The sequence below is a fragment of the Podarcis muralis genome, chromosome 6, assembly GCF_964188315.1.
Source record: "Podarcis muralis chromosome 6, rPodMur119.hap1.1, whole genome shotgun sequence".
Taxonomy (NCBI): domain Eukaryota; kingdom Metazoa; phylum Chordata; class Lepidosauria; order Squamata; family Lacertidae; genus Podarcis; species Podarcis muralis.
The window spans coordinates 49,584,070-49,728,248 of NC_135660.1; the positions used below are offsets into that span (position 1 = coordinate 49,584,070).

The 144,179-nt window shown below is 40.8% G+C and overlaps 4 protein-coding genes across 9 annotated transcripts in view; 3 read left to right on the plus strand and 1 right to left on the minus strand.

The window, feature by feature from the left end:
• The first annotated feature begins 2,963 nt into the window (after nucleotides 1-2,963).
• HABP2 (hyaluronan binding protein 2) lies at nucleotides 2,964-35,658 on the plus strand. Of its 3 annotated transcripts, none has more exons than XM_077930239.1 (14): nucleotides 2,964-3,114; nucleotides 9,482-9,515; nucleotides 17,437-17,571; nucleotides 18,299-18,409; nucleotides 19,238-19,354; nucleotides 19,780-19,899; nucleotides 21,541-21,712; nucleotides 23,907-24,001; nucleotides 25,862-26,111; nucleotides 27,063-27,205; nucleotides 28,105-28,239; nucleotides 31,383-31,528; nucleotides 33,128-33,330; nucleotides 34,821-35,658. In XM_077930239.1, the coding sequence occupies exons 1-13, from the start codon at nucleotides 3,046-3,048 to the stop codon at nucleotides 33,302-33,304; spliced, it is 1,704 nt and encodes a 567-aa protein (XP_077786365.1). In that variant the 5' UTR covers nucleotides 2,964-3,045; the 3' UTR covers nucleotides 33,305-33,330; nucleotides 34,821-35,658. The 3 variants fall into 3 exon arrangements, with proteins under 3 accessions (XP_077786365.1, XP_077786366.1, XP_077786367.1); XM_077930240.1 differs by lacking the exon at nucleotides 34,821-35,658 and adding an exon at nucleotides 33,458-33,825; XM_077930241.1 differs by having other exon boundaries at nucleotides 2,965-3,114; nucleotides 17,449-17,571.
• NRAP (nebulin related anchoring protein) lies at nucleotides 34,757-93,233 on the minus strand. 3 transcript variants are annotated; one of them, XM_028730229.2, is made up of 42 exons: nucleotides 93,004-93,233; nucleotides 92,528-92,622; nucleotides 90,247-90,334; nucleotides 86,721-86,825; nucleotides 85,341-85,439; nucleotides 85,038-85,145; nucleotides 83,736-83,840; nucleotides 83,543-83,650; nucleotides 82,801-82,893; nucleotides 82,033-82,137; nucleotides 79,602-79,718; nucleotides 78,885-78,989; nucleotides 77,439-77,543; nucleotides 75,823-75,927; nucleotides 72,784-72,882; nucleotides 72,322-72,426; nucleotides 72,037-72,144; nucleotides 70,705-70,806; nucleotides 69,445-69,642; nucleotides 68,602-68,706; nucleotides 66,943-67,041; nucleotides 65,360-65,464; nucleotides 64,511-64,618; nucleotides 61,962-62,273; nucleotides 60,260-60,364; nucleotides 58,894-58,992; nucleotides 57,641-57,745; nucleotides 56,086-56,193; nucleotides 54,238-54,348; nucleotides 53,092-53,289; nucleotides 52,564-52,668; nucleotides 50,926-51,024; nucleotides 49,377-49,481; nucleotides 47,457-47,564; nucleotides 45,314-45,625; nucleotides 44,028-44,132; nucleotides 43,119-43,217; nucleotides 41,977-42,081; nucleotides 39,434-39,541; nucleotides 38,211-38,522; nucleotides 36,365-36,517; nucleotides 34,757-34,919 (listed from the first exon to the last, which is right to left on the minus strand). In XM_028730229.2, exons 1-42 carry the CDS (start codon nucleotides 93,073-93,075, stop codon nucleotides 34,797-34,799), a joined length of 5,211 nt encoding a protein of 1,736 aa, XP_028586062.2. In that variant the 5' UTR covers nucleotides 93,076-93,233; the 3' UTR covers nucleotides 34,757-34,796. The 3 variants fall into 3 exon arrangements, with proteins under 3 accessions (XP_028586062.2, XP_028586063.2, XP_077786364.1); XM_028730230.2 differs by lacking the exon at nucleotides 72,784-72,882; XM_077930238.1 differs by lacking the exon at nucleotides 92,528-92,622 and having other exon boundaries at nucleotides 93,004-93,230.
• Nucleotides 93,234-99,363: 6,130 nt separating this feature from the next.
• CASP7 (caspase 7) lies at nucleotides 99,364-120,012 on the plus strand. Of its 2 annotated transcripts, none has more exons than XM_077930243.1 (6): nucleotides 99,364-99,491; nucleotides 113,501-113,646; nucleotides 114,378-114,506; nucleotides 115,289-115,464; nucleotides 116,178-116,316; nucleotides 117,984-120,012. In XM_077930243.1, the coding sequence occupies exons 1-6, from the start codon at nucleotides 99,409-99,411 to the stop codon at nucleotides 118,205-118,207; spliced, it is 897 nt and encodes a 298-aa protein (XP_077786369.1). In that variant the 5' UTR covers nucleotides 99,364-99,408; the 3' UTR covers nucleotides 118,208-120,012. The 2 variants fall into 2 exon arrangements, with proteins under 2 accessions (XP_077786369.1, XP_077786368.1); XM_077930242.1 differs by lacking the exon at nucleotides 99,364-99,491 and adding an exon at nucleotides 102,686-102,801.
• A 7,282-nt stretch (nucleotides 120,013-127,294) lies between these two features.
• The window catches only part of PLEKHS1 (pleckstrin homology domain containing S1), a 20,691-nt gene continuing 3,806 nt past the window's right edge, over nucleotides 127,295-144,179 (plus strand). The window contains exons 1-10 of the mRNA XM_028730228.2: nucleotides 127,295-127,465; nucleotides 127,673-127,779; nucleotides 129,963-130,097; nucleotides 133,154-133,208; nucleotides 134,913-135,014; nucleotides 135,992-136,096; nucleotides 137,196-137,279; nucleotides 138,078-138,178; nucleotides 140,271-140,471; nucleotides 141,171-141,272. Of these exons, the coding sequence (XP_028586061.2) occupies nucleotides 127,295-127,465; nucleotides 127,673-127,779; nucleotides 129,963-130,097; nucleotides 133,154-133,208; nucleotides 134,913-135,014; nucleotides 135,992-136,096; nucleotides 137,196-137,279; nucleotides 138,078-138,178; nucleotides 140,271-140,471; nucleotides 141,171-141,272 (1,163 nt within the window). The remainder of the gene's footprint in view (nucleotides 127,466-127,672; nucleotides 127,780-129,962; nucleotides 130,098-133,153; nucleotides 133,209-134,912; nucleotides 135,015-135,991; nucleotides 136,097-137,195; nucleotides 137,280-138,077; nucleotides 138,179-140,270; nucleotides 140,472-141,170; nucleotides 141,273-144,179) is intronic.

Consider the following 144,179-nt stretch of genomic DNA (forward strand, 5'->3'; position numbering starts at 1 on the left):
CTCATGAGAAGAGAAGACTCCCTGGAAAAGACCCTGATGTTGGGAAAGATTGAGGGCACAAGGAGAAGGGGACGACAGAGGACGAGATGGTTGGACAGTGTTCTCTCTCGAAGCTACCAGCATGAGTTTGACCAAACTGTGGGAGGCCGTGGAAGACAGGAGTGCTCTGGTCCATGGAGTTACGAAGAGTCGGACACGACTAAATGACTAAACAACAACAACAAATTTCCCACATATCACTTTGTACTCTGCATATTTAGTTACCAAAGTCACAACAACTGTATGTTAGGATTGTAAATAGATCCTAGTCGTGACTCAGGGAAATTTCACTCAATAATTTTTGAGGATCAAACATTTCTCCTGATCAACTGCCCAACGACCACCTTAACATGAGGCTGATTAATGACACATTTGCCCAACCTAATGCTTGCATAGTACAGACAAATCTGTGCAGTGTGACCAGTTTGGCCCACACATACAAGAAGCAGGATTTTTAACTATATTAGTATCAGCACGACATTATGTTTAGTGTGTACTATATTATTTTTGAAAAGAAGTCACTGAAGTGATGCACAAGGGCACATCTTAATAGAAAGCAAAGGAAGTGGCATCACCCAAATATGATCTATATTTCACTTGATCAAAGACTTTGTAGGGGGAAATAATTAAAAAGTAAAAGCCTTACGCAATGAGATTTAAAAGAAAACTTAGGAGGCTGACAAGATGCATCTGGCACAACTTCAAAGTCCTTCAAAGTACATATAATCAATGTTTGTCAATAGCAGTTTTGCATCCTTTAATTTATCTTTCATGGGTTTAAAGCATGTTGTTATTAGGATCCAGTCCACACTTTAATTCTGTTTGAGATTTGATGAATCAGGGCTTTATTAAAATTCAGTGCACCTCATCTTTGTCAAGGACAGATTACATAAAGCTGTGCTTTATTACATTCCTTTCATCTTCCTGTCTTTCTAGCTGGAGAAAGTTGCCTTATTTATGGAAACTTTTGTAAGACAGCAAACACTGTTTGGCAGTGAGCACCTCCACATGAGTGTGTGTGCTAAGACCTGCATGGATTAATACAGGAACATAAATATAGCCATACTGGATTGACATAATGGTCCAGTGTCCTGTCTTTGGCGGTGCCTGAATCAGGATGTTTCAAGAATCGTAACATTACAGAAGAATTACTTCATTCTCTGACAGTGCTTCACATAATATATTCTGGGGAATATGAGTTCTTCCGTAGCTGATTTGGGGGGTTAGTTCTTTACAGTGAGACAATGTGGACAAACATCCCTGGAAGAGAGCTTTCCTACCACTCTGTCCCAGTGGCCTCAACACTATCAGCCATTTTGACTGCTCCTGGAATCTTTGGTATTTCTCTGGAATGATAGACCATAGTGGCAGGGGAGATTGGTAGGGCAACAGTTGGAAAGCAGTTTAGAAGAGACTTGTTAAGCTTTAGATGGCCTATAAGCAATGCCTCTGCTAACTGTACTTGTTCAACCTGTCCATCTTATGCAGCAGTTTTTCCTTCACAGGAGGGATGGGTGTGTTGTGCCTCTGTACAAACTACCACAAATTTCCTATCAATTGGAGAAAGATAAGTGGGATACAATACAGTGGTACCTCGGGTTAAGTACTTAATTCGTTCCGGAGGTCCGTTCTTAACCTGAAACTGTTCTTAACCTGAAGCACCACTTTAGCTAATGGGGCCTCCTGCTGTTGCCACGCCGCCAGAACACGATTTCTGTTCTCATCCTGAAGCAAAGTTCTTAACCCCAGGTAATATTTCTGGGTTAGCAGAGTCTGTAACCTGAAGCGTATGTAACCCAAGGTACCACTGTAAACAAAACAACTGGAGATTGGCCCAGTCTCCTTTGCTTCAATCTTGCCCGTGTACATCAATGCATTGCCTCACTGGTGCATCATTCAATGCATCTACTCAAAAGTCCCATTGTGTTCAAAGGGGCTTCATCCCTGGTACCTTGGTAGGTATGGCAATGCAGCTTTGAAAGTTTAAACAGAAAGGTAGGCTGTGAATGCTGGGCAAAGCAATCCTAAATGAGGGGCAGAGATGAGAAGACGGAGAGAGATTCTGTGGTGGAGAATCACCATGCCTATCAGTCTGCCTACTTGCTGGAGCCGTAGGGCAGGGCAAATAGGATTTTTCATTTCTCTTCCCATTGACTTTGGGGTGGGGGGTGTTAATGAGTTCTAGGCCAATTTTATGGGTATACCAGGAAATTGAGAAGGGAGTTGGATCCAGTGGATCTGCCACCACACCTGACATACCCACTTCCCTGGAATGCCCCAGTATGGTCACCACCAGCAGAGGGACATGTATACTTGTAGAGTTCTTTTCAGGCATTTGGGTGTGGTGGGGGACACCCTGGCGGTGTAGCTGTTATCCTAAACTTGGATTTCCCTTTCTGCCAGCAGAGCTGCACTTATCCCATTTCTTTTTATTTTGGAATAATGTCTTAATGGTTGTTTTGATGATGTATGTGCTCCACCCTGGGGCCATTTTGTGAAGGGTGAGTTATAAATAGAAATAATAAATAAATAATGTTTCTTCATTATATCCACTGGCTGTAGGATTGCAGCCTTAAAAACAATAACTTAATAAAATATGTGCTTAATTTTGGTTGGATTACGGCCTTAGACAGCAAGGACATTTAGCTTCCTGAAAGAAAAATGAGGACTTGAAGCAACTCTTATATCTTACTGTGGACCTGCTGTATCTCCAACTGTAGGAGTCAGATGACTGAAACTAGTGATAAATCCAGATGAAAAAGAATAAAGGTTTATAAATAAACAGCTGCATTGTCCCTTAATATATGCCATAGAGAAAGTTCAGATTGAGAAACTCTCTAGCAATAGTACTTCTTGGATCAGGATAATCAAAATGGAAAACGTAGTTAATAATTTGCAAGGCATAAACCTGTTCTCTAACTATTTAGATTGACTTAACAGGGGGGGAATTGGAAAGAACGAAAAGCTTGTTCACAAAAAAGGGGGGGAAGCCGTGTGAAAATAAGGATGGTTAACTCTTTTGTCTGTCTGTCGATTCTTCCCCTCATTGTCTTTGTTGGAAGAGCAACTGTTTGTGTAAGTATATCTATTTAAAGAACTTCTTTAATGTGGATTGATGAATTCATGTCAGAAGAATATCAGACTGCTCATAAAGCTGAGCTTTAGATCAGCAACCAAGGAAAATACATAGCAGAATTTTATGGATTTAACATTTATCAGAACATTATTGGGAAAATATGTTCCTAATCCAGTGGAAACATGGAAAAGGTTGGAAAAGGGACACAGCACTTGAAAAATGTAAAATTAGTAAACACATTTTCCAGCTTTGGCATTTTCTGTTCCTGCTTCTTCCATGATTCTTTTTCTTTCTTCCTCAAAACAAAATCTGTATCTGTGAATGCCACCTACAATAATTTATGCAAATTGTGGGTTGCTACTTGATTTACAAGGTGCGTCTTACAGAATTTTGTTCACTCCTGTCCAAAAAGTTGACCAACCACTGTCTGGAATTCAACATTCATGGAAATATAGGTTTTTCTTACTGAAAATCAATTAATGTTGCTAAAATGCAAAGTAATCACAGAGAAAGAGCACAGCAGAATATGCAGCGGGATAGTTTTTAATAAAACATGGTGTTTCATTGTAATTAATGTAATATGAACTTCTTGGAATAAATCCTGCCGGGAATGTGTTGTGATCACTTGATGGCAAATATGTTGTAAGCTGACTATATTCTTGGCCATAGAGGCCCTTTCCAAATAAGATGTGAGAAAACATCTGTTGCCAATGTAATTCAGATATTAAATGTTGTTGTGTGCTGGGGACCTTGTGATCTAGGAGTAGGTGTGTGACATGTTCTGGGTAGGGTTGCATTGAAAGTTCCGTCTAGAAAGCAGTAAACAAACAATGACTGTGTGGGCAGGTTGACTTAGGGGTGCATGTAAGAGAGGAGGGGAATGAGAGAGAAAATGAATGGATGAGAGGTGAATTGGGTCATTTTGTGTGTGTGTGTGTGTGTGTGTGTGTGTGTGTGTGTGTGTGTGTGTGTCAGCATGCAGAGGGTCACAAAGCCAGCTGGCTAGCCCCAGCTGAGTCATCTCCTTCCAGCTGTCCCACTGCAAAGACCCATCAGCCTCTGCTCAGATGTACATCAGATGTACGACCCGGGCTTCAAAGGCAGGGCACACTATCTCAGCAGAGCGAACTGCACACACAGAATAGGTGTGAGGCTTGTGGAAGCATACTACAACTATGGATTTATTAATCATAAATCAGGACGACAAAAAAATGTCTACTCTCTTTGTCTTCTGAGAGAGAGAGAGAGAGAGAGAGAGAGAGAGAGAGATAAAAGCAAAAGCTATACACACAACGGAAATTCCCAACATACTGTGCTGGAATGTAAACAGACATATGACACGCAACAGTTCCATGTCTGCTCCTTAAGGTGGAATGGAAATCTCAACAGTATGTGTTTGTGTCTGAAAGCATGGGAAAGAGAGGATAGGTGTTTGACTTTAAGGGTGGTGGTGGGATAGGGAGAGTGGGGGGAGGAGGGTGTTTGCATTTGATCCACCCAGTTTCAGTCCCACCCAACTACTCCTCCAAGAGAATGCAGTCACTGACTAAATAATATTGATGTTTCCATTGCTGAATTAAGGAAGTATATAGCCTGAATGTATTTATGACAGTACCAGCAGTTCATAACATTTAATACAAGAAAAGTCAAAGGCTGAAAGCTGGTGCAATGAGGTACAGCAGAGGAAAGGGAGGCAGGTTTTGCTCCTTTTCTTACATGCTTTCTTTTCTGTTAAGTATAGACATGCACACACACAAACTTGCTATGCGAACGTGACAGACACATGTTTAGCCTGCACACAATCGGCACTATGCATACTTATTAGGAACTAAGCCCTGAACTTAGAACTTACTTCTGAGTAGAACTGCTTGAGAGTTGGCTGCAAACATTTACAAAAGGAGTTTGCTCTTTAAAATGATCACCAGGCATCTGTTCTGTGCATGCGAGGAAATGTCTTCTGTTCTGCTGCATTGTAACCTATTAGTCTCTAGAGGGGGGAAGCAAGTTGCCAATTCAGCATTGTTCATTGATCAAGGAAACCCAATATGCTCTTTTTACAGGATGGGTCTGGGTCTGCCTGAAGCTACAGGATTGCAAAATGTCTTAGCTAGATGCATTAGCAAATGTTGCACTGATCTCTTATAGAGGGAAAAATTCTTTCTGACCCCTGAAGGCAATCAGCATATGCCCTGAAGCATGAGAGTTCCCTTACAGCTAAAGAGTCTTAATGGGCTTCCATAAGCTTTAAGTCGAGCTGCATAACCTGCATTCTCAGCACAGATAGCAAAAGGTTTGATGATGCAGAAATCTTGTGTCAGGCTCATCGGAAGGCCTGCCTCTTGAGCTGTAACCCAACAGGCTTTGCTGTCCCTGTCTAAATGAAATCTGCCCTGTCAAAGGGACCAAGTACGCAAGCTCAGCTGAAATGGTGCAAAAGGGTGTAAATTCTTGCCATAAAATGAAATTAAATGGTCTGACTTTGGGACAGGGTGAGAGAGAGAACCTTAAACCTGGAGGTGCTACTACTTACAGGATATTTTTTTAAAAAATAAATGTTTCGCTCTATTTTGAATTCTACAATATTTTAATGTCATTTCCTGATTCTTCAGCTTCTTTGTCACCCCCAAAGTAAGTTTCTAAGCCTTAAAATTGTTGAGCAAAGCAGGAAAAAGGTGTTTTGGTGCTCAAGGCTACACTGTAATGTTACTGCAGCATCTGCCTCATTCACATGAAGGGGACTGGTGGTGAAATTTTGTTGTATTTTGATTTTACCTAATTTGCAGTCCCTGAAACAAAACCTGAGGAAAAACCAACTACTTTGAAACTCTGTTTAGAATGTCATTGTATGGCTTTAAATAAACAACAACAACAAAAAACCAAGCATCACACTTTTCTGAATTTTGTAATGCAGTTCGTCAATGAAATAATGTGTTAAAAATTATGTATATTAGGCAGGCAGAAGTGGCTCATGGGGTGGGGTATAACTGCTATGCTAGCTTCCCAACACTGCTGCTTAAAGGGAGGGGAGGCAGCAGGGAGGCTAGCATGGTGCAAAGGCACCAGCAAGAACCCTGGAATGGCCCTGCCAATGTGTTTGCACCAAGGCAACTTCCTTGCTACCTCCCCGTAAGCAACAGCAACACACCTTCTGGGAAGCTGGTATAGCAGCTCTCCCCCCATCTGCTGAGCCACTTCTGTGGGTAGGAACTTGTATTTGAATGACAAAGCAAGTTTTATTTTAATGCCAACAGCCGGGGAGGGGGGGAGAGACCAACATGGCTATCCCTCTGGAAATACTACAGTTTTGCCATTCTCTCTTATTGTTCCCCAGTACTGTGGAATTGTTGTTTTCATTTAAGTAGTTTATAAATATGAAAAGGTTGGAAATATTTGTGGTGAAACTTACTTCCATTTTTCTTTTCCTTGGTTGCTATGAAAATACATTTTCTCTTTGCTTTGTATGGCAGACTTTTAAGCACTTTTCGGGTTTCATCTCTTATACAGTGGTACCTCGGGTTAAGAACTTAATTCTTTCTGGAGGTCCGTTCTTAACCTGAAACTGTTCTTAACTTGAGGTACCACTTTAGCTAATGGCGCCTGCCGCTGCACGATTTCTGTTCTCATCCCGAAACAAAGTTCTTAACCCGAGGTACTATTTCTGGGTTAGCGGGGTCTGTAACCTGAAGCGTCTGTAACCCGAGTACCACTGTAGTTCCAGACTGAAATGACCTATACTAGGGGAATTCTATTGCACATCTACAGGTGAATGTGTTACAGCACACAACTCTTAATTTTGCTGTTTTCATTCTATATTATGGCCTGATCCAGAACATGGAAAACTTGAGCATTTAACAGGACCCCAAAACAAGCAAAGAGACCAATTTTCTACCAGCGTAGCCATAATCTAACTGAGCATGCAGCACTCTAAAGCTGTTGCATCCACTGTACATTTAATGCACATTTAAAGCACACCTAGCCAAAGAATCCTGGGAACTGTAGTTTAAGTGTGCTGAGAACTTTACCCCATGATTTGTAAACTACAATTCCCAGGATTATTATTTTTTTTGGGGGGGAGGCAGGATTCTGCATGGTGTTTGTGCAGCCATAGAGGTCAGAGGCACCTTGAGTCTCTATGTCACACCCATTCCAGCTTGAGGGTGCCCATTAGCCACCTTGCACATTTTTAGAATTGAGGAGTAAGATAGAAATATACTGAATGAATGAATGAAATAGCACCAAATTCCAGGTGCTCAGAGTATTATTATTTTTCATTACCTGCGTCCTCCAGGCTCTTTTAAACAAAAATACACCAAACTCTCTAGGGTACAAATTATTCTCTGTAATCTTTGGCTTCTTTTACCTGAGCAGCACTGTACTTTGGAAAACGTCCCTCATGTTGTCAGGTGAAATTAAGATAATTCCAAGTTTTGACATTTTGAACTGCAACCATTTTTCAAATAAAATTCCAATATATTAATATAGGCTCAGGAATCTCACAATGATTCTAAAAACAGTTGTTCCTTGCATTTTTGAATTAAGTGTTTTTGTCATTGGTTTCCTGAAATAGTGCATTAAAATAAAGCTCCCGAAAGTCTCTCAAACTTCAGAATGAATGTTGTCTCAGCTGTTTACAGAATTAACATGTATATTATACAAGATTATACACAATTATGGTATTTAGCATGTTTGTCCCTTAATAAAAATGCAGTATCTAGCTATGCTGGATAGCAGAAACAATTGGTTTTGTGAAATACAGTATCAGTACCTATTTTTCATTTCCTTTCAAACTTTGAAAGACAAGCCCTCCCTCTTCTGGCTACGTAGAACATAACAAGCAAAAAAGAAATGGACAAGCAAATGAAAGATTGCAGGCTTTAAATGGTGGCATATGTACTAGCTTGTAGTTCAATAGTAAAATACTGGTTATATATATTCAGGAGCATGCTGAATTTATATACAAGAGTGCAAGTGGTGGGTGTCTTAACTTGCGCAGTTAAGCATTCTAGGTGGCTTTAACATGGACTCGGGTGGTGCTGTGGTCTAAACCACAGAGCCTATAGGGCTTGCTGATCAGAAGGTCGGTGGTTCGAATCCTCACGACTGAGTGAGCTCCTGTTGCTCTGGGCCAGCTCCTGCCAACCTAGCACTTCAAAAGCACATCAAAGTGCAAGTAGATAAATAGGTACCACTCTGGCAGGAAGGTAAACGGCATTTCCATGCACTACTCTGGTTCGCCAGAAGCGGCTTAGTCATGCTGGCCACATGACCCGGAAGCTCGGCCAATAATGTGAGATGAGCGCTGCAACCCCAGAGTCATCCGCGACTGGACCTAATGGTCAGGGGTCCCTTTACCTTTACCTTTACCTAAGAAAGAAAAAGATGGTAGAATCATGAAGCTGGACATGAGAACCTCAAAGGTAATCTATTCTGTCATTCTGCAACTGAAATATGCCTGTGTTATATGGTGATACCCAGTGGTCCATCCACTTGCACATTAAAAATCTGTTGGCGCAATGCGACTTCTGGCTTCCTTCTCACCCCAACCACTCCAGCCCTTTGTGCACCCCTGAAATCTGGTCTGGAGGGTCCCTCACAAGGAGCAGATTTGCAGGGCACACAGGCAGTTGCAGGGGATGGAGAGGAAAGAGAAGACCCTCTTCATGAGTGGGTGCCTGCTTGTGCAATGTTGGACATTAACCATCTATTTTAAGAATGCAAGGCATGCAGAAAAATGATGAGGTCAAGATTGTCCCTTCTGCCTTCAGGATAGTCCTGATTCTGCTTTTAAAGAAGAAGAACTGTTCCCCTCCTTAAGGTGTTTTCCTTAAAGTTGCATTTGTGTATGTATTTATTATACCCGGCTAAGCAGTTCTCCCCAGATCTAGTGCTGATACTTTCCCCTTGTTTGCGGATAGTGTCATTTTGGATACATAACAATCAGCACTCAAAGAATGAGTTCACTATTAGTATTCACTATTCATGGGAAGGACTATAAAGCATTTCAGAGAAGTGGAGTCCTAGAAATCTAAATCTGTCTCTCTTCTCCCCTCTGAAATGATATATCCATTGTCCAGTGATGATTCTCCACAAAACATAAAGTATTTGTTGGGTTTGTGAGCTGCTTTTAAAATTATTAAGAGAAAGCTGCATAGAGACAATTTTAAATATATAAATGTGCAACTTCGTCCTTGAAAACTGCACAATATTACCGTCTGCATTGTTCAAATGCATTTACTTTGAGTAAGAAAGGGTTTAGGATAATCCAATTTCTAAATGGAGCAGCTTTATTAAAAGGACTTCCCAGGCAGTGCCTAAAATCTGACTTAGTTGGCTTTATACATGTCCATTTTTCTTCTTCTCTTGCAGCTTTCTTATATCCTGTCATTTGACCAGCAAGCTGGTAAGCAATGCAACTTCTTCTTTTTTCCCTTGTAGCAAATACTTCAGAACATGTGCACCATCATATAGCTAAGGAGGCTATAACTTAACTGAGCAAGAAGCATAATTGAAAGTTTGATTTTAAGCAGCTTAGCAAATCCACTGATTCTGGTGGAATAAGACTTGAAACTTTTGCTGGCAGTGTGGAAAATTAACAGCACAATCCTATGCTTGTCCTTTTTCAACTGCTCTTTTAAGTGGAGTTTTTTTTTTATTCTAGGCTGTATTTGCTCTGGGCTGCATCCAGTGCAACGCAGTGCGATTTCCCCCCCTCTCCTTTCTCAGGTGCCCTCAGAATCTGCTCTGGAGGATCCTTCAGTCCTCTGGAACAGATTTTGGGGGTTGGGGCAGTAAGCTCTGTAGGGGAAAGGAGGAGGGGAAAGTTTGGTTTCACAGACAGAAATCTGCTGCACTAGCAGAACAGCAGCACTGAATATAACCTGTTGGGTTTGAAATTGTCTTTATAGGAAATTGTTTGAATTTGTTTTTTATATATCCAATTGTTTTACATATATTTCTATTACTGATGTTTCTATTGTTCAATTACATTGAGATGTTTCACAGGAAATGATTCCTAAATGGGAATAAGTAAAATGTCTACTCGGAAGTCAGTCCCATTGAGTTCAATACTGCATACTTCTGAGTAGACATACATAGGAGAATACTGAACATTATATTCTGGTGGTTGGTAAGTCTGACGCAAAAGCAGTAATGAATTAATAGCAGATAAAATGTGTATTACATGTTATGGAAAGTGATCTGCTTTACTTCCTGTATTAAAGTTTACAGAGTTTGGAATAAATTTATGTCAAAAACGATGTAATACTTCTCTGAGGTGCCCTTCACATACTATGAAAAATATGTTTATACAGAAAGCATCAATCTTTACATTATTTTGGAATGACACATTAAAATATAATGTTGGGCCATCATTTTCTATTTGTCATCTTGTACTTTTTGAAAACTATATTATATACAAAATGGTACAACTTTGTACAGCTGGAGACCTTTACTAACCTTAGAAATAAACAGTCCAACTTCTAGGGATGGGGAAGAAATTCCACTCAGTTACTATTTGAAGGCAAACCTAAGTAATTCAAAACAGTATAAAAACTGAAATCCTTCAAAATTCACACTCCGAATTTTGCAATGCAGTTGTGCAATCAAATAATGTGTGCAAAAATGCAAACAGTAGGTTAAAATAAGCATCAAAAAGCATATATTAGTGAAAATAATCTACACAAATGAATTGTATTGGGGTGACATTGCTTTGCAAAAATGGGTCTATCAGGATAAATTTGTGCTAAAAAGCTGGTGAATTTTCATGAGGACTTAGTAAATAAAGGAACTCCAAGGTGGCACAGTCTTCATTGGGACGGTTCAGAGATATAACAGCAGTTCTCTATGGTAGAGTGGTTCTTTTCTCTGGAACAGGGTCTCTATAAATGAATGAATCAGAGAGTATTGATCAGAAATTCACTAATTGATTCACAGCTCAAACAACATACAAAAATGCAGATGAAAGTATAAGCAGTTTAAAAGATCGTCCAAGTCCTCAAAGCTAATTTCAAGCTTTTAAAGTCAATCTCTGCCTATCAACTACAGTAACAGAGAGGAGGGTCTTTTTTGTACTACACAGAAGAAAGTTATGCTTTGAAAATACATGTAGGATGTCTCATTTAATTTTGTGTAATAGTCACATTTCAGTGACAAATGTCAAATCACTGCATCTTTAAGTGTGTTAAGATTTTTCTGCATTTACATAGAATGAAGGCTGTGATTCTGTAATATGTTCAAATAAGCCAATGTATCAGAATTTGAGCGTTAATTATGTGCTTAGATATATTTTTTTAAAAAATGTTGCTTTTACTTTACAAAACCAATGGCTTGTTATGAATAATTTAAATGAATGGAACAGACACACTTCTTAAATAAAAGATATTAGATCCACAAAGTTATTTAGTACTGAGGAACTAATGTATAGGAGTAATAAAAAATGTTTCATGGAATGTATTCCAATTTGCCTTCATGTGTGAAGGTCAATTTCACCTTTCAGTAAAAAGAGGATTTTTATTTTTCACAATAAAACCCTAGCTTGGCAACAGAATTTACGCCAAAGTGAAAAACCAAGGAACTGAGGTTACAATCCTGCACACACTGTGGAGTAAATCCATTTTTAAAAATTAGATTTACATTTGAATAGACATGGTCAGAATTGAAGTGAAACGCTATTAAGTAGTGTGCATATGATACTACACTGAGACATTCTTGAGGTCATTTGAAAGAGGTAAAATATAAGGAGATGTCCCTGTAAAGGGGAAGGAGAAGACAACTATGAAGAAGGAACAGTATTCCTATCATTAGGAGACAATACAGTGGGATGCCACTGTGTTGCTGCTGCTTACCTGAAGGTAGAGGGAGAGGGGGAGACAGAAACAGTTGAGCCAATCTGGTGGTCCTGCCATTATATTTGCAATATACTGAGCTCACTCCCCTCTCACTCCTCCTCCTCAACCTCCCAGGAAGTAGCAGTGGTGCAATAAACCAAAGGTCAGGTGAGTGTCAGCATTCCACCATGCTGTCTATTGATTCATATTTATTGCTACTGCCTGAGGTAAAACTACTAAACAGGACCCACCTTTGTATAGCTTAAAAATCAGGTTGCAATTTCCCCCAATCACTTTATGCTAAAAACATGAGGGAACGTCGTCATCTTGGGGAACTATATGATTCACACATTCAAGTTCTTCCTTGTCCAAAAGAATCCTTATTGAAACCTAATCCTTTCTGCAGTTTAACTCAGGGCTGGTTTACATTTTATGGCTGTCATGTGGAAGCTACTGTAGTCATTCTATAGTGGTACCTTGGTTGTCAAACATAATCCGCTCCAGAAGACCATTCGACTTCTGAAACATTTGACAACCAAAATGCAATGGGCAGTCAGCAAATTCAATTGAGAAAATTGAGAAACGAGCCTCGGAAGCCATTTGACCTCCGAGGCGTGTTCAAAAATGGAAACATTCGCTTCCGGGATTTCAGCGAAAACCAAAACGTTATACTTCTGAGACGCTGGAAAACCGAGGTACCACTGTATATGGTGCCTGATATCACAAAGCAAGGCAGTTTTGTTCAGAAGCTCATCAAATGGATATGGTAAGCAGTTTTTTCTTGCCATACCAATGAAAATGTTCCAAGAGGAAAGTTTAACTGCCATGGTGAAATCATCTACTCATTTGTGAGCACATTAGTGGATGCCACACAGAACCAGTGACTTTCATGAGATACTGCCATGTGTAAACAGTTGCCATAATAATGAACCTATATTTCACAATAAATTCATAGGTTCATCATGCTTATTAGAGATGTGCAACTGATACAGCTGGCTCCTGAATTGATTCCAGACAATTTGGACAAAAACTTTGCTTGTTAAATGCAAATGGACATTGTTTGCCCAGATATATACTCTTCCCTTATCTTAATACCCATTTGTACCTTTGATAGTAAAGTGGTAAATTAGGCAAGTATAGTGTTTTTAATCTTATAAAGTTATACCCATTATTAACACCTTAAATGAATTTCTAGCTTTAAAGATAGTATTTTTATTTTCTACCTGACTGTGGAAGTCTGGTGAGATTGGCTGCTCCTAAATTGGCATTTTATATTAGTTCAGGCTCCTTGAAGTGACTTGGGTTAGAAGCTAATCCTTACATTTCCTAGGAACAATGTGAAAAAGGAATCTTCTTCCCCAAGAAAATGTTGTATTTCACCCCATCTCTGGAGAACTGTTGTTCTGTCATGTGTATATCTGAATCCTATCAATTTTTATGTTTTAGAATCAGCTCAGCATAGTGCCATCGGTGTAGAGCTAGACATAGAAACAGAAGTATTTTAAAACTTTTTTGTGTTTTTTTTATGAGGTCTGCTTTATTTCAGCTTTTCCTATCTCTCTAAAGATTAGCAATTAAAATACACAAGAGGGACTTGTTGAAAATATTAACATATCAAAGTGCTCCCATTCAGGGTGCCAGCCACGCTCGTTTGCAGGATACTCAATTTCATTTTCTGTCCTCCATTTTCTCCACCCACCCCACCAGTCAGCCAGCATTCTGTATCCACTCAACATGCTCATTCTTCACTGGGCTGCTTTGGGAATCTATCCTTTTAAATGCTTTTTGTACTTCTGCTACCTTTAGTGTTCTCCCAAGCCTGTGGGTGCCTCTCTCTTTTGTACGTCTATTGCTGTTTTGGCTATGTAGGGATCCACACTTAGAGAACATGTTTCCTATTAGCATATAGGATCCCTGGACTCGTATACCATAGACTGCAAGTTCAAACTCACCCAGTGGACCGAAATGTTTTGAAACATTGCTGACTGTAAGAGGATTAGGTATAGGACCACCTGCTTCCAAGAAAATTGCTGGGTGGGGAGGAGGCAAGATTATATTATATTATTCTCTGTACATTTTTACCATATAAAGATAGAGAAGAGCACTGGAAGCTAACAAATGTCTGAGATATGCCTCAGGTGTAACCTCAGTCCAAGCGCATGACTCTGTAAAAAGTGGGAACCTCCAGTCCCATCAGGTGAAGTGTTGAGTGGCTGTTCTGTAACCTAAAATAGATTATCAGGCCACATCCAGGCTAGCAAACAAATGGTATGGCCACTTGACTACTTTCACTTCAAAATTCACAGTTAAACAGAAGAAGAAAAGTGTAGGGCTTGGAGCAGAAAGCCTGGAGCCCTACTTATGTAGTTTTTTAATCTATGAAATAATGTAAGAGGGTGTATCAAAAATGAATGAATCAAAAATGACTTTCATTAAAATTTACCTGCTCAAAGAGAAGATTTGTTTTGATAATTATCAACCCTGAAGAAGGAGTTTTATTCAAAACTCATTGGGAGTCTCAAATATTGACTCAGTGACCTTTCTGTCACTGTTGAAGATTAAAGTCCATATCTGGGAGCCAGCTACTACCAATGTTCGAATGGGCTTCACTTGTCCCTTTAAAAAAAATACACCTCACACCTATATTGGCAAGTTACATATACTGTATTATCTTATAAGTACATGCTATTCATTTCTAATGTCTGTTCGTGATATCTATTCATGGGCTTCCTATTGGAATGATTAATGACTCCCCTATGTGCGTAATCATAGATTTAGAACTACATTAAGCAGACACAGCAGATTGTTCTTGTCAAAATTAGCTGACTGAAATGGTCTGAACCCAGATATAAACTTCTCTCTGCTTCTGCCAGCTTTGTGGGTTGAATTTTCATTAGCAATTACTGAACAAAATGATCCAAATAGAAATGTTCACAGAAAGAGGAACAAAGAAAGACCAACAACTGTGTGAAACATACTGAAATAGAAGTTCTGAATGGCTGCTGCTATCATGCAGCTGGCTCAAATGATGTCACCCAACATTTCATCAGGAACTAAGAAACGCAAGTTAGACAAAAAATAATAATAATCAAGGAGAAGTCCTCAAGGGGGGAGAAACTATCAAGATGGCCTCAAAGGATCCAAAAATGGATCCTTTGTTCAGAAAAGGGGAAAAGTCCTGTTTGTTTCATCTGTACCGTAGAATGTCTGGATGACATGCAGAAGTTAAAAGTACATGTGGAGCCAAAGGCACCTTCACTTAGATGAAGTTTAATAAATAAACAGAGGAAAATCTAACTTCTTGAAAATCCTCCCACGCGATGTCAGCTTGAAGTCTCCCTTTGGTTTCCTCTGCTTTTCTATTGTATCACATTAAAGTTTATTTGCTCAGTGAAGACAATGGCCTTATCTTGGAATGAGATCCTTATTCCTCCGCCCGGCGTGCACTCCTGCAGCACTTTCATATTGCAAAGACTCAACTCTTGTGAAATAATGAGCGAAGAAAAGAAGTCTTGACTTGACATACTGATAAATGAGGTGAAACTTTTTTTTTCTTTTTTTTTGCCGTCAAGATACCAGGGTTGGCACATAGAAAAAAAGAAAGTACTATTTTAATATGAAATATAAAGCATCCATTGTACAAAAAGTATTTTTTTTTCATCAGAAGCAAAGGAAGAATAAAGATAAAGGCTGCAACAGAATGAATGAGTTGAGAAAACTAAGATAATACCGTTGATAATCAGTTCAAGGCAAAGCGCTATCCACCAGGCCATCGGCCCAGCCCTAGGGGAGAGCTTTTAAAAGTGTCCCTGTATGCTTTTTCGCTCTCCTCATTACCATACCTGCTCTTTGAAACTCACCAGTGGTTCCAACAAACTGCAGTGACACCTGCCGGAAAGAGCGGATGACCCGTCTTAATCAACTACTTCTGTGAAAAGTCTATGGAAAGAACTGCCGTCCCATCTTCACTTTGCTGTTCTGAAAGCTATTTGTCAATGGGTATCCTGAGAGCCATGGCTATGAACAAAGATCTGTTTCTATGCATTGGAAATGTGGCACCATGATCAAAGCTAAGGAGAATCTCCCACTTGTTCCCTTTGTTCGTGAATATGTCCCTTCTCTTATGCGGCTACGAAGACTGGGATAATTATCTGTACTTTATCGTACTACTTGTATTCTAGTAGTGTGATTTCGGCAGTCCCTGAGTGGGATTGGGACCCTAAAGCAGTCTATATACTTTCTCCTGGCCCAAAGACCATTAGCAAAGTTGCAGTGACCTTGCAGGAGTGTGCGAGTAGTCTCAGCTTATGAGGGGGATAAAAATAAGCTGGCTGGACAATGCAGGTAAAGAAAATAAATGAGCATTAAAAGTTGCAATGTAAGTGCTAAAACCAATAGAAGCTTTGTCATAGACTGGGATGGAATATGAACTGCATCCTGTGATGGAACTGTGTTCTTCAGCCATGTGCTAGGCAGACTAAAAAATATACAGATATAAATATTTAGGATAAGATTGCTGTTTAAATGGAGGTTTCAAAATGTCACATTCTTTGTTGAAATGCCATTTTAAATAAAAATTGTAAATATATATTTTATGTGTGAGGTAAAGTACCATTGTTTTGAGCAGATCAGGTTGGTAAATGCCCATGGCTTCAGTCATCACAAGTGTGTTTGCAACTGCATGCACATTCACATGACCATAAGACTAAAGCCCACTTCCAAAGATACAATTGAAATTGCCACATTAATTCTGTATGATGAGTATTTTCTTTTTATAAGCCCTCAAAACTGCTATCTATTTATAACACATTCATGTGAGCTCTAGTTATTAGGAATTCACCAGAAAGGATAAATATACTAGCTTTCATCAAATAATAAAGACAAATATTCAAAGAAAGGATGTGCCATAGAAAACTGACAGGGTAAGAATGAGCTTATGTGACTTCATCATGTTCAGTATTGTGAGAATTGAACTGGAGTTCCATTGTTCCCTATGGGATGCAATTAGATACATTGTCTCAGTGGCAAAATAATTAGTCTGGATAATGACCTCTAGTGTGGAAGATTTAAGGTCTGAACCCTGCTCAGCCATAAAACACATTTTGTAGCCTAGGACATATCATTTTCTCTGAATCTCATCTTCTGTTGTAAAGGTAAAATAAATTAAGGATGTATTGATGACCTGGCCTGAGCCTACAGCGATGATGGGAAGAAAAATTTAAAATCACCTGGACTTTATGTATTGCATTTTTTTTTTATTACATGTATATTCTGTCTTTCCTCCAAGGAGCTCTAAGCAGTGCCAATACCCCAATGTTATCTCCAGATCAACCAACCTTTGGGGTAAATTAAGCTTAGAGATAGCAACTGGCCCAAGCTCATTCAAATGTAGTAGGACCTCTTATAGAAAAAGTGCTTCCAGTTACTTCCGAGGTCTGCTACATAAGTATTTTCTGAAATACTTCTCGAAATGCTATTTCATAATTCACGTAGTAGTATGGTCTATAGGTGCAGCTGACAGCTATTACTATGAATACATCGATGAAGATGCACAGCCAATACAGGATAATACCAGATATGACCTCCCTGCTATACATCCTGACTGGTTTCATGAATACGTCAGTTATGAAGGTATTTTACTGGGTCACACTTTGTGATGGGGAAGTGTGGGGTTGGGGAGAATTGAAAACTATTTCCAGGGTAACAGGAATTGCTATACTGGTTGTTATTAATGGATTGTCTATTATTGTAATACTGTAGTAAAGGATCTAAACTTCATCTACTGACAGAACAAATTCAGACTCTGCAATTCACTTTGGATTCTAGCAACTTTTAAATAGCTTCATTCTTTTCAACTTAAGTTCCATCTATACTCTATACTTGTAACACAGAGAGATGTGAGATATAGTTATTTCTGTGTTGACCCAGCAGCTTTTATTATGAATATGAGCTCATCTGTGTCCTTTTATAATTAGCATGGGGTGCTACACCATGGTTTATGTCATATGTAGAAAATCTGAATGGAGGAAACCCTTATATTTTCCACAAAATGTCCGATACTTTTCTGAGATTGTATAGAGCTCTATCTAGAGATGGCAGCTGTGGATGAACGCAGAGATGGCTAGTGATCTACTATGTGTTCTATGCTTGTTCCACTATTTGACTGTGCATACTAGTTGACACCTGCACAGATGTTCTCTGTGTAAACCAACCATTTTGGCAAATATTATTGGCTTGAATTGACTGTTAAAATAATAAACTGGGTAATCCAATCCATGACTGCTTTTAGAAAACCTTAGTTGCACACATGCAGCAAGCTAATTGTAAAATAAGCTTCAGCTTTCCACTCCCTGTCTAGAAAACCCATGCCTGGAGATGCCATGCCAGAATAATGGTGTATGTGAAAGGAAAAGAAACAGGTATACATGTCGCTGCCCCGAGCCATATGAAGGGTCTAAGTGTGAGAATGGTAAGCAGAATTTTCAGTGTTAGATAAAGCTGAGTGGGACATTGTCTTTCAAGGAACTTGATAGCTACTTTATTTGAATTGTTACGGTCACAAGTGCATACTTACTGTATTTATGTTTTGGACAGAAAATGTTTTATTGGCATTCCAGCTTAATAAGATAGTATGGTTTTACTGCAAATTTAGGAGACTTGCCAGGAGCTTCAAGCTTAGATCTATAGGGTTTGTGGTTTTTTTTAATTCTATTGTGTTTGTCACATTCCCCTCACCACAAAAAAAGAAAAATCACAAAAAAAGAAATCCCCAGGGCTGATCTCCAGCATATATAAAAAGTCACCTATATATATTTGTTGAATATATTTATTTGGTTGTGGGGGATTGCTATCTTCAATGAACTTCATAATAATGTACTCAGATGTGGTAGACTTTATACTCCTTACTTTATTCAGCTGAATGCTTCAAGTTCTTGCCATGCAAAATCAGGTCCACAGAAGGATCAAGGCTGGAAAGGAAATGGAAGGGATCCAAACCACAAAGAGCAAAGGCATAGTCCTAGAATAATCTTCATCGACCTCGTACCCTCCAGGTTTTTCATAAGTCCCAGGCACCAGGCTGGTGAAAGCTGCCCTAGAAAACAAATGATAAAGCCTGGCCTTTTTGGGGTGGCAGCAGAGGGGTGGTATTTATGGTTTCACAGAGATAGGAGCAAGGACCATGGAAACGTTTATTGGGAAGGCTTCCGAGTAAAGACACATAGAGTTTGACAATGAATGAACTATAGAGAGATAACCTTAACACACTTGTCCCTTTTATCTATATCATGCAACATAGTGAAAAACACATGTGAAAGGATCAACTGCAATAGAGGAGATTGCCTTATAAGCTTAAGAGCTCCTTATTATAGATGCCATTGCAAACACCCCTACAAAGCACCATTCTGTGACAAAGGTGAGTACCAAACTTGAGGGATATGGTTACTATCAGACATTTGTCTTACTGCTGCCCTATATGCCTAAGAATGAATCATCACCTTTGCTCTCCAAATTTGCTCTCCAAATTGTGGCAGTTGCTGCCTATCCTGTTAGTATTTCTAAAATTCAGACAGAAGTGCTTCCTCCTTTTTACAAGGGGCTCAAGATGGCTAGGGTGAAGCTACCTCACTGTGTAGGGATGATTGTAGGGAGAGTGATAGCACCACCTGGTGAGCTTTGATGAGGAATTTGACGGTGGGCGTGCCACGGTGGGCGTGCCACTATGCTTTGCTCTGCTTTCCTTTTCTGCCTATAAAGGTGTTTCTTCCTTGTTAGCGCTTTGTTCATGCAAGCTATGAATCTTAAATGCTCTGTTTTGTTTTGTTTTCTGGAAACTAGCAGCACAGTCATCTTGCCGACCAAATCCTTGCAAAAATGGGGGCATCTGTCAACGGCATCGGATAAGGTCCAAGTTCAGCTGCAAGTGTCCTGAGCCATTCAAAGGAAGGCTTTGCGAAATAGGTGAGGGATCCAGTTCTGGCCTTTTGGCTATTTTCCTACGAATTTACCAAGAACAGGGATTTGTGAATGCCTCTAAGCACATATGACCGTGCTGCAGAATTTGGCACATGGAAGTGGTTTTGTCCTCATCCTTGTTGCCATTGGCATGCAGGAAGTAGATTCAAGATGCCCAGATTTGCACTTTTAAGAAAGCCGAAGGTCAAAACAACAAACTGAGCTATAAATGAAGGAGGAAATGGGGAAGGGGGTCTGCTTAAACATTGTTAGGGTGGGTCTGCTTAGATTAAATGAGAATCACTGTGAGATAGTAGGTCAGATCCACAGCATACATTTAAAGCACATTTATACCAGCTTTATCTGTTGATGGACGGCCGCCCTGACTCGGCCCCAGACACACTAACCAGATGCTTGGAAGCTGTGGCTGGATGGCTGCGTGGGAGCCGGTTAAAGTTAAATCCTTCAAAGACAGAGGTCCTCTGGCTGCGCAGGGATGACATGGGGTTGGGGGGCCAACTCCCATCTCTTGTGGGGGCTCAATTAGTGCCAGTGCCTTCCGTCAAGAGTTTGGGTACAACCTTCAATGCCTCCCTTTCTATGGAGGCACAGGTTGCAGTCACAGCAAAGGTGGCATTTTTCCATCTCCACCGTATTAAACAGTTGGTTCCTTACCTTTCTTGCCCTGATCTGGCCACAGTGATCCATGTGACAGTCACCTCCAGGCTTGATTATTGTCACTCACTCTACACGGAGCTGCCCTTGAAGCTGACCCAGAAACTCCAGGGGGGCAGAATGCCGCGGCGAGGCTCCTTACAGGGTCCTTGCCGCAGGATCACATTCATCCAGTGCTTTACCAGCTGCCCTGGCTCCCGGTGGAGTACAGGGTCAGGTTTAAGGTGCTGGTTTTGACTTTTAAAGCCCTATGGGGCCTAGGACCCTCGTACCTACTGGACCGCCTCTACTTGTATGCCCTGCGGAGGACCTTAAGGTCCATAAATAACAACACTTTGGAGGTTCCGAGCCTCAAGGAGGTTAGATTCTTCTCAACTAGGGCCAGGGCCTTTTCAGCACTGGCCCCGAGTTGGTGGAACGCTCTGTCACAAGAGACCAGGGCCCTGCGGGATTTGACATCTTTCCGCAGGGCCTGCAAGATGGAGCTGTTCCGCCTGGCCTTTGGCTTGGACTCACTCTCACCCCTTATATGGGATCTGGTATATAAATTTTCCCTTGGCTTTTTTGCTGGCCCATGTAGGACCAGCATGGATAGGTGGCTCGGGTGAATATCTGATGTTTCCTCCCTTTATGGTCTTGATTTATGTGCTGCTACTAAACTGAGGCTGTATTTTAAGCCATATTTTAATAAACTGTTTTGTTTTTTTTCTATTACGTTTTATTGTAATTTATATTCAGTGTTAGCCGCCCTGAGGGTGGGGTATAAATAAAAATGTATTATTATTATTATTTATTACTTAACTGTCATGGCTTCAACCAAAGAATTGTGGGAACTGCAACTATGGTATACAGCACCTTAACAAATGACAGGTCCCAGGTGACTTTTCAAGTAGTATAAGAGTGCTTTAAATGAATGGTGTAGGGGTAGGTGGGTGAGAGAGCACATTTCTTAAGAAGGCAATCCTTTTGTAGGACCTGATGACTGTTTTGAAGAAAATGGCATTTCATACAGAGGAAATGTCAGTCAAACAATTCTCCATAAGACCTGTCTTCACTGGAATTCTCACCGTCTCCTGGAGTGGAATTATAATGCATTTATTGAAGATGCTGCTTCTTATGGCCTTGGTGACCATAACTTCTGCAGGTAATCTACTGCAAATTCATCAAGGAAGGCCTTCTTTCTCCCACTTCCACGAATGTCAATGCCATGCATACAAATACGTCTGCTCCTCCCACTCCAAAAATGCAGTATCTGCATGAGCTATATCAGTGTAATTCAATTACATCCCTTTTCTGTGATCTTCATTGCAAATAATTACTGATTCTTCTTGGCTACCAACACACCAAGGATATTACCCCAACACTGGGATGGTTGACTTTATGACTTCACCTTGGAAATAATGACCACTGTCATAGGAACTAACTCCTAGGAGCTGAAGGGACCCCACCCCAATAAAATATTTCAGGGGGCTGCCCCCCTCAAAGCTGATGGTCATTGTCATTCAGATAGTGTGTGTGGACCATAACATGTGATCAATTATGTGGGGTGGGGCTTACCTGCCCCCCCAATATTTTATTCAAGTTGGCACCCCTGACCACTGTTGTTTATGTCTCTGATAGATGGAGATATACACATTAAAAAGGTAAAGGTACCCCTGACCATTAGGTCCAGTTGCAGACGACTCTGGGGTTGCGGCGCTCATCTCGCTCTATAGGCCAAGGGAGCCGGCATTTGTCTGCAGACAGCTTCCGGGTCATGTGGCCAGCATGACTAAGCCGCTTCTGGCAAAACCAGAGCAGCGCATGGAAACGCTGTTTACCTTCCTGCCAGAGCGGTACCTATTTATCTACTTGCACTCCGTGCTTTTGAACTGCTGAGTGGGCAGGAGCTGGGACCGAGCAAGGGGAGCTCACCCCGTTGCAGGGATTCGAACCGCCGCCCTAGGCTCTGTGGTTTAGACCACAGCGCCACCTGCGTCCCTCGATATACACATTACCGGGTAGTTATTAATGCTGATAGGTTGCTGGCAAAGATGTATGTTATGCATTTATGCAACTCAATAAGTGATGCCAGTGTTTGTTGGTTGTACAAAAACTTATCACTTACTGATAGGCAGTGTGAACTGTAAAAATGTTGCCATTCCTAATAATGCTTGTGCTCGTGGAGAGGCAGTCTCCTCCTGGCACAAATGGATAATGCTCTGTGGTGTGACAGGTAACCGGTTACAGATTCTCCATCTTTCACTAAACTAGAATTTGTGGACATCCAAGGAAGTGGAATGTTGGGAAATTCAGGACAGATAAAAGAAAGTGCTTCTTCAGACCATGCATAGTTAAACTATGGAACTCACTCCACATTGATGGCCACTAATTTGGATGTTTTAAAAGAGGATTAGACAAATTAATGGCTACTAGCCATGATGGCTATGCCTCCGTGGGCAGAGGCAGTATGCTTCTGAATATCAGTTGCTGAAAACTGCAGGAGTACTCTCGAGACCATATAACACCAGTCCTGAAAGACCTACGTTGGCTCCCAGTATGTTTCCGAGCACAATTCAAAGTGTTGGTGCTGACATTTAAAGCCCTAAACAGCCTCGGCCCAGAATATCTGAAGGAGCGTCTCTACCCCGTCATTCAGCCCAGACACTGAAGTCCACTTCCGAGGGTCTTCTGGTGGTACTCTCACTGTGAGAAGTGAAGCTACAGGGAACCAGGCAGAGGGCCTTCTCGGTAGTGGCGCCCACCCTGTGGAATGCCCTCCCATCATGTCAAGGAAATAAACAACTATCTGACTTTTAGAAGACAACTGAAGGCAGCCCTGTTTAGGGAAGTTTTTAATGTTTAATGCTGTATTGTGTTTTTAATAATCGGTTGGGAGCCGCCCAGAGTGGCTGAGGAAACCCTGCCAGATGGGTGGGGTATTTATTAATACTACTACTAATAATAATTAATAATTCTTTATGGTGATGATGATGATGCTTGTGTCCTGCATGTAGTTTTTTGACAGGCGTGTGGTTGGCCACTGTAAGAACAGAATGCTGGGTTATATGGGCCATTGGTCTGATCCAGCAGACTCTTCTTGGTGTGTTTTTTTTATGTTCCTAATATACCACAGAATACCGGTGACCCTGTAAAAACAATGGCCATAGACAACACCCTAAAAAGAAGGCATGCTATCCCTTCAGGCACAGTTTTTGCTTAGGGGAGATCTCTGGATCTTTTGTGCTTTTGTGAGAGCATTTCCCAGTTCTCCTATCTTTCAGAACTTCAATTAGTAACTTTCTTTCTTGAGACATTACGCTCTTCTGACTGGTGAATTTTGAAACCTCCTCCTCCAGGAACCCAGATGGTGACGAAAAGCCCTGGTGCTTTGTCAGTGTGAATAACAAATTGAAGTGGGACTTCTGTGATGTATCCGCATGCTCAAAAACAGGTACGGTGGGTAATAATATAAAGTGGGGCAAAGTAAATGTGAAAGGTGTAGCAGTAATTCAGATTGGCAGGCATTGTGATTATTCCCCCACCCCGCCCTCCATCCATCTACCTTTAAGAACGCAGCCCACAAAACTGTAATGACTCTAGCATGATTTTTTAAATAGTCTTCTTGAAGCTCTGCCCAAGAGTTTAGTGAAATTTTAGGATCTGTTAGCTTTTGAGCATGGAGAAGTATGCCAAACAAATAACAGGTATCGGGATATCTATTGTCAAGAGATGTAAGAGGAAATGAAATATGAAACAGTACAGCAGAAAATAAACCATTCACAGAATGAAGGAATAATATTCTACATGGATCTTTCAGGAATTGTACTCATGCACTGAAAGAGACAGCTTTGATGCTGCAAGGTTCAGTTTCTGTGGGGAGCTATTTCATAATTGAAAGGTATATTCAGGAACATAGGAAGAAGGGACTGCTTCTATTTATGCCCCATTCACTTAGGTTCCTGAATATGGCCCTGTATTCTGTATTTGTGTGCTTAGCTATTGTTGTAGTTTCGGGACGGATACACCAGTGTGATTTCGTTATTAGAGTTAGGTAAGGGCCTGGGAGATATCAGGTTCCACTCAGCGATGAAGCTCACTTGGGCAGGCAAGGTCCTAGCCTGTCTCACAGGGCTAATGTGAGGATTAGAAGGGAAATACAGAAATGTGTGAGAAATAATTGTAGTATATTTGAAATGAGAGGTTTATGAAATGTTAATTAATATATTGCTATTTTGCAATGGGAAATTCTACAAAAAGAAAAGAGGGGAGAGACAACAACAACAACATTTTATTATTTATACCCCGCCCATCTGGCTGGGTTTCCCCAGCCACTCTGGGCTGCTTCCAACAGGATATTAAAAACACGATAAAACATCAAACATTCCCTAAACAGGGCTGCCTTCAGAATTCTTCTAAAAGTCAGATAGTTGTTTATTTCCTTGACATCTGATGGGAGGGCGTTCCACAGGGCGGGCACCACTACCAAGAAGGCCCTCTGCCTAGTTCCCATGTAAAACCATGTATCCCATCTTGAGCTCCTTGGAGGAAAGGTGAAATAGAAATGCAATGATGATATGAAAGATGTTGCCAATTATTTTGAAGATATAATTTTTTTTCAGAATTAGGGCCAGACTTCTATATCATAGCTCTTAATACTGTAATATTTTCCCAATTGCCTTATCAAGCCTTGAGTTATCATATTGGCCCGAATATAAGCCGCACCCAAATATAAGCTGCACCTTTAAAATTGGGGGGAGGGGAGAAAAAGAAAAAATGCCCGGATATAAGCTGCTCCATTCCTTGCTGCTCCTGGCTGCATACTGAGTGGGGGCTGCGTTGCGGGTGACCTTTCCCCTTCCTTCCTCGCTCTCTCCCTTCCTGGCCTTGGGGGAGAGGACAGGGGACTATGCGCAGGGGGGGGGAGCTGCTTTGCCATGCTCCTGCCGCTGTTTGCCCCACACTCCTGGTTGCATACCATAAGATGGCAAATATAAGCCTCACTCTAACTTTTCACAGTCAGAATTTGGGGGGAAAGTGGGGCTTATATCCAGGCCAATATGGTAAGATGCAACTCCATTGATTGTGCTGTGTCACTATGCAAGTCTTGCATGACACTTAGAGAATCCAGATCTAGCTGTGCAGACTGCCTGAAGCGTCCTCCTGAAAAACAAAATTGAAAGTGTAGGAAGGAGGAAGGGTCTGTTTATGATTTGTTAGGTTAAATGACAAAAAGTTGGAGTGAGAGAGCCTTTGTAACAGAGACAGTGCCATTATACCATTTCCGTATCCAGTTGTTTCTTTTGTATTGCAGCACAGTCCTCTGGGAATACAGTCACCAAGAATTCTGCAGCGGAGAGAAGACCTAATACATGTGGAAGACCAGAGACAGAAAGACCATTAAAGAGAATCTATGGTGGTGCCAAGTCAACTCCTGGCAAACATCCATGGCAAGCCTCTGTTCAGAGGAAGGTTTCAATGGGCATATTTTTCCCCAAAGGACACTTCTGCGGAGGAGTACTGATTGAACCATGTTGGGTTCTTACTGCAGCACACTGTGTTTTGTAAGCAAATTCATCTTCTGACACTAAGAGTTGTTTGGCAGTGGAATGGTTTCCTTCAAGAAGAGGTGGATTCTCCTTCCTTGGAGATTTTTAAGCAGAGACTGAATGACCATATGACCTGTATGCTTTAGTTGAGATTCCTGCATTGCAGGGGGTTGGACTAAATGACCCTCAGGATCCCTTCCAACTCCACAGTTCTAGGAGTCTATGAATAGATCCTTATTGGTATGGTTTATGCGTGATTATGATTTAGTCAACATTTTTGCTCAAAATGGCAGAATAGAAATAGCAGAGATATTAAAATCAGATATAAAAACAGCAATAAATTAAAACTAAAATACTTACTAAAATATATATATTTAAAAGGAGCATGTCTTACCTACCCCACTTAAAGCATGGACATAGAAAAGTCCACATTCATGGATTCAGGTTCCCATATAGTAGATGAGAGTAGCTCTACATGACTTGGATCTGATTGGCTAGCAGTGCTGTGCCAAGATCAGTCTTTTGGTTTCTTGACACGTCCCCGTCCCCCCTGAAAACGTGGTTTCCATTTTTCCCCCTGCCTCATTCTAAGGCACTTGAGAATTTCTTTAGAATTTTGGCCAGTGTAGAGTTTTGAGCTTCCCTTATCAATGCAAGGGTGTGTGTGTGTGTGTGTGTGTGTGTGTGTGTGTGTGTGTGTGTTCTAATAAACATTTCTCTAGAACTCTGCAATTTCCTGGCTTCCTGGTCTGAGAAAGGCCTATGGGAGGAACTACTTCATGGTGTCATCTCCTAGGCTTTAGCTGAAGTATGAGTACCCAGGAAGCCTACCAAGTGTTAATAGTAGAGATAGTTTCCATGATGGAGAATTCCAGTATACGTGTTGAACTGGATTATCTTTGAAATCTCTTGAGGTTGTATAATTACAACTGATCATTCTTTCTGACATTTTTCTCTCTTTCATAGGACAGATGCCCACACCCTTGAAGTGGTCCTTGGGAAAAAAGATCTCCTTAGGAAAGAGCATTATGAACAGAAGTTTGATGTGGAAAAGATAATTATACATGGACACTATGAAGAAATTGAGGATGTCCCATACAATGATATTGGCAAGTTGCTTGCAAATGTTCAAATCACTGTCAGTGTGGTTAGAAGATGGAGATAGTGGCCATTAGGCTCAATAACTTTGATGTGGGCTAAATATCATGGATAAAATAATTCTGACTTGAGTTAAGCAATGGAACAAACATTCAAATTCCTCGAAGCTTCAGAAAATAGGTTTAATTAGTATTTCCATAAAAATATATTGAATTTCTACATTTTGTATAAAAAAGAAGTGGCAAGCCTTTCAGGGATGCTTTTGCTCACTTAACATTCCTAGGACAGAGAAACAAGTTGGATGAGGTTGTGAGAAGCCTACAAATACTTAGCTGTATCTGTTTGAAATCAGGGGAAATAATGCTTAAGTTTGATGACAGATCTGGTTGCTTCCTTAGCTAGCTTTGCATGCTATTGACCTAGATTTATTTCTGACATAGGACTGGCAGATCCATGATACTTCCTTAACCCTTTCCCTACCTGCTGTCAGCTCAAAACCACCTCCTTCTCCCAGATAGTTTGTCACCTACTGAAGAAGAGAGATGTTAACTTATCTTCACCACAGGAAGAAAGCCAGCTGGAGATGATTTTCAGTGGACTTTGGGAAGGGAAAGGGGTCAAGCTGCCAACTCCTCTGCCAACCGTCCGATCCCATTTTGGCTCCCAAAGCTGCTTTTCGTATTTAAAAACAATCAAGAGGAAGAATCAGGGAACACGTGTAGCTTGGTGACCCTAAGATAGCAACAGAGAAATGAAAACCATTCTATAATTTCAAATTAAGTAGTCTAACAAGCAAGAGTATTCAAATAAGAAAGCTTGAGAATATGTTATTTATTACTTTCCTGATACTGTTCAGAGTGAACATGTCATCGGCTTTATTGCACAAAATTGTCTTCCATTCGGCCCACAGCTTTGTTGAAGTTGAAACCAATTGATGGCCACTGTGCAGTGGAAACAAGATACGTCAAACGAGTGTGCTTGCCTGATTCTACTTTTCCTGATGACACAGAATGCTATATATCAGGTTGGGGAGAAACTGAAACAGGTAAGCTATTGTTTAATGGTGCAGTCCTTTATAGTTAATACATTGACAAAATCTCTATTAATTTTTGTATTCCTCCTCCTCTCTTCTCAATTTGGCCTCTGCTGCTGCAGATAGGAGGGTCATCGCTGTTTCCTAGATGGACTAGAATTACCACCCTCCTGTAGTCTGTGTTTTGCCAAGGTTGTCTCTCCATAGCGGCTGGCTGGGCTCTGTTGCTGTCCTGGCTTCTCAACACTATGGGTCACTGCTGCTTACTGAGGTGCGCCAGTGTGAGAACAGGATGCTTTACCTTTCGCAACACTGAGAGATATATGATGCCAGAGGATGCTTCTCTAGTATGAAGTCACATACCTTCAGGTGTCCATGTCTCTAGAAGGATATAGACATCCACTTAAGCGTTTACACATTTAAATCAAATGGATGATTATACCTGGCTGTTCTCCCAAACTCCTGATTATATTTGGCTGTTCTCCCAAATTCTTGGCTGTAGATAAGATGACTAATTGTCTGGCCAGGGAACATGTTCAGGAAGACCAACCACCCCTCATTATTCCTGCAGAACAATTCAATCAGAGAAGATATGCTACAGATTATGAATAGCTATACCAGGCATTTTACAATCAAGCAATTTTTGAAAACAAACTTTGTTAAAAATTCAGAATGTGCAAATCTGTTTAGAGCTTTTAAAAAATAAAAGAAGTAGTGGTATTTAGGGCAAACCTCCCATCAAATTCCTTGTCCCTTTCTCTGTCATATGCCACTTATCATCTTAACTTCATTCAAAGAATTAAATCAGAGTGAATGAGTCTATGTGCTTCCAGATAAAGATTCTGAGCCATATCTCGGAAATAAACCCAGGAACTTTGACAGTATTTTCCAGCCTATTGGTTTGGATAAGTTTTTGATAAGCAGCATCTGGATTTCTGGATGCATATTGAAACAGAACTGCCAAATCTATTCAAGTTCAGCTAAACCTCTGTGACATACTGTGAGTTCCTTGGAAGGAGGAAATTATTCTTGTGCTTAAAAATAAGATAATGAGACCTTTCTGAAAAAAAATGCAGTTTTTCACTTTTCACTTAATGAGTTGCTGTAAAATTGCAGGTGGACAATGTGTCAATCATGTTCCCCAAAGTACCCTTATGTTTTATGAGCAATATAATCCAATATGAAGTATATACATCTTTTGATATAATTCATATTGAAAGTAAGAAGCATCTGGTATGCAGATTTGATAGATTAGGTGCTGATGATACGAGTTAATAAAACATCATTCTTCCATGACACAGTCTCCTTTGCAAACTACCACATTCACAGTCCACTGTCTATGAATGTTGCCCAAGAGTGAATAGCTGATCTGTTTTGATGCCAGAAATGACTCCAATTTAAAAAAACATTTGCTTGTATATCCTGCCCTTTCCCTTAAAAAAATCTTACAACAGCCCATGACTTAGCTGAAGTATAGAGCTAGTTTTATGACCAAGACTTCCCAGGGAGCTTCATAGTTGAGCAAAGAATTGCATTTTACACACATAATTCATACAAATCCATTGTGTCACAAAAGGCCTGGTCAGCCAACGAAGACATTAGAATTGCAATTCAAATTCGCCTTGCTAATTTAAAATTACGATGTTAAACTCAACTGTGCAAATATGTGGCTAGATCCATGACTGGAAGGAGAGCTCTATTCATGGAAGGGTGATCTTGGGCTAGTCACACTTCCCTGAAGTCTCTCAGCCTTACTCACCCCACAGAGTGTTTGTTGTGGTGGAGGAAGGGAAAGGAGATTGTTAGCCGCTTTGAGACTCCTTAGGGTAGTGATAATGTGAGATATCAAATCCAAACTGTTCTTCTTCTTTCTATGAATGAGAGCTCTTTAGGACACATCCCTTTGCCTTATGTCAGGGGTTCTCAAGTGACATCTTCTGATACATGCAAATTGAGACACTTTGGCTTCTTTTGATTAAACCAGGAAACACTTGCATGGCATATGCTAGCAAGAAAATATTTTGGGGAATGGGAAGCGCGAAACAACTCTGTTTCCATAGATATTTCCAACCTTCTGCTTAATGGCATCAGTGTATTTATCTGCAACGGTCGATATGTGTTTGTTTGCAATGCAAATCCTAATCATTATAGCACACCACATTTATGTGAATAATGATAGCAAATAATGTTCCCCATTGAACAGCACAGACATCTCTCAGATGCGGAGCTGAATAATTCTTCTGCATAACATGCATAATTTACTTAATTGCTCAAGATTTTATGGCTCTAGCCACCACTTGTTTCATTTGTGGATCTAGTGGTAATTCTCTCAAACCTGTTTCCTGTTTGTGACATCTGCAACAGCAAACACACTATTAAAGGTGGGCTATGGAGATAACTTCACCTGCCAACCTAGCAGTTCGAAAGCACCCCCGGGTGCAAGTAGATAAATAGGGACCACTTACTGGTGGGAAGGTAAACGGCGTTTCCGTGTGCTGCGCTGGCTCGCCAGATGCAGCTTTGTCACACTGGCCACGTGACCCGGAAGTGTCTGCGGACAGCGCTGGCCCCTGGCCTCTTGAGTGAGATGGGCGCACAACCCTAGAGTCTGTCAAGACTGGCCCGTACGGGCAGGGGTACCTTTACCTTTACCTTTATGGAGATAACTTGCAAGCCTTATTATATAATTATATATAATTATAATGAATATAATTATATTCATGGATCAATACATGGAAATTATTGATGTAACGATCCCAGAGTAAACATAACAAATGTCAGGATTTGACTCAAACAGTTCTGATTTAACACACATTTGCGGTTGTAAAGTCTACAGGCCAGAATCTTCCGAGGTCAATCAACATCTTGCAAATACAACGCAGTGTAGGTTTTTCAAAGGCAAAACACTATTGAGATGCCAAACTCCTATGCAGCAGTAACAGAAATTCACTGTCAAAAGCTGTTTTTAACTTGATAGCCTTCTTTGGGCTTGTTCATTTCCTAACCCTGCTCTGCCAGAGTTGTGGCTTTCCCTTGCAGCAGATGATCATATCTTAGGCCCAGGCACAATTCTATTATCCTATAGATTGAAAAGAAAGATTTAGCAGAGGGAAGAAGGGAAGTTAAGAGTTTCTTCATTTTCCTGCATCCTGTAGGTGAATCATCTCATCAGCTGTTAGATGCCAGAGTAAAGCTGATTTCCCAGGTGCGGTGTAACACACGAAGTGCACATAATAACAGACTGGATGAAAGCATGCTTTGTGCAGGAAATCTTCAGAGAACAAGCGCTGATACTTGTCAGGTCTGTTGCTTTTTCAGTATTTGAACACTAATTTCTCTTTTAACAAAATGTAAATAGGCTATGCAGAGTAATGTCTGGCAGGGTACTACATATGTATCTGCTTCTTGTATCAGATACATTACAACAACTTCCTTCCTTTCAACATGATGTGAGAGGCATGTCCTTCAAACAAACAGCAGCTCTTCTGGTGACAGGCAAGCCTATGGGAGACGCAGAAGTTCAGCTGCAAACTTGGGAGTTTTGTCATTTGATAAGGCCTGTCCCAATACATCATAGGTGCATGATCCCTGCACCTCTCCTTTCACCAAACCACCACGTTTTATGTTCTTCAGGTTCTTTGTTTTGCTAGCCTGAAATATCTGTGGTACTGAATATGTGCTTTATTTACTTATTTTTTTTCATCCGACTTCTACCCTGCCTTATCAAATTAGCTCCAGGCAGCTTACAAGCAAATCATGCAATCTACTAACACTTGAAAATATCAGTAACATCAAATATATCTTCTGAGGTCTGGAGAATTTAGCAGAGCAGCCACAGAAGGGTGACACATGTGTTGTCCTCTAAAGAGCATAGCCAGAACTGACCCTCCCGTTTTGTGAATGAATGGAAACTCGCTACATCCCCCCAGGACTCCTTGAAACATGAAAGGCCTACCACCACACAAATATATCATGCTGGAAATTCCACTACTAATAAAACGTGGGCTCTGCACTCCCGGGTGCCAAAGGAAGCATTGAATCTCCTTCTCCGAGGGCATCGAAGGAGCCATAAGGAGTGCCAGATTCCCACTCCTGCCACCAATGAAATTTTTATGGCCCTTACTCTATTGATATCAGAGCTCCAAGGTCAGTAGGGCCGGAAATGGAGTGTGCCACAGGGCCTGCCACTGGATTTGCTTGACATGCCCCCACATCATAGATTAAACTATGCCAGACCATTTCTCTCCCATCATTTCTAAAGGAAACTGAAAAGAATGGAGTTGAATAGTATTTGTCCATGCTCACTTTTGTCCTGCTGGCACTGGATAACGTAGATGAACCACTTCTGTCTCCCTCAGCCATCTTAGAACTGCAGCATAAGTGCAATGAAATGGAGAATCCAAGGCCAGGGATTTAATATCCTGAGTTTCCGAAAAGACCACCCAATGCCTAGGTCCATCGCGGACAACTGCCCTCCACTTTCGCAAGGGCCACTTACTGTGCTGAGGACAAAACAGAAGAAAAATCTGGGCCAGGAGTCCATGCCATCAGCTCCAGAAGAGACCTCAGGTTTGAGGTCTCCCTGGTTTAGGCATTAAATAAAACTACTGTTAGTCCATATTTGAATTTCAGTGGTACCTCGGGTTAAGAACTTAATTCATTCCGGAGCTCTGTTCTTAACCTGAAACTGTTCTTAACCTGAAGCACCACTTTAGCTAATGGGGCCTCCCACTGCGCCACCAGAGCACGATTTCTGTTCTCATCCTGAAGCAAAGTTCTTAACCTGAGGTAATATTTCTGGGTTAGCAGAGTCTGTAACCTGAAGCGTATGTAACCTGAAGCGTATGTAACCCGAGGTACCACTGTACTTAATTAAATGACCTATTTTATTTGTTGCTAGGGAGATTCAGGAGGCCCTCTAACCTGCGTGAAAAATGGCTCTTATTATGTCTATGGAATTGTGAGCTGGGGAGAACACTGTGGGTTAAGACAAAAACCTGGAGTCTATACCCATGTGATAAGATTTCTCAACTGGATTCGTACAAAAATTCAACGCGAGTCTAGCTTTGATATCTAGGAAAGCCCTTTGAAAAATAAATAAAGGTAAGCCTAAGACATACTGATATACCTTCCTATTAATCTCAGATAAGGAAGTTAGTTTTCCAATTATCTTTTTGGCATTACGGTTGAAATCTTATACACACCATTTAACTCACTTCCTTCTTTGTAGAAATGTGTGGGATGATTATGCTTCCACCAGCCACACACCAACCTCCTCCTAGGAATCTTCATAAGGGAAGTTCTGGACTTTGGGGTCTAGGAGTATACAAGCCATGGGGGTTGTTTGTTACTACCGCTATTAGTTTTAGGGTTGCCTTTGAATATTAATTGGCCTGTGTGTTCATAAGCTTTATGCTTAATTTCCTTTGACATCTTTGAATGAATTGTTGAACTCTTTGCTGTAGTGATGTTAAATTTTGAATTGTGTATTATGGTTACTGTACTACTGTATTGAATGTTCATTTTGGTAAGCCTCTTTGAGCCACAAATCTGTGGGAAATGTGGTATTTAAATAAATTGACTGTCTGCAAGACTATATTTTCTGAATAGGATTTTAAGCACCGAGAATTGCAAGTTCCACTGGATAATTCAAAACATGCCATGTTTTATTCAAAATGCAAACCCTGACACCCTCTCTTAGGATTTAGAGTATTGGCTTAGCTTTCACCAGTTTATTATACAGTGGCATGTGTAACCACATAGCCTACACTTGGAACGATATGCCATTTTTAAAAAAAGTATTTGTTATATTTTTATCCTCCAATGTGTTCAGGATAGCAGACCTAATCCCCATTTTATCTTGAAAAATGAGTCAGATTCGTAGACTGAAATATAGTGGCTAGCCCAATATACCTCAGGGGAGCTTAGCAGCTGAGTTTGAATCTGGAGCTTGCTTGTCCAAATCCACCACTCTGTCTGCAAATATTATATACAACTTTCACACCCCATTCATAGAAGCTCAATCACACACTCAGGAACTCAGTCTCCTCCACTTACAAGGGCCTATACAAAGCCGCACATCAACATTTCGCTTGCTCTTACATGCTCACCCATTCAAGGATAATAAACTTAAAATTATCAAGAGTCACACAGACCACTTTAGAATGCTCAAAGGAATGCAGGAAGGTTTCATAAACCAAGAAAACCCTATCATTAAAATACCAAAACCAATTATTTATGGAAAGTGATTCCTCTTATTTATTTTCAATACAAATAATTTTACTTTCAACAAATCATGTTCATTAATTTTTAGTACAAAGTTGAGCCTGCCAGTCATCTAGTACTAATTTCATTCGCTGTCAGAAATAAATACTACATTTCATAATAACAAACACTTAAAAATTACTTACATGCAAAAAAATATATATAAGAACAATATTAAATTATTTGCGTAGGGTTTCACTGTTGTTTTTTCTTTCAGCAAATTCAACCGCTTTGGTGCAGCCTATGCTTCGGGGGGGGGGGGGGGTTCTACTTGCACAGCAAGCTGAAAAAAATTATGCATTTTCTTAAGGCTGATGTCTGTGTTTCAGTTCATTCCTTGACATCATTTTTCTCCGCCTGACTTGCAAGATCTCTGTCGCATCAGGATTGACTCTCACTTCTTGGGATCCTTCTCCAGCTGCCTGTTCCTGCCAACCAAAATAGATACTGAATGTGAGCTACTTATGAAGACAAATTTGCAGAATTCCCATTTATTAAAAAGAAACAGTACTTTATCGGGCAAAACATTAAAGCTCTGCTAATGCCAGCTTTCTGGGGTTGGACAGGTTTGTTAGCTTCAACATGGTCTTACTTCTAGGGAAGATGCAACTTCTGGGTTACTCCAGCTTCCTCATCCAAATGCCTCTGTGCGAATCAAAAGCTTCTTGTAGATGCTTCAGATCAGGTATTGCTAATGCAGCACCTGTGCGTGCACATATGTCCACAAAGGGCTTCTCAGTTACCTGCAAGCTGCCCTTCCCCACTGAAATTAGGCTTGGAAGAACCATTGTATTGAAGCCAAATGGTTGTGGGTGTGATGTATCCCATAGGCACTTACCTAGCAGTAAGTCCCATTAAACCTCTCAGGAGGCTTGTACAGGATTGCACAGGAACTGACTTTGCAACAAGCACTAGACCTGCAAGCCTTATTCACATGTCAGAATGAAGATTTGTGTGATGTAAAAACATAATGAATTCTTCAACTATTGTGTGAGTCTTGCTTTGCAACTAAAATGTTGTATGCCAGCTGAGTCTCGTTCCTCCAGCCATGATTCAACAGGCTGCCTTTTTTAAAGCTTGCAGGACCCTCTACATGTCCTTTATCCATTAATTTGTTGCCTTATTTTTAGAGTGGAAAAAATAAATAAAATAAAATTGGTGACATGAGGGTAAACGAGCCATTCAGTCTATTTCTGCTGCAATCTTACAGCAGAATCTTTTTGCAGAACTCAACCCTAGAAAGGGATGTGTGCTTTTGGTATGATCAGTCATTGGGATGGGCAAAGAGTGTCCTCTAGAAAAGCTCCACTGCTCTAAAAACATTGTGTGTGTCTGCACGCTAAGAGCAGTTAATTCATTTCCCTACCCAATATTGTCTGTGTCTGGTTGGGTGTACAGTCGAATCTCGAGTGTCAAATGTAATCCGTTCCGGAAGCCCGTTCGGCTTCCAAAACGTTCGACAACCAAGGCACAGCTTCCAGTTGGTTGCAAGAGCTTCCTGCCCTCAAGTGGAAGCCGTGTCAGACGTTTGGCTTTCTAAAAAACGTTTGAAAACCGAAGCAATAACTTCCTGGTTTTCAGTGTTCAGGAGCTGAAACGTTCCAAAACAGAGCAGTTCAGGAACAGAGGTTTGACTGTATAAACTTTATTCACATAAATTTTTCTACTGTTTTTTTCTAATAGTATAAAAAATACTTTATAAGGATATGGGCATTAATTAAATCTCACTGCTGATACCTGAAACTGCCTTGTTGAGCAATTGCCACTAAACTGCTTTTCTATATGGCACAGAGTGGGAAACAAGCACTCCGCCTTATGTTTGGGATTCTGCATCCTAGGTGCTTAGAAGGAAAGGGGCTATTGGTTCACGTACAGTTTTCAGATTGCTCTGATCCAAAGTTCCTTGAGGTTCCTGTTCCTGAGCATATGCCAGCTCGGCAGCCCTCCTGGCCATTTCCACTTTGTAGGAACCTGGAGGTGTCCAGCCAACGCCTCTGATCCAGTTCAAATCAGATTTGTACTTGACCTGCAAAACAAAGACACAAACCTCACGGAATTAATAAACCGCGCACACTTCAAATCAGATGGGAAGTAAATTGCATAGAACAGCACCTTAGCTTTCAGTTTCCTTCACTGTCGGGACTTGACTCATTTATTTCAAACACTAAGAATTCTATAATGATGAGGAGATGTTTACAAAGTAAGAAGTGGATGGCAGCATGTACGAAAGGCTGTGCATTTCCAGAGTTTGTCAACATTTCTTTCCTTATTATTAACTGAACGTCACTTCTAAAACCCCAGAAATCATATGAGGGCTACCAGAAATCCAAGGAAGAATGGGACAAGCATACCTATTGTATCTTTCCGTTTTTCTCCAGAACTTCAAATTACTTACTCGGGTTGAGACCAAATGGTCCCACCACTTCACAACTCCCTTTGCAGGCAGTGAAAGGAGGAGATGTTCAATTTTTTCAAGGTGGTGGGAAATTGCAAGGTAGGAGAGCAGCTATTCAGAACTAGCCCTCCCCTTTTCTTTCTCCCTCCACCTCTACTTTTTTCCTGCCACAAGCTGTGGTTAGTAGCAAATATAACACTTTTTTCAGCAGCTCATGAACCACCATTTCCTTTCCTCAAAACTGCATAGAAGCAACATTGTTCCAGGGCAATGGGATGTAGGGGGATAGCTGACTCACTCCTTACTGGCATCTTTTGGTCTTTCATTAGCAATTATTTTCTACCAGCCAAATTCTTTAAAAGGTATTCTTTTTTTAAAGGGGGGGGGGGTATTTTATGGATGTTTCAAGGACAGAGTTTTGGTACAGAGTATAGAGCCCTGGTCTGAAGCTCAACATCAAAAAAACGAAGATCATGGCCACTGGTCCCATCACCTCCTGGCAAATAGAAGGGGAAGAAATGGAGGCAGTGAGAGATTTTATTTTCTTGGGCTCCATGATCACTGCAGATGGTGACAGCAGTCACGAAATTAAAAGACGCCTGCTCCTTGGGAGAAAGGCGATGGCAAATCTAGACAACATCTTAAAAAGTAGAGACATCACCTTACCAACAAAGGTCCGTATAGTTAAAGCCATGGTTTTCCCAGTAGTGATGTATGGAAGTGAGAGCTGGACCATAAAGAAGGCTGATCGCCGAAGAATTGATGCTTTTGAATTATGGTGCTGGAGGAGACTGTTGAGAGTCCCATGGACTGCAAGAAGATCAAACGCATCCATTCTTAAGGAAATCAGACCTGAGTGCTCACTGGAAGGACAGATCGTGAAGTTGAGGCTCCAATACTTTGGCCACCTCATGAGAAGAGAAGACTCCCTGGAAAAGACCCTGATGTTGGGAAAGATGGAGGGCACTAGGAGAAGGGGACGACAGAGGATGAGATGGTTGGATAGTGTTCTCGAAGCTACAAACATGAGCCTGACCAAACTGCGGGAGGCAGTGGAAGACAGGAGTGCCTGGCGTGCTCTGGTCCATGGGGTCACGAAGAGTCGGACACGACTAAACGACTAAACAACAACAACATAGAGCCCTGGAACGAGACTCTAGCCAGGCATCCCCAAACTCGGCCCTCCAGTTGCTTTGGGACTACAGTTCCCATCATCCTTGCCCACTGGTTCTGTTAGCTAGGGATGATGGGAGTTGTAGTCCCAAAACAGCTGGAGGGCCGAGTTTGGGGGTGCCTGCTCTAGCCTATAGATCAATGCACTTACATCACTCTGGAGGTTGTGTGCTTGCTTAGCATGCTTTAGGTTCAGCTGTTCTGGGTCACAGGTATACTGATGCAGGTGCTGCCTGTAATTGACGTCACTTATCAACTGTTGACTTTTCTTTGCATGGATAAATCTTGGCTGGTCAATGTGGCTCTTGAACTGCGCTCTGTTTCTGACAAAATCCCTCTTGTATTGGTTGTCACTCTGGAGGTAGCCCATCTTGAGAAAGTGCCTCATTTTGGGGTCATCATTCACATTGCGAAATCCAATCTGCTGCCCCCTATCCCTCAGGAAGGCCTCTCTGTATCTGAACTGCAGAGTAGTGAGACAGAGCAAAGACAAAAATAATTTTTATTCCCTTATTGTATTATTTTTGTATAGAGAGCTGTGACTTCTATGTGGACATGTAACTTTGCTAAATCAGAGTACTAGCATCTACATCCAGAGGGCAGAGCTGCCTTGTTGGAGCAATTTTTGACTGGAAAGAAATGGTCATTGGATTTACAGAATATACAGTTTTATTATCAATAGTGTTATGTACTGAGTTGAATAGGATCCAAACTGCAGCAGTCTGATTGGTCCTAGAACAATAGAATTCAGAATGCAGCAGTCTGATTGGTCCTAGAACAATGCAGCAGTATGATTGGTTGGCAGGAACCACCCAATCATGCTCCAGATAGAAGTGAATCCACAACCTGATTGGCTTACAGTAGAATTCCGGAATTAGACAATCATGTGCAGCCCATTGTGTAAATAATGTATATAAAGCAGATACTTTGAGGGGACTTTCATTCATTCCTCCTCACCACTATGAGCTGAATAAAGAGCATGAAATCACTTTGCGACTCTGAGTATATGTCAAATACCATACTTAATGATGAATACATTAACAAGCATGTGGATGAAATGGAAACCAATGGTGTAAGGCGGCTTGCACAGCTCAAAAAATGTGACCCATGACTGATGTTCCATTAAATCAATGAGACTTCAGAACTTGAAGCTCATTAATTCAACAAAATGTATGTGCACCTAAATTCATCTGGACTGTACTCTGGCTTTCTAGCAGTTCCAGATTGGCCTGAAAGAATTTGAGTGCACGTTCCTCAAGTCTTTGGATACCAGTGTCTCCATTTAAACTGCAAAGGAAAAGTCATGGGTTGCATAGGAGCCTGCCATTCCAATAATCTTGTAATGGGATGCTAAGATGAATCTTGAATACATACATCACTGGCAATGTCTCTGGAAGCTTTAGCCGTCTGGAAAGGGATGGCATCCAGTCTGAAATCATAGCCAGCTGCCCGTGTCTCCTCCCAAGATGTTTTATAAAGTTTCTGCAGGAAGGAGTTAAGAAAGATGATGCCTTAGTTTACAAGTCTTTTGTTCTTATAGTAATAAATATTTGATTCCAATGGGACCATTTGTGTCTGGGCCAGTCATATAGGCCTTTAAGATTTTCCGACTACCCTGCAGCCCTTCAACATCCCCACCTACAGAATACTGTACATTGGTTAGAGTCTCATTGGTGGGGAGTCAAAAACACCCAAATTGAGATTTTGTTTGGCATTTCATGCATACATTGATTCCAGCTTATTTGGTTTCTGTTAGACACTTTGATGCATCAGCCACATCAATATTGCATCGACACACTGCCCCTATTCTGTCTTTCGAAACATCTCCTAGTAGCATCTTGGGTTTTGCAGTGTAGGAATGTCAGTGCTACAAGTCTCCACTTTTTGTTACTTCAAGCACTTCTAATGCTTTCTGTGCTAGCTCCATACCCTGATGGTTTCATCAACTAATCTAAAATAATGAGCTGCCGGATAAAATATTGGATATGATTTATATGAGTAAGATGCAAATTTTGAAGATAACATGTCTCATTTCAATCCCAAGGGTTTATATTACAGTGTCTGAAGTTATTGTGATGCTGCATCGTTGTCCTGCCCGAGAGATGTTTCTCAAGTTTAGCCATTCAGCTTAGGAGAAATAAAATATTTTTGTACATAGGTGCAAGGATGCGAATGAGCAGAGACATAGCCTACTTTGGTGAGGATCTACTTTGGTTAGGGCACATTCTCTAAAACAGCGGTTCCCTAACTGTGGCCTATGGACCATTGGTGGTGTGTGGGCTTCATTCAGATGTCCCATGGCATGTCTGCATTAAATATACATATTGATTTTCGATTGTATTTGTATTGCTTATTTTACTTCTTATGTGGTATTTTATTGTATTGCAGTTTGAATTCTATGGAATGCAAGTTGTAACACAATCAAATACAATGTAAGGAAAAAACAAAAACAAACCCTATTTAAAAACATACAGCACCTAGCACAGCACGTACAAATCAATACAACAGGCAGAAAAAAATCATTACGTGGTCTGCCAGCAATTTTTTAAACGGTCTGTGGGAAAATTAGTTTGGGAACGACCGCTTGACATGATAATAGGTAATAATCCCAGGCCTCAAGCTCATATTACTTACTGAACAAATAATGTTTATTTACTATGAGACTGCGATAAAAATGTACCTCTGAAGACATGGAGAGTGAAAATGCAAGAAATGGGACATCCACATTTCCCAGTGGGCTTGCAATTTCTGATAAACATACTTAGAGCACCTGATCTAATTCTTGAATTATTTCCTCCCAGATCATGACAGTAGAATCCAAAATTATCCCAGATGGGATAATATGGGAGGCATTCCATCCAAAAATGACCACAGACGGCATATTTAAAGGGCAAATCCAGATAAATTCTTAAATTTATTTAGAATAATCAGGGTATGAATATTTGGAGTAACAAGCCCTTTGGGGTGGAAGGGAATCAGGTGGGCTGGAAGAGCCATGGTTCCTCCTCAGCTTTGTCATAAGTCCAAATCTGGAGTGTCTCTTGCCATGGGAGCTTCTATCTTGCAACCACCAGCAAGTCCTAGCCCTTTCCTGCCTCTTCCTCTCTCTCTTTTTAATCTGCCAAAGCTTTTGCCTTGCTGTTGCGGATCATTCTGTAACATGGGTCCTTTGATCTGAAACCCCATGCGTCATTTTACTTTATCACAGTTTGCACAGCTTTTGCACTCATCCTCACACATTACATTCATTTGATTTACAGCTATCTTTGCAGTTTTACAAATACCAACGTGGTTTTTGTGTGTGTTGTAAGGTCAGTCTCTCTCAACAGCTTTCTGTGTGTGGCATCTGATCCAATTGTATATCTACCAAAAACAGTTTCATTTTTAATGAGAGGCCCCCAACTCTTCCATCTCCCCATGCTCTCCCTGGCTGTTTCAGTTCAGATACATGCTGGTCCATTTGAATGTTTTGAGAAGAAAGGGTACATATCAGACTTACAACTGTGGCATTCATCTGTGCATGGCAATACAGTTCTAACTGCATGAGCAATACATCTCACTCATTCTTTTCTTCTAACAGGAGAGTAAAGGTTTGTCAATGCACAATGCTCTTTCTATTTTGATTTCCAGTAGCTGACTAAATGCACCTTTTAATGTAATTTAATGAAACACAATTACTCTAAAAGTACCGTAATTTGTGCATGAAATAAAATTGCGAATTAATACACATGAAACGACTATATTCCATTTCGAAACAATGCAACCTAGGCTAAAAAGAAAATTATCTACAAACTGGAATTACTGGGACAAGTGACGGCCGGACGTATTCCTGGTACATATGAAATCAAAATACAACTAATTGTAGCTGTGTTCATTCACAAAACCCATCACCTAAAATGAAAAGATCTATCACTTACATCACTGAGATGGAGCGCATTGAGACGCGCCCTTATGAAGTCAGGATGGTCAGGAGGCAGAGTATATTCATGCATGGATTCCAAGTGTGCAGCTCGGTACAGCCTCTGACAAACCAAATGACATTTGTTACTTTCAAAATTTCTATAACGATAACAAAAATCTATTTCCAGCAAGAGCTAGAGTACAAAATGCATTTAATATTAAATTATGCCTATGCTTATTAAAGGTGCCTTGACAAGATGACGCGGGTGGCGCTGTGGTCTAAACCACTAAGGCTAGGGCTTGCTGACTGGAAGGTTGGCGGTTCGAATCCCCATGATGGGGTGAGCTCCCATTGCTCAGTCCCTGCTCCTGCCAACCTAGCAGTTCGATAGCACGTCAAAGTGCAAGTAGATAAATAGGTACAGCTCTGGTGGGAAGGTAAACAGCATTTCTGTGCGCTGCTCTGGTTTCACCAGAAGCAGCTTAGTCATGCTGGCCACATGACTCAGAAAAACTGTCTGCAGACAAATGCCGGCTCCCTCGACCTATAAAGTGAGATGAGCGCTGCAACCCCAGAGTCGTTCACAACTGGAATTAACTGTCAGGGGTCCTTTACCTAAGACAAGATATTGCTTGACTTTCAATATCACGCTCTTCCAATCATTTCGCCTGTCAAGCAGTTCAGTTTGCCAGACAGAACCCCCCCACACACTTTCTTCCCCCTGTGCTCCATTTTGGGGGTTCTGTCCACCCCCACCCCCCAGAGCCAATTTCAGGGGGCACATGGGAGGAAAGCTTTGTTGCGGGAGTGGAACTCCTTGCACAGGGCTTCTGTTAATAGGGCTCATTAGGTAAATCCTGCCATAAATATTTGCACTGATTTTTAATTGTACTTTTAACGCTGCTTTTATTTCTTAGGCTGTATTTCACTGCATTGCAATTTGAATGTAATCAGTAATTCGATAAAATACAATGAAAGGGGGAAAAGAAGCAATAGAATACAATCGTTCACCATTTAGCACAGCACACCTAAATCGCAACAACAGGCAGAAAAATAATTAAGTGGTCTGCCAATACCATCAACGATTTTCAAGTGGTCCATGGAAAAATAAGGTTTGGGAACCACTGCTCTACATGATAAAAAAAATACTTAACTTACATCATTGCACTGAAGGTAGCTATTCTTAGCATGGAGGAAGTCCAGAGAGTCGGTCACTGTGGTGAACTTGAGTCTATCTGGTTTCTGACGATACTTTGTCTATAAGTGGAATATAAAACATGCAATAAAGACTGGAGTTAAAAACAGAATATTTCATATGTGTGGCAGCAGATGTAGAAATAATACATAAATGTGTGTTTTAATACATATTGTATAGATTTTTTAAAAAAACCATTTAAGAAACATTGAGAGAAGGTTTGTTCTATCTATGTGTCTGCTGAAATAGCTTGCCCAAAATAAATGCATATATAATTTGGCTATATCCAGAGATCCCCAATGGATTTCGTTTTGTCAAAAAGATATACAAATGGGAAAATGTCGTTTTCAACGCTTGTCTTTACTGTGCAATTGTCCAAAATGATTTCAATATGTTATGGCAGTGATGCACAGAGAAAAACACATAGTTTTGACTGGGCAAACAGAAATCTGTATCCAAAATGTCATCCTGTTAGATCTCCAATCCACATTTAGGACATTTTCTCTGTTAATACGTTATGCTGATCACGATAGAATCACTCTCCACTGACTTTGCTGTCAGTTTCAAGTATGCAATTTTCAAAACTATGTTATCAGCTGCTTAGCATTCCATTGCCGAGTCTGCCGTCTTTATTTATTGCTATGTGTTTTTGTTGTTGAGAGTCTCCTGTTCAGGGTAGAAAATATGCAGCAGGATGTCACAGGTGGACTCCTATCTTGTGTACTGCTCTTTGGTAACGTACAACCGTTGTATAAACAGGCTCTCACATCAAAAGGAAATGCTAAGCTACATCCATAAGTGTCATGTAACAAGGAGCCTTGATGGTAAACAATTCCTACAGACGTACCATCCCATGAAAGATTTATCAGTACCTCACTGATGAGTTCTCCAGCCTTCTTTACATTCTCTATCTGAGGGGATCTCAGAGCCATCCAGCTAACCCCCTTCATGAAGTTCAGGTCTGATTTGTAGCGAAACTGTCAAACAAAAACAAAACAAACTTAGACTTCGTCAGATTTTTATTTTATTTTTTGTTTTTGGCCTAGCGATGACTCCTCGAGTTGTATTAAAATTTTCATCTTGTCTTTTCCACGCATACATCATCTCATAGAGCCAAGCTTCTTTGCATTCATCCATTCCTTTTGGAATTAAATAATGCATCATATACAAGATACAAAAGGAGCTCCCACAACTGAATCAACATAACCGTAAGCAAGAAGTGATGCCACCTGTTGGTACTGAAACCTGTACAAAGCTATTTTAAAAGAAAGGACCAATTATTTTGCGCAAAATCAACACAAGTATTCGTAATTCGGTTTCTCAGCTGGATTACAACATTGTGGTTGCTTTAATAAGATTACCAGGAAGCCCTTTCTCAAGAATTCCATTGATGGGGCTCCTTAAGTGTATCCCACCCTCTACCTGCGGCGTGAAGCCAAAACTTGGATAGTTAAACTGCTGGCAGCATATCCTTTTTAAATATTCTGTCTAGTAGTTAATATCCAAGTGTAAAAGTCCATGTCTCTATCAAAGCAGAGCAGGAAGAATTTTGAAGCCCCTCTTAATGCAATAGCTAAACCTCATGTTAATGGGTGGCTTTACAGTTTGGGATCTCCCAGTTTCTGCAGCAGATTGCCTTTGTCTCACCTCAGGAAAAGAACAAAGGCAATTGGTACATTTGTTACACTTAGAGGAAAATCCAACAGGGATTCTTCCGTTTTCTCGGAGGCTTTCATTGAAGAGATAAAGCATACAGAGCTCTTTCAAGTTGCCTTTTGTTGCAATATAGAGTTGAGTCTTACAGTAAAGTAAGGCAAACAGGTTGCAGACACGCTTGGGCTTTGATTGAGGCCTAGGTTCCTATCAATGGCATTTCCACTGTTCATCTAGACAAGCTTCTGTGATTGGTTTTGAATGGAACAATAGCCGCCCCATCACATTCTGAGCTCAATTAGCAACAGAATCCTGAAAGCCATGTAGGCATATGTGGGATGTGACAGGCACATTTTTGAAGCAAATAGTTGTCTTTCTTTCTCACTCACGGCTTCGGTTCACCATGCCCCCTCCCTTTTTTTAGCTAATCACAGTCACAAAATCAAACAGGCCATCACCTTGTGAGTACTATTTATATTCAGGTCTAAGCAGTATCTTTCTTTACCTCGCTCTGCAACAGGTGGGCTCTCTTGGCCCACTTCATCTTCAAGTCCTCGGGGAGCACTGTATATTCGTGCAGCCTCTTCCTGTAATCCTGGTCGCTCGCTAGATTCTGGGCCTTCCTGGCATGGACCAGGTTCACCATGTCCAAAGGCAGGTGGTACTGAGAACTGGTATCTCGGGATCCTTTCCTGTACTCTTGCTCACTCTGTAGCTTTGCGGCATACAAGCAGTGCAGCAGGTTGGTATCATCCAAAACGCTCTTGGCACCTATGTGCTTCCCTCTCTCCTTAACAAAGCTGTGCTTATACTGAAGCTGCAAAAGGAAAGGAAATGCTGTTTAGCTGGCATTCATGCTTTTCAGATCCTTTAAAAGTAGGTATTATGCCTAGGTAACTGTGAGATAGAGAGAGATGGAAAAGAGAATTAGCAATGTAAAATTCAACGCAAGAGACACATGCAATTCACATTACAGGTCTATCTTTCCTTCCGTTGCATCTTTCATTCATGGCTCTGAACAACCATATTCCGAAACAGAACTTTTTTTCCTTTACATGGTCTAAAGCTGAGCAAGGATAGTTTAGAAAATATTTGGAAGAAGAAAGAGTTTTGCCACTGTTATAAGGCTGGATTGCGCATGCATGTTTCTGCATGGCCATTGTCACTGCAGCATAAAAATAATAATAATGCAACCGTGGCATTAAGGAGGTATTATATTCGAATGAACACAATACACTGTGACCCAGGGTGCCCCACGTTTTAGTGAAAGTGGTATCGCTGCAGCCAAAACACTAATTCTTTTAATGGATGGATTGGGCAATATGGGACATCCCATGTTTAGATAAACATGGAACAGCCAGGTCTGGATGTAACTTTCCCTACAGTGAGACAATAGTTCAAGAGTCAACAGACAGAGTCAACCATTCTTACGTTCTCTCAACAAACAAGTTTCCCATTGGACTTTGGCAGCAGCAATGGGCTCAAAGCTGGCAGTCCTATGTATGCACACGACTTCTGGTGTTGCTCAGCCCAGGTAGGACTGAACCTCAGGGCTGAAGTCTAGGGCTGTACCACATGACCACCCAGAGTATTGTGGATGACAGAGAGAGTTCAGCATCAGCACCTAGGTTGGCATAGGCATGCAGGGCCCACCAGAGCAACCTCTATTTGTATTTTCATATATAACATTTTATACTCAGGTGACATCCAGTTAGGCATGGACATGATTAAAGAGTCTCATTTCAATATTTTTACTTTAAACGATATTCCGTATCTTTTCTTATAACAAAATGGTACTCGTTCCCAAATACAAGCAATATCAGGAAGGGAGAAGCTAATACCATTTTATGTCTGCAATCATGGCAGTGATATGATTTAAGACAGGGGTTTTTTTAATGCAAAAATGCTCAGAATATATCTATGTTTTGTTTGGTATTTTACTGTAATGTTTCAGGAGTTGTGAGGCATGGGCTTCAATGTGTGGAGGGGGAGAAGAGAAATGTTAATTGTGTGCTTCACAACTGAGGTAATACACATGGTCATATAAAAACCCCAACACCCATGCAAGACCCTTAAGCCCAGAGTCTAAAATCATCTAGATGTATCACTGTTTGGGTGCAGCCTAAATGCTTGATTTTCTAAGAGATTTTTCAGAAAAGTTGAGAATTACCTTTGGCCGCTTAGTATCTCTAAATTAATTGGTATAAAATGAATGCAGAAAGGCATCCGATTGGATACACCAATATTCTGAGCCCTTTCATGCATGCTTAACTTTATTTTTCTTTCGTTGCCCCTAATTGCTTTGGTGGACTATTCAAGGAAACAAAGGAATGGATTAAATATTTGCATAGACAGGTAGTATTTTGGATACTTTGGATAAATTGGAACTGAGTATCCAGAGATACTTTTTCCTTCTCCAATTCCCATCGCAAGATCTTCAGCATGCCTTGGCTTCTGATTAACAGTGACTCTTTTTTTTTTTTTTAATTCACACAAAGAATCTCATTCATAACTAATATATTCTGTCTCACATCCTTGTCTCACATGATTATGGTGCTGCTTTAATTCGGTATAATCTGCTTTAGACGATGTATTACATGAAGTTAACAAAAATCGGGCAAGATGGAAGGCTGCATAATTCAACTCACATCACTGGCAATTTCTCTTGAGGCCTTGGCAGTCTGGAAAGGGATTGCTTCCATTGTCAGCTTGTAGCCTTGAGCGCGGAGATTATGCCAAGACTCCCTGTATTTTGCCTAAAGTGGAAATGGCAACTTTAAATTTTAAAGTGCAAGTAAATTGACAGAATAAACCTTCTCTTGGTTGTTGAATAGAGTTAGCAAGCACGTCTAGATTTTGTTTTTCTTTTCTTTTTTACTCTACTTTAGGAAGCCCCAATCAAAGCAAATACAGTCACAACAATGCAATTAAAAAATGACAACCGTTTGGGCATGGTATTGTCCTTGCAGCATGTGTGCAGAACAATAAGTGCCAACAGCTCTGTAAGCAATGACGACTCAAGCGAAGGCTTGACACAGGGCAAGTGAGGAAGCCATGGCCAGCTTCTTAATGCAAGGAGCCCTGTACATCATGCCAGTTCCTCACAACCATAAAGGTGGGACCTGAATCAGGGAAAAAGGCCGGGGGGGAATCTTATTGTCCTGAATTATTGAGCTGCATTACGTGCTGGCATGGGGATTCTGCCTCCACAGCTGGGGTTTGGGTTGGGCATCACAAAGAGAATTCTTAGCAACCATATAGCCAATATGACAACATGGAGCTGCACTGGATCTTGAAGATACTGGAGGTGTACTACTAACCCTCTCTATCATCCGGAAGCTATTAGGTAAGTAAACAAAGCCTGCCTTCTTTTCTGCTTACTTGTCCTTTGGCTAGTGCAGTCTCCATCCTCTCATGTCAAGTTTATTTATATACTCTGAAATTGCTGCACTCATTATTATTTTGGGGTAGCGGGTGGCGCTGTGGGTTAAACCACAGAGCCTAGGACTTGCCGATCAAAAGGTCGGCGGTTTGAATCCCCGCGATGGGGTGAGCTCCCGTTGCTTGGTCCCTGCTCCTGCCAACCTAGCAGTTCAAAAGCACATCAAAGTGCAAGTAGATAAATAGGTACCACTCCGGCGGGAAGGTAAACAGGATTTCCGTGCACTGCTCTGGTTTGCCAGAAGCGGCTTAGTCATGCTGGCCACATGACCTGGAAGCTGTACACCGGCTCCCTCGGCCAATAAAGCAAGATGAGCGCTGCAACCCCAGAGTCGGACACGACTGGACCTAATGATCAGGGGTCCCTTTACCATTATTATTATTATTATTTATTGAATTTATATACTGCCCTATACCTGGTTCAAAGAATAACTGATACCATATCATAATTATAATATCATTACAATATCATATTTCAGATAATTACAAAAACTATCATCAATGCAATCTTTAATTTCTAGCCACACATTACACTAGAATATATTTATTGATTTATTACATTTATATACCACCTTTATGTTCCAAGAATCTCAAGGTTGTGTACATGGCTCTCCACCTCCCTATTTCATCCTCACAACAAACCTGTGCATGTGATGGTGACTAACCCAAGGTGAGCTTCATGCCTGAGTGCGGATTTGAACCCTAGTCTCCCAGGTCACAGTCCCAACACTCTAAAAGTCACCATTTGTTTACCCGACAAAGGAAAAATCATTTGCAGAACTCAGCACCACCACCAACACAAATTAATTATGGTGCCCATATGATAGTGCATTGAGAATGTTAAAAAACCACAGCTGAAAGCAACAACACCCTCCCAGATTCATCCAGTACTGAAAAACACAAATTCAGCAGCAAATATAAAATGCAATTCATATGTTTCAGCCAGATGGCAAGGTAATATCTTACCGCTTTGAAAGTCTTAATAAACAATTAATCAACTTGAACAGTTCTTCAAGACTGCAAAATACAGTATTTGTGGTTGTACACTTACCACGCCTACAATAGGAGGGATGCCCAATGATTTCAGGGCAAAAGTGGGGTAGGATAGCATAGATCCAAGCACTTACCTCACTGAGATTGATAGCATTTGTTCTCGCCCTTTCAAATTCAGGAAGGCCCAACGTCACAGTGCAGTGGTGCAAAGTGTCCTCCCCTGCTGCCTTGTAGAGGCGCTGGGATAGATTTAAATGAAAATGAATGAATATATTTATACTAGCATACTGGAATTCTTTCTTTTTCTGAGGAATTATCTGACAGTGCAGCTCTGTGCGCATCTACTCAGAAGCAAGTCCCATTAAGTTCAATGGGACTTACTCTCAGATGTCTATGTAAAGAACTGCAGTCTTTTAGAGTTGAATGTTTCACAGTAAAGTTGTTTTGCCTGAAAAAAGTCTAGCCACAGAGGGTGCATATTAGTCAGCTGGATGTTTCTGGAGCCCAACTCCCATCAGCCCAGCCAGCATGGCCAACTGGACAGTTGATGAGAGTCCAAGAGCAGTTGGAGGGAACTAAGTTGTCTACCCCAGGATAAATGATTACATACACCCATCCCTATAAACATTCACAGGTAAAACCATAGGTTTAAAAAGGTAAAAAAGGAAGAAGTCTTTTTAAGAAGCACAAAGTTCAATAGTGCATGGCAAATATCTAAAAAGCTATATAGCCCAGCTAAGGTCGGCATTGTGATAAAAGAGGCGCCCCTGCTTTTCTCTCATGCAGAGTGGACAGCTTACCAGCAGTTCCCGCACACAATCCAATATGGCTTCTGCTGCTGGTAGAAATACTTGCATTGGAAATAATCTGGGGCACTATTGTAGTCCATCAAAATGCTTTAATTAACTAGTCTAACTGATGCCACAAAATGAGTTGCTAAGGGCTAGCTACAAACCTACCAAAGCAAGGCTGACTTATGTCAAACACTGGTATGAGCCAGCTGCAAACTGGCAATAATAAATAGAGCTCTGATGGCAGAGGATGTTAACGGGTAACATCCCGTTAACTTTTAAGAGCCTTATTTGATGACATCTCTAGGAACATTCAATATTGCTGTGAAAAATGCCATGAACATTTTCTTTAAAAAGGAAGTTCACAGTTTGGAGCATGTCAGCTCCCAAATGTGATTCCACCCCCCTCTTTTTTTTAATGGCATAATGAATTTGCAAGGCCATCTGTATGTTTTTGAAAAATCAGAAACAAGATTCTTGGCCTCAGGTGCATTAAGTGGGTTCCTGAACGAATTATTCAGCACCTCACACATTAACCATCACGAAGACTGTCCTCCTTGTGTGCTCCTTCTTTGCATTTCTTTGCATTATGGCTGCTTTCAAGTACAAAAAGAAAGCCAGTTGCATGAATTCATATCAAATGGCTGCTCTGATTTTTATTTTTATTTTTGCCGCTGTTTTGTTTTAAAGGAGCAAATCTGATTGACAAAATGATACTAAATGTTTGTCCAGGAATAATAAAAAATGATCTAACTATGCTAAAGGATAAATCGATGATGCCTTCTTCTCTCCTTTTGAAGTATTATATTTCTCAGAGCCTGCTTCCCTACTCCCTCCTCAGCTCATTGCATTTTAAACAGCATATTTTCTGATCCACGTTAGCAGAGCCTACCTCATTAGCAATCATATTGCTGAATTTTGCATGAAGGAGGCCAGGAGAGTCTGTCACCGATGTGTACTTGAAGGAATTCGGCTGCTGACGGTATTTACTCTGAATTCACACACAAAGGAAGAGGAATGCAGAAGCTAAGTTACATTTTGAGATGAGGACATTGTATTTTTAATGCTCCTGGTGATTTAGACTTTACAATGGGGTCAGCAAAAAAAGATTGGTTCGGTGACCTCTATGCCAATTTAATCCCATGCTCCCAACTCACTGCTGGGTCCATGTCTATTTATTAAATTCGGCAGAGACCCCATAAATGCAAGGACCAGTTGGCAGTACCACTGCTGAAGTGTGCTCGCGACCTGTCTCTGAAAGGTGGTTATGGCAGATATATATGGAAAGAAGCAGGCATTTTTAGCTTCTGGGAGATTTAAAAAATGTGCTAAAATGGTAGGGGCTACTTTAACTATCTTGTATTGTGCATTGCTCTGGAATCTGTTAGGATGTAGGGTGATATTTTTTTATTTAAAAAATTGAATGAGTAATTAATTAAATAAAAATAAATACGAACTGCTCACGTGCAAGCTACCTGGGCCAGGGTAGAGTTTCAATGTGAGAAGAATGTTTTATGTTGCGAGTTACATTTCAGCCTGAGTCACCAGGAATGTTGGTTGATAGTCCACCAAAGGAATAGAGAACGGCAATACAGAAATAGAAATACACTATTTCCCACTGTGTATTAACTAACTGTGTCTGGTAAGCCCATGGCTGACAGGGTGCAATGGGCTTATGAAGGGCATTTTGCTGGGAGTACCTTCAGGCCAGGTGGCCTGTTCAGCAGTACTTTTTGTGTTTTGTTTTAGATTTTTAAATCTGGGTACTTTTATTCTGAAAAGGAGAAATTCTGGCTTTCATTACAATTATCAGCTTTTTGAGAATGCAATGAGGAACTTGGTTTCAGTGAAGTTAGGACTATGTCGTAGAGATATGACTTGTGAGCCCAGACAGAAAATGATGGCAGGTAACAGCAAAGAGGGAAACCTAAGGAAATTCCTGACCAGAAGTATAATATAGCTCAGCTAAAACCAATGGGAATTTTGCTCTTCAACAAGGTTCGTGCAAAGCTTGAACTTGTGTGTGTGTGTGTGTGCTCTGCAAAAGAAAGAAGTCCCAGAAACAAAAGAGACATATGTGATCATTGGAGACAAACTCAGGGCCAAACTAGATGTGATGAGAGTTAATAAAGAAAAAGAACAGAGATGGGGAGAAGGAGAAATTCTCTCTCCAGGCCACTTATATGGAGCCACCTGGGTTTTGAGAAATGTGATTCTGTGTCTAATAACAGAACACAGCCTCTCTTTCATCTGGAAAGGAACATTTCCTTCTATAAAGGTTCACCCTAATGTACCAACCACTTGGGTCCTGATTACAGAATAGAAAGTTTGTGAAAGTAGTTAGCAAGGTCTGAAAAACCTTGAACTCCATTGAGTTCACCCAGGACATGAATTGAGTGATCAAATGAAGAGGGAGGGTGAGGAAGGGAGCCCACCCTTAATCCAGGGAGTTACTTTGCCAGCCCAGTTTTACACAGACATCTGGCAAACTCTTGTTTGTAGTGAAAAAATCAAAACCCTCTTTTGTTACCTCGCTGATGAGTTCAGAAGCTTTCTTCTTTGCTTCAATCTCTAAGGCCCCTGGTGTAATACAGCCAACTCCTCTCATAAAGTTCAAGTCAGACCTGTATAAATTCTATGGGAAACCAATCAAAAGTAATTTACAATGTGGAATAGGAGAGGCAATATAGCCATCTAAATGCATTCGTTAGAAGTAACATCTGCTACTCAAGACGTCTGTATCGTTCGAGCATATTGGAATTATATTTTCAGATTCTGTGTTCATGTGTTTACTTTGTACATACTTATATCCATTACAGAGAGATGGGGGGAGGGAAAGAGAGGAAGAGAAGCTCAATATAAATAGTCTATAAGAAAATTGTAGATTATCGCTGTTTTTGCCTCCTAATTTCAGTTGGAAAGACCATTAAAGTGAATCTGTGCAATAAAAACCATTTCTGGTCACTGATACTGAGAGACAGACATACAGATAGTACAAAGCATAAAACCACAGTGTCGCAGTCACCCCCAATGTGTATGAATGAATAACTTCATTTACCTCACTCTGTAATTTATAAGCATTCTTGGCGCACCTCAACCTAACATCTTCAGACAGAGAAGTATAATCATGAAGCCACTGTCTGTATTCCTGATCACTGACCAAAGACTGGGCTTTTCTGGCATGTACCAGATTCACCATGTCTAAGGGCAGGCGGAACTGAGACTTCTGAAGGCCAAAAGCTTTCCTGTAATTTACCTAGGGAAGGGAAAAAAAGAAGGAAGAAATACTGTCATTTCAACGCCATGGCTTAAACCCAAACCTGCTTAACATTCTATTGAATTTATTTGCTTACAACACATACATGGAACAGCAAAGAAAACTCAGGCAGCCTCATTCTACAGTGCCTATTGTGCATTGTGCACATTATGCAAACCTCTGGATGGTGACAGTGAGATGGTTAGGAAATCAGAAATGTCAGGTGTGGCTAGTGTGTATTTATTTATTATATTTATAAAAAATATGTACATATACCAATATATATATCACATCACAGTGGTTTTCAACAGGATAAAAACATAAAACCAAACAATAAAATCATAAAAAGTTAAAAATATATTAAAAACAAGCATCAATAGACCATTGGGGTGGGGCAGGCAGTGTACTCTTAATAGCCTGTATTGACAGGCCTGGAGGAATAGAAAAGTTTTCACCAGGCATTTTAAAGTTGGCGCCTGCTGAATCCTTATTGGCGGGTTGTTCCAATGACACTAAAGGCTCAATTTCTCGCTGTTGTCTAACAAGCCTCACCAACACAGTTAACCAAAGTTCAGATATAATGATACCCCATCAATTGCTCTGAAAAGGAAATGGGGATGGTTTGGAGGAGAAGGTAAGAGTTTGATCATGCAAGGGGAGCAGGAAGACATTTATAAGCCTGCAAGCTGCTTCTTATCTCCCATAGCCATTGTTAAGTCTGGATTTTAGTGCCTGCCCACGGGAGGGAAGCCCTTTTGCACCAGCTTCCACTGATGGGACTCCTTAGGTGAGTCCTGCCCAATATGGATAAACAAATTGTGCTGCTGTTGTGAGAGTACTGCCAACTCGAAAGGAAGTGCTCCATCATTCAAAGTACCTATCAAAGGTCATCTGTCGTGCTGAGCTATGTTTATTCTAGGTTCATCTTCCATGCCCTGTGATACTCACATCACTCTGCAGCAAAGCTGCATGCACAGAATGAGAAATGTTAATATCTTCCAAGCCACAGGAGCCAATCATCTGTCCTTTCATTTTCTCAAATGCTTCCTTGTATTTGTACTGAGGAAAGAGGGGGAAATGAAGCAAGGGCATGAGGATTTACAGCATTACTTTTTCTTGTCTTGTCAGTCAGCAAGTATTTTAAATAAAGATCCAAACCTGCATCAAAATAGGCATAGTCTGCTTTTTTAAAAAAGAGGATTGGGAGTTTGAAATTTCAGTTTATATCTACTAAGTAGAAGAAACTTTGTTTCACTAAGAGAGAGGCCCTCATTAAAAATGACACCTGCCAATTCAATCAATGTAGGGAGTGGAGCTGTGCCAACTAGCCCTGCCTCCTGGCATCCATGCATTCAGTGGGAACGTCTGTAGCAGGGAAGACATCACACACACTCGCCCAGGCTCCTTGCAATCTAGACCTTTTCTTGACTGTGGTTCCAGATGACACGGAAACCTTAGAACATACATCTGTACATGTGAAACGCTTCCCTACTGCAAACATTTGCACTGCATGCGCAGCAAGCTCTGGTGGGCAAAGCTAGTTGGCGCAGCCTTCATTCGCACTCAGTCATCGAATGTAGGTTTGTCATTTCTGAAGAGGGCTATAATTTCAGCAGAATCTGCAGAAGGAACATTAAAAAAACCCAACGTGCTACCTGGTTTCAGGCACAATGAATTCATATACAGTGGACGCTCGGGTTGCAAACGTGATCCGTGTGGAAAGCACGTTCACAACCCGCAGCGTTCACAACCCGCAGCGCCGCGTCTGTGCACACACGGGTCACGATTCGGTGCTTCTGTGCATGCGCAAGTGGCGAAACCCGGAAGTAACCAGTTCTGATTTTTCCAGGTTCAGCACGGTGCGCAACCCGAAGCGTCTGTAACTCAAGGTATGACTGTATTTGAATTCCAACCAAATACAGTATCATATGGCACTATTTTTGATTATATGAGTTTTTGATCTGCCGTTCTTATCTTGGAATACTGCTGAATTGCCTCTTTTGTACAAGTGCCTTGTTATATTTTTCTTTATATCTTTTGCATCAATACCTTATACCTGACCATGCTCAATTGTTGTTTTTTCTCTTTTGTTGAATTTTCAGAATACTCTGTTGGTTGCGTTTGTTATACATTTAATAAAATAATTTTATTTAAAGATATATATTTATTATTTAATAAAACCCAAGAGTTCTTTTATCCCAACAGGCCATAAGAGAGAAGGCTTCTCCATTCAGGACTCCTTTAACATTATTTTTGACTCAAGGGATATGATTATTTCAAAGCATGGTAGCAAAAATACTTTTCTGTGTTTATCTTACAGCTCTTGAGCTAAGGAAGGATGCAGGTTATATGCTGCTTTATTTTCTAGCCTGTCCAAGACCCTTGTTAATGTTCCATTTGGCTTTGCTACACCACTGCACATTAGGGTCCTATTTTCACTAAACCCCAGGATTTCTTCCCAGTTTAATTGTAGCCAATTTGTTAATGTGAATTTGATCATGAAGGATGGTAAAGAAATATTTCAAGTAAATATTAAACTCAGAAAGACACGAATTTATCATTATGTACCTAACACACATCAGGATACACTTACTTAACACTGAATTACGTCTGCTTTTTTAGTCCAGTCACACAATTTTTAGAGATCATCAAGAGCTGGTTATATTTTCCCTTCAAACATAAAACACAGGCTTTCTTTCTGCCTTCCCACTGTCCACGCCAATTGCACCCCGGAGAATTTTATCAGCTAAGATCTCCCATTTTGTACCAGTCAATATTGCTATTAAATCAACTTACATCACTTATAATCTCAGTGGAAGCCTTTGCTGTCTGGAAAGGAATGGCATCCAGTTTCAGTTTATAACCCCCATCTTGCATCTTCTTCCAGGATTCCTTGTAGCAAATCTGTTTTGAGACAGTAAATGGGAACAGTTTGAAGCTCTCTCCCCAATCATATGCATATGAACCTAAGCCGAGAAAGAAACCTGCATTAATTCCCTTGTTCCTAGTTTTGGCAAATATAACTTTAGGCTCATCTTGTGCACTTCAGGGTCACAGCTCTTTTCCAATGCTGCACTTCACCGATGACAGTGTGCTGGATCCAGGCCCAGTTATTTGAACTAAGGTTACAATGAAATCAATAGGGCAAATGCCTTAAGCTCTACTGGTTTCTATGGGAACCCAAGTCCAACTATGTTGGTCTGGATTTAATCCAGTAAGTTTAAACGGAAAAATCAGGGATACAACCCACCAACTTATGATTCCATGACTCCATCTGCAGGCAGCAACACTGGGAGGCCATATTTTCAGAGAGCACTTGCCTTCAGCAGCGGCGGTTGCTTTTACTTTTGTGCATCATTTTGCTGCTACCACCAGAGGCAGTGGCAATAATATGGATGTTTTCTTAAACAAAATACTTCAGGTGCAGTACTGTTCCAAGGCATCATGGGGGGGGGGGAGAATGGCAGCCGGACACTAATGGAAATGAAAATTGCCAGTGTTCATATGGGGGCACAAATGTTCGTGTCAGCTGCCATTTCGCTCCCCACAATGGCCCAGAATGATGCCGTATCAGAAGCATCCTGACGTAAAGAAAATGGTGGCCAGTCACTACTGCTGCATATAAAGAAAATGAAGTACAGTGGTGCCTCGCAAGACGAAATTAATCCGTTCCGCGAGTCTCTTCGTCTTGTGTTTTTTTCGTCTTGCGAAGCACGGCTATTGGCGGCTTAGCGGCTATTAACGGCTTAGCGGCTTAAAGAAAAAGGAAACAAACTCACAAGAACTCGCAAGACGTTTCGTCTTGCAAAGCAAGCCCATAGGGAAATTCGTCTTGCGGAACGACTCAAAAAACGGAAAACCCTTTCGTCTAGCGAGTTTTTCGTCTTGCAAGGCATTCGTCTTGCGGGGCACCACTGTAATCCCTCTCCCTATGAACCTGTCAGCAAATTTTTCCATTATACCCCACCCCATTTAGGGACCTGAATTTATTCTCTGACTCACATGAAGAATTCTTTTTTCAGCAGTTTTCACCTCAGCCCTAGTTGCTCAGCTTTTCTGCGTCTTCCTAGCAAGCCTTTTTAGACCAAGTCACAGAACCTATAACACAAACCTGTGCTGCCTTTCCTAAAAGTAAAGGAGGAAACTAAGGCATATGGGCATGGGATAATGCTTCAATGACAGTCATTGCATGCGGGCTGAGATAGTCTTAACATGATCACCCTCAGGATGCAGAAATCCAAATGCATTGTTATCAATTCCAGCTATGCTGAGTGTAAAGAAGTCTCCAAGAACAATATGTTATTGAAAGAAATGGTGTCACTGCAAGACACGGCACAAAATGAAATCTCACCTCACTGATATTCACAGCATTTTGTTTAGCTTGAAAGATCTCAGGAAGTTCTGCCGTTTGGGTGTAATGATGTTTTACATTCTCTCCGTGTTCCTTATATATCCTCTGCAAAATACGAAAAATACCGTATAGGACGCTTGCTACATATGCCACAGTGGTTCACATAGAACACTAAAAAGTTATATTATGTAAAACAATTCTTATTACAATTACTAAAATTATCTGAAAGATCAGCTTTCCCAAATGAAGCTGTCTGAGTGCTTTGATCTTAGAAGAGCCCCACACCAATAATAATAATAATAATAATAATAATAATAATAATAATAATAATAATAATTTATTATTTATACCCCACCCATATTAAGTCAATTATTAAATAAATAACACAGTAGTGGTGTTTAATACTACAAGATAAGGCATTCCCCAACATGCAATTGTCCTCAGGCATGGCCATGCCTATGACCACATGGGAATAATTCTCTATGAAGCAGACCACACATTTTCATAGGGTGGAATCCACTTGGTGCCCTTGCACTCACAGAAAGGCTTTTGATCCAGCAGTAGCACCCACCAAAGACTATTAGAGGAGGAATAGAGAAGATGCAATGTTGGCGGAGTCCTCCTCCCCACTGCAGAACCCAACTTCCCCTGAAAAAAGCCTTCAGATAGTTGGTGAACCCTCTAGAACAGGATGGAAGGTGGAATGGGGGAATCCATAGATATCACCACCCCTTTATTAGCCAATACCTCTGATGAATCAAAAGTCTGTCCATTAGCGCAAGGGAACTTATTGAATCCCATTCTCATTGGCTTGGATGAGTGTGAACTCGACTGCTGGAATGAATTTTTCAATACCCAGTTTGAGAATATTATTCATTCAGATTTTTTGGTTTAAATTTGGAACCTCCCAAAAGGAAACAATACGGCACTGGTCCAATTACAGATTGCAAATATTCTAATTCACTGATATAACATGTTATCAGTCAGAATACAGTTGAAAATGCATCTGTACAAAAGTTCATTTGTGTTAAATGTTCTATACAAGGGTTTCCCATTGGGCTCTGTGGAGAATAGAAGGTTTCCATTCTGATTAAAAGTGGCCTTTGTGAGATTCATCTGATTAGAACACAAATTTCTTGGTTCCTAGGAATGATCTCAGTGACAGGGAGTGAAAAAGAAAGCCTGTGTTTCAATGAGGTCGTTCAAAGAGGATACCACTCTTATAATCATAATGTATATACATTATAACTTACATCCACAGCCTGGTTATAACTAATTCTAGCCTGGATCATCTCAGGAGTGTCTTTAATACTGGTAAACTTCAAAGCATATGGATGCTGACGGTACTTCGTCTGTTGAGCAGAAAAAGATCAAAGCTGTGAATTTTGTGCTGCTCTTTCATGCTATTTGAAAGAAAAAAAATCATAGGTTGCTTGAGATTAGAGTGAATTTGTGAACATAATTATTATTCCTCTTTCCTTAGCTTCATCTCCTAGGAACTTTCAGATTAATATTTGTTTCCATTTAACAATAACCTTTACCTATTAATCCTTAAAAGAAATCTCACTTAAATTTAAGGAAAATATTTCAAGATGATCTACGCCTACTAAAATACCCAAGGTCCCACGACTGGAAAATCTTTTTCAAATGGCCTGAAACACAAAACAGCATTTTGTATTAACAGGGTCTTCTGGAGGCAAAATAATTCAACAATAGGAGGCAAAACAGCAATATTTCCCAGGAGCTGTCATTCAGGTGTTGAAAATACAATGTCCTTGTAAAAGAAGAGCTACATGAAGGGAAGATGCAAGGGGCATGCTTTCATGGGAAACTGAAGCCAGTAACGAACAATATTTTCAGAGAATTGAACTCAAGTGGGTATGACAGAGGCTCTGATTCCAATCTGTGGCATATGCATTTTGAACGTGCACTTTCATTTCTTTTGCGCCACCATGGCTAAAGCACTAAAAACTTCCTACAAGACCTATGTTCAGACTGGGACATTGATATACTTCTTATTGTACCATCTTCACCTCTCTGTCTTCAATCTGAGGGTGCATAACGGCCTTCTTAGCATAATTAATATAACTGTCAGTGATGGGACCCTTTAGAATCTCAGAGGTTCTAACTGTGGATGATGCAGTTTAATTGTGTTCAAAATCATCACCAAGCTGCATTGTTGCTCTTTGTTGAAGTGTGTGTGTGTGTGTGTGTGTGTGAGAGAGAGAGAGAGAGAGAGAGAGAGAGAGAGAGAGAGAGAGACCTGGTTAAAAGTAGGTTCTCTGTACCTATAAATACACCTTATAAGGCTTTTTCTTGATTCACTTCATTAAAAAACCTAAGCTAGTGGGGTAGCAATTGAGCATTGTTTGATTGTCATTATTATTCATGATATCATTTGTCACCTACTTTGTTTTTGCAAAGGCTATATGGACTCCTACTGTTTTGTGTTTGGTATCTGGCTTCCCTCTAATTACGAGTCCTATTCCTGGTTTTGAGGGCTTTCATGTGGGGTGCCTTTTTCTTTCCCCCCTTTGAGTGGAAATTATTTTAATTTTATACAGACATTTTGCACGCATTATGCGGCAAGTTTTGTTATGTGCTGTCATGAAATCTCACCTCACTAATGAGTTCTCCTGCCTTCTTAGCTTGCTTCACATTTAATGACCCAGTGGCGATCCATCCGACGCCTTTCATCCAGTTCAAATCTGCTCTGTATCGGTTCTGACAAAAGGAAAAGAAAAATGCCCCATTGTTGCTGCTCGCACATTTAAAATGCCACCTAAAGAATTCACACATCAGAACACCAGCTGAGCCAAATTAGTGGCTGCTTTTGTTTTATCCACTTCTTTGCAGTTGTGGGTAGAAATGGAGGGGGGTGTTAAGAAAAGAGATGGTGATATCACCAACAGCAAACATTTCTGCTATAAGATTTAAAAGAAAAGGTTTTTCAAAAGCTTTATTTTTTTATATTAAAAAACCCTCCTGTTAGAGCTTGCTAATGGTTTGTGGTTAAATCAACACTGCAGGGATATGGAGTACTAAAAACAGTGCAGGAATGTTCCGGAAGATTTCTCATCAGACATTCCACTCTATCCTGTGCATGTTTACTTGTAAGTAAGTCCCGCTTGGTCCAATGAGACTATTCCCATGTAAGCGCAGACATGATTGCAGCCCTAGGGTGGATGGTAGACATTGGCCAGAACTTGCGATGTGTGACAACATGTAACCACTTATCAAACTTGTGGCATAATGCCTGGGGGGGGGGGGACAGGCATCTCCATAGGAGTGTGTTTGTGGCTTACCCTTATCTTGCACCTATACGACCAAATATGGGGGAGAAGCATAACATTCCTTTAAACCAGGTGTGTGAAAAGCTGCAGTAGCTTCACAACATCCAGGGCTCCTTCATTTCCTGGTCTAGCATAACATTACACAAACTGCTGGGTTGGAGGATAAATGCAGTGGAGGCTGGTTCCTCAGAGCAAACAGGGCACTACCCCACCAACCTCAGCCTGCCCTTAACCAGCCCCCATCTGCCTGACTCCTTACGACAACAAGGCAAGAAGGTAGCCCTGGCTGTCGCCTTCCTCCTTTGGCCTTGCAGAACTCAGTAGGGAGGGAGATGGGACCCAACCCACAATTAGTTGGCTCAACCTGTCATTGGCTCTGTCTCAGTCAACTGGTGGTTCCCATCTACTGTTGGTCTCCCTGTCTCCCTGCACTACCAGTTCCAATGGGTACCAACCACCACTGAACAAATGTAATCACTTTTTTGGAGGGTCTAAAAATGAAAAGGACAGCTTATCTGGTCCTTTGGTCTTTAGCTGGAGCAGAAGGGAAAGGGCAGATTGCTTCAGTCAACCTCTCACTGAAATATGCTCCATACAGCCAAGCTACAATTATTTTAAATTTCTCCTCAATTTAAAATGTGGCCATACTTTACCCCGTTATGGCTAACGGCCGCCATGTTTTAAGCTAGTAGTGATTTTGAACTAGACCAGAGTAGGGACTGGCATAGTCTGTGACTCTTTCAAATAATTAAATACTATAGCTCAGGACCCTGTGCAACAGTGTTCTTAGCATAACAGTTAACCTGTACTTGACTGTGCATGCGAGTTCTCATTTAAATTGCTTAATTTATTTGATTAACCCAGAAAGGCTTTTCCATATGGTGATTTAATTGGTATTTTCTTATGAATATTTTATTCTCTTTTATGTAAACTATTTAGAGGGTTGTTGTTTTTTTTAAAAAGTGGTATATAAATCTTAAATAATAAAAATTAAAATAAATAATTAAAAAATAGACAGGGTAACTTACATCACTCTGCAGGTCATATGCCCGCTTTGCCCATTCCACCTTCATATCTGTAGGCAAGGCAGTATAGCGATGAAGAATTGTCTTGTATCCCCTATCAGTGGCCAAATCCTGAGCTTTCTTGGCATGGACAATATTTATCATATCCATGGACACATTATACTGGGTCTTTACATTCTCAAAGGCCCTTTTATATTCCAGATCACTCTGCATCTTCGACATATGAAGCGAGTGAGCCATCTGCGAGTCTTCGTTCACACCTTTCACCCCAATCAACTTTCCTCTCGTCTTCTCATAACTCTCCTTGTATTTTACCTGTTAAAGAAGGGGGGGAGGGAATGGATCATAGTTACAAAGAAAGGTAATAAGCTCAAAGCCATTGTAAGCAACAGCATCGGGTTGAAGTAAACGGAACATTTCAATAAACCGGTTTAATAGGCTACTTCAGAAAAGGCACTTTGGCCTCCTGCAAAACTACTGACAAGCACACTTAATATGTCTAAGTACAACACATCCGTACATCAAAAGCATACTTTTCCCGCTCAACAAAAAGCAGAAAGCAAGTAATAAGGACTAACTTTTATATGTGGTTGAAGTGCACAAAATGAGGATGCCTGCATGCTCTTTTTTAATGTTTCCAAAAGGAGCATCTTTTTCATTTACTGCTTTATCCCAGGGGCAGGGAGCCTTTGTGTTACTTGAAAATGCATCATATGATTTACGTTTTATGTCATTATTAGCACAGTCCTATGCATCTAAGTCCTACTGTGTTCAGCAGGGCTTATTCACACTAGTAAATTTGTTTAGAACCACAGTCTAAGGTCCTAAACACATTTCTCACTGAATACACTGAGATTCGCTTCCAAGTAAAAATGCATAGTATTGCATCATTAGAGTCTTGCACCTTCTTGACTGAACCAGTAGCCCCAAAGAACAACACACTTGGCAAAGAAATGAGGTAGATGCCTAGAGGGGCAGCTTCTGCACGCCATGAAAGGGCAGCACATTTTCAGTGTTTGTTTTTTGTATTATTATTATTTTTTCTGCAGAAGTCATAGCATCTTGGAGTGGTACTGGGAAGCTGCAGCTCAAAAGGTCAAGTTGTGCTTTTCAGCACTAGCACAAGCTAAATAAAATGTATTGTTTCAGGTAAAGGTCAGTGCAGAGTTACGGAGTTCAGGTAATATCTATACTCAGAGGCTTGGGAATCAGATCCGAAGACAGACTTCCTCAACCTCAGCCCTCCAGATGTTTTTGGCCTACAATTCCCATGATCCCTAGCTAGCAGGACCAGTGGTCAGGGATGATGGGAACTGTAGTCTCAAAACATCTGGAGGGCCAAGGTTGAGGAAGCCTGTCCTAAGACCTTTCATAGTGGCAAGAGTTTAGTTCTTCCCCTGAAATTTTTCACAGAATTGTGTTTGATGGTAATTCAATAGCTTAGTTTTCTTGTGCAATACATTTTTTACAGAGCATTCCACCTGACAATCCTGTGTTTTGAGGGATAAAAGTGTCAATATCTGATAATGTGGGAGACTAAATACTACTTCTTGCAGGATGTTGGACTAGTAAGTGGGGCAGCCAGATGAGACCATCGTACTGCTGTACTGGTTGCCAGTGAGCTACTAGGCCAAATTCAAGGTGGTAGGACTAGCATATAAAGCTGTAAATGACATGGGATCCAAGTACTTAAAAGATATAATATATATCTGATATAAACAATTTCAGCAGGTGAGGCCTTGTTGGTGGTGCCGCCGCTGAGGTCCACACAGCTGGTGGAGACACAAGACAGGGTCTTTTCAGTAGCGGTTCTCTGTGGGATGCCCAGGAAATTTTGTGGGTTTTCCAGGAAAACAATTAAAAACACCCCCATTTACTCTGACCAACAGACAATGCCCCTGACAACCCTGAGATCGCTCACTGAGATAATGCTTGTAACTGTTCTGAGATCTTTTGTGTTTGTTTGCTTTATAATTTTCTGTGCCCTGGGCTCTTTCAGGAAGAAGGGTGAGATATAAATCAAATTAATATAAATAAAACGAACAACAGCAACCCCTGGAACATACAGCAAGGTCATTTCGGTTGGGGTTTATTTGTTTTGGTCGGTCCTCAGTACTGTGATTTGGAGCTCAGGTAACATAGGGGTGAGGAACCCATGATCAGCCCCAGCAAGCAAAGCCAATGGTTAGAGGTAATGAGAGCTGTATTCCAGCAACATATGGAGTGTCACAGGTCCCCCATCCTTGCTATAAACTACACTACCCTTAAGTTAGATCCTAAGACTTGCTCACAGGGGCACACTTTAGCTCCCTAGAGGAACGATGGACCAGATTCAACTAAGCTGCTGCACAAGCAGAAGCCAGTGTAACAGGACTTGCCTCCTCTTCCCCCTGCACCATCCCCAGATCTGCTCAGGAGGGTAGAGAGAAACCCCCAGGACAGTGCACAGGGGGAGGAGAGGGGAGATCGTTCCAGTGCTTACACAGATGGAATGACTGCCTTAGGGTGACACTGAATCCCATCTTGTGTGTTCAACTTGAATTGGTACTCACATCACTTGCCAGGTCCCTCTTTGCTTTGGCTGTCAGGAATGGTATGGAATCAAGATGAAGTTCAAATCCCTTCTCCTTCTGGCTCTCCCAACTACTTTTATACAGTTTCTAAAAGGATTTTTAATGCCACAATTATTTTTTTGTTACTATGCACCATTGCCATAACAGTAACACCCAAAGTTTCAAATGGTACCAGAAACCTGTGGCTTCATGAGCTATTAAAAACACACTGGATAAAATTGTTCTTATTCTAACCTGCATGTTGCCTACTGCTTAAATTTAGGAGTTCCTCCATTAGCATACCAATACAGTGGTACCTCGGGTTAAGAACTTAATTTGTTCCGGAGGTCCGTTCTTAACCTGAAACTGTTCTTAACCTTTAGCTAATGGGGCCTCCCGCTGCCGCCGCTGCTACGCAATTTATGTTCTCATCCTGAAGCAAAGTTCTTTACCCGAGGTACTATTTCTGGGTTAGCGGAGTCTGTAACCTGAAGCGTATGTAACCTGAGGTACCACTGTACTGCATATGTTAAAGGGCTGAAAGAGCAGTTTAAGGGCATAACTACTATAACACAGAGCAAAACAAGCCCAATAGTTATTTCTTCTCCTAAGGCCCCCTGGAAACTGTAGCTATCTGGCAGTGGCTTGCATTCTCAACACTCTTATTAAATTGCAATTCCCAAAATTATTTGTGGGAATCAAAGATAGTTAAAGTGGTAAAAATAAACCCCAAACAACCATATATTTATAGTATATATGCATTGAACCACTCTTGAGAAAGCATCAATCATTAGCCACAGAATAATTATTTCAATAGCATGAAAGCACAGGATTCCCACCCATCCATACCTCACTGATATTTGCTGCATTTCTTCTGGCTTGTATGAAGAGGGGCTCATCTTTGCTGATGCTGTAATTATGAAGAAAACCCTCTTTTCCTGACCTGTATGCAACCTGTTTACAAAGGCAGACCAAACAGTATCAGCACTGGGCATATTTGTTTTAAGAAGCAATACGTAACAATTTTCTAAGATAAACTTCCTGGATACTTACATCCAGTTAGTGTATGGTTTGTACCGTCAATGATTTTTTTTAAAAAAAGTTGCCTCAAAATCAATTTATGTTTTAGACTGAACAATTATGGTTGATATCAAAGAATAAAATGAAAAGAAAGATGAAAGAGCACGAGTGCTAAAACACTTGTGAAATGACTGGCTATCTGACTGTGTCTTTTACCTCAGTCTGAAACCCTCACTAGACAATAGTTTCGCTTAAACTGAGGGTTGTGCCTTTAAAGCACGTTTGAAGCACAGCACACACACACACACACACACACACACACACACACACCTGGGCACTGCAGTTTGTTGAGGGTTGCTGGGAATTGTTAACTCTGTGAGAGATAAACTACAGTGCACATAATTATTTAAGAGAAAGAATGTGTTTCAAATGCGCTTTAAACGAATAGTGTGTACACAGACTTAGATTATCTTGTTCAGAACGTTAAGAAGGGATGGGGGCCTACTTATGCCATTTCCCAAAACACCAAGACAGGGATAGCGAACACTCAGCCCTCCAGATGATGTTGGAGTCCATAGTAACCAATGGTCTGAAAGGGTGGGAGTTGTAGTCCTTGGAGGGCCAATGATTCCCCACCCCTGCTCCGTGGCCTCACTTGTGCTAGCTACTGGATTGTAAGCTACGGTATATTATACAGCTACACTACATTGCTAACCTGTATTGGTGAAAGCAATGCTGCTCAAACAGTGGTGCAGAGCCTGTGGTGCTCCAGAAGTCGCTGGACTACAATTCACATCAGCACCAGCCAATGATAAGGGATGATGGGACTTGTAGTCCAGCAACATCTGGAGGACCACAGATTCTCCACTTCTGCACTAAATAAAACACTGATTTCCCTTATTGTGTAAAGGCAAAACATTGGTCTAAGGGGAATGAAACTGGATTATTATTATTAATTATTATTAAATAAAGTCTAAGCAATGGGAAATATTTTAAAATGAAGCCATGTGCAGACAATCTAATCCAGGTACCACACAAGACAGGCAGTGTATTTTTAATGACAGAAAGAATAGCCTCACTGAGGAAGAACAGCCGCGGAGGTCCATGCAGATGTTCTAAAAGATCCAATTTAGTCTTTTTCTCTCTAGTTAGGTACATGGCCTTTATCACCATAGTATCTGAAACCTGGTCAGCACGCCTCTTGATAACCCTTTGGGTTTAAAGGTTTTCTACCTGCAGAAGTACAGGGAGTTCAAAAAAATCTTAGAAGTACACCTCAAAACTATGTAAAGCAATGACAAATTTCCGTGGCTGGATCCTATTGCTTTTTCAGTGGTGGTGCCTGTCCCCAAGAATTACCCGTTTTAATGATAAAGAATCTGTGTGGAGAGAAGGTAAAGTAGGAGACTCACATCACTCTGCAGTTCCTGGCTTTTCTTCGCATGTTTGATCTGGGAACTGTCTGCCACACTTGTGAACTTTAGAGCATCAGCCTTCTGTCTGTACTTTTTCTAATTGAAATGCATTTTTTAAAAAAGATGGTACAGATAACATTACTACATTTCTCAAAGGTAAAAAAAAATTGACAAGTTATGCCTTCCACTTACTCCCAGCACTAGCAACAACAACACAATCTTTTCATGTTAAAACCAACTCAGAAATAGAGGCAAGGTTACTCAGATAACACAATGGTGGAGTACATAAAGTGGAATAACCACTCTGTTTCCCAACTTTTATGCTATCATTTTACACTAATTAATTATTCCCCACCCCCACCCCCAATGGATCATTTTAGCTATTTGGTTTCAACATGAACCAGGTTCTTTTTTTTGTTCACACACACATGCCTACTTCACAAGTTGCTTTCAACTAGAGCCAAGCCTAACTATGGTTTATAGTTCAACAAACAGTCCAATGGTACTCAGGGCAGAAATCATCGCTGCTTTGCTCCTCGTGTGCTCCTGCTGCACTGCTGGGAGCTAAGCCATGAAAAATGTAGCCCTGAAAAGTTCACAATCTGCATTGCTTTTCAACATCTGTGGCAAATGCTCAACATAACAGCAACCATGTTATTTCTGAATGAGGCCCGAATTTGTTGCTGTCAAAAACACCGTAAGAGGAAGAAAAAGACAGCCTTTTCACAGTAATGTCTGTTGATAAAGAAGAGGCGCATTCTTTTGCATACTTCATGTGATTCTCTTGTACTAACAATTCATCAATCAAACACACAACCAACTCCAGGGGATGTGTTACATGCATGCCTCAACTTGGCATTTCTGCAGGGAAAGACCCTGTCTCAGAGCAAACACACCCACTCTTGCCCTGTGATGTTCCCAGCTGAAAATAAGACTGAGATTGATTTATTTTCATTAAAGTGCATAAAGATTTCAAAGTGATGCTCATTATTCCACATTCAAGATGGGGGAGAGAGTGAGGCGTATTAGGAACGAGTTGTTTTCAAAAATTATGTTCAGCTCTATATGATGTCATACAAAGAATAACAAAATGCCAAGTCCTTGGCTGGAAATAGAAGCATCCAAGGTATGTGTTAGTTTTCAACTGATATACCTTTTATACAGTTCAGAAACGAAGAATTGTGTTACCTGATCATGGCTGGGTTCAACATTTTTGACAATAAATATTTTTGTGGCAAACCCCAGCAGTAGATGTCAATTTCCTTCCTTGCAAGATATTAGATCTGAGCACAGCTGTTTCTTCCTGCCTCTACTTCAGAATACCTGCATAGCCTGATGTCAAGGAGCTACAGTATCAGAGTATAATCACTGGCAACTTTAAACAAGCCAAACTAGCTCCTATTCCTTCTTTTCACTCTTACATTTCTTCTAATTTTCTTTCTTTTAATTTCTGTTTTTCTTTGATAAGTTTGCAGAACTTGTGACCGAAGAAGCAGAACTCAACCCAACAGGCATGCATGACAGTTCTCCAGGGACTTGATAAACCATCCAATTATAATACAGTGCCATAGTTTCAAAATATTTCAGTCTGCTTCCATCTTCCAGGAAGGTCCTGCCAGACTTTATTATACTTAACAGGAAAATCAAGAGACATACCTCACTAATAAGTTCTCCTGCTTTCTTTGCTTGCTCAATATTGAGACTCCCGTCTGCTATCCACCCAACTCCCTTCATCCATGTAAGGTCTGTCTTGTACTGAAGCTGAAGACAAAAGAAAGCTCATTATTTCACAGACTGATTAGGTAGGCAGGCAGCAGGGCTAACAACTTGAATAAAATATTGGGGGGGGGGGACAGGTAAGCCCCGTCCCATATAATCGACCACAAGACACAATGAATGCACTCCATTTGAATGGCAATGCCCATCTACTTTGGGGATCCCAGCCCCCTCAAATATATTACTGGGGGGGCAAATGGACCTCGGCCACCAGGAGCTGGCTCCTATGGCAGATAGGTAGATTTAGTTGCATCGCAAAAAGACATGAATTTGCCAGCCATGGGTGACAAGTCTTTAAGTTATAACCTTTGGTATTACCCACAAATTCTATTCCACACAAATACTGATAGCAAGCTTTAGTGTTCTGCTTAAAGCTATCTTCCTGCAAAGTCTTTCCACTGAAAGTTAATATTTTCTATTGGACAAAATTTAAATTGGATTGAATTTGACACTTGAGTTATCTGAATTCCCATATGAGACCCATGGATTCGTTTAATATTCTGTAATATCTGGCTTGTAATGACAAAGAGTTGAGCTACTCGGAAACAATAGTAGCTAACAAGTTGCCCTCCAGATGTTCTTGGACTACAATTTCCTTCACCCCTGCCCAGTGGTCATGCTGGCTGGGACTAACAGCAATATCTGGAAGGCACCACATTAGCTACCCTTTCAGTCAATACATTCTGGTAACTGCCATCATCAGCTTTTAACCTTTGCTCCTACCTCACTCTGTAGTCCATAGGCTTTTTTGGCCCAGTGTGTCTTTAGGTCTTCTGGAACCACCGTATATTCATGAAATTTCTTCCTATAGTCAAGGTCACTAGCCAGAGTCTGGGCCTTCTTGGCATGTTCCAAGTTTATCATGTCCATTGGTAAGTGGAAATGAGCTTTATTCTTCTCAGATTCTTTTTTATATGCAATCTAGGGAATATCAAAATATTGCATTCAACATTTTACAAAAAGAGTATAGGTGAAAACAGCAGGAGAATAATAGCAACCATCTCTACTATATATTCAACAGTCTTATTTAGAATATAACTGCTGTATACAGATTCGTGCTTCCCTGATTGAGGCTTGAAAAGACTGAAGTTCTGATCCAACCTTTATGCCCTGGTTGTGAATGCTTCTTTCAGATACCTGTAGCGGCTCACTGTTTCTCAGCATCACTTAACATACATTTATCATTCATTATCATTATGTATATAGCATGTAAAATGTTTTATGCTTTATCTCCACACACAAAAATGTGTCGGTGTTCACTTTACATTAAAGTTAGCAACATAATGATCTTATGTATATAATCTGATGTAAATCCCACTGATTTCAATGGGGTTTACAGTAAAGTGCATAGGCACAGAACTGCAAGCCTTGTTTATTTTTAACAAAGATTTCAATGCAGTATTTCTTGGAACTAGGGCCTGGTGCAGGACCAACATTATCAATTTTCTGAATATGCACAAGAGATTAGGAGTGCAAAGTGACCGCATGCACTTTCTCCCTCTCCACTCATCTGTGCGAATCTATTCACGACTGTTAACCACAGTGCAACATTACATCTCTGCTGGTGCTAACCATGGTTGGTTTTGCAAACCCTGATTAAGGTGAACCATTTTTTAAGAGCACATTTATTATTTTCTGTTACAACAATAAACTGTAACAACTTTGAAGCATTGAAGGACTCATTTTTCTTTTTGAGTTCTTTATCGGCAATAACCATGGCAAGCGATGGTCCAGATGGTCAGGAAAAGAAGGGGAGAAACTAGAAGGGCCTGGAAGGGGAGAGTTTTTAATGAGTCTGTGACATGCTTCTGCTCGCATAACCATGAGTTTTGTACAACCACCCTCTTACCAGATGCAAAAGGAAGAGGGTGTTGTTGTTTTTTACTATGTGCAGTGAAGGATATATAAATCCCAAGGTAATAATGAGAGTAGGAGTTTCATCATTAAAAACAAAATTTAAAATAGTAATGGGAAGCCATTTACCTCACTGCTCATTTTGGCTACTTGTAAAGAGTGAATAAGTCTTGAATCTTTGGTTGCCATTGCTTTTCCTTTCGTTTTCTCATATTCTTCTTTGTATTTAATCTGTGGAGAAAATAGGCAACATTTTGCTCAAAAGACAGATAAATGCCAGCCAAACTGTATCTTTCTTTTAAAAGTACTCTTTAAAGAAGAACCTGTTCCCCTTAAATTTTCCACTGACAAAAATGGAAAGCCAACTGCTCAAATCTCATCCAGTTTGTCTGCCAAGTAATACACTTTCTGTTGCATTTTAAACTATAGCAAAAAGGGGGGGGGGGGCTCAAAAGGAACAACTAAACTAACGTGGGAAGAAATTGAGAAATTACGCTGGGAAATGTTAGATTCTTCAAATAATTGCAAAGGAAGATAAGTTAATCTTGTATAAATATATAGGTAGTACCAATGTCTAGAAAATATAGTCTTAAAAGTAAATATAAGTGAAATAAATAAAGCAGACTACAGTGGTACCTTGGTTGTCAAACTTAATCCGTTCCGGGAGATCCGTTTGACTCCCGGAACAGTTTGAAAACCAAGGTGCGACTTCCGATTGGCTGCAGGAGCTTCCTGCACTCAGTCGGAAACAGTGTTGGATGTTTGGCTTCCAAAAAACGTTCGTAAACCGGAACACTCACTTCCGGATTTGAAGCATTCAGGAGCCAAAACGTCCGAGTACCAAGGTGTTCGACAACCAAGGTACGACTGTACAGAATGACACTGTTTGAAAATATTGTAAAATGGAGGAAAAGAGAGTGGGTGACTTACATATGTGTCCCTCCTCAAGGACAACACGTTTCTTCTCATGCAACAGGACTTTCCCTTCCTCTTCTCCTCCTTGCAGCCACCTATGTACTCCAAATCTGCTCAGCAGGCCTGAGCAACTATCCAGAGCAGATTAGGGAGGCAAGGCTGAGATGAGGAAGGGGAAATTCCATTGGGTGATTGAAAGTCTGCTCTTGCAACAATGGATGCCATCCATTCTTTTGGCCCTTGAGGATGAAAGCATCACTGGCCCATTAAGATATTTCAAGCAGGAGGTCGAAATATCTGGAAATATATTCACTTTATAATTATTTATTTTAGGTTTTAGGCAATTTAAAGAGCCACTTTCAAACACCAAGGTAAGTCAGATAACTAGAATGTTATTACATTTCTCCATTAGTTTATCAGAGTTTGTGACAGATTATTTTTAAAAGAAATTTCCATCTTAAAGCCCCAACTCAACATGTTTTCATTTCTCTATATTATTTTAGACGTCTCTTAGTAATATGCCCCAGATAAATACATATAACCTACATCACTGGCAAGATCCCTTGAAGCTTTGGCAGCGAGCAAAGACATGGAATCCAAATTCATTTCAAAGCCGTGGCCCCTGCTTTTCTGCCAGCCTTCTTTATACTTAATCTGAGGGAAGGAAATACAGTAGTAAGTCATTAATGTGAATAAAGGTGGGCAAAAAAACTAGCAGGCAATTCGCTCAACAAACTATAAAATCAGCTAGCGTAGCATGTGACTTATGTTTCTAATGAAAATCACATCCTTGGGTATATTATGCAAATGTATATTTGTAGGTTCCCTTACCTCACTGTATAATTCCGCATTGGCTTTGGCCTTGACTAACTGTGGGACATCCTGTGGCAAAGTATATTGTGTTTTGGCTTTCTCATACTCGGCTCGGTAGTTCAGCTGCCAAACAATCGAAAGCATATTCAACATGTCAAATACAATGATATTTAACAGCAAGAGGAGTGTTAATTGTTAAAAGCTATTCTTAAAAAGTCGTTAGGAAATAAAATCTGAAATTATACGAAGAGTGACTATGACTACTCCCTAGCTCCCCCCCCCCCAAGAAATGTCTGAATAATAATAATAATAAATAAATCTGCCTAAATGTGAGGCTGCAATACTTCTTAAGGGGGCTCTGAAACTGACTCTCCAGAATGCCTTTTACTTGCAAAATGTTATCCACGGGACAACTGCAAGATACCTTCTTATTTATGTAATACTTCTCATGCGTTGGGGTACAATGGAAATAGGACTTACATTACTAAGTTGCTGAGCATTGATTTTCGCTTGAACAATCTGAGGTGTGCTGGTAACAGAGCTGTATTTCAGCTTGTCTATACTTTGCTTATAGTTTACCTAAATTAAAAAATGGAGAAACACATTATGCCTACCACAAAAGGTTTAGTAAAGCAATTCTCAAGGTAGCTCTTACTACAAATGGCAAATATATCGTTATCTAGAATATTCACAGCAGCTAACCAAAAGCAGAAATCTTGTGGGGTTTTGGTTTTTTTAACTACAGTGCAATTTCATTAGTGTGGTATTTATATAAAATTAAGAGCTTTCTTTCTGTCTCTTTTAATTGGTTAGCCTTGTCAGTTGTGTTAAATTGTGGTTTTAAATATTTAAAAATATAAAGGGAAATCATTAAATAGAAGAAGCTATATATGCAGAGTGTCGTGAAAAATCTTAATAAGGCAAAAACGTTATTTCAAAGTGAGCGACTGATAAGGTCAGAGCCCACTAACTTGCTAATATATGAAGGCAGCAGTAACAATACGAACCCATACAAAGCAGTATATTAAATCCACATTATGCAAGATAAAATGTCATGGTGAGGTTTCCCTTTAAGCCTATTCTTCCCAAAGACCTCCATGTTACACTACAGGATACAATTATTATTCTCGGCAGGCTTTAATTAATATTTGCCCTAGTTAATTACCTTCTCACTAAAATGCAAATTGTATGCTACTTTAAAGTAGTTGATTTAGTGAGAGTTTTTCCCCCACCTTCTCTTTTTTTTAAAAAAAAGGGGGGGATGTGGCATCCAAATTTTATTTGATGCTATGGAGTCCATTCTTACATATTTTCCATTTAAAAAATGTATAACTTATCTAATATGATCAGTATAACTGAAACAATGAATTCACTGTTTCTGTTTTGATGTCCAGTTCTCACATCAGCAGATGATCTGGAGTGTTCAATGCAATTTTCTATTGATATTCCACGTTTTGTTTTGTTTTAAATGGATGAAACAATGAAATTTGGGCTGGCTGTACTTGGTGGAAAGAAGGGCAGGACTCTCTAGTAATAAACCATTGTTTTTGTTTTGTGGAAAAGGAACTGTGGCTATGAAAACCACTTGTGTAGAACAGGACATTTCAACAGATGCCACTTTATAGATCCTCAAGTGTCACGCTGCACCTCTGAAATCTTCTCCTCTACAGAATTCTAGTTTATAAAGGAAATCTCTACAGCTCTCTGCATGGTCATCCTGCTGTCTGGCACGTTGTCACTCAAACTGCCATATACCAGGGCTTGGCTGAACTTGAGGTGCAGGGGCTGTTACTTGAAAGCTATACACGTAACATTTTTCTTTACATATCTAATACAACGCCACTCTTGCGTGGACTGCTCTGCTAGCAGAGCAAAGCACATGATTGAGCTGTTGACCCCATAAAATCTCCTCTTAACTACCTTTGAATTCTTAGTGTAATTTAGAATGTGTAGAGGGTATTTTTTAACCTTCTAAATAAATTTGAAGTTATGTGAAATGCTAAGTGGTAGAACATGCAAAAGGTTCAATCCCTGGCATTCCCAGTGCTGAGCTAAATGGACCAAGGTTTGAAACGGCATGCAGCTTATTTGGCACAATGGTTTCCTAAGTTTCAGTGCCCAGATATAATAAAAGTAATGGCTGTTCTCCAGCTTACATCTGTGATGTAGCTATAGCCTTAGTATTGATCCTGTTCCCAGTGGAATAAAGTAAACATCGGAAATATGTAGCATCAGTGGTCTACAGATAATCAATAAGGTTAAAGAGGCAAAACCTGCAAAGCCTGTTTTGTCCTATGTGAAATTCATTCTCACACAACAGATGAGGATCCCTTAGGCATTTGCAGACATGTTTTTCAACCGAGCCTTAGTGCATGCCATCAGACACTCTTTCTAGTCAGGTGTAACATAAAAAGATAGGAAGTGACCAGAAAGAGGGAAATAAGGCTATAACCAATCCCTTGTTTTTGCCCTTTGAAGTGAGAGTTAATGACTCTTTTCCTATCAAAACAAAAAAAATTCCTTCCAGTAGCACCTTAAAGACCAACTAAGTTAGTTCTTGGTATGAGCTTTCGTGTGCATGCACACTTCCTGGGACCTGTGGTTCAGTAAGGGCAGGCTTCCTCAAACTCGGCCCTCCAGATGTCTTGAGACTACAATTCCCATCATCCTTCACCACTGGTCCTGCTAGCTAGGGATCATGGGAGTTGTAGGCCAAAAACATCTAGAGGGCCGAGGTTGAGGAAGCCTGAGTAAGGGGGTGTAAGGAATTTTAAGAAAGTTTGCACCACTTTCACCCAAATATATTTCTCATGGCATGCTTTAAAGGCACAAGATGCAAAATCTAAGCAAATCTGATTCTGGATGGGAAACTGTCTGAAAACTTATTCAGAAGTAAGTCATTCTGAATTCAAAGGGACTTACTCTCAGATGGGTGGGGTGAAGACTGCAGTCCAAGTCCTTTTTTGGGAGAGGTTGTTAAATTAGTATAAAAGCAATATATATTTTGTAGTGCAGAACTACCACCATGGGAAGCAGTAGTTCAATAGACCCGCAAGCTATGCAGGGGTTATGTTCTGGAGATTGCTCATAAAGCCAAAATTGCACATAGTCAAAACCCATTGGGTTCAATGGCGGGTAGGATTGCAAAAGTCATTTTTCCTGAAACCCTGCACCCTTTCCACCCCTTTTTTAATTTATTAATTTTTTTGTCACATATGTAAAGCTGAATGCACATAAGTTAAATGGATGCAAATTGTGGGATTACTGTAATCACTTTGGGATTACAACAAAAAAGGATTGACACTAGGACAGCTAAATGCAGGAGGTTAGATATCTCATTTCCAGTGCCCTGAGAATTTATGAGTCTACCAACTGGAAAACAACTTTTATCTCTTTCTTTCAGGGCGCTGTTATCATCAGCTATATTTGTCACTGTAATTAAATTACTGCCTTATACAGACCGCAAATCGTACTCCATCCCATGCAAGCAGAAGGGTGAGAATTCAGAAGGCTATTTACATCTTTCAAAGGGATCAGCTTCCTTGTTGTCTGGTATGAAGGAGTGAGGGTGGCTGGGTAATTGTAGTCAACATCATCGTGTGTGTAATCAGATTTATAGGCTATCTGGAAGGAGAACAAAAAGAATCAACTTTTTTTAAAGCTGTCATTTGTTCTGAATAATTATCAGACAAGAGAAAAGGGGAAAAAAACCCAGTAATATTAATATTAAACACAAGCAACAAAGTAAATTCAGTGGCGTCAATGCCAAAGAAAATGAAATTATTTGCATAGTTTAACTGCTAATTGATTCTTTTTCAGCTGCACAATTAATCCAGTGCCAACCGCAGAAACATTGCCTTAACTTCCACCTGTGACACATTGCTTTTATCTTCATGCTTACTTTTTGTGCTTCTCACAGAGCTTCAAATAACGCATTTCAAGACATGGTACACAATGTCTCAACGCAGGCACCCATCATTCAGTACAGGAACTCCCTTCCCCTTAAGATACAGTTGGCACAGAACCTTACAAGCTTTTGATGCCAACTATTTATTCATCTAGGATTTTAGTTGAACCTATGTCACTGCATGCTGTGATGGTTATTTTACTGTGTGCATACTTCCACCTATTTACAGATGGTGTGATTTTATTGTGTTTTATTGTTTATTGGACCCTGCTTTGGGATTATTTTATAATGAAAAGTGTGCAGTAAATTTTATAAATAAAAGTAATAAATAATGAAATGGCACCTCAGTGAAACCAATAATAAATAAACCAAGACAAATGGCATGGGCACTGGAAGATGTTGTGTGACCTTAACAACCAATAGCAAAAAAAATGCCCAGTCTGCTGCAGAACAATACACAAGCCTCTTAAGGCCCAATCCCATAGCTCACTGTTATAGCAATTAGTAAAAGGTAAAGGGACCCCTGACCATTAGGTCCAGTCGTGACCGACTCTGGGGTTGCAGCGCTCATCTCTCTTTATTGGCCGAGGGAGCCAGTGCACAGCTTCCGGGTCATGTGGCCAGCATGACTAAGCTGCTTCTGGCGAACCAGAACAGCGCACAGAAATGCCGTTTACCTTCTCGCCAGAGCAGTACCTATTTATCTACTTGTACTTTGACGTGCTTTTGAACTGCTAGGTTGGCAGGAGCAGGGACCGAGCAACGGGAGCTCACCCCATTGCGGGGATTCTAACCGCTGACCTTCTGATCGGCAAGTCCTAGGCTCTGTGGTTTAACCCACAGCGCCACCCGCGTCCCCGTTACAGCAATTAATCTGCATTAATTGTGTGTGTGTGTGTGTGTGTGTGTGTGCGTAAGTTTGTTTAGTTAAATCCTATGGAGAGTTGTGCTACCTGCTGTGTAAGTAAAAAGCTACAAACCGTAATATTACACTAGTGATCCAGCAACACAATGCATGCATGCTGTCCAATTCACGCAAAGTTCACGGGTAGTGTATAGATACTTCAATATTATTTACAAACACAGTTTTATCCCCATTTTCATATTTCCTGCTAACGCTTTCACCACCCCAGAAGTAATCAAACCTATGGCTATCCTTCATTTGACCCTACTAAGATGAGAAGCCGTATCAAAATAGTATATTGCCGAAGCATTTACAACAACTTACGTTGCTTGCCAGACTTCCAACCTTCATGGCATGTGCTGTGCGTCTGTCTATGCCAACTCCTTCATAATGACCTTTCTGGTTCTGGTAATGCTCTCTGTACTTGAGCTGCATACAAAAACAAGCCTCCTCTCAGACACAGAATTTCCCTTCTTTTATATTGCAAAGAAAACGAGCAGGGCATAGGGCAGGATTCACCTCACGAACCCTCTCAATGGAAGCCCTACACAAGGACTTTTACCCAGGGGCAGTGAAGGTGCAGACAGTGGCTAGGATACACGCCTATGCCTTATCTCCCATCAAGTTGTGACAATTGCTATGAGGTAGGCAAAACTCCCAGACAGGCCCAATTTGTCTGAAGGAAAATTCCTCCTTGGTCCCAAATATAGTGAACAAATCCTTCCATAGCAAGGTCTTAAGGCAGGGCCTGCTTGCTTACCATTGGGCAGCCCTGCACAGAATAGCGCACAGAAGGAGGTGAGCAAGGATTGACCCATCTAGGATGCTGATATGTTTGCACAGGTGGAATGTTTGTCATAGTGAATCCCACCCATAAAGAACTTTCCTATTTTAGTGTCATACCACAGAAATGGAAAGCAATTCAACTTTATTGTTTATCAAGTATATATTTAGTGTAGCCATGGTTGACTTTTTCTGCCCTTTAAGGATATTTTGCCTTATCCAGTGCAAAATGTCTATACATGGCTACCTCCGTTTATGAACTTAATTTGTTCTGGAGGTCTGTTCTTAACCCGAAACTGTTCTTAACTTGAAGCGTGCTTTCGCTAATGGGGCCTCCTGCTGCCGCCGTGCCGCTGGCACACGACTTCCGCTCGCATCCCGGGGCAAAGTTCGCTACCCGGAACACCTACTTCCTGGTTACCACAGCTCGTAACCTGAAGCGTTCGTAAGAAGGACAGTACATAACCCGAGGTCCCACTGTATCTGAAAGTTTAACTTTCAAGCTTAATTCTTAAATTCCATTGATTTTAAAGGGACAGCAAATAAATGATACTAAGAAGCGCAATGTAGCTACTCCGACACCTTTTGTTTATAAAGGATAATGTGTTGAATTCAACTGCAGAAATATAATGCACTAGGCAACAAAAATATCTTCCTATATCTGAAGTTATAAGCAGATGACTTGGTCATATTCTGCTCTGTAATTTGCACTCAGACAGTGTTGTCTGAGGTGACCTGGTGGTGTTAAGAACCCACCAAGAAACAGAGATGAGACAATAAACAAATAACAAATAACTGTTTGATTGGATTACTGATAAATTAATTGTACTTTTTCTTCCCTGTAAAGATTTCTAAATTCAAACACCCAGCCCTGTTTTTACCCAGATTTCCTGTTCTTATCTTGAATTCACATATGTACAAACTGCGATTCCCACAGTGACTACATTAAGCTTTCTCAGAACTGCATGCAAATGACTGAGGACTTACATCACTGGTGTATTTTGAGTTCTTGCTATCATTCCTGAACTGAGGGGTCTCACAGTAGTTAATACTGTGGCCTTTGCTGCTTTCTAGATCCTTCTTATAGCCCACCTGCAAAATGAGAATTTAGAACAGTGAGAAGTGAAAATATATTCAATGGCTGGCTACGTATTTCAGTTACATCCTGCAATAAGCGAAATAAGAAGCTGCTTTATTGCATAGCAATACTCACTCTCATAATAAACAAAGGGGACGAACATCACGTTGCTAAGCATGAAAGAAATCTGAAATGTCCTGTATGTCATGAGGATATGGTGTCTATTTCAAAGAGAGTTAGGCAGGCAAAAGTCCTGCTGGGATTCTGGTCACATCCACGCCATACATTTAAAGCAGTCATGGAGAATTTGAGGGAACTGTAGTTGGTGCTAAGAGTGCTGGCCTCACTGAACTACCCTGAACAAACAGCAATTCCCAGGATTTTCCATGACTTTAAACTGGTATAAGAGCTCTCAGATTGTTTGGTGTGGATGTGATGTCAATCTCAATTACGGTAAATGCTTAAGGCACACTTAACCAGGAGGAAGCACCAATGAACGCCATGGGACTTACTTCTGAGTAGACATGCATCAGCTTATGCAGTAAATCCCATCAAATTCCATGCAATTTGTTTCTCTGACAAACCAGTGTGGGTGTCTTGATAAAATTTACATCTGGCCTTCTTACCTCACTGTACAACTTGTTCACATTCTGGGCTTGCTTAAGAACTAGGTTTTCTTGGGCAGAAAGAGAATGGTAGTGAGCTGCTCCTTTCATCTTTGAAAAATCCTGCTTGTATTTTATCTAGAAAGAAAAAGGCAGGATCAAATCAAGTTATAATGGCTACTGGCTGGCCACACTTTCAGTTTTCTTTACTGCTTCTCAACGGTCAGTATGGCAATTGGTTTTGCTGCCCTGCTTTAAGGATTTGGTTGCTTCCTATATGCCCTGCTCAAGTATTTATAAAGAAACAGTTATTACCAATACATCACACTGTATATCCCCAGCTTGCTCCTTTACAAAGAAAGAAACCCTATAAAGAGGACCGCCCTTGAACTTCCTACCACTTAGAAAAGTGTAACAATTTATCACTGTCCAGATAGCTATCATTATACACTGGTACCTCGGGTTAAGAACTTAATTCATTCTGGAGGTCAGTTCTTAACCCGAAACTGTTCTTAACCTGACGTACCACTTTAGCTAATGGGGCCTGCCATGCCGCCGCCACACAATTTCTGTTCTCATCCTGAAGCAAAGTTCTTAACCCAAGGTACTATTTCTGGGTTAGCGGAGTCTGTAACCTGAAGTGACTGTAACCTGAAGCGTCTGTAACCGAAAGTACCACTGTACAATGATTAATACTTGAACCAGTGTGGTGTGGTGGTTAGAGTGCTGTACTTGGGGTCAGAGGGCTCTAGGTTCTAATTCCCTGTTCAGCCATGAAACTCCTCTTAGTTCAATCACTGGTTTCATTCAGACTGATTATGTGATAGGAACCGTCTCATTTCAGAAGTCAGCCAGCCCAAAACTTTTAATATTAACTGGAGTTATTATTAGAAGCTTGAACTCATGTCTGCAGATTAGCTGGGATGCCAGGACACTAAGCTAGTACTAAATAATTCAATAGTTACCCAGCGTTTAATATTACATTTCCACTCAGAGATAGACGGTGAGCAAAGCCTTGTTTAAACAAGAACGAAAATATTGACGAATAAAGAGTAAGGGTCCTAGTACTGAATGTTTGCCCTGGTAAAATTGCAACGGTGATTCATGATGACTCCATCGTCTGCCTGCTTTTTGTTGCTGTTGCTATTTATGGCGTGCATACATTTTCTGAGATGCAGCCGAATGAAGGTTAATCACTCGAGTGCTAGTTCCTTGAGTAAACTAATTAGACGGGACACAAAGGTTCCCTCTCTGGAAACAGAGCGGGCCATTCTGGAAATGGAAAAGCATGTTGGGATCCAAGCAATTATCTCTTTGGAATTTGAGATTTAAACCAAACGTTAGGAAGAACTTTCTGATGGTAAGAGCTGTTCAACAGACGAACAGACTACTTTGGAAGCTGGTGGATTATCCTTCACAGGAGGTTTTTAAACAGAGGGGGTTTTTTGGGGGGGGGGGAGATCTGCCAAGGATGTACATTGCAGGGGTGGGACTAGATGGGCCTTCCAACCCTACAATTCAATGATTGCGTGAAAACCCTGCGAGAAGAACATTTTGGTGGTGCTCAAGCAAATAAGATTATATATACAGTGGTACCTCAGGTTAAGTACTTAATTCGTTCTGGAGATCTGTCCTTAACCTGAAACTGCTCTTAACCTGAAGCACCACTTTAGCTAATGGAGCCTCCTGCTGCTGCCATGCTGCCGGAGCACGATTTCTGTTCTCATCCTGAAGCAAAGTTCTTAACCCGAGATACTATTTCTGGGTTAGCGGAGTCTGTAACCTGAAGCGTATGTAACCTGAGGTACCACTGTATATGCACGCATATATGTACACATGCATACAGGATACAAATATTCAAAGCAAACATACAGCAGACAAACTTATTTAAAGACAATAGCCCATGCACAAGGCTGCCTTTGGCAGCCCAAAGAGCTTTGGTAGACACTGGTAGATTTTGTACTCCCCACCCCTTTCATATAGCTGTTTTTCAAAAGTATCTTCTCTGTTTAGAAAGTGGTTTGGGGACACTAAAATGGGGGCTGTTGGTTGAAGCCCTCTCAGTGGTGCATTTCTTTGTATCCTTCCTGATCATTATAGAAATCATGACTACTTTGCTCACTTTTGATACCTAAGCAGAAAAGGAATGTTGTGGTTACTTTGGGGGTGGCCCTCTAGAGCGAATTCCAATTGAGAACAAAGTGTGATCTTTCACAACATACAAACACATATCAATACTTCCCTCTTGGAGGTCCACTAAAATAGTGCGCTCAGTCATAGGCAGCTATATTTGCCATCATTGGATGTGGTACAAGAACACCCAGAGTCCTAAGGGGTCTCACTCCTTCCAACTAGTTGTTCAAATAATATGACACCAGAGAACCTTCTGGTTATTATAAGCAACTTCTTGCATCTGGCCCACGCTGACCTAGACCTCTTCTTTCATACTTACATCACTCGCCAGTTCATTTGCCTTCTTAGCATTGAGATACGCTGGCGTGATCATAGCAGGAAAGCTCCCTTTCCCTCGATGCTCTTCATATTCATCCATATAATCCTGAAAAACATCCAATAGTTTACTTATCATTTACTTATCTTTAACTTATTCATTTTGGTACACTTCTGTCTACAGTCTTCCTAACAAGCAGGCATACTTCACAGTTTCCATATTTTATAACACAACTCCACACCATACATTTAAAGCGCACCTGACTCACATTTTAAACATGTGGCTTCTTCCCAAGAATCATGGGAACTGTAGTTTTTTATGGATACTGGGAAGTGTACTTTTGTTAGGAGTAAACTACAGTTCCCAGAATTTGTTTTTGAGAGGAGCCATATGCTTTAAATATATGATGTGGATGTGACTGATTCGTCTCTTCATCCAGTCTCCTTTTCAAGCCATCTTATTCAATTTCCAACTTCTGAGTTTTTTGTTTTATGCCTCTCAATGCCCAGTCAGCATTCTGTGGGATGCTTTTTTGGGGGGAGAGCTTCCTAAGGCTGCCCCCCAGTTAATATTCTTGTTCTTTTACAAACCTTATTACTCTTCCGAGTCTACTGCTATCTAATTCTTCTGTGTGGTTGGTATGGCTATGGCTACATAAGAGCAACCCATCAAAGCCTTGAGATCAGTATCCTTACACAGATGTGAAGAGAGTCACATCAATATGCATGAATTAATATATATAGATGTGAATACTTTTGCATTGCTCCTTACCTGACTAAACTGATTCACATTTTCGTTTGAGGCACCAACAGAATGACTTGCTTTTCCTTTAATCTCCTTTTCATATCTTTGATGATACTTCACCTGAGAAAGCAATGGAGGTGAAAAGGATGTGTTTATTCTGCTGATCTTACAACCTAAACAAATTGCATTTGTTTGCTTTTAAAGCCCACGGAGCTCATTTTCCATACAAATTGCTCAAAGGGGCATACAGTAGAAAGGCAAAGTGAAAGATCCATCTTTAAGAAGTGGGCAGGGAAACAATGCCAAACCATCATGCTGTATAAAAGGGTTGTCCTCACCCAACTTTTCCAAATAATGAGAAGTTTTGCCAAGGCTGTTTTCTTTAGAAGGAGGTCACTGGAGGTTTATGGCATTTTGTAGTATACAGTTTGAGCACAGAACAAACACTCCAACCAACAGCCAAAGGCCACTGCTCCAACTTTAGACCGCCACAGAGGGGTGAGGTAACCAGCATCTTAAGATCAGCATATTTCCTTCAAACTTCAGTCTATCCTTTGTTTCATTAGCAGACACTTATTTTCAACATAAGTTTGGACAATGCAATAATGCTAAAATACAGAGAAGTCTCCACTCCTTAACAGTGGAGATTTTTTCACCTAGCAATGTCAGGATTTTTCTCACAACAGGAAAGTGGCCATAATTTTGGAAGACCAAGTACAGATTTTTCTCCAATATGTGACAACATATAGATCACACTTTTGAAACTTACGTCACTAGCTAATTCGTTGGCTCTTTTAGCTATCTGGTAAGCCGGAGTGATCATCGCAGGGAAGCTCCCTTTCCCTCTGTGTTGTTCATACTCTTCTGTGTATTTGAACTGGAAAAATCGGGAGAGTTTAAATCATACAGATATAAACAAGCAGAAAGTCTATCTACTTGGTCTGCTCTTCTGTTCTACTTACATCACTCGCAAGCTGCCCCCCAGCCTTTGCATGAATTACATCTGGAGTATCCGCAACACTGGTGAATTTGGAAACCCGGTCTTCATGCCCTCGTTTATATTCCACCTATTGTGGAGAAGCAAAGAACATTTGAAAACTATGAAGAACTGCCATCTTATCTCTTGCAATCAAACATCAAATGACAGTAAAAATAGATGATCTTTGGATTTGCTAATATAAGTGTTTCCAATATTTGGCCCTGAATTTAAATTCCTTGGTTGCAAATGCAAATGAAACGGCAGTTTCTTATTGATGAAAAGAGGCTGGAATAACAACATATTCTGGCCTTATTTGTCAAAATGTTCTGCTCCAGTTTAATTCACCCCAAGCCCATCAGTTGCCAAAGATGTTTATTTCATAACAAGTAAATGGCAGCGGAGGAATAAATGCATTAAAGAGCTCAATCTAGAAGCCTATTAAAGCCTGTTAAATGACTAAACTAAATGGAAATGCTGAAATTTTTATTTGGGTGACACCGCTTTCTTGGACACAAGCCCAGCGTGCCTAATCAATAACAATCTCACATGCTTTCATTTTCAATCTCTGTTGAAGCATTATACATAATTCTTGGAATAACAACTAGAGAACTTTGCTTCGTGATCTTCAAGGTGAATCTTTTCTGGGCTTCCTTTTTCTTTCTCATCATAAACGACATGCATATTGTTAATTAAAATAGATTTCTAGATTGTTGCGGATATTATACCCTACAAAGAAAGCGGGCAGGTAGTGAAAACATCAGCCAATAAAGACTGTTAAACACAGCTGAGCTAAAGAGGGCAGGGTGTCACTTAGGTAGGGGAGAAGAAATACTCCTGTTTTTCAAACCCCGTGTAATCATGCCTCCAAATCGTTGATATCTCTGGTTATGAAGCATTTAAAAAGTAATCACAACATGTACTCAAACGGGTAGGTTGTATCAAACATAGCACTAAATCCAAGTGAAAGGGAAAGCACAAGTACATTATCAAAGATTTTTGTGAAACCGATTGCACAAAACAAATCAGCTGCTGTATAAGTTTTTGCTAGCACAGTTGTTTCATTTAATTCCTTTGTTGCACAACTTTTGCCCGCTGCCATCCACTAGCACAAGGGCTCTTATGCTAGCAGACTGAGAACACTGGATATGGTCCACATTCTTTTTCTTTTCTTTTCGGCAATTTAATCATATATCAAACTTAGACCTTTGACTTTTGCTGTGAATATTGCCCCCCTATGCTACAATCTCTTTGCCCTCCCTCAAAACTACATGCCCCAGGAACTTACGTTACTGGATAGCTGAGAGGCCTTCTTGGCTATTTGATAAGCTGGAGTGATCAGAGCAGGAAAGCTGCCCTTCCCCTTCTGCGGCTCATATTCCTCAGTATATTTCAACTACGACAGAGAGAAAAAGGTGTGTTTAAACTTTGTTCGTCAAACTAATTCCTCTGAGGTAGGAGAAAAGGGGGAACTTTTCTGCCATGAATTTTCTTAAGTTCACTCATCTAAGGATGCAAGTCCATGTGCATGATCTCTCCTTGATATATTTAACTCACAAATAAAGCTGTCATAAATTGGAGGTTCGCTTACATCATTGTCCTGTTCTTGAGCTATCCTAAGCATTTCCGCATCTGGGATGGTTTCTGAGTACCATGATTTGCCTTCTTCATACGCAGCACGGTAGGCTTTCTAAAAACAGAATACATCATAAAATGAGGAATGGGCACAGTGGTAAGCACTTTTGACTCCATCTCTAAAGATCAGGGGATTAGACTCTTGACAGGATGCAATCTATTAATGTGTGGCTGGCTGTGACCACATTCCTTTCTTAGGTGGCTCCTGCCCCAAACCACGTGGATCCTCTTTCTACTTTTCTAAAGCTGGTGGCTGCATGGGAAAAGTTCCTGACGATTCCCTGCACTTTTGCACCCATAAGCTACACATGAAATTCTGGCACATTAGTTCAGAACAAGTGAGCCTCTTTCATTTCAGTTGAACTGACATTCCAGTTAATTTTATTTCATCACATCTAAAGAGGACAAGATCCTAATCCTATGTGCCTGGTGTGTTTGCCCATAATTGCAACATACTATAATTACAAGGCAATATAATCTATACTTTTCTGAAAGTGAGTAGACACAGCTTGAAGAACTCCACTGCCAGTGCTATGGGGGGGGAGAGAATCAGGAACCTCTCAAGGCACTTTAGTTGGCAGCCCTTTCCCCATCACCCCCTTTCCTCTAAACTTCTTGAAATTATGAGTGATCCGAAGGAAGGTTACGCAAAGGGAAGGCCCCAGGCAAGAGTAGGAAAAAGCATCTTCCTCTAACCACATCCAATTCTCTTGAGCTGTTACAGATATAATATAAGGAGGAAGAGGGGAGGAAGTAGTGGGGTTCTGGAAGTAGTGGTGCTATGAAACACAGACTGCAACTAGCACAACTTTTTGCTGACCTGGGGCTTTCCTCCCCCCTCCCCCTGAATTGTTTTCTTTCTTTCTTTTTAAACAGAATTGCAAATATCTAGTTAATTAACAATGAAAACCGTATGGGATTAAAAAAAAAAGCAAGTAAATTGCATAATACATCATCCTAAGTATTTGCATGAAGGCATCATAAATCTTCAGATCAAGCTACCAGTATCTTAGCCAAAGACATGTACGGCCTGATGTATAAAGCATTCTCCTGGCACCGTTTTCAAAGAACCAGATGAGGCTTACACCCAAAGAGTGTTTGGGATCCAGGTCACAGCATTCCAATGGCAATAGTCAGAATAATTGGAGACATATTTTAAAAATGACTTCCAAACCAAATGAAAACATAAAGGGGTCGTTCGTATTACAGTAATACAGAACGTTAAAGGCATAAAATTGCAGTTTTGTAAATGGCGCAACCTAGGAGCCTGGAGGATAGCAGAGCATCTGCTGAATGTTCACTAGCAAGCAAGTAATCGATACGGGGGGTCTCCTACCTGACTGCTTAGCTGCTGCATCTTCCTCGCAGCCTCCATGTCTCCGGATTTCACATTCCAGTGAAAAACAGATTTGAACTTCTCACCCTCTTCTCGGTACTTAATCTGCATAGACAGACCCAAAACGTTATTTTGAAACCTGTTTCAGTGGATTATATGCCAGCCTTAATATCCAATATTAAAGAAAGATAGGCTTCCTCTTCAATCTGTTCCCTATACAGTGGTACCTTGGGTTAAGTACTTAATTCGTTCCGGAGGCCCGTCCTTAACCTGAAACTGTTCTTAACCTGAAGCACCACTTTAGCTAATGAGGTCTCCCACTGCCGCCGAGCCGCACTGCTGGAGCATGATTTCTGTTCTCATCCTGAAGCAAAGTTCTTAACCCGATGTACTATTTCTGGGTTAGCAGAGTCTGTAACCTGAAGCATATGTAACCTGAAGCATATGTAACCCGAGGTACCACTGTATATTCTGAATTTCAAAAGGAAAATTCTGTTGCAGATATTCATTTTTGAATAACCAGCCTCAGAATTTTGTTTTTTGGTATAATTTTCTCCACTTCTGCCTGAACTACCAAAATGACTGGGTTAGAGCTGAAGTCACTTGAAACAGCAGAAAGATAAGGCAACAGGTGTTGGGGAGGGGGAAGATTCTGAAATAAGACATGGTCTCATGTGCTTGAACGGATACAAGTGGCAATACTACCAAATGAAAAAGACAATCCCATTATTTTGGTATGCAGACATTTGTATAAAAAATATAAAGTAGAAAGTACTGTCTTTTGATCCCAGTACAGGAAACTGGGTACCTTTGTCTGTTTCCCAATATGAATTTACTGTGTACAAAATATTGACATGAAAATTGAGTCTTATAAACCACTCTATGAACCTCAAACTTCCTTTTGTGATTGAAAGGAGCAGGGTGTTTCTTAAGTGACAAAAGAAAAGGAAAGTGATCTAGCACTCACACACACATATATTGAAGTAACTGGATCTCTTATCACAGCCATCAAACAGAAATAGAAATTGTTGTTAATCTCAAACACATTCCAGAGCAAATCTGTCATGCACAGTTTAGAAGGAAATGTATTTGTTGCTGTTGTTATAGCTTTAGTGAGAGATATTGCAAATCCCGCATGTGTGTTTTAAATACGTAAGAATTTTTCAAGAATTATCTTGGAAAAGCACAATATAGAATGAGGCTGGTAAAGTTGTGACAACAATATCCCCGATACTTCAGAGGAAACAAAAGTGTGTGTGTGTGACATCCTTATCCTATTCTTATCATACATTCAGACTGCAATCCTGTGTACACTTACCTGGAAGTAAACCCAAATGAATGCAGAGGGCTTTACTTCTGAGTAAGCATGCATAAAATTGTTCTAGGCATCAGCTCTTTCTACTGTGAAAACTGGGGCAAGATATAAAAATTTTAATCTAGAAATTTGGAAGAGCTGTAACTCGGAAGGAAGTTTTTTTAAAAAAATATGAAAGCACAGAAGGGTTTCAGATTTCCAACAGCTAGCAGCCCCCTGACATTTCACCAAGTTTACCCAATGCAACCATGTAAAACTCACTCGACTTTACAATTTTGTTAAAAACTCAGATCCAAGTGCCAGGTTCATCAGAGGTTTGAAAAGTCTTTTTGTGTGTGTGTTTAGCAAACCTAGGTTCAGATTCTAATGAATCTGCAGACACTTTTTGATTTGGTGTCAAAGACTTGACAGTTTCAGCGGAGTTTTCCTTTGAGTTTCCTGGTTCATTTGAAATGAAATTTCAAAGGATGACATGGGACCGTGAAACAAAGCGGCAGAAACCGTGCGCACGAACTCTTCTAACTGACTGAACCCGGCATACTTTCCACACCTTAGATCAGCATCCCTAGCAATTTTTTGGTGAGGAAGAACGTAGATTTTCAATGGCTGAAGGAACCACTAAGATGTTCTGCAGTTCTTATTTAAGTAGGGCTCCTTCAGATACGCACTTTGTGAGCATAACCAGGTTTTTAAAATGCACAGACATTAAAACTTGGAGTTTTCACATTGTGTCATAAGCATAATCATTCAGTTCTGCAGTTCCTTACACTTGAAGGGTCTTGGGTGGACAAAACATATGTCAATGTGCAAAATAGGATCCCTAGTCACTACAATGTTGGGGGCAGCTCTGAATGTACAGCCTCACTGCGTGCGTGGAATTGTCCTTAGCACTGAAATGCTAACACTTGGTTATGCAACTGCTTTGTACATACATTGCAACAGCAGTGGTACTATTTGAATTGGAATGGACTCCCTTGGAAGGTGGTGGAGTCTCTTTCATTAGAGGTTTTTAAGCAGAGGTTGAATGGCCATCTGTCATGGATGTGCTAGTTGAGATTCCTGCATTGAAGGGGCTGGACTAGATGGCTCTACAATTCTATGAATGGCAGGCTGTTTTGACAGCCACGGACAGGAAGTCCCTACAGAGGGTGGTGAATACAGCACATGACATCATGGGCTGTCCTCAGAGTTCGCTAGGTGACATCACAGGAGACCGCTACCTCAGGAAAGCGAGGAAAATTCTCAGGGACGACTCACACCCTGGCCAGCACCTCTTTAATCTCCTACCTTCGGGCAGGAGATACAGAAGTATAGTCAGCCGCAGCAACAAGTTAAAGAACAGTTTTTATCTGTGGGCTGTTGGGCTGCTGAATGGAAAAAAATAGTGGTGCAATTGACTTCCGACAAGCACACAGAGCGCAAACAAGACTGAGTGTATTGGGGGGGGGGCTTGTTTATTTTCACTGCACACAGGTGGTGTAGTGACAATAAAGGTCTATTTATTATTATTATTATTATTATTATTATTATTATTATTATTATTATTATTACAAATCAGGCTGCTAATGTATTTTCCCCCCTCTGCCTTTACAATCTAAGTCCACAAGAGAACCCTGTGCAGTCCAGTACAAGCCCATTCCTTCAACTCTAACCTGGTGTTTGAATGGATGCAGAATTCATACCATTGTGTCAAGGTCAAGCCTGAGAGCAGTCAGTTTGCCCTTGTGTGGCTTCCTCATGGGGTTTAGTTAACTGAGATTTGGCTAACACGGGTTCTATCTTCTGTTACAACCTTCAGAAGGAAATAGGATGATCCAAGAAAGGGACCCACATTGTAAACAACTTAATTGGCATTGAAATACCCTCCAACTCATTCTGAAAGGGCAGCATTTGATAGTTAAATTCATTTTTGATGGCCAGATATCTGATTGGCTAGGATCACCCATATGATGAGTATAGGGATCATTACTCTCACTTTAAAGGTAGCATTGGTGCTTAATAGGGCACATACAGTATGTGATTGCTGACTGGCTGAGATCGCTTTAGAAGAAATGAAACTGGGAAAAGAGACGGCACCAAAGCAGCAGCAGAGGTGGGAAACTGCATACAGATATGAAAAAAGGAGGATGAAGGGTTTGGTCCATCTAAAAAGAATATGGGTGGCTATGTGACTGACAAATATCAAACACATTAATTCCTAAGGTATCTTACCTCGCTTACTGCTTCAGTCTGTTTTTTCACATTTATATTTACTGGTGTCTCAAAAACACTTGTGAATGTGTTGTTTTTTGGATTATGTCTGTAAAAGAAAGCAGATACAATTTGGAAAGAAATAATGTCCCTCAAAAAACCAAATACTTCTTATATGTATGTACATATGTTAAAACACAGAACTGATTGCTAAAATACAACTAGCATCTCACATGCAAAGTTTGATTTTGCATAGTTATCTACATCTTCAAGTTTCATTCTATCAATGTTGCTTTTCTAATAACAAAAGGAAATTGCAGAATAAAGAAATCCAAAAAACAGAAGCCACTTCTTCATTTCAGAACATTGGAGAAAAACTGAACATACTGACTTGCAAGTTGAAAACACTGTATTTTACTTATCTTTCAGCTCTAACAACCACACTTACATTAAATTATCATATGTAACAAAGGTCAAAATGCAGTAACCAGGTTATGAATATTTGATCTTTCAAATAAAAAAATCAAGAGGGCATAAAATGATCCAAGTTTAAGGAGAATTTCTTTTTCTTTTTTTCTATTACACCACATGGTCCTTTTCATAATCAGTGCTGCACATTATAAAGATTTTGACTAAGGAACCTTGGGGTCAATTAGTCTTCAATAAAGTTGCTACATAAAATTAGCCCCCCTTAAAAAAAAAAAAGTATTTACAACTGTCTTGTGGACTGTCCACTAACCCCAGACGCCTGCCACCAGATAAACTGAGCATCATTGTGCCAACTCTGATTTCATAATATAATGGCTATGTGAGTGCTCCATCACACGCTGAAACCTTTTTGCAATTCACAATGAGATTTTATTGCACCCTGACAGGCAAGCCTCATAAACTGTTTTTCATTACTACCTGGTGCCATGTAAGGTATACAGTGCATATCAGGAAGCTGGACAAAAACATTATTTGTATCTCTCAAACAAGAGCAGAATGGAGACTGCTGATATCACCCATATCTAGCTATTGTATGCCCAATGCCACCTAGTGATTAAACTATATAACAACACTATCCATCAAGCACCAAGATGCATTGAAGCCAATATATGTCACTGCACACAGGGTACATGTTTACAACATAAGGATTATTCCAAGTTTCTTACAGTAATGTAATAACTGCAAATGACTACCAATGTTTAAATGTGCATTTATCACCCATATCTAGCTATTGTATGCCCAATGCCACCTAGTGATTAAACTATATAACAACACTATCCATCAAGCACCAAGATGCATTGAAGCCAATATATGTCACTGCACACAGGGTACATGTTTACAACATAAGGATTATTCCAAGTTTCTTACAGTAATGTAATAACTGCAAATGACTACCAATGTTTAAATGTGCATTTAATCATCCCAGAGACACTGTTGTGTATTGACTAGATCATAGTTGTTTTTTTACTAAATCCCGCTCCAGCTATGGGACTCAAAACACAGCCTTGGACAAGTCGCGTTGTCTTAGACAGCAATTTAATGTGTTGTAGGAAATCTATGGCTATTTTTTCTCTTTTGGATTTAAAAAAATGTGTAGCAGTCATTGGGAGGGTCTGATTAATTTTGGAACTGTGACACTATGTGGATGAGCGTAAATGCTGTTGCCTGAATTATTTTCCTCATGAAAATGAGCCCAAGAAGTTGCTACTTAACTTACCATGGGGGGGGGGGGGACACAGATACAGTTCAGGTACTGGAATATTTCCCCTCCACTGAGCACATAGCAACTTCAAGATGGGGGCAATTTTATTGTGTATACGACATGGTGGAAAGGGGCTGACATGGAGAAAGAGATATAGATATCCAGCAATGAGAGATACCTTAACCATTAACTCAACAGATAGGCCACATCACATCTAGCTGGGCTCTTAACCTAAGCAACAACTACATTGAGTTCCTTGGATTTAAAAATAATATAATAATCTGTACCAAAGTATGCTCTTACACAAGTTAAATTTACTCAGCTCTGATTCATAAAAGTTTTTCTCACAATATGTTAAGGTGCCATAATCCTGTTTTCAGGACTTTTCTTTTCTTTTTGGTTGTTCACTGTGTTAAAGTAATATGACTACACCTCAGGAGTTTCCTACAGTTTTTCAGAGTAAAAAAACTGAGAATAAAGCAAACTAATCTATGGGGTGGACTGATAATCTAAAAATGACTTCCATAGTATCAGAATTCAATCCAGACAGAACCTGTTGATGGATAATATAGGCATAATGTTGCCTTGCTATATATCTGGAGAAAAACTTACGCTTGACAGTAAGGCATTTTCTGGTGGCTAACAAAGTTATTCACGGTAAGCATCATCTTGCAGACCTCGCAGTGAAAGCAGGCTTTGTGCCATGTCTAGAAATAGCAAGGATAAAAATACAGTGAAAGTTGCTTGTGTCTCAGATTTTATTAGTCTGTTTTAAAAACGTATAACTGATTATTCTTGGCAGTCTAATAAACATCTCTTCTCACAGTCTGAAAAAGCATATGCCAAAGATCAATTTCCCGCGTGTAACCTTTAAAAGACGTAAAATGTTTCGCCAAATTACACCCTTGGCAAAGTTCAGTTCTGACATCCAACTTACCCGACATGAATTAAGATTATGAAAGTGTAGAATATTTTCTACCAAGTTAAATTAAAGGAGATGCAGGTTGTCTATCTGAAAGCATATTAGTGGGTTATTTATGAAAGCATATTAGTGGGTTATTTATGTAAGAATAACAGCATCTACTGACCTGATCAATACAGCTAATCTTCTCTGCAGGATAAACCCCATAGCCACATCTGGCACAAGGCTGAATATTCATCCTGAAATTATCGAAGGAAATAGAAAAGACTGTATCAAAATTTCAAAGGAAATTATAACTTTAAAATGCCTTGTTTCCTATAAATCACACTCCGGTCTTGTCACGCCAATCCACAGTCCAAAGCTTCTGCTTGCCTACTGCTCAGCTTCTACTTCGAACTCAGCTGTTGTCTGGTTTTTAAAGCTGCCAGTTACTAAGAGGGGCTATTTTGGCAACTGTGTAAGAGTTCATGGAAGGGAAAGAGACGGGAGAATTCAGCAACACCTTTCTCTAAATAGAAGAGTGAACTCACAGTGAAGCATCATGGTCATATGAGCAAGAACATCTAATTGTTAATATTGAAGCTATGGGGTTTAACGTTGAGTTGCCAGAACCTCAGGATGGACTTCTAAATATATGTCGCTTCATCTTTAGATTATTACCTATTCGCAGAGTGTCATTATTACAGAAAGAAGAGCAGGGCAAGGCAGCTTCCCAAGAGAGTTCTGTACACAACTTGATTCAGTTTCCAGCACTGACAGGAAATGGAATACAGTGCCTACAATATACCCCACATCAAGACTGTTCCTCAGAATATACACTATCTGGCCACAAAATGCTATGGTCAGTCAGCCTTAACGGACCTTGCCCAACTGAAAAAGCCTTGTTTAACAGCATATATTTCTCTAGATGAAGTACCGTATATACTTTTATCATAGCTGTCAACTTTTGAAAATAAGGAATCAGCAGCCTCAAAAAATAAGGGATCAGCAGCCTTGCCTGTCCCGGGGACAGTCTACGGGATATCTAACAATCTGGAATAGCAGTGGGAAGCAGCGGGAAATGGCACTGGAATAAGGGACTTTCCCACAAAAAAAGGGAAGGTTGACAGCTATGACTTTTATTCCATATGTGCAGAATACCATACATTTTGAGTCAAAATCTGTGTTGTAGTGATTGGGGCAAATTTGTCCTGGAAGAGTTGGCAGGGATTCTCCTCAGTATCCCCACATCCATCATTCTAGACCAGGGCTCACCAAACTTTGTTCTGTGAATCTTCAGTCAGCTGGTCTGTAGTGTGTCTGTAGCTTTGTGGTTGAAGACAGAAGATGGCATATCTATGGTATTGTAATTTACCGTATTTTTCCGTGTATAAGACAATTTTTTTGCTATAAAAAAAATAGGCAAAAATTGGGTGACGTCTTATACACGGATAGTGAATGCAGAGAGGGGAAGTGCAATTAATGGCAGCAGCAAGCAGGAGAATGGCAGCGGCGATTGGGCGGGTGACTGGTGGCTGTGGCAAATGACAGGCAACTGGCGGCTGAGGCAAGTGGGTGGGTGCACTGGTGGTGGCAGCGAGCCGGCAGACAATTGGCGGCTGCGGCAAGGTGTGCAATCAGCAATGGCTGTGGCAAGTAATCGGCAGTGGCAGGCAGGCAGGTGAGCGATTGGTGAAAGTAACCTCCCCCACCCCACCCTAAAAGCTAAACAATTTCTTAATTTTGGGTTAAAAAAAAAATAGGGGTCGTCTTATACATGGGGGCATCTTATACACGGAAAAATACAGTAATATTTTAATAGTATTGTATTGCATTTTATTTCTTATAATGTACTTTATTGCCGATCGTCAGGTCGGCGGTTCGAATCCCCACGGCGGGGTGCGCTCCCATTGCTCGGTCCCAGCGCCTGTCAACCTAGCAGTTCGAAAGCACCCCCGGGTGCAAGTAGATAAATAGGGACCGCTTACTAGCGGGAAGGTAAACGGCATTTCCGTGTGCTGCGCTGGCTCGCCAGATGCAGCTTGTCACGCTGGCCACGTGACCCGGAAGTGTCTGCGGACAGCGCTGGCCCCCGGCCTCTTAAGTGAGATGGGCGCACAACCCTAGAGTCGGACACGACTGGCCCGTACGGGCAGGGGTACCTTTACCTTTACCTTTACTTTATTGTATTACAATTGGAATTCTATGGACATGGCCTGGGGAGAGGGCGGGTGGCACATGAGTCCTGAGGATCTGATAGAGATCCCTGGAGGGTCACATTCTGCCTGAGGTTCCCCATCCCTGTTATATTTATTTAATTTATTTTTTTTATTTTAAAAACCTACCTATAGGACTTATATCTATTGAACTATAAATATATAAATATTCCTATATTTAAAGCCCTATATATTTATAGTCCTATACATATTTATATAAACATATTTTATATTTATATATATATATTTAAAAGCAGGACTTTACAGCAAAACATAGGGACCTGTCTTACCAGAATCAGACTCTTTAAGTTCAATAGTGTTTGCACTGCCTGGCAGCAGCTCTCCTGGATTTCTGGTAAACGCCTGCTGAAATACATCAGGAATGGGCATTTGAGATTTTTCTTGGGCTGAAAATAATGAGACACAATAGGAACTTAGGAATCTGCCTTAGACCGAGTCACACCATCAGTTCATCTAGCTCAGTATCGTCTACACTGACTGACAGCTGCTCTTCGGGATTTCAGACAGGGAACATTCCAAGCCCTACCTAGAAGATGCTCAGGATTGAACCTGGGAACTTCTGCATGCAAAGCAGATTCTGCATCACTGACCTGCAACCCTTCCAAAGACCGGAGACCCACTCAGAAGATTGAACAGGAGGATAGCTCAGTCAGCCTACCTAGGAACCCCTACTGCATACACACTCCAATCTCCACTAAGCGGCTGCAGGAGATTCCAGGAGCTCCAGGCACTTACCCAGAGTTGTGTTTCCGGTGGGAGGATCCAAAGCAGTGGAAACTAGTGCCTTTATTCATTGACACCTGGAAGTCTTCACTGGAGGTGGTGCAGAACATTATGCCCCCAGAGTGTCTCTCATCGCCCCTCATTGCTTCAGTGTGGGACCAAAGCAGCAGTTGGTCATGGCTCCAGGTGCCTCAGTGCATCCTCCTTCAGCCAAAGCCAAGATGGTTCTCCCTTTATTCCCCTTCATCTTCCAGAACACCTTTCTCCAAAAACCAGCGCCTCTTGTAAGTTGACACTCCCCCCCCCTCCCAGCAAAGCCTGCTCCCTCCCATTTTCGTACTAATGGAAGCTGAAATTCTACACCTTTCTCCAGACCCAAGGACCCATCTTTAATGTGATAAAAAGGTAAAGGTACCCCTGCCCGTACGGGCCAGTCTTGACAGACTCTGGGGTTGTGCGCCCATCTCACTCAAGAGGCCGGGGGCCAGCGTTGTCCGGAGACACTTCTGGGTCACGTGGCCAGCGTGACAAAGCTGCATCTGGCGAGCCAGCGCAGCACACGGAAACGCTGTTTACCTTCCCGCCAGTAAGCGGTCCCTATTTATCTACTTGCACCCGGGGGTGCTTTCGAACTGCTAGGTTGGCAGGCGCTGGGACCGAGCAGTGGGAGTGCACCCCGCCACGGGGATTCGAACCGCCGACCTTTCGATCGGCAAGCCCTAGGCGCTGAGGCTTTTACCCACAGCGCCACCCGCGTCCCTCTTTAATGTGATAATGACCAGCAATCAGCTTATCCCCAGCTGGCAATGGGCTTGTGATCCTAAACTTTAATGCAACAGAGCTTGAAATAGTTTTAACCACGTTGCTTAACTTGTGAGTTGATGAGCTTGCCCATATTCTAACCCTTTAACGAATCTAGAAATTATAGGGAGTCTGTCGCTCACCCAAACTTGTAACAATACATCTAAAGCGCACGATTCCTCTCTAAAAAAATTGTAATAACTGCACTCCTCACGGGCCACAGCTCCTAGCACCCTTAAACTACATTTCCCAGGACTCTTGTAATTTCAATGTATGGTGTGTACCCAAGCCCCCTCAAAGCAGGTGGAGCCAGCAATAGAGATATATTATTATTTTTTATTTCATTTTTATACCGCTTTATATTTTTAAGAAAAATCTCAAAGTGGTTTACTGCATATTAAAACACCAATAAAACAATCTGAAGAAAGTCAAATACAGCGTATATAGTCAAAGCAACATAATTAACAGAAAATTAAAATATTATCTTAAAGTTTTCAAAATAAAACATTACAAAGGAGGTCAACTACAGAACACTGTACATATTTAACACAAAGTTAACAAAAAAACAAACAAAAAAAAACAATTTTTAAACGTTTCCCAAAAAAAAATTGCTAAGCGAAGTCAAATATATATTAGCTTGAATCTGCGGCACAGAATAGCCACTGGGTGAGCTTCCCACCTGAGCAGGGATTCAAACCCAGCTCAGCTGCAACATTCCCCAACCACGCAGCTTCCCTATCAAGCCACGTGCTGGGAGAGAGAAGCCGGAGGGAATTCCCTTCCTAGGATTTTACTTCCCCCTCGCCTTCCCTCGGGGCCTGCCTGCTTGGGTGGAATCTATGGGGCAATCGGATAATTTTAGACTGCGGACTGAAGTGCCGCCCGCCCGCCTGTCCTCCCTTCCTTCCTTAGACGGCAAAGGAGCGTCGCTTCACTTCCTTGGAAATGTGGTTGCGCGAGGGCCGTATGTGCCCGGACAACACCCAATGAAACGGACCCGTCCTCTGCCCCGCGGGGTTGGCGGCGTGTCGGGTGCGCCTAGGCGGCTGACGAGTGCAAAGTGACTACAGGCCATGAATCAACAGCCTTATTAATTTCCAAAGGGCTGCCGGGGACGCGGAAACTCCGCTCTGGGACCTTCGCCCGGGCGGGGGCGCTGCTCGGTTCCTGCGCCGCCCAAGCGGGACCTTTCGCTTTCACTTTCGCCGCTCCACGTAGCAGAGCGCCGGCGGAGAGGGACGCCCCACTTGCCCCTTCCTCACCAAGCGTGCCCAGGCAAGTTTCCCCCGGGGTGGGCTGGAGGGGACGCTCGGCCCCCCTCGCTTGCCTGCCTCTTTGCGCGCAGCTGCGCCTTTCCGACGCTTCCCGCTTCGCTTTGGCCCTGCCTGCCCCGTCGAGCCTCCAATTCCTGGCGTCTTGCGCTGGGCTCCGTCCCGTTTCCCTTTCCTTTGAAGTTCTGCGCCTCGCCCATTTCAACCCTTTGCAGCATTTATTGATAACCTTTTGCGCTCGCCCTCTTAGTCTCCAATATCTGTTCTCCGCCGCCCCCACCCCACTTCCTGTACTCGCGACTGTCTCTCTTGTTTTCTGGAGGTGCAAGCAGCACCCCTAAATCCTAATTCCTGCCTGTAAAAACAACCACAACAGCTCTGACCTGGTGGATTTCTGCTTGCTGAGGAAGCTGCCAATTGCTACAGAGGCCTGTTGATCTGTCACTGTATTTCTAGGCTGGGGGGAGCTGACCTGATGGAAAGGAGCCTAGGAAGCTGTTGTCAATTGAGTCAGTATCGCCAGCACTGACTCCCCAGGATTTCAGACGGGTTTCTCCCAGTCCTACCTAGAGATGCTGGGGGTTGAATTTGGGACTTTCTGCCTGTGGAGCAGGTGCTCTGTCACAGAGCCTTCAAAGATCTTAAAAGACTGTCAGTGTCTGAGGATTAGCTATAGTGCCACCAAACACTCCTTTCTACCCTTTTCAATTCTAATATTTTTGCAGCTCCTTCCGTATCCTGTATGCAAGGTCACACACTTTAATTCTACTGCTGTACTCGTATCACTTGTCACTTTCGTAAATTTAAAATTAAAGAACGTTAAGCAGATTCGTGGGTGATCCTGACCTATGTTGTTTCCTCAGGATTGCATAATGCAGACTTGTTACCACAAGATTGCATGATGCAGATTATTTTCACTATTCTGTGAAATCTAGCCGGATACCGGGGTTTCTCCCTGCCTAGTTTGCATCCTACAATTTGCCTAGTACATATAGATAATGACCACCTTATGGAGCCTAGAGAGTGATTCCATTTTGTTCAGAGGGACCTACAGTATAAAATTTCTGTACAGTCTACCCTCTCATCAGGAATAAAGAAGTTGCCTTTCTTTATTCCTGAAAGGAGTTACATTACATCAGAAAGGAGTTTCAGATGTAACCCAGGGGCCCCAAAGCAAGTGTGAATAGGAGTGCAGCCTTAAAGGTTCTGAGCACAGTCTGTCTCTCTTGTACACAGATCTATGCATGTGGGATTTCCTTGCCAACAGCACACCTCTGTGTGTAGATGAGTATACAAGGAAGGGAGGTGGTAGGTGCTCAAGATGTCTATGGATATTTAGTTTTGAAAAGCATCTCTCGTAATTTGAACATCAAAAGCTAAAACTCTAAAATTCTAAAAACCTCCTGAATTTTGAAAGAATTTTTAATTGGATCTGAGAACACAGTTTTTCTGTAATTCTGAAATGGGCAAAAAAAATGCATTTTTAAAAGTTAAAAGTATTTTAATAGCATTCTTGTCATTTGTTTCTCTAAATAGTCGGCGGATCCTTTGCCAACAAAGATGCAGAGCAATGATGAAAGAGACCATGGCGATGTTCCAGATGCAAAGCCAGATAGAAGACAGCGATCTTCACTCTTTTCAAAGTAAGGCACATGTTTGTTAGCTTGTCCAAAAGAAATTTATCTTGACTTTATTCTGGATCCACTGATAGAATTCTAATGGGAAAATAGCCCTGGTTGTGCAACAAGTTTCTGCCAGTGCAGCTGTTGTGTTTGGTTCCTCTGCTGTGCAGCCTTCAAACTCAGCCGTCCAATAGGAAGGAAGCATTGCATACAGACCTATAAATGCACCACATACCAGAAATGAACCTTACACCTGTTCCACATGGGGGGAATCTAATAATTTAAACTTTTCCTTTTCCTTTTAAATTGAATTCTGAATATTAAATTCCAAGAATAGCTGTTAATTATATTTTATATTTATAACCATTGTCAGTCCCAAGTGGATGTTTACTTCAGTTAAATTATTCACAGTATTCATTCATGAGTTAATATAAGCTTGTTTGTTAAGGGTGGAGAAACAACACAAGCGGATTGGGTGGGGCGCACTACCTGACTTCCACTGGTCATGATTGCTAAGATTTGGCCAACTGGACATGATTGGCTTCTATTTTTAAAAGAGCAAATATTGGGAACCTGTAGTGCAGCTTATTTTAATTGGTACCGTATTTTTCGCTCCATAGGACGCACCTGACCATAGGGCGCACCTAGTTTTTAGAGGAGGAAAATACGGAAAAAAATATTCTGAATCAAATGTTGCACTAAACTATTTAAAGCAGCAAAGCAGGTGGCTCCTGTCCACTTTGCTGCTTTAAAGCGAGCCTCAGAGGAGGGTAGGAAGCGGAACCATGGCTTATCTAAGTCCAGTTAATGCTGAACCTGACTTATGGCCATTGAGATTAGCCTGGCCGTCTCAGTGGAAATCTGGGGAAGCTGAGGTGGACTTTCCAGTGGTCAAAGTGTGGTTGTGTCTTCCTGCCTGGCATCTATTTCCTGCTTACACGAGTGTAAGCTGCTCCCCTCCCACTTTCCTGCTTCAAAGCAGTCACGGAGGAGGGAATCCGCTGCAGCTTCCCCCACCTCCCGCAGAAGCCGCCGCTCTTTAAAGGGCTGCGCGGCTTCTCCTGGCTTTTCTGGGAGGTGGGGGGATTCCCCCACCTCATAGAAAAGCCCGCAGGAGCTGCGCCGCTCTTGGGGGCTTTTCCCCGAGGAGGGAGAAGGGACAATGCGGCCAGTCAGTCCCTTCTCCCTCCTGGGGAAAAGCCCGCAAGAGCGCACGAAGCTTGGGCTCTTGGGGGCTTCTCCCGCCTGCCTCCCCCCTGCATTCGCTCCATAGGACGCACACACATTTCCCATCGGTTTTTAGGAGGGTAAAAGTGCGTCCTATGGTGCGAAAAATACGGTATGTGTGTATGCTTAATTTCTGTTATCAAGTGGCAGCAAGTTTGTGTATTTTGTGTGTGTCTGCCTTTAGAGATTCTCAAAATCATGGTAATACGTTTTTTACATATAAGAGGTCAAATTAAATGCTAGTATGTGGATTACTCAACTTTAGTAGATAGAAAAGCATAATGATTGTTAACAAGGAATAACGTTTTAGGTTTCAAAAGAAAGTGAACCTAGTACAGTAGTGTGTTCTCATTCACTTTCTGTTGACTTCTGTTCATGCTGCATCTGTAAGAGGCAGGTGAGTGAGTACCTGGTTTAAAACATGGTTAGAGAGCTAGAGAGACAGATTATGATGCATTTCCCTGGCTCTGTCTCCTCCCATGTGGGAATATCTCAAGAAAGGAACCAGTGAAATAAAGTTGACTGCCACACGTTTGTATCCAGTCAAAACTGTGAGGCTGGGCCTTGCCTTAAATACTTAATACACCAGTGCCTTCAAAACTTCTCCCCACCCCTCATGGACTGCTTGTACATTGCTCAGGGTCTTAGCAGATCACATATTTTTCTGCCTATTGTAATAATTGTTATGCACTAGTCTAGATACTATTTATGTTCAAGTGTATTTTCATTTCTGCCTTCATTTCTTACAGATTGTATTTTATTGTGGTACAATTTGAATTCCATTAAATTCAAATTGTAATTAAATGAAAAACAATACGAGAAATAAAAGAAGCAATAAATATACAATTAAAATCTTATGAATACTTAATGCGATGGATGTGCTGTCTCTGGTCTTTGAGTACGAAACCACAGACAGCACTGGAGACACTTGAGCAAAGCTTCCAGATCACAATTTGGGAATCCTCATCATAGTTTGCTCCCCCTTCTCTCTCTCTCTCTCTCTCTCTCTTACACACACACACACACACACACACACACTTTTATTTGGACACCAGAGCTCACGTTTCTTTTTATAGTGCAGGAGTGGGGAGCATGTGGCCCTCCAGATATTGCTGAACTACAGTTCACGTCTGGACCAGGCTAGGCCTGATGGGTGGTTGTATCGAACATCTAGAGGGTCCTGGCCTCTCTGTCTTTGGTTTAGTTTTAAGGCAAAATTGCTGTATTTTGAGAGAAGTCGTCTACTGATTGGATTGGATTTTTAAACAAACCTGTATATCTTCTTCCCACTAGATGGCAGATGAATATAACTTTTTGCTTGTTAGATGTCATAAGATCTTTGAGATCTGTTTTTACTTGTCGCAGCTTAAAAGTTAATGCTTATTGTAGTACATTACTGTAAATGTCACTGAAAGTACAATGAGAAAACAGAAGGTGAGGAAGATTTGGCAGCAGGGGGGAATCTTTTGACATTCATTTCCTTCTGTTGGATTCCATTATCTTTCTTTCATTTAGATTAAATCAAACTAATGGTTCTGCTACACAGTTCTGTGGGCCAATCAACATAGTGCTCCCAGCGTAATTCAATGAGGGTTGATAAAATGTGCAGTGAGGCACATTTAGCATGTCAGAAGCAGTCCACTTCTAGAACATTTGTTACCTGATGGTGTGTATGGGGCCAAATTATTGGTACACAGTGAAACCATTCTGCGACCACATTGCCACAAGATTAATTGCAGCGGGAGTGAGGCAACTCATATTTCATCACAAGGATAGGTGAATCTACAAGTATACACACTCCAAATAAGAAATTGTCTTTTATATTGCATCCAGCATTGCGATTTGTGTTGGTGATTCGTTGACATCCCAAGAACAGCATTTCTAAGCACATTTCAACTAACTTAAAGGCATCAGGACTTTGACTTCAATGTTAGTTGGATCCACAGCATGTACACCCAATTAGGGATCTTACATATGCACTTTTTTCCTACCATGCCTACACCATGCACATGGCATGTACACACACCTGTGTGACAAGTTGCCTTTTCCACTGTTTTTCATCTGGGGCGGGGAGAAAAAAAGAGTCAGAATTCTTACAAACTCGGTATGTAAGTGCACCTGCACGTTTATTTTTTTGTTTGCATTTATATCCCACCTTTCTTTAAAGAACTCACATGGCTCTCGCCTTCCCCATTTTTATCCTCACAACAACCCTGTGAGGTAGATTAGACAGAGCTAATGACTGGCCCAATTCATCCAGTGAGTTGCATGGCTGAATAGGTTTGAAGCTTGGTCTCCTAGGTAAGAATTCACCTCTACACCACCTTGTTCGATACCCAGGTGAGGAACAACCACATTTTGAATGAACCACAGAACCCCGGAAACTGTTTCCAAGTCCAGCATCCAGATTTAAGGACCCAGCTTTATTATAGCTTTGCAATAGGACAGAGCTCACTCAACTCAGTGCGCCAGTTGAGAAGGTCTGCCCAGAGGCACTTCAGAACCAAAGCTCACACAGTAGTTCAAACACAGCAAACAAGGAGTCATAAAACATATTCACGTACATCAGGAAAGGTTACAGTTCGTGAGAAGTAAAGCACGCATGGCTCTGTACAGGTATCTTCAGCCCCACGTCACCTTGGAGTGGCCCGGTGTTCCCAGGCCATTTGACCATTTTAGGTCTCGGATGTCCAGCGTTACCCTGGCAACCTAGTCTTCAATGAGGGAAGAGCATCATATCCTCTTCCTGAGTCTCAGATAGCTTCAAGGATTGCCAATTTACACTCTGGTGCTAAAACATCCTGCCATTTGTACAACTTTCACAGAGAAAGCAAGCCTAATACATTCTAAAAGGTTAAACATTATTAAAATAAAAATAAAATATACACCTGGGGTCTCTAATTCATACATCACAGGTCATAACACTAACCATTTTACCGCACTGGTTCTCACTAACTGGGCAAATGAGCATGCATATAACATCCATGTTCAACTTTATGAAATGCTTCTGATGTGGGTGTGCATGGCATGCACAAGACTCCTAGTTTGGTGAGTGACTGAATGCATTTCTTTTAAGCAATTTAGATACAACACATTAATATTCAGCATATTTCTGAACTTGCCATATTCTGATCCACACTAATAGTCTGGGGGTTGCTCTTGAATTGTTACCCAAAACTGTCGTCATCCAAGTTCTACTTTTTCGGGTCATTTCTCTTTTCAAAAGCTTGATCCGCTGCGTGACTTCCGTATTTTGCTGAAGAAAAGGAGCCTGGAAGACCTTGTTCCAGAGGCCTTTCATTCTTCTTTAATGGTGCTTGCACATAGCTTAATAACTACTTACGTTGACAACTTCTGAGATGTAACGGAAAGGGGAGGGTTTCGTGCCAGCCTATTTCTGTTACCTGTCTTGTCTTCCACCACCCCCTCTTTTGGTTGTTAATTTCCACCAACTTTTGATGGCTGACAGGTTCCTGTCATCTCTTAGAGAAGCAAAACATGCATAGCAAAACTTATTGGGGGGAAATTAATTAAGTTTGCACTCATTTGTCCTCTCCTGATCTAGGCATGTTCTGCACTCTGTGCTGCTGAGTCCTTTAAAAGCTGACTTCTGTGAAATTAACCTTCATTTCCAAAGAGAAGAACATTGCTTTTTTGCACAGGGGAACAACTCACAGCCTCTATGTAGGCAGGCACAGGTTACTGATCCCCTTGTTGCTGAATTAATGCTGTACTCCCTGCGATCTATCAAGGACGTGGGGAGGTACACTGTGAGATTACTGTACCTCCTCAATGCCCAGCTGAACTATGCTAAGAAGCTCAGACTATCACTTAGGCACCATAAGCTTTTAGGAATTGCTAATGTAAACATTTGACTGGTTTTTCTACCTATTTGAGTGGGTCGTGGCTGTTTTATTTTGTTCCTTTAATTTTCTGTATCGGTTTGCATTCATTATTGTCTGTTATAATTACCCAGTTGTACTTTTTGTTTTTAACTATTCTGTTAGCTGCTGTGAACACACATACATTTGTATTGAGGTTGCAGGATATAATTATATAAATAAATTCAATCCTTATTTTAGCCATGATTATATACGTTTATGGCCCCCGCTCCAGAGGCCGATTGGCGAGTAGTCCAGTCTTTATCAACCAGGTGCTCTCCAGATTTTTGGGACTACAATTCCCATCAGCCCCAGCCAGCAGAGCAGTGGGAATTGCAATCCAAAACACCTGGATTGACACCAGATTGACAAAGGCAGGAGTGGACCATCCAGACTTACCATTAAAGTGTCTTTATTTATTAAATTTTCGTTCCAAGGATTACAGGATGGTTTACAATATAAAAACACAAAAACAAATACCATCGTAACAAACAAAAACAATAATTTCATGCACACATAGATGCACACATAGATGGTTTAATTAGCCAAAGGCCTGTCAGAAGAGAGATGTTTTTGCCTGGTGACTAAATATATTGTTACGCCAGCAGTATGAGATCCCAGGGGCTCCGGTGCTTAACCAGGGTTCATGCCTCCTATTGGAAATAAAGCACAGTGGAGACTGTGGTGTCTTTATGGTATATGGTTTATTTACACATATCTACAACCTGAGCCTACGATGGAGAGGTTCCCAGCATTACACTCCAAGAGGGTCTCTCACTCCTCCCACAGGATCCAAAACAGAAATCAACCATGTTCTCTTTCTCCGGTCCCAGTTTTTTTCTTTAGCGTATCACTGCCAACTGCAATCCTAAAAAACTAACACTGGCTTTTTTGTCTTACTTACTAAAACCAGGGCCCAAGGTAAGGCTTAACCCGTTAGGCCAGGCATGGCCAAACTTGGCCCTCCAGCAGTTTTGGGACTACAATTCCCATCATCCCTGACCACTGGTCCTGTTAGCTAGGGATGATGGGAGTTGTAGTCCCAAAACAGTTGGAGGGCCAAGTTTGGCCATGACTGTGTTAGGCTGTCTGGCACTGAATCTCCCAATGGGCCATCTGACTCAGCCATTATCACATGACTACCTCATGAGGAAACTGTCCTGTGTTATTTCCAACCTTTGCCAGATCCAACAATTCAGAACAATGTGTAAGGAGGCAGCTGGCCCATTATTGTGTTGCTGCCCTCCAGACACATGAAGAAGAGCCTCAGATTGCAGGGTCTGGGTTTTCTTTCAAATGTGTGTTCAGATACATGTAATTGTCCAGCTTGGAATTTCATTTTTTTAGGGAAAGGGAAATACGGCCAGTTGGCATCAGATTGATGTTGGGTAATTATATCATAGAGTTTGACAGTTTGTTCTCAAAGGGCACAGAAAGTAAAGTGCAAACCTGTTTAATCTGCCTTGTTTAACCTTAAGCAACAAATGTATTTGTGAGGATATAAGGGGTGCGATATCAGAAGGAAAACATTGTGCATATAACTCTTTTGGTCTAAATTAATTAGGCAGGCTCCCAACATCAGTTATGTAGAATTCCATATACTAGTAAATATAGGGTATTAAATAGACTGAAATGCTTGTTTTTCTACAAAGAAGTTTAAGAATTTTCAGGAACACTACTTTGATACAGTGTGAGGTTGTATATCAGAGTTAGGTGATGGTTTCAAAGGACAGCAACCTTCTGCTTTCTGCACACAGAGCCACATGTGCCTATCTCTTAAGCATTTTTTAAAAAAAATTCTGTGCATTATTATTACAGCAGAGCAGTGATAGAATCACAGTGGTGCAAGCACATGCTTTCTGCCTGTCAGCAGGAGCGCAAGAGACCTGCATGACCTCGGCTTGCATGTTAGGCCATAGTTATGGAGGTTTCAATAGCCCTATAGAAAAGTCCAGCGTGACCCATTGCTGACACAGACAAATCTTTGGATCTGTGAACATACCCGTAGGCTGCTTCAGTCACTAATGTAGTGTAAGCATGGTGGGATGCTGGCATTAATAGAGAACACTAAACCTATTCAGCATCGCAAGGTGGACGTATTTTTCAGATGCAGAGTGGTGTACCACTTGATGAAGAGCCAAGGTACTGTACATTCTTTGTGTCACCCTTTCACTTTCTGTAGGAGGGGGAGATAATTTAGCATCCTGAACTCAGAAAATGAGCATTTTTATGTTCCTGATTGGCAATCCACGGACTGGGTGCACATTTGTTTGGTGAATTAAAACAGGTCAGTAAGGCATAGAAATGGAGAAGTATTTGCTCCCTTGAAAACAACAGTAGTCTATTGGTACCTTCTCACATTATGTGATGGTAGCCAGCGTGGCACAGCTCCTTCTTGTGCTCAGGTAACGTGAGAAGCTCCATGCCAGGTGGGGGGAATCCACTCTGCAACTCCTCCCCACATCAGTGTTGGCCCAACTTCCAGGACAAGTGAGGCCAAGTGCCATGTTACCCTTAGTGGCTGTGTGCAGAGATAGCATGATGGCATGAGACAAGCAAGAGACTAAAAAGCTGTGCCAGGTACTCGCAGTCTTCAGTTCTGACAACAAACACAAGAGGAGCTACATGAGTGGTATGAAGTTTGAAGCTGAAGCAAATTTGGTTTGAGAAAAGAATGGTAACAGTAAAAGTATGAATGGGTGAGTTTGTGCGTGCGAAAGATGTTATATAAATTGCCAGTGATCAGAGGATGGCAGGAATACATTCAGCCGGAAGGTTGGGTTAGATCATCCCAATTATTATTCATGATCTTAAATTAGGTACAGGGGTCGAAACATTTGGTCCTGCCTCATTTACAAAGATAACCAAGCCATGTGGCGAGGGTGGTGCAAGATTCTGTTGTTTTCCCCTCACCCATACTGGCCAGAGGCTGCAACAAAGTTGTGCCATTTGTAGAACAGAACTTCACTCCCTCCTCTCCTTTCCCCCCTTTCTTGCCCCCTCATTTGCCAGATTTGTTAGGTGAGGAGATCTGGCCTAAGAAGTTAGGGCAGCTTTTCAAATAGTTTATAAAAATTAGACACATTTCAGTTTGCGTGTTTAAACTCTACTCAAGGGACTTACTAGGTATTTCACCCAAGACTTGATTAATACTATCTGGTACTGGAATAAAAGAATACAGAGCGTGCATAGAATAAGATGCCCTATTTTGTCTGAAGGGACTATGATGCTGTTATCTAAACTTTATTATTTGCGAAAGAAAGAGCATTTTGAGGTATAATTAACTTTTCATCCCAGTGAATTCACTTTCCATGGCCCTGTGTCTCAGACCTACAGCTAATGTGTATAAATAACTTGGCATCTGCAGGTCTCCTCTCCACAGGCATTTGAGAATTATAATGTTCTGCTTATTGTTTTATTGTACTTTACCTGAAATTGTCAGTGCAATCTTATATATGCCTACTCAGAACAAAGCCTCACTCGAGTTCACTGTGGCTTATTCCCAGGAAAGTTTTTCTTTCTGCAGCAACTGAATCTGCAGCCATCTGATGATCTCCCCGCCCTCCCCATGCAATAACTGCATTCCAGCCTTTTTCAGAGTTCTCACACTGAAAACTATGTAGCAGCCATTAGGGTCTTTTATAGCTCAATATTTTTTCTACGTCATCTTTTTTTCATCATTGGTATTTCTTTAACAACTATTAATCTGCTTGCATTTCAGTTTTGTTTCGTTTTGTTTGCATACAGAAAAACATACAGCGTATTAGGTTACTTGTTAGATGCAGCCAGGAAATAAATATTATGTAAAGACTGAAACACAAAAACATGAATGAGGGAGCAGCAGTTAAAAGTGCACCATTTTTCATAGCACAATGACCTACCACAATTGATTAATGAAAATGGCAGTTCTGGAACATTTACCAAGTTGTTCGCCACTTCATAATCAGTCAGTATTGTTCAGCTGCTGGTGTAAGCTGAAGGCTGGGGGGTTTTTTGGGTTCACATCAAAGGAGCCTATTTAAACATCTCACTGCTTGCCAACCATTTCTTGCTCTATAGAAAGCTAAATCGCTTCAGCAGTAAGATACTGGAATGTATGTGTGCTAGACTTTTGGTGTGTGGTTTTTGGAGGGTGTGTGTTTTTACTGTGCAGGAGAGCTTTGAAAAGCACAGGAGGTCTCCCATAAGGTCTAACATGGTAGGACGACCTCCAGCTCATACCCTGTGGGTGGGTCCTAAAAACTATTGGTTGTTACCATCACTCATAAGACAGACCACTTCACGGGAATGGTTAGGTGCCCCTCCTAACTAGTCAAATTCTCTGGGTAATCCTATGCATATTTATTTGGAAGCAAGTCCCACTGTTGCAATGTGACTCACAAATAAGTGTACATAGGATTACAGCCTGAGTTGCTTGCTGGTGGGTGCAGGTGTGGCCGTAGGTATACTATTTCAATCTTTGTGTTTACACTTCTGTCTTAACAGAAATCTGACTATTTGCATCAAAGCTTCCAGTAATTGAGCAGTCTGACATAAGAATTTGAAGGCCTCAAATTTCACATAAATGTAAATTCATACTGTTAGAATTATGCACAACGTCCTATCCAGACAACCCAAAACAATATCTAGAAAATGATTAACAGAAAAGGCTTTTTTTCAATCTCTTGATTAAAAATGTTAACCTTGTAAGTGTTCATTTGATTAACTGTAACTTATGTACAGATGTATTTTATTTAAAGCATAGCACTGGGGGGAAATAAAAAGGTAAACTTCTCTTGCATAGCACTGGGAGGAAATAAAAACGTAAACTTATCTTCCCTTGAAACAAAGTAAGAAGTTTACAGTCCTGCACATAACTAATTGTGCATTGTGTCAAAGAAAATGTCATGTGAAAACATTAAAGTGTGATTGGTTTATGGGAATGTGTTGTTACAAGATGTTGCTTTGGTCAAGTTTAAGAAGCAAACTGTTCATAGTAATTAATGATACAAGTTGTGTTTTGTTGTAAATTTTTACATTTCTGTAAGCAGAAACTTAAGTTTGAGAATAGATTTATTTTTCACTAAAAATGTATTGCATTGCTATCTCTGCCTGAAGAACTTGTGCTGGGCACAAATCAAAGAGTAATATAAATCAGTGACCTGCTTTTATTATTCTCGAACAAACTAATTTATCATGATTTGCTGTGGCATGCAAATAAGGGAAATTCCAAAATCTGGTTTGTTCCCCACTACAAATTTGCTTCCTTCTTGTTCTGCCACTCCTTGGACAAGTACCAACTGTTTCTCACAGTTGTCCATCTAGATTACAGTGATGTAGGTCTAAACCTGAATCACATAGGGGCTCTCCTATGCATTATCATAATAGCTTCCCCAGATCAAGAATACAAATATGAGGAAGATTGGCCAAATAACAACTGCAGCCCTAAGGTTCATTATGATAGTATAAAGGCAGAGCGGGAAACAAAATAAGTATACTTTAGGCCTATACACCTTACTTGCATGCAACGGGTTTAATGTGTTGAGGAGCTGGCCACACAATTTCCCTGGACTTACACTTTCCTTTGAATGGGCATCTGAAAAGAAACCTCTTTTCAGCTGCCTATGCAGAGGGGTTCCATGTGATCCGCACATGTGTAAAATCAGGTTGCCCTGGTCACATGGCACCATTAGTTGTGAACAGCTGCTCACATGCAGAGAACTCCATTTCAGACACCCACACTCAACATGCAGGTGCCAGAGGCAAGACTGGTGTGGGGGCACAGGGTCAGGGATGAGGCCAACAGGGCAGACCCTCCCTGCTTCACCACATGAGTGAATGCATGAATAGGCAGAATGGTAGATTACCAGTTGTTTTCCTGAGACCTCAGGTTCCTCAGCCAGCTTAATCAGGGGCTCCCCTTTGAGATCAGCCATAGCCTACAAGCATGGGAAAACAGCTTTCCCATCCCTAACAATCTTCCCTTAGTGTACAGGGCTGAGGATTAAACCTGTTCTAAAGCAGACTCTGTTTTCCTGGGTTAATGACAAGGCTGTACTGGCTGTGCTTGGTGTCCCATGTGAAATCTCAAGCCCAGGCCACAGATGTGAAGGACAAGGAAAGAAGAGACCTCAAAGGTGCAGTGAAATTATCTAGCAAAGGCAGAAGCCAGTTTTCTTGAATTTATTCCAGATTTTAAAAATCCAGAGGCTTAATTCCACCTGTAATCTACAGGAGCCCAATATCTCACACCATTATTCTTTGCTGCACACTTACTCTTCATAAGTACACATAGTTTCTTAACTTGCTGGTCTAGGATAGCAGACCCTCTTCTTCATAGTTCATGCTCAGCCCTAGAGCTCTGCCCTACAATCCTTTGCAACATTAATAGGCATGCTAGGGAGACAAGTTTGATAGGGAATGGTTTTCTTAAACATAGAAAGTTCGAAAGAACTATGCTAGAGAAAGAGGCTTTCTGTACACAAACCCAAAGCATGGCAGTTGTGGCAGAATCCTTTTCACAAGAGAAGGTTAGCATCTACAGCCCGTTGTGCTGCTTCAACAGGGACAACCCTACAATTGGGCAGAGTGTCTCAGATGCTGGAAATCAGCAGTCCCCAGCTGTTTCTCTTGAACCCCTCAGCCATTCCCCTTTGTTGCCATCCTCCCCCAATTGGCCTGCTGCCTCAGGTGTGGTAGAGGACACTATGCTGTTAACCGTGTTGCCTCAGTCAGCAAAATGCCTTGGTCTAGCCTTATGCTTCAGAAGGCTCTGTGCTTCCAACTCTCCTAAGAATGATTGGTTCAACAAATAGGATCAACTGATCACCTCATCAGGTTCAAAGCTGTTTTCCACCTGACGATTTGAGCTTTGAGTGCCCAGAGGAATGAAGGACTTTGAAGGACTTTAGAAACGCTTCCATTTTTTATTTCCCTGTCATCCAAATCTGAGAAATGGTGGTTATGCTTAACTGTGGTTTGTTGAAACAAGCGAACTGCTTACCATAGTTGAATAACCTGACTTGTTTCAACAAGCCCTAGTTAAGATGCACTGTAGTTCAGGGCTTGGATAATGCTAAACCATGACCAGTATGAAATAGGAGTAGAAGCTTTTCATCTCTTCCGCCCAGCCATTCCAAAGGAGAAGTGGCAGATGCAAGCCAAAGGCTTGCTGTGGCTCATTCTTGTAATTTTAAAACATAATTTGCTGTGTGAATCAGGCCACTGTTTCTTGATGTGTCTATTTAAAAAATAAAGGCAAGTACTTCCTTTTCTTAGAGTTCTTTATGACAGGAAGGATATAACACCACAGTTTCATTACAGTCATTTTCCCCCACACACATGAATTTGGTGTGTAGGTTGTTTTGGGGTTTTATCACCTAACCCTCCCTCCCCCAAAAAGTTAATAGATTTCAAGCAGCAGCAGCAACAACAACAAAAAATAATCATAGTTCAGGTTCTGTAGAAGGCTTTGTACTTTATAGGCACAAATAGCCTGCCTGCGTAAGGCAATGAGATGTAAAAGAGAGGCTTGCACTAGGTAGCGTACCAAAAAATAGGGGAACTGTCTTAAGGATTTGGGGGGAGGTATTTTTTATAAAATATCAGCTGAGGCCAGCAATGAGTAGGAATTCTACACACACAGTCTATTTGCTACCTAGGCCACAGTATTGGTAAGGAAATGTTGCTGTGACTTCACTCTTGTACCAATGTTCGTTGGGACTAGATTAATAGAAGCAATTTTTCTGTCTTAAAACTAATCATACTTTTTCTTGTGTGGTATTAGTAGGTCCACAGCAGGGTGGTTAACTTGTGCACACACACACCCCAAAAACTAGCCATTAAAAATATATATTATTGCTCACTCCTGTGGGTTTGCTTCTATGATGCCAAAATGTTTTAGGTGTCTCCCCAAAGACTTTCCCTACACTTGTACAACAACAACAACAACAACAACAACAACAGATTTAAAATAGTGTAGACTAGCTGTTGGAAAAAGTTTTTGAAGGGCAGGCTTGAAAACTGCAGTTTTCACCACACCCCCACTTTCATACTTTGGCCGCTTTGACATTTGGCCCCCAGAGGGTTGACCACGTGTCATTCCTATTCTTGGCCGAAGAAAGGTTAGCTACCCCTGCTGTACAGGTAGTCTTTGGTTGGTAATACATGCTGTGACCAAGAACTTGCAATCACTTAAAAGTTGGAATGTGTGTCTTAAATGCACACCCTGGGAGCAGTTTACTTGTGCCCATTTAACTGCTTTGAACTAGCCCTATTACAAGTGCCACATTATACACGTTCCGCAGTTGTAACGAAGTATTTTTTAGTGTGTTTGAAACTCCCTGTTGATTGACATCAGGAAAGATACTGTCATTTACTTGGTCATTTAAGAATGTAAAATCAAGGCCCACCTCTCAATAAATTTGTTTTCTTGATTCCAACAATGCTTATTAGTATGAATCCAAAAGAGAACTATTTTAAAGCAATATTCCAGTGGTATTTAACTCCACACAGAATTAGACAAACATTTGGCCAAAACATGCACAGCTAGAGATGCGGAATTAAGGCGAATTTAAGATATATCTTTTGGAACTGTAAAAACAAACATTTCTGGACAGAAGTATTGAATAATATATTAATAAGTACGGGCTATGATCTCCCAAGGAAACCTAAAATAACTCTTCTTTTGAGTTATTCTTCATCCTGCATTCATTAATACTCATTTACAACTGATTACTGCTTCTAACAACAACAAAACAGTGTACTGCACGAAAATTGAAAAACAAACCCTACCATAACTGTTTGGTGGAGGAAAATTTGGCAAAATATCTTAATAAAGCTTACATACAAGAGAAACACAATACTTAATAATCAGTTAAGCATCAATGAAAATTTGAAATGCTTTTGTGTTCTGTCTATGAACATTTAGTTACATTTCCACAGAAAAAAGAATGGACAGGAAATTCAGCCAGAGACCTCTTTCCCTAGCCGAAACCGAATTGTTCCTCCAGAATTCCTGTATCGTATGGACTACAAGAAAATTGGAAAATGTGTTATTATAAACAACAAGAACTTCAAAGAAAGTACAAGTATGTTTTTCACATCATCTTAATATAACTCTGGGTGGTACTTCTGTTAGAGAGCAAGAGAGCTGTACATGAGAGCAGTGCTTTTCAAGACGATATGTTAATATCTAGGGACACTCTTCTCCCATATCAATCAGCCACATTTGATGGGAACAAGGGAGAGTGACTTTTCTATTGCTAGTTTCAAATTTGAAGACCCTGTTTTGCATGTTCTTTTTTGGCCTTCAGCCATAAAGTTAAAAGCTTTCTGTTAGAAAGGCTTTTGTGCTTTCAATGTCTGACATAACCACCTTGCCTATAGTGTTCTCTTAGGAGGGGCTTTTTGCAGTTTTAAAGGCATATGCTGTTGATAATGTATTTTTTATTACTATTTCTTAGCATGCTGCTTTAGTGTTTACTTTGCCCGGGGGGGAGGGTTGTATTTTGCTGTGAGCAGCCTTGAACTTTTGTAAAGGAAGAGTGGCCATACCCAGAAAATGACTGAGCCCACAAAAAGCACGCCGTAAAATATTGTTAGTCTTTATGGTGCCACAAAACATTTCTGCAGTGGTCTCGACAGGGCCCCCTCTCTGGCCATTGCTTGGGTCTTTGTGAATATAACAAGCTGTTTCTGAATACTGCTCAAAGGTTTTAAGTTTTTAAATCATTTTCTTTCCCATTGGGCATTCACACAACCTATAATAATAAGTACGCCTCTGCACAGTCAGCATCAATCTTCTTGTGTTTCTTATCAGACATGGGTATACGAAATGGCACTGATAAAGATGCTGGTGACCTGCTAAAATGTTTTCGAAGCATTGGATTTGATGTTTCCATCCATAATGATCTCACCTGTGAAGCTATGGAGAATAAACTCAAGGAAGGTAACAATGACCACCAATTGCATTAGGTTCCCTGTTTAGGTAGTTTGTTGGTTTACTTAAGAAGACCAATTGTGTTCTTCCTTTGGTCATTTGAGAAGCTGAGCTTTTAATACATAATTTGGGTAGTACTAAATGAACTGGGTTGTTGTCAGTGTAGCACTAAGGAGATCTGTTTCTGTTTCTGTTAGGGGACCATCTCCCCTAATTCACTGTTCTGGGGGTTCTCCTGACCATCTGGAGAAGATTTGGAGGGTGGAGTTCCACTGCACTAGCAGGCATCATTGCACTGGCTTCCTCTAGCACAACATTTTTTTTGAATACAGTGGTACCTTGGTTGTCAAACTTAATCTGTCTGACTTCCGAAACAGTTCAAAAACCAAGGCGCAGCTTCCGATTGGCTGCAGGAGCTTCCTGCACTCAAATCAGAAGCCACGGAAGCTGTGTCGGACGTTTGGCTTCCAAAGAACTTTCACAAACCAGGACACTCACCTCCAAGAGCCGATTTGTTCGGGAGCCAAGCCATTCAACAACTAAGGTACCACTGTACAAGCACTGCCTAGTGAGCAGTTCAGGCTTAGTCATGCTTAGAATTGAGCCATTGGAAACAGTGGGACTAATTTAAGTTCCATTGATTTCAAAGGGTCTCTTTTAAGCATGACAAAGATCCAACCCAGTGGGAGTTGTTAGCCCTTCTTTTAATTGTGCAGAAAAAAGACTTGTCACGTATAGTTTTTGGTACGTGGCATTTCCATTATGTGAGAGGAAATATGTTTGATTTGCAGTTGCCCTTGAGAGCCACAGTGATGCTGCTTGTTTTGCATGCATATTATTAAGCCACGGAGACGAGGGGTTTATCTATGGCACAGATGGAGCTATGGCAATAAAGGAGTTGACAAGTCTTTTCAGAGGAGACAAGTGCCCAAGCCTCATTGGAAAACCTAAGTTGTTTTTCATTCAGGTAAGGTATTTGATGCAAGCTAGCATGTGCTGGGTAGAAGCTGTTTTCCAAAGTTTAGCAGCAGGAAGCTAGAATTGGAAACAGTAGTCCAAAATGGTTGCAGAGTAATGCCTAAGGCAGGCAGATACGAGAGATATTTGGTCAGCTTTTCTTGAGAACGATGCTCAATACTTGTCTTTTTTCTGTTTTCTCAGTTTGTGTCTCAAGCACTACTACCCACTTTCATTTCCTTTTATTGTCCTCTCCCTTTTTTTTTATAGATGTTACATTATTTGCCCTAGAGTAATTTATTTGTTATTAATTAAAAACTGATTTTGAAAAATTCTCATGTATTGAGTATTTTGGATAACTGCACATAGAAACACAAAATGTCAGCTTAAGGCCAATATTAGGCACTTAATAAATAATGAATAGCGTGCTCACCAGCAATGGCATGGCATGGCCTATCTGTGTATTCATACAATTGAACTGCAGCTAATATATTTAAGCTGTAGCCCTAGGACGAATATGTTTTCCATAGGGTTGATGCTGCTGATCCTAGTATAGGTCATTAATGTACCATATTTCATTTACAAGGTTCAAGTATATGTTCAGCTATAATGTGAATCTGTTTCAGTTACAAAATTATCATAAAATTCCATAACTCCTTTAAATTGTATGTGATGTATGTGTACACTGAATTATTTTGCTCACTTTTTATATCATGGTTTCAGGCCTGTCGAGGTTCTGAATTTGATGAAGGGATTCAGACAGATGCAGGTTCTCCAAATAACGATCTGGAAATGGATGCCAATCCAGGATGCAAGATTCCTGTAGAAGCAGATTTTTTGTATGCGTATTCCACCGTGCCAGGTATAAACGGGAAAAGTGACAAACCTGACGTACAAATGAGTGAGAGTAAAACAAAGTGTCACATATTGGGGAAAATATAAGCATTGGAACTTAAATAAAAATGGAATGCTATTTTATGGGGAAATGTATTTTCTTTACATTGAATTATGAACCAGTCTTGAAAGTCTGAAGCACAGCACTTTATATTTTCACATATCAAGTTTGTTTCCTTCTGAAATGTATATAGGCTTTTCAGTGTTCTAGTTTGTGTGTATAATCAGGGGCGAACGAAGGCTAACCGACACCTGGGGCGGGGCAAACTGCTGGCTGCACACGCGTTGTGCCACTACGTATGACGCATGCATGGCATTGTTACGCAGGGCACATATGCAGTATCGCTACGTACAGCACATGCGTGCAACACTGTGCATGCATTGTACGTAGCGGTTTGCCATCGGTGCCACTTGAATGCTGTATGGATGGTGGCGGGATCCTCTGCTCGCAGCTGCAGCCACAAACGGAGGATCGTCCACATGCAGCTACAGTGGCACGATGGCTGCTCGCGCCGCCATGCCCGGAGTCACACCCCCCAGACATGGCACCCGGGTCACACCACCACCACCCCTTGTGACGCCACTGTGTATAATTAGTGCAAATGATCATATGTGAGCTACTGGAATGGCTCCTCTTGACATTCTGCTGCTAAGCATGGCATCCAAACCCAGGCTCATGGTTTAGCTCTCTCCATATAAACCATGTGCTGTAAACAAGGTTTATCCTATGGTTTATAGCTCATGGTTTGTCTGGGAGAGCTAAAGCACAGTCCCAGGTTTGGATAAAATGCTAAGCCAAACCATAACTTAGGGCAGCACAGCAGCAGAATGAGCAGAGGAGGAGCAAAGCAGCCGCAATCTCCTCTGTGGGATCCCACACATTTGTTGTACATGCTAAACTGTGGTGCTAACGATATCAGTGTCCTCTTTTATTTTTAGTTATGTTTCTCTATTTCAGCTAGCTGGAAAAGTCTTAACAATTCCATATTTTTAATAAAGGTAAAGGGACCCCTGACCATTAGGTCCAGTCGTGGCCGACTCTGGGGTTGCGGTGCTCATCTCGCTTTATTGGCTGAGGGAGCCGGCGTACAGCTTCCAGGTCATGTGGCCAGCATGACTAAGCCGCTTCTGGTGAACCAGAGCAGTGCACGGAAACACAGTTTATCTTCCCGCCGGAGCAGTACCTATTTATCTACTTGCACTTTGACATGCTTTTGAACTGCTAGGTTGGCAGGAGCAGGGACTGAGCAATGGGAGCTCACCCCGTTGCAGGGATTCGAACCGCCAACCTTCTGATCCTCAAGTCCTAGGCTCTGATTTTTTTAAAAAATAGCCCTATTTACATGTATCATGATGGTCCGGGATCATTTTAGTTGACACAGTCCAGCCCTGTGTACTTTTGCATATGCATAGGTTTCCACAGCAAGCACTCACACTCTTGAAAAGCAAAATGCTTTGCTTGCCTCTCCAGCAATGCAAATGATTGTGACAAAAACCTATAGACCCAAATTGGTTCCCTCCTTCACTTGTACGTATATGGCTTGGATTATGACCCTATTTGTAATGTGCAGTAAATATCTCTTTCACCCTTCATTATGGTAAGGAGGCTTTTTTTCCCTTTGCTCTTACTTACAGGTTATTATTCTTGGCGGAATCCAGGGAACGGCTCCTGGTTTGTGCAATCTCTTTGTGAAGTTCTGACTAAGTATGCCAAAGAGCTGGAGATCCTGCAGATGCTCACCATGGTTAACTACAAAGTAGCAAGAAACTATGAATCGCAGTGTGATGACCCACGCTTCAATGGGAAGAAACAGATTCCTTGTGTGGTCTCCATGCTAACCAAAGAAGTTTACTTCTGAAATCTCATTTGTTTGGGCATATATCATCTGCCCATCTTCCAAAGAAAGATTGAAATATACAATGGGGATTTTTTAATCAAAACATTTCAAATCAAACCACACTGGATCCAGAGCTTCATCAAGATAATCTTTGAAATATGCAATATGACGATTACCTCAGTTGATAGTTAAAATCCTTTTCAACATGCCACCTTGACTGTTCATGTGTATTTTGATAGATAATTCTGGTCTCTTGTTGTTTCTGGCCACATTGAAAAAAAAATGCCTCTAATACCTCTCTTGTTTGACCACATCTGGAGTCGTGTGTGGGTTTTTTCTCATGGAAATTCCTCAATATTAACTACTTAAAATGTGTTGGCATTGTGCTATGGCACTGAAACATTTTTCTTAATTTCTCAAATATAAAAGGGAGGAATCACATAGGAATATGACCAAGGTATACTGGAGTTTTCTGTGATTAAATGGTGGACTTGATTTCATTGGTATTTTACATATCAGAGGACATATCCATTCATAGGTCTTGCTTGGTCTCAGTGTGGGTTTGAAATCATAAGCCATTTACTTTTCAAAATCACTCTGTTTAAGTCTGTTTCTATTTTCCTTACTTCTCCCTACATTGGAAAACTATCCTTATAAAACCTAAGAAATACTTGAAACGCTTCTTTTTATCCAATATGGAAATACCACTCCAGTTTTATCATGAGAACACTGAACAGTTATGTGCAGCTTACGACATTTTCAGCGAAATAACAATTTGATAGCAAATATGTGCTGTGTAGTATATAGCTTTCAAACAGAAATAACAGTGATGCCTGTAAGTTGTCAGTTAGATCAAAGCACAATTATTCCACAAAGCAATAAGTAAAACTATAGCAATCTAAGTTAAATTAAGAGTTTCTACTTCCTTGTAATGACTAACTGCTGCTGAGAAGCCACACAGTTCTTCACTTTAAATGCCTTAAGCTTGATTGTGTTGCCCTTTCTGCATGATTAGACATTGCAGATTCGGTGCCTACATATTCACTTGAAGGCAAACCACCACCCCATCATTCTTGATCTTACACCATAAATTCACATTTTTCTGTATGTCACTTTATAGTGCCAATTTCTTGTTTCTAGATTTGTTTCCTTGTTTCTAGATTTACAAACAGTGTTGTACAATTGTTGAATTTCTTGTTATTATAACAAGTCCACAGTATACCCAACGCTATGGATGTATTGGCCAACTTTCATTTCATTACCATAAAGGCGCTCTTTCTTGGCGTGTTCAGTGCTGTGGCTATTTGAAGTAAGCTTGAGCTATGAATCCTAGCTACTCATGGAAACTTGATTTTGTGTCAGTCAAGTCACCAGTACAAAGGCAATGTTTATGTAGTTTTCAAGCTTTAAAGCAAGATAGGAAAAGAGTCTGCTGAATTTTAACTGGGGATAGACCACATCTTACACAACATCAGGTAGGAAATATTTCCATCACTGCAAGAGGAGATCTCCACAGAATGCCAATAACTTCTTAAGAAATCCAGTGCACTATGGATTTTACAGTGAGACAAATTGCTTTTCTGGCATGATGCAAAAATATAGCAGTAGGATCTCAGGTAGTGACAGCTGCAGGACTAGGCCTCACCATGAAGTGGGAAATATGCAATCCTATGAATTTATCCTGGCAAAGACCTGTATGTTTCTTGAGCAAGAGAGTAAACTAAATGGGAGCATCAGTGGGAGTTTTGCCTTGCAAATGGTTGTGAAATAATCTCAGTTAATAACATTTTTTGCACTTAAAGAATTAATAAATTCTTTTGACATAACATGTCTGTCCAGTTATATTCAGGCAATGAAATAATAGTAAAAACTATAAACTAGTAAAAAAAATTCCTTCCAGTAGCACCTTAAAGACCAACTAAGTTAGTTCTTGGTATGAGCTTTCGTGTGCATGCACACTTCTTCAGATACACATACCAAGAACTAACTTAGTTGGTCTTTAAGGTGCTACTGGAAGGAATTTTTTTTGTTTTGACTATGGCAGACCAACACGGCTACCCATCTGTAACTATAAACTAGTAGTTCAAGACACCGAAACTAATCAGCTGTTTACATGTTGAAGTTAATAAACTGTTTACATATGATGGAAATGCATAACTCCTTTGTTCTTCAGGGAATCGTCATGGAAAATCTCAATTAAGAGATCAATATATATTTGATGCGAATATAGCCAATCTATAAATATTTTAATGGCTATTTTAAAGCAGCATGGGATCATCTTTTTTCATTTCAGAAACATTAGCTAATTCTACAAAGAAATAAAAACAAATAAAGATAATTTTCTAACCTGCTTGTTTCATTTTTCTCTCTGTGGGAGGAATGAATGTATCTTCTGAGCTCTCATCCACAGAAATTATGGGTGGTTTTCTGTAATCAGCCAAGGTATCTCTTGCAAAGCTGAATTCATCTGTTAGAAAATCTGGTTCTATATGTTTTCTTTTAAACGGGTTTGCTTCCAGGTGTGTTAGTTGTTCTTAACAGTGCTTGTAAGAAATATTGTGAACTGGGAGCCCTGCCTAGTTCAGCATTCTGTGCCTCACTAGTCAAATGGTTTTTATACAGCCACAAGGAAAATATTAAGGCAACAGCCCATATTCATTGCCTCTTGAACCTGTTTTGCTAATAGCCACCATCTTAAATGTAGTTGTCATTATTTATTTCTCAGCCACCCTTCACCATCTGATCCTAGGGCTGCTTAGAATAATATAATGTAAGTTTATAAAAACAAAAACAGTTGCAATTATAAAAATATCCATTCTAAACAGCAATATCGATTGCTTAAAAGAGAGGGGTCCTGCAAAACAAATGCCTTAACTGTCAATTTTGAGAGAGCCCTCCCCCTTTGCCACCATTCTCCACACTTCCAAGGATAGCAGAATTACCAAGAGAACTCCTTCTGCTGATCTTAACACCCAGAGGTTTCTGTAGAGAAGGATGTGGCAGGAACTGAAGGAGAAGCTAATAGCTCAACAGCCTTCTTCTGATCAATCATCGGTGACAGTGGGCCCTAAGTGGTTAAATTTTCCTCTTCTCCTCTCCCTCTTCTGAAGATCAACTGCAGTGTAACGTGACCTGTGCTTCTAGGCACGGGTCCAAGCAGCTTCCCTCTTGCCCTGCTCCTTCTCAAGGGAAAACCCCAATTGCCATTTGCTCTGATGGAGCACTGAAGAGCAGTTTTTTCCAGAGGAAAGCAGTGGGTCAAGAAGTGTCGAGAAACCCTCACTGGATTATCCAGTGAACGTTTGCAGAGCAGGTCAAATAACTTCCTCTTCTCTTTCAGCATAGGTTTATGGGAGAAGATTGCCATACATTTAAGATTCTGATGGTCATTCCCAAAAAAACAACTGGTTGGAAATCCCTAAATCTTGATCCCTTTGGAATGCCCAGGTTAAAGCAAGCTGTGACTTTTTGTTGCTTGCATGAAAGTCTCAAAAATTACAGTGCTATCCAAACCATTTCTACTCAGTCATATTGAATTTAATATGTATTATTTTCAGGTAAGGGGGGCTAGGTTTGCAGGCTCTGTGTTGATCTTTAAATATGCTGCTTGGCAGGGAATATATATCACATTGATTCGTTTTGTTGCTATGATCATTCAAAATAAAGCACAATTCTTTTACTACAGTATTTCCCCCTATTTCTCTAATGAAATAGGGGACCGTAATATATATAAGCAGTATTGGGGAGGGGGCATGCTGTTTGTAAGGAGAAAGAACCAAAACCATTCTCTTTCCAGGATGTGTTTTGCGACTGAGTTAAATGTAAGCTTATTTCTATGTCTGTTTCTCAGGTGTAGCACATTAGCATGCTACCCACTTCTGGTTTTCCCCCATTTGAAACTTCTTTCAGCTTGACAGGAGGTTGTACATTTGCCCTGAGGAAAAAGCTTGGGTATTTCCTTATGACTCATAGTACAGCCTATGTTTTGCGCACTGGTATAAGGAGGTAGTTGCTATTTGCTCAGCATTAAACTAAGAGCAACGGACTGCTCTGAAAATATAACTTGTCGTGGTTTGACATTGTGGATCTTCAGTTTGGCAAACACCTAGTGCCTGTAAGTACCCCTACAAATGTTCATGTTCATTTAGAGTAAAAGTTATCTAATTTCAATCTCCTCCTGTTTCACACATACACTTTTCTTAAGTGGCTTGTTTTGATTTTGTTTTAAAAAGGCTAAACTGTACTATTTTAAATTCTGAAAAAAGCCTCCTTGGGTAAGAGCTGTGCAATGTAAAAGCTCTTTCCACTAAATCCAGTTTGTGGGTGAAAATGTGCTATGATTTAAAGAGTGACAACCCCTCTCTTCTAATCCTATATTGACATTTTGCAGTAACCATTCTCTGCCTTAAGTTCATAAGTCTCTCTGTATATCATTGCATTCCTTCACATTTATATTGCCTTGCCTTGATCTTAATATATTTTTAATTGTGGTATGTAGCACTGGTTTATTCTTAATTCTGACAACTTTACCAAGAACAAGTGTGTGTCTGCTCAGACCCAAGTGGTAACAGAGAAAATTTTTATACTGGCTTTAGCTTTAAAAAATATTTGTTTAGAGATCTTTTAATTCAGGGAAGTCATTGATGCCACAAACAACATGTAGTGCAATCTTTTGCAAGACTATTCAGAAATAAATCCTATTAAGTTCACTGAGCTTAGTATACATAGGATTGTAGCATTAACCATCATTTGTTCTGTGCCTTCTCTATTAATGCAGAATTGCAAGGGCTCATCACACTAAAAGGGAGGTCTTTAAAAAATAAAATGAAATCACCAAATGCTACCCATTAGATTAATTTGACTGGAATGCAACTGAGGGATATATATTAAGTAAATGGCAGCAAGCATAAGTCAATAGGAGAAATAGGACATTAACTGAGGTAATGTGATTAGTCAATAGGAGAAATGGGATATTAACAAAAAGAGCAATATATTACCAATCTTTTGAGTCATTCAGCTTGATGGCAAGTAAAATTGAATGCATATTGATTGAATCTTAGGGAAAGTATTCCTGAGACCGAGTTCTTTAGAGAACACCTGAATCAACTCAAGTTTGTTCCGAATACAGCAGGAAGTGAGAGGCAGAGTGTGAGTTTGCATGGAAGTAAGATCGCCCTCAAACTTGCTTTCCAAAAACTGAAATAACTTGACTAAGGCTAATGATCAGTCCTTAAATAAAATTGTCCCAGAATGGATTTGCTGTTTTCAGAATTGTTTTTGTCAAACTGGGCAGAAGAGGAGATAGGGAAAAGAAGACAGAGCAATGGAATGCTGGGTTTAAGCTTATTGCTCAGCTATAGTGTTTTCCTCTTCTAAAAAATAGCTATCAGTATGTTTATCCTAGGAGGCAAAGAACAGCTTGGGGAAGAGGGAATTGAATCATAGACTTGGGGGTTGTATTGGCATAGTAGCACACTCTGCAATGCCCTCATGGCTACCTCCATGCTCATTTTTCCACATGGGCAGTTCACAGAGAATGAGTGTGTGGATGGGGTGTGTATGCATGTGGATAGGGTGTGGGGAAAAGAAAGGGGGTATCTGTGTTAAGTGTAAATTTTGTATGCGTATGTGTGTACTAATGGTGGAAGTTTGGTTTGATAGGTGCAGACAGCAAGCCAGTTTTAAGCTGTCACCTAATTCCCTGCTGGCAACACCGTTGCCCGCCCCCACCCCCCGCAGAATGTGGGCAATTCTTGATCCAGCCTTTGGGCTAAAGAAAGGCCAAAGTGTGTATGTGCATGCGCCACTGGGGCATATTTTAAAGGCCTAACTGTCTATATTTCCTCTATTTACTTTGCTGCATATTTTGTGGTTTTAAATTTCTGCTGAGGTTCTCTCACCAAAGAGTACTTGCCCAAACCTGGATCTTGGCATCCAGGGAATTCTCCTTTATACCTATTTATTTTTCCTTGCACCAACAAAAACAAAATTGATCAATAATTACATATTGCATATGTTCCTTGCAATATCTCACTTTCCTTTCAGGTAGGTTGATTTGTCCTCATCTGGATATGAATGAGCAACACATCTTGTTTGGGTACAGTTGCAATTTCAGGGTTTATTTTAAATCAATTAATTTACAGGCTTGTATTAGTTAAGCTGTGCGTTTATAGTCTCACAAAGTAGTTGGATGCAATGTGTGTAACCTATTCCATCCACAAAATAAGAATTTCTGTAGAGTTTCTATAGTGCAAGTTCATGTTCTGATGGGGCTAGCATCTGGAGCCAACTGACGATTCCCAGGTAAGATCCTCCCCCTATTGTGTGCGCAAGGTGGTCCCTCCCCCTACCTGGCCTGATCACCTTGGCAACGTCTCCCCAGGCAGGATTGGGCAACTGGCTGAGGTAGGCGGAGACCTCCAAATATCCCACCCGGGGAAGGTAAAGCCAATCCTGTGCTAATGGTGCCGCATAGGGTCCAGGGGGCTGTGTGTGACCACACAAAGGGCACCCTCCATTTAATGTGGGGAGCAGTCATTGTATCTGCCCTACACTGGTTGCTCTTGACACTCTTTTCTTAGCCCCAATTCCAAGCTGCTTCCCAAGTAAATGGCTGAAGCAATGAACTCTGGTAAGGGGAACATAGAAAGTTCAGAGTCCCTTTCTTATACACTTTTGTGTTGTGGTTACTGCTAATAAAGCCTTTCTCCACTTTTAGGAGCAAATGGTGAGTACAGTAGTTGCATGAAATAAATGGATCTCTTCAGGCATTTGAGGTGAACACCTGTAGGCTTAAAGAGGAGAGAGACACCACCACCACCCCATTTCATACGTGACTTAGTGCTGCTTTGGAGACAACCTCATGCCTCTTGTCCCTCTGATGTTACTTCATACTTCAGCCCACACTTGTTTCATTTCTACCAAACCAAAACATTCTAAATCAGAAACAGTTTTACCAGAGTTTTGGAAAGTATTTATTTGTTTAATTAAAATTTTCAAAGTTTCATTGGTGGGAATCAAAGAATTGGAGAGTTGCAAGGGACCCCAAAGGCACAACAGCCTGCAAGGCAGGAATCTCAGCTAAAGCATCCATGACAGGTGGCCATCCATCCTCTGTTTGAAAACCTCCAATAAAGGAGAGTCTATCTCCTTCCAAGGTAATCTGTTCCACTGTCCAACACCTCTTACTGTCAGAAAGTTCTTCCTAATGTTTGGTCGGAATCTCCTTTCTTGTAACTTGAATCCATTGGTTGAAGTCCTACCCTCTGGAGCAGAAGGAAACAAGCTTGCTCCTTCTTTCATGTGGCAACCCTTCAGATATTTGAAGATGGCTATCATATCACTCCTCAGACTTTTCTTCAGGTTAAACATCCCCAGCTCCCTCTAGCATTCCACATAAGGCTAGGTTTCTAGACCTTTTATCATGTTGGTTGCCCTCCTCTGCACACATTCCAGTTTGTCAATATCCTTAAACTGTGATACTCGGAAGCGGACACAGTACTCCAGGTGGGGTCTGGTCAAGGCAAAATAGAGCAGGACTATTACTTCCCTTGATATGAAGTAGGTATTATTGTAAGCAGTACATCGATCCATTCATTTAAAAAACAACTGTTGATCTAATTTACGGTCTTTTGTTGCCCTTTTTATGCTGTGTAAGTTCTTGGAATGCTAATTGTATTTTATTGTTCAAAACATTCAATGGAGCAAGTGGGAAGAAAGGACTGTAGGAATAAAATATTGCTGTTCTTTATGTTATATATTCATTGCATCGTTTTGGGAGAATTATAAATTGAGGGTTTTTTTGTAGTTATTTTCCAGCACACAGTCACCATCTACATCTATGTTAATATTTTGTTAACCTAGTTAATGGGTACTGACAAATAACAAATATTCGTTAACATCTGATAAACTGCTGCTTGGTTACAGTTTCTGTTTATATACCGCATAGCAGAAGAACAAAAAAGAAAATTAAGTACTTCTGTTCCTCATAATATTCTGTTTATTTAATCTGAACAGGAACTGCAAGTACTTACTGGAAAGGCAAGGTGTGGTTTATACAAAGTCCTAGATTATAGTGATGGTGCACTGGGGCAGTACATATTAAACATGAGTTAAAGTGGTCTTTAACCCTCACTATTTGTTTGTTTACTAGGTTGAATTAGCAATCAAAATGGATGCTCCACGAACGATGTGCATAGGTATGAGATGGAGTCTCATGAGTTTATCCAGACAGCAGGCCATACCCGTTTCCCTGGCAATTTTCATGTTTTTCTCAACATGCACTGTTTCTTTTTTTAATGGATGCAATCAGTATGTGACTCCAACCAAAATTAGCATACAATTTTATGGCCCTGCCATGTATTGTCTTGTTATTAGGTTGGTGGATTAGCCGTGTTCCAAAACATGGCAGAGTTTGCATATTTGGGCAGGGATATTCAGGTCTTGAGCCACATTGGAACTGACACATTTGCACTTAAAGCCCTGCCCTCTGATCCAAAGATATGGGATGGACTCCCTTCACTCAGTGTTGTAGAAAATGCACTCTGCACATGCATTGGATTGTTGCTGGATGAGTCCTAGGGATAAGGCTTGGCTGAGTTAGCCTGAGATCAAGAAGCCCTGCTTCTGATTCACCATAATGCTCCACCCACAATCTTTCATTTCTACTGGGTGATATTCTTCAAGTACTTGGTTTGGGTTTTCCAGCTGCAGCATCCATAAAGACTGTCCTGCTCCCTGACATAGTTTTAACCATTTTATCTTGGATTGTGCCAGCCGGTCCAGTAGTAGATGTGCTATGAGTTGTAGGAACAAAGGGACCACCTCCCCTTTAAACATTCAGTGTATATTCAGGTAGATCTTCCAGTCTATATTCTGATTTCAACCAAATTTCTGAATTGGAATTTTGCTCCAGCTGCTGGGAATTGTTAAATTGATGTGCACTGCCTTGATATTTTATGTGAGTAGGAGAAACATAAGCACTTCAATAAATAAATCAAACTGGACCAATCATGGTAGGACTGGCCAAAAACAATTTCATATTTTACTTCAAACACAAATATCATTGATTTTTGTCATTTTGAATTGGATTTCTCTCCCTCCTTGACTATGGGTCTGCGGCCAAGGGATACAGAAATCCACTCTTCAGGGTTCTTTTCCTATGGAGGTCATGGAATGTTTCTTACTGTTATCTCTTTATCAGGAAATTCTAGTTATGGAGATGTCTGCAAGCATGGTTTCTTCATCAAATCCCCACCTCCTCATCTTTTCACCAATCAGGTACTGTTGACACCATAATAGCCATGGTGCTGCTGCTATAATGTTGTTGTTTAGTCGTTTAGTCATGTCTGACTCTTCATGACCCCATGGACCAGAGCACGCAAGCCACTCCTGTCTATAATAATGATGGGCAAATAACAATTATAATTGTACTCATAATGTGTTACTGTATTTCTAATTCCTTGTCTTTTACCTTTCTTCCAACAGAACTCCTGGAAAAGGAGACACTTTATCCTTTCCAAGTCTGGCAAGAATGACTATGTCCTGAGGTATCTTAAAGGTGCCCAGTTAAAGGGTTACATTGAAATCAATGAGTAAGTATCTAGCCATGTCTCAGAATGACCGCTCCTCACATTAAATGGGGGAAGCCCTTTGCGTTGTCACGCGCAGCCCCCTGGACCCTATGCGGCACCATTAGCACAGGCTTGGCTTTGCCTTCCCCAGGTGGGATATCTCGATCCCCGGCGGGGGACTGGGAGGGATAAATGCACAATGACTGAGCCAAGGTCTACCCACATTAGAACATAATAAAGTTGTGGCCAATTTTAATCCCATAGCACGTTGTCTTGAGTCATTATTCCACACAGGGGACTCCGCCTGTCCATGGAAAGCTTCTTTCAACAGTCCCTGACTGCCTGAATTCCTGCTTGCTGGCCCCCTCAACAAAAGTTCTGCTCCAGGTTCTTCCCAAATGCATGGTGGAGCACCATATGAAATTGAACCACCTCACAGGTTAAAAGCACTGTGAGGCAGTGAACAAGACTTATTGCACATCTACTTATTGCACAAAGAAGCTCTGATGGTATGCATATAGGGACCCTGCAGCTGGGGTGGGGTGGGGTGCCTGGGGGGTGCATTGGTAGGAGAGTGGCTAACCCATGTGGACCTGCAACCCCCTCACAGTAATGCGCTTTTAATGTGTGAGAACCCGTGCAGCTGTTTAGGGTTCTATGAGTTCTAAAATGGAACCTCAGCCAGTCATCTCTCCCGATGTTCTGAGGTAATTCTAATCTGCTTTATTGTTTTATGTTTTGTGTGTTTTTAAAGCGTGGTTGTGGTTTCTTCCTTGATTTTCCTTGTTTTATCTTTTGTAAACCGCTTTGAGGTTTGATTGTTTTTGTTTTAATTGAAACAAAAACTATTACATTTTCAAAATTCACAAAGAAAGAATAAAAAGAATAATTTGATCTTCAATGACATATTCTAGGATAAAAATAGGTGTTACAAAATACACGGTAAAAGTATTTAAACATCTAAGATAAACAGAACAACATTGAAAAAGAATAAGAAAAGAAAAAAACCAAAGCAAAATGACAAAAACTAGAAGAAGAAGAAATACTTTTTTTAGGAAGTTCAAACCAATACTTGAATATTCTGTGCGCAAAGTCCTTCATTCTAGTTTGAGTCCCTTATGATTTTGTTGACTTCCTTCTATCTCTTTGCTGTTTCGACTCACCTATTACAGTTAAATAATCTGTGCTTTATTGTTTATCCAAAATTGTTTTCCTTTTCTGTGAAATTAATCAAAACAGATTCATTTCTGCTTTGAGGTTTTTGACAATTCAGCGTTATATAAATTTTGAGGAACGAACGAATGAATGAATGAATAATCTGGCTGCCGCATTTTGGACAAATTGAAGTTTCTAAGGTGTCTTCAAAGACAGCCCCATATAAAGTACATTGCAATAATCCAGTCTGGCAGTTACCAGAGCATGGAGTACAGTGGCCAAGTCTTCTCTGTCCAAAAGGGGCCATTGCTGGAGACAGGATTAATATCATTTTAAATATATGTATCACTATATAACACTTGTCTACCCATTTAAAACCTCATGCGATTCTCTTTTATATAACTAGTTAAAATAACCTAGCTTTGTGAGTGTGCTATATTCGGAAAAGGAATGTACCAGAATGCATTAGGCTGCCATGTGGCGTAATTTAAGCAAGGTGGAATATATAGTTCTCTCCCTCCTCATTTAATCCCCACAACAACCCTGTGAGGTAGGTTGAGCTGAGAGATAGTGACTGGCCCAAGATCACCCAGTGAGTTTCATGGCTGAGCAGGTGTTTGAACCCTGGTCTCTCAGTTCCTAGTCCAACACTCCAACCACTATACCACATTATATTACACATTACATGCTTTTTATGACATGCACAAGATTGCAGTTTATTTCATCTATTAGAACTCAAGAATCAACCACGGTTCATAGTGGTGCTACAATATATAGACATATTGAAGTTTAGTTATGTTTCATGTCTCCGAGGTTTTTTGTATCTATGGATTAGGCTAAGAATTTGGGACAGACAAGTTCTTATTTCGCACTTGCTTTTCCCATTCTGGATTATGTAAGACCAAAACACTTGTTTAGAAATGACATGCAGTAAAAACAGTCTCATCACTCGCAAGAACATGTTTTACAATGCTAGATCATTGCCTATGACATCTTTTAACACGATGAGCCACATAGACTGTGTACATCTTTATATATTTACCTAACAGGACTTCAGAAATAGAGATTGGCATAGGTGACCCTGAGAAAATGACAGTTGTGAAGAAGATGTTTAAATGCAAGCCTGCAGAAGTGATGACCATCAGAACAGAAAATAGGGTTTTCTATCTTATTGGATCAGACAGGTATGTTCACCATTCTTTACAGATATGTACGTATAGCTTTCATACCTGCTAGTATGAAGGTAATGAATTAAAAATGTTAATTCATTAACAACACCAGGATCCTCAATTTGGTCACAGCACATCCTCAAAAAATTATCACACAAGCCATCATATATATTACACAAAAAAGGATTCCCCTTACAACGTTTACAAAGCTCGTGAAATACATTTGAACAGCGAGATGAGTGGAGGTGAAGGAAATTTAAGGAGCCACCATAGCTTAATAAATCAAGAATGGTTTCCCTACTGTGATTCCTTTCTTGCCCAGTTAAGCCACTTATTATAGTGTGTTTCCCTTCTGAAAAACCCTTGCTTTAGAGGCTGTTCCGGAAGTAGAAGAAGAGCTGTGCTACAAGGTAAATTATGAGGGAATCCTTACTTGAGAAGAATCAGCCACAGAATAATCTCTTTTGGCATTACACATGCGGCAGGGATTTTCCCAGAGTCAGCATACCTAGAACGTGTGAGAGAAATCAGTGCTGCTTGGAAAGAGATAATGCAAATCCTGTTAGGTACCTTTTTACCTTATACTCTCCTCCCCTTATTCTGCACATTCAATACCCAGCAGAGACTTTGGCACTGAAACAAAGTACCAGTCTGACCTCAAAGAAAACAAATACCCTTTGTTTGTTTTCGGTAACTTAGAATGGAGTGCCAGTTTCCTTAAAGGCTACTTTGAAAGATTCTAACCACTCCTGCAAGGCAGTGGGTACAGAATTTTCCTCAGGGTTTACTCCTGAAGGCCTTCCCACGAATGAGTTTAGCTGCAAGGAAGCAGAGGTTTAGAACCAGAGTTTTCCTTCTCCTAGATGGGCTACCTTCCCAGGTTGACAGCCCCATCTTCCCCTCATTTCCCTCTATAGCCTACAGCCACGCATTAACAACAACTAATGGAAAAGGTGGTGGTTGATAGAAACATTGTTTTTTATATAGATATCACAGTCACCATCAGACAGGGGAATCTCATCCTCACAATAAAGGTGGGGCAGAACCTGTGGGGTCCCCAGTGGGTGTATTGAAATGCCACCCTGCAAGAGACTGCTCTGGCTATCTCTGCACTTGCCTTCCAGCGTGCCTTCTATATGAGCTTGGAACCCAAGTCAACAACACCATCCTGACAGTGTAGGAAGCCTGGAGCCTTAGTGCGAAATGCCAAGGCTGCTAAGCAAACCATAATTGTCTTGGTTAGAAGATCTAATCATTTTCAATGTGTGCAGTCACCCTGCTCCCATTCACATAGTATGCTCAGGCCAGTGCATGGATATGCCTTTATGTCTGGGTTAAAACACTGATTAAAAATGCTTTTGTTCAGCTAAAAGGGTGCCCAAAATAAAGCAGATAATGGATTATTTTTTTCACTGTTCTTTATCAAAGTAGTGCATATAAAGCTGCAGGTGTACATTACATGCAGGTCCCACTATCTAAACAGAATGCATTTGCAGGAATTCGTTTCATAAGCAAACATTTCCATAACAAGTTGACCATTTCCACTGATCTCTTTGGGGAAATGTGTTCCCGACCACAGAATATGACAAAATGTCAAAAATACCTGGGGAAAGCCCTCTGAAACCTTGCAAAGGCAAATAAGGAAAGAAAAAAATGCTCTTATTTGTCTGATCTCTCCCCACTTCCTCCTCACTTCCTCCCACCATGGTTTCTGGTGAAATGGCTGCCGTGGACCAGCAAAACACAAAAAGTAAGGCTTCTTTAAGGCTGCTTATTTGTTTTCAGTACTACACTCAGGTCCAGCTCTATGGATCTGTGGTGTGTATAATTTGCATACTAATTCCTCATTTTTGGATAAGTGATTTTTTTTTTTATAACAAGTGTTTGGATAGCGGGACCTGTGTATATTTAAAATAAACTAGGGTTTTGCTTCAGTGCTATTGCTTTGACTCCTAAATTTATTCAGATTTGATAAATTAATTTACTTAGTTTGCAGTCCTAACCATGCCTAATCAGAAGTATGTCCTATTTGGGTGACTATAGAGAATGAGAGTTGAGATTCTTTTAAGATTTGAAATCTTCTACAGCCATGGAATAAAGGCATCCCTGGTTATATGGTGAAGGATTACCAGTGAGAATCTTGAAATCATGGGTGATTAACTTTGGCCTTCCATATCTTGCCCAACCACAACCCCCACCACTTCTGACTATTGGCCAACTGCTGGAGTCCAAGAATGCTTTAGATGTTTTCTGGATATACCCAGGGTAGTATTCAACTCTGAGTAAAACTTACTTGAATATCACCCAGCAATACAGTGGTACCTCGTGTTACATACGCTTCAGGTTACAGACACTTCAGGTTACAGACTCCGCTAACCCAGAAATAGTGCTCCAGGTTAAGAACTTTGCTTCAGGATGAGAACAGAAATCGTGCTCCAGTGGCGTGGCGGCAGCAGGAGGCCCCATTAGCTAAAGTGGTGCTTCAGGTTAAGAAGAGTTTCAGGTTAAGAACGGACCTCCGGAACGAATTAAGTACTTAACCCGAGGTACCACTGTACTGCTCATGCCAGGGATTATGGAACCTTAAGCCCAAGGCTCAAATATGGCCCTTGAGGCCTCCATATCTTTCTCCCCAAGCAATTCTCCTTCACTAGCCCTGCTTCCATAACTTCCTCATCCTAGTTTTTCCTGTCCTTGAACTGTCTTGCCTGCCTGGCTGAAGAGATGTAGAGGGTATGGTGTAAAGACCTCTGACTTTTGCATAGGTGGGATGTAGCATACCTGACAAAGTTAAAAGTCTGATTTGTTGCCACTTTTGACTCTGGTCACAACCATCACAGGCCTGTGACTCCCATCCTTGATGTTTTCCCATGAGGCAATGCAGCCCTTGGGCTGAAAAAGCTTCTCTGCCCCTTGGCATATGGGGAGGAGGCCCTTGAGCACCTTGAAGATGCTGCTCAAGGATTTGGTTCTTCTTAAAAGTAAAAAAAAAAAAAATCAGAGGAATACAATCTCATTCCTAATATTTTGTTTCTTTATCTGTCTCCTTAAAATGTAATTTCACTCTCTAGCAAGGACATTGAGGACTGGGCCACCTTCCTGTTTTCAACCAGCAGAGAAACAAAGGTCAGTGGTTGTTGCAATGCTGTTTTAATTATCGAACATCAGCCATTGACATTTTTTAAAAAATAAAAATAATAACAAATGTCTTCACCATTTGTTCTACTAGTGCCCGGTTTTCTTTTCTAAACTGTAACTTACAACTGGAGTCTGTCAGTTTCAGTTCTCTCAAGTTTCTAATTTTTCCAGTCTTAAATTCAGTTCTCCGTGTTTTGTAGCAATTGACACATTTTTAAAAATCCTCATGGAAATTTACCAGCATTTTAGTGTAAATTTCTCCCAATAAGCACATTTTATATGCACTTTTGAGAAATGTACACATTTGCATTTTTTCAACCAATTTCCCCTAATACAATGCATATTCATTTGTTATTTTCACCAATCTATTCATTTTTTCTTGCATGCTTTCCTCTAGTATATGCATTTTTGTAAGCCTTGTTTGGTTGGAGAGCTAAATAGCAATATTCATGTAAATGTCAATTTCAAAAAATAGGTACGCTTTGGTTTCATAATGTTTTGTAAAGTGTGGAATTTGATTGACTCAGCTTCAGATGAGATCTGAATGGAATTTCTCCCCCATCCCTACTTACAAACTAAGGGAAGTTTTAGGAATGAATTTGTATCTTATCTCTAAACAGGGAGCAGGAGAGAGCTACAGATACAGTTACTGTGATACCAAGGAAGGACAGCATAATGTAGGTGCTTGCTATCTAGGCTGCATTCTTGTGCTATTGGAGTGCATTGCAGTGGCATTTAAATCAATTTATCTATTAAAAATGTAAATTAAGCACCATTCTTCTCCACATATATTAACTTTATTTTTCAACTACATATATTCTGTGAACAAAAGTGTTTTGTTTGGCTTTTATGAATCTCCTGGAAATGAATAACTAGGTAATTATAAAATGAGACAGATTACATAAAACAGGTCATTAGATGATCCTTTGCTAGGCCACTTTTTGGTGTTAGTTGGTTAATTGTCATCTTACACTGAAGTAGCATTGGAATGGGGATGATGGGAGTTGTTGTCTGGCAACATCTGGAAAACCACAGGTCCCTCACTCCCAGATCTATCAGAACTCAGTTTACAGATCCAAATTTTTCACTAGCAAAGGCTAGCATTAATAGATGCTGTTTGGATCTACAGGCTAAATTCGAGGACAAAACCTCAGTCGCCATTTTCAAACAGTTCCTGTAGGGTTATTATCAATTTCCCTCCTAAACAGCAGCCAAAATTCCTGGAGATAACAAAAGACTCTCTCTTCCCCCCTCTCTCTGTGTGTCTGCCAGTGTTCTGGAACTGAACTTGCTGCATTCGGGAACAAACTAGACTTTTCATAGCATGCAGCTTCAGAGGCAATTTTTCATGCATGGGGACAAGCGCTTATTGGGAAGCAGGTGCATACAGAGATGGAAGGCTTATCACTAGCTTAGATAGCTCAGTTGGTTAGAGTGTGGTGCTGATAACGCCAAGGTTGCAGGTTTGATCCCTGTGTGGGACAGCTGCATATTCCTGCATTGCAGTCCAACTCTGCAGTTCTATTCTTCACTACCTCAGCTTCAGCTAGGAGCCTTGAAGGGGGGAAGTTTCCATAGGTTGTGGGGTGATCTTTATTCACATCGTGGTGGGCAGGGAAGAGATAAACTTTTATATTATTACAAAGGTTTTAACTATGTGAAATTACTCTGTTGCTTCATTTCTTGACCCAGAAACCAGAAATGAGAGGTCGGTCAAAATCTTCACCAGCTTGTCTTGATGAAGTAGCTGCTGACATCATCAAGAAGGAACCGTGTCCTGACAATGAATATGAGGTGGTTGTTATATACTGTCTTTTTCATTTTAAGGGTGCTTCCAGGCTGTCAGTATTTCATGGGAAGGATTTCAAGGGCATACCGAAAACTTAGGTTTGTGCAATTAAAGTGCTCTGTTCCCCGGTGCCACAAATCCATCTTAAAAAAGAAACAGTTTTTTTGGCAGTAATTGGAAAATGCATTGAAAATTGAGGGATGAATGAATGGGAATGCATGTAAACACCATTCAAATAAGTCATGATGAATCCAGGATAGGTATTCATTGTCATATAACTTCCCCACAAACAAATCAGAATAAATGCACAATAAAGACTAGATATAGCCTAATTCCAGGGACGCGGGTGGCGCTGTGGGTAAAACCTCAGCGCCTAGGACTTGCCGATCGCATGGTCGGTGGTTCGAATCCCCGCGGCAGGGTGAGCTCCCGTCGTTCGGTCCCAGCTCCTGCCCACCTAGCAGTTCGAAAGCACCCTTAAGTGCAAGTATATAAATAGGTACCGCTTTATAGCAGGAAGGTAAACGGCGTTTCCGTGTGCTGTGCTGGTGCAGGCTTGCCAGAGCAGCTTCGTCATGCTGGCCACGTGACCCGGAAGTGTCTCCGGACAGCGCTGGCCCCCGGCCTCTTAAGCGAGATGGGCGCGCAACCCCAGAGTCGGTCATGACTGGCCCGTACGGGCAGGGGTACCTTTACCTTTACCTTTATAGCCTAATTATTGGGTAAGCTTTGTGAAAGAAAATCAGGATGAATGTGCAATAAATAAACTTGTCTGGGCGAGTGCTAAAAATAAAATAAAAATATTATTCCTTTTCTTTTCCACACCCATAACAATTTTAAAGTAGAACTACAACTCAAGTACCTGATTTTGCTTAAATGTGTTCTATCAGCAGAAAGAACAGGGCTAATTTCTAGTTTTAATGAATCACCCTGAAATAAAGCTATGCTTTCTTTTATTCTGTTTTGATTCGTTGTGCTGCAGGATATAGGAACATCCATCTCCAAGAAGAGGCCCTATTCAGAGCCTATTACTCAAGAATCCTCCCAAGAAGCCCCTGTTTATGAGTCACTGACAGTACTGCAACTAGTGAGTGTTGAAAGTGGGACTGGAAGAACTGTATGGATAATTTGAAGCAGCTACCGCATCACTTCCATGCATTGTATAGTGGAGAAAGTTGCATGAGGCATTGCTCAGTTATTTTCAAAAGTAAAATAAAATAAGGGTTTGCAAGTGATTAAAGGTAAAGGTACCCCTGACCATTATGTCCAGTCGCGGACGACTCTGGGGTTGCGCGCTCATCTCGCTCCATAGGCCGAGGGAGCTGGTGTTTGTCCGCAGACAGCTTCCGGGTCATGTGGCCAGCATGACTAAGCCTCTTCTGGTGAACCAGAGCAGCACACGGAAACACTGTTTACTTTCCCGCCGGAGCGGTACCTATTTATCTACTTGCACTTTGACGTGCTTTCGAACTGCTAGGTGGGTAGGAGCAGGGACCGAGCAACGGGAGCTTACCCCATCACGGGGATTTGAACCGCCAACCTTCCAATCGGCAAGCCCTAGGCTCTGTAGTTTAGACCACAGCGCCACCCGCGTCCCTGCTAGTGATTATTTGCTACTAATTATTTCTTCATTTTCTGATCCTTCCTTTTCACACCCACTTGCCTCTCCTTATCCCTGGCTTCCACACAGTTGCCCATAATGTTTCCATTGCAGAAACGTGCTTAGAAACTTATATCCAAGGGCACGATAATATGATTATAATTATAATTATTATATTTATTTATAGCCCATGTTTTTCCCAGACCAGGACTCAAGGTGGCTTGCACAAATTGAAAAAAAACACAGATAAAATACAGAAAGCCAAAAACATATAAAATATAATAATTTAAAAGTAATTAAATTATAATAGAATTGAAACAATTTAGAAACAAATCTGTCATAGGTCAGCGGGTTTGAGTACATTCATACCAGCTGTTCTCCATGTTGTTATGGCACATCTCAACCTGATTACATTCCTCATAAGTGTTTCACTTCTGATTTTCTTGTGGGGCAGCAGGTCTTCCTCATTGCTGGTTTCATTTGCCAAAAAAGAGCAAGTGTTTGCATATTATCCATTTTGACCTTTCTCAGAGCATGATGAGCAAAGAATAATGACACTGTAAATATGTCTGTACTTTTGTTTCAGCGACACCTGACAAATCATCAAGAGTCAGAGGAAAAATCCAAAATGGAGGACTACTATGCTTGTCCAACAAATATTCTAGCTACGGTAACGTATATATCATTATTTGCTCTGTTCTAAATAATGAAGTAATGCTTATATCTCTTTTTAATGTGCAGAATCCTTTATCTTGTGTGCAGATTTGTTCCACGCCAGTTTAGTCTCGTAGCACTGTATAAAGCTTGCGTCATACTGAGTCAGAACATTAGTCCACAGAGCCCAGTATTATAAATTCTGACTAACAGCAACTTCCAAGGGTCTTATTCAGAGGTCTTTCCCAGCCCTTGCATCTGAAACAATTTGTTACTAGAGCTGGATATTAATTATCATTATCATTATATGATGATGATGTATACCCCCGTCCATCTGTCTAGGTTTCCTGGTTTACAGGAATTTACATTTCAGGGTGTTTGAACTAGAAGACCCTTAGGTCCCTGCCAACTCCAGAATTCTGTGATTCTACACCTGGGAACTTTGGTAAGCAAAATGTGCTTTACAGCAGTGGCTCTCACCTGTGGTAGAGATTTACCCAAAGCTTCCAGCTGTTTCATGACTGTTTAGGGTCTTCTGCCTCTAAATCAACCCTCTTCCCCCTCTAAGATTTGCAGTTGTTCCAGTATTCAGAATTTCTTCAGAAATTAAACGATTGTAGTTTGCTGAAACCAAGTCTTTCAGTAAGTGTTATCTTATTTTGCTTTAGTGACATATCAGTTTTATCCAGACAGACTAGACCATATGTATTAGTGGGTTCAATAACAGTACTGAGAGCACCGCTTTTAACAGAGTTGAGTTTTTATTTCCTTTGGATACGTTAATATACTTTGCATATGCTTTTTACTTTCATAGCTGAATGATATGCAGGATAAATTCAGCACCACAGAAGAGACTACTAACCCAGATGAAGAAAAGGTTGGTGAACCTGAAGAATACATGCCCATGGGATGCATGTGAGTATTCAAGCATGGTGCATTTTGCTCCTAAATTTATCTGAAGCAATAGTTCGTGGATTTCTTTTGCAAAGCTTTTGCTAGATCAGGATTCCAAATCCCATCAACTCCAGCCAGCATGGCCATTGGTCTGGAGTGATTGGAGTTATAGTGCAGAAACACATGGAGGGGAACAGGTTCCCCATCTCTGTGCTAGACCATCATTGGTTCATCTTTATTGCACCTGGGGGAGAACATTTTAGTCTACTGTGGCACTCTGTTTCTTTCTCACAACAAAGTGATGTCTACCTTTAGGTATTAAATTAACATAGCCAGAAAGATAGTATTATTACCAGTAACTGCTGGTGCAAATTGATCACTCTTGTAATCTTGAATAGATTCCTTCCTTCCTTCCTCTCCTCAGAAGGAGCTGATCCTGTAGAAGCTACTTTGTCTTAACCCGTCTGTGCCAATTTCCAAGCCCATCAGCCCTGGCAAGGCAGTAACGTACATGCCAACAGCAATCACATAATTCCCCCTGAATCGGCTTTTGGCATGTTACTGTAGCTGCTCAAAGATTGCCAGGACTTCTGGTGCCTCGAAGCCCTGGAAAAGGCCATAGTACAGAAGCTGGATAAACACAAAATATATTAAAATCCCCCAAGACATTGGCTGGGTACACTCACGGCTCATTGCCAGTGAATAAACCACCACACAGATATTTTTTTTAGTTGAACCAGTAGCCTGAATTCATTGTATGGATTCTGTTGCCATTCAAATTCAGCGAGGATTCAAATAATTGTTAAGGTTTTATTCCAGGTGTTATTTTTGTGGGGAGGTAACACTATAGTCTAGCTTTCAGTTTCATGTTTGGTTTAGCACCCAAACTGCTAGACAGTCATTGTACCATTTTTCATGGAGCATTCCTCGGATCCTCTAAGAAACCCAACTCATGTAGACTCAAAAGCATGCTATAGAGCTGTTTTAAAGTCCATTTCAGTGATTTGGGGTTGTCGTGGCAAGTCCTGTCCTGGCTGAGGGCTGTAGACCAGTGTAACCTGAGTCCGCTTGTTCCATCTAGATTAGAAACCTTCAAACAATAACTATGTCCCAGAAAGTGGAACAAGCTGGACGTTCCTGTGGATTGTAAGCCTTTCTGGGCAGTGGCTGAGGTCAGGTTTCCCTTCCCCACAAGCAAGACAGACTCACAGGAACTCCGTGCAGACTGCATACCATCACTATGCTGGTGGGGTAGTACTGGGTTCATGCCTGCTGGCTCTGTCCTGATCTCCACACCTTAGTAGCATCACATGCACAGTGCCTGCACTTGTAAAAGCTGTTACTCCCCATGTCCAATCTTTACCGTGTGGTGTTTTTTTTGTGTGTGTTTTTTTTGAAAAATACAGGTCTCATGTCAAAGGTCTGTTTCAATCATTGGGACTTCAGTGGGGCTGAATAGAGTGGCAGAGAAACATCCAAAGCTCTCCCACTTGTGCTAGCCATGGAAGAGAGGCGGCTGTGAAACTGCAGTTTTTCCCTGCACCGGCTTCAGGATGGTGCAGCAGAGAGGTCCAAATCAAGTCCAGCACCAGTAGCTGGAGTGACTTAGGATCCAGCAGATACTTGGTGGACCCTTCTCCACACCATCCTTGTCACCCCCACACACCAAAACTCTTAGTTTGGGGGCTTTCCATTAGCTAAAACTGGCAGAGATATCTCCAACTGTAGGTCTGTTCATCCAGTTATAGTGGGGACCTCTGTGGTGGTGGAGGTCCCCTGTTGGCAGATTGCAGTGGAGCCAGGACACCATCACCACATCCTTACCCCCTCTAGAATGGCAAGTTAGGCTTTCTCTGCCCATCTGGATCAAACCCAAAGGCTGTACAATTTGCATGTGTGTTGGTTTTCTGCACAAAAACTGGCCAAAGTTTGGGGGTCTGTCAGGGCTGATCTGGCACTACAATTGTGCTTCACTTTCCACTACCCCTCCGTTCATACACTGATTGTGCAGCTTCAGTCTGCTGCCCAGGCTAAAGTTTCTTTTTTAAAAAAAAACAAATTATAGAGATGGTTGATGCATTTCCTTTTAAAAGTAATATAATTTATTCATTAGAGTTTCAGGGGTAGCGGAGGTAAAAATTGAACCTACAAACAATGAATTGACGACCCTTCCTGAAGGCCAGGAAGATAGCACGAATCTGCAGGTGATAGAGGACAAGCCTTTGAAACCAACACCACTACCAAGGACCTGGAAACCAGAAAAAACACCGAAGCTATCAGTTCTGTCTGTGGTTCAGTTGTCCATTATTCTCAGGTGTGGATATTCTCAGTGTTTCCTGTGGATAGTGATGGTTGGATACATGTGCATAATTTACATTTTCAATATATTACTAATTATGTCTGTATTTCTCACAAACTCCCTGAGAGCAAAAGAAAATGCATTTCTATTTCAATGGGTTTTCCATTGTACCGATTTCCAAGTGATACGATCAGTCCAATAGTCAATGTCAATGCTTTGATGTTAGTTCTTTGCTCCATTATGTGAACCAGAAAAGAATACTTAACCTTTATCTCCCCACCATGTGAGCCTTTTGAATTCATTCAAGTGTACATTGGACTTTGTTCCATTGTTCCACGTAGTTTGCAAAGGTGCAGGGGAAATGAATCACTATGATTCTTGCTTCGACAATAATTTGATTCTGTTAAGAAATGAGCCCTTTCTTACACACTGCTTTACAGCTGTATTCTAACGCACACTTATGTCACCTTGAGTTTTGAAAGGGCAGAATATAAGTGTTTTGAAAAGCTCACTATTTTATATAAGAAGAGAAAGAAGTCAGATATAGAATGTTGTAAGACTGGTTGTGTGGGTTATCTTGGAACATATTTAGACTGTTTCTAGCTCAGTACTGACTGGCAGTGGCTCTCATTAATAGCAACAACTTGCAGTGGTACCTTTCTGGTTTATTAGCCACACATTTTGGGTTTCACAACACGCCTTTCCTCTTTTCAGTAAAGTCAGAGATGACTGCAAATTGGAAGAGGTGGATATTCTCCTTCCCCGGAGTGATTTCACCAACTGCCTGACACTTGTCAAAGCCGCTGGGCGTATATGGTAAGGCCTCTTATTTTCATGCTGGTTTGTACCTTCAGCTCTTAAAAAGCAATCAGGTTTTTTGGTTAGTTCCAGCAATGTCACCGCATCACTACTGATCAATTCCATAAGAGACAGCTCAAGTTAATATTAATCAATTGACCCAAATTAAGGCTCACGCACACATGCTCCAGGCTTTCTAGGCACAGGGCTGAGTTTTCCCCTGTCCCAGGGCTTTCCCTGGGAAAACCCATGTTTAAGTGCTGAATCGGAGCAAACAGCAATCTGGAAAACCCTATTGCTGTTTACTCCCATTCGGCGGTAAAATGCAGGTTTTCCCCAGGGAGAGCATTGGGACAAAAAAAACCAACAACACCTGAACCTGGAAAGTCTAGACCTGTGCCTAGACACCTGGAGCAAAGGTAAGTGTGGATGAGGCCTAAGAAGAGCCCTGCTGGATCAGGCACTAAGACCCATCAAGTAGTCCAGCATCCTATTCTTACAGTTGTGAAACAGATGCCTGTGGGCAGGACCTGAGAACAACAGCACTGCTGCTATTGATCCCTTGCAACTTGTATCCATATGCACAGATGCATAGATGAACACATGCACACATGCACTCATTCACACTTCTTTATTATTGTTGGCCTGCTCTGTGTGAAATCTCTTGTAGCTCTTGCTGTTGTAGCTCATGCTAGTCTTTCTCAATACAAATGATATAAGTGTGAAATGATTGTCCCAAAGAAGATTTCCAGAGCCCTGCCTTGTAATCTATCTAAAATCTATCTTTATATTTAACCTTTTGAGTTGACCTTTTGATCAGTCTATTTTTGGGTGTGAACTTTATTTTGCATTTTTAAATATGTTATTTAACATCTAGCTGTTATTGTTCTTGATTGTTACCCTCTTCAGGTTTGCCAAGAAATAACAGTGGGATATAATTTTTTCAAAAGCAACATCTGTTCACTGTCACTGGCAGGTGAACAACATACTTATATTAACTTGTTTTTATACATACTTCATATGGTGACCTGTCATTTTGCAGTGTTCAGGAGAGCTGGCTATATAAGTCGGTTAGGGAATGCTAGTTTTGCATTCCTGCCAGAGACCAGAAATGAATTTGTTAAAACACTGAAAACTGCTGCTTGGCAGTTTAGGTTTTAATTTGCAAATCACCAACTTAGTTTTTATGTAACACAAAACAGAAGTTTTAATCCCCACATTTCTCAGTATATTCTTCAGTTGGGCATTCCCATACTAATGAGTTGGTGAGAGAGTTGAAATAAAAATACGGTAAATTTACAAGCACATAAAACTGCTCCACAGTCTTTGTGGACCACAAGATGTCACACTTTCTCTACCACAGTTTATTCCATATGACAAACAGTCTGGTGGTATTATGCTTTTGCATCCATATATTTCAGTGCAAAGAAAACACAATGCAAATGGGGGGGGGGGGAGTCATCAGTTACATACTGTTTGCAGACTATAAGGTACAACATCAGTGAACACTGATCATATTCACCAGATAAGACTTCTGTTCTGTACATGGGACAAATAAGCAAACATTGGCAATTTCTACTACCATTTTTATGGATATCATACAACAATCCCAAGAGGAGGTTAAGAAAGTAGAGAATTTCCATTATCTCAAATATTTTGCAGAGTTGATAGGCAGTAGGGAAGTTAGTGTGCTTCCTAGAATATCAGTATCAGTGACTGAGGAAAGGAAGGGAGGGTGAAATGGACATAGATTAGAGGTGCCTAGAGCTCATCTCCTGCTGTGCCTTCCCTTGTGTACTCTCTAGTGCTCAGCTGCAAGTCTGACTCTCTCTGCTCTCCTTTGATGTACTTCACATGCCTGCTGCACACTGCGCACAAGAAAGTCACTTTCTCAGGCCTTGTCAGTGATGGGAGGAAATTCTTCCCAATAAGTTTCAGAGAGGAAGTCCCCCTGTCATGGAAAGCTGATGGGCATATTCAGATTAGTAGAAAGAAGACTCCTTAAAAAAAAATTCCAACATTTAAAAAGTGCTGGAAAGAAGGTGGAGAACAATTGCTGGCTACATTTACCAAGGATAAAGCAAAGAGTAATGGAATGAAGTGACAGAAAAAGAAATCTACCTTAAAATGGCCTATCAGACCAATTCAGCAATGCAGTAAGCTACTTACAGAGATGGTAGAATCTCCTACTTAGTGCATATAATGCATGTGTGCGTGAATATGTGTGTGTGTTTAAATAGATAGTGCATTTTGGCATGTGACTGGATAATCCAGGGAATTCTCCTTGAATCCATAATTCTATATGAGTTTAAACTTCCAGGGCTAGGGCTGTGTACTGGAATGCCATAATAAAATTGCTCAACCAACCTAATAGGCCAATTATGTTAGGTCTCTGGGCTGAGATAAACAGAATACCCCCAGATTGTCTACTGGAATTTACGCTGGACTTGATATGTGTACAAAGCCGGAGGCTTGAATACTTGATATTATTCATTTTAATTTAAAGATGTATCTTCCAACTTTCAGCAGCCTTAACTGCCAAAGAGCAATTTAGAGAACTTTCTCCCCACTCAAAGAATAAATTCAAATGTAGTACAGTAATGTAGAATAGAAATCAAAACCACAGGGTCAAAGTCATTTTGTACCTTGATTCATATTGATCGTTGGTTACTGGTTCCAGTATCTTTAGGCTAACATACTACCTTTAATATTTTTTTTAAAAAAACAAGTTGTTCACCAAAACCTGTTAGCTTTCAGGTTCATAACAGGATCACAATTAAGAATGATCTCTGGTTTCTAAGCTTCCTCTACAAGATTTGTGACCCCATAATAGACTGCAGATGAGTACCCATAGATCACCCTAAGCTCTGATAGTGTATTTCCATTTAACCTCCCTGCTTGGAAGCTTTAATTGATATCTACTGT

Coding starts and splice junctions, on each gene's coding strand:
- HABP2 (XM_077930239.1), top strand. CDS start 3,046: ATGGTTAACTCTTTTGTCTGTCTGTCGATTCTTCCCCTCATTGTCTTT. Junction 17,572..18,298: donor TGAATACGTCAGTTATGAAG/GTATTTTACTGG, acceptor CTCCCTGTCTAG/AAAACCCATGCCTGGAGATG. Junction 21,713..23,906: donor GGTGACCATAACTTCTGCAG/GTAATCTACTGC, acceptor CTCCTCCTCCAG/GAACCCAGATGGTGACGAAA.
- NRAP (XM_028730229.2), bottom strand. CDS start 93,075: ATGAATATTCAGCCTTGTGCCAGATGTGGCTATGGGGTTTATCCTGCA. Junction 82,138..82,800: donor ATGTGAATCAGTTTAGTCAG/GTAAGGAGCAAT, acceptor GATGTTTTTCAG/GATTATATGGATGAATATGA. Junction 51,025..52,563: donor CTTCTGAACTCATCAGCGAG/GTAACAAAAGAG, acceptor GTGTGAATTCAG/AGTAAATACCGTCAGCAGCC.
- CASP7 (XM_077930242.1), top strand. CDS start 102,701: ATGCACATGGCATGTACACACACCTGTGTGACAAGTTGCCTTTTCCAC. Junction 113,647..114,377: donor GAACTTCAAAGAAAGTACAA/GTATGTTTTTCA, acceptor GTTTCTTATCAG/ACATGGGTATACGAAATGGC. Junction 115,465..116,177: donor CTAAGTTGTTTTTCATTCAG/GTAAGGTATTTG, acceptor TCATGGTTTCAG/GCCTGTCGAGGTTCTGAATT.